The 131992-nt window shown below is 42.3% G+C and overlaps 1 protein-coding gene, 1 long non-coding RNA gene and 1 pseudogene across 2 annotated transcripts; all 3 read right to left on the reverse strand.

The window, feature by feature from the left end:
• Positions 1 to 13363: 13363 nt before the first annotated feature.
• On the reverse strand, positions 13364 to 81535 carry LOC133235650 (ankyrin repeat domain-containing protein 26-like; annotated as a pseudogene).
• A 1832-nt stretch (positions 81536 to 83367) lies between these two features.
• Positions 83368 to 84029, reverse strand: LOC133234926 (U11/U12 small nuclear ribonucleoprotein 25 kDa protein). The gene has a single exon (XM_061395640.1). It carries the CDS (start codon positions 83948 to 83950, stop codon positions 83444 to 83446), a length of 507 nt encoding a protein of 168 aa, XP_061251624.1. The 5' UTR covers positions 83951 to 84029; the 3' UTR covers positions 83368 to 83443.
• Positions 84030 to 84407: 378 nt separating this feature from the next.
• On the reverse strand, positions 84408 to 101008 carry LOC133234928 (uncharacterized). Its single transcript, XR_009732363.1, has 3 exons — positions 100775 to 101008; positions 100102 to 100281; positions 84408 to 84914 (listed from the first exon to the last, which is right to left on the reverse strand). It is a non-coding gene; the product is annotated as an uncharacterized LOC133234928 (long non-coding RNA).
• Positions 101009 to 131992: the final 30984 nt, after the last annotated feature.

Here is a 131992-nt window from a genome sequence, read left to right on the forward strand (position 1 = left end):
GGCTCTGGACCTGTGACCCCCAAATACAGTGCCTGGGAGAGGTCACCCTTGGGACTGAAGACATGTGATTTCAGATACAGGTTCGGGGAGGGTGTCACCCTGGAAACTGTGGACATGTAACACAAGGGGAGGGTCTGGGAGGGGAGCTCACAATGGGAACTGTGGCCATGTCATCCCAGGTGCTCAGACTGATGTGGTAGTGTCACCGTGAAGTCTGGGGTCTGTATCCACAGGTACAGGTCTGGAGGGGGGTCACCCTGGAGACTGGAAATGTGACCAGAGGTTCAAAGTCTGGGAGTGGTGGTCACCCTGGAGACTGTAGGAGACCCCATGAGGTGGGGTCACCATGGAGAATGTGGAAGTGTGACCCCAGGTGTAGGGTCTAGGAGAGGCAGTTACCCTGGAAACTGGAAATGTGACCCCAGGTACAGTGTCTGGGTGAGGTGTCACCAAGGAGACTGTGGACATTTTACCCCAGGTGCTTGTATTTCAAAGGGGTCACCCTTTAGCCTGTGAATGTGTGACCCCAGGTGAAAGATATGGGAGTAGGGGTCACCCTGGACTGTGGCCGTCTAACACCAGGTGCAGGGTCTGGGGAGAGGGCTTTCTGTGGATATATGACCCCAAGTGCAGGTTCTGTGAAGTGTTTTCTCCCTGGGGAAAGTGGACGGGTGACCCAAAATGCAGTGTCTGGGGTAGAGGCTGACCCTGGAGCCTGTGGATGTGTAAAGCCAGGTGAAGTGTCTGGGAGAGGGTTCACCCTGGAGACTAAGGACATGTGCCCCTATGAATAGGGTCTATGAAGGGATTCACCAGGGAAGCTGCGGCCATGTGACACCAGGTAAAGGATCTGATGTGGGGTATGAACGTGGAGACTGTGGTCATATAACCCCCTGTGCAGGGGGAAAGGAGGTCACCCTGGAAACTGTGGGTGTGTGATCCCAGGTGCATGGTCTGGGAGGGGTTCATCATGGAGACTATGGAGGTGAAATTCCAGGGATAGGGTCTGGGAGGTGGGGTTACCATGAAGATTGTGTGCAGGTGTTTCTGGTTACTGGGTCTGGGTGGTGGGGTCACCCTGAGGACTATGGACGTGTGACCCAAAGTGCAGGGTCTGGGGAGGGGCTTTCCCTGCATACTGTGGATTGTGATCCCAGATGCAGGATCTGGGACGTGGGGTCACTCTGGGGATTGTAGACATGTTACATCAGGTGAATGGTCTGGGAGGGGGTTACCCTGGAGACTCTGGACATATTACCCTAAGTGCAGGGACTGGGAGGTGGTGTCACCCAGGACACTGTGGTCATGAGACCTCAGGTACAAAGTCTGGATTTTAGCTCATACTAGAGACTGTGGACATGTGATCCCATGTATATGGTCTGGGAGGGAGTCACCCTGGATACCACAGGAATTTGACCCCAGGTACAGGGTCAAGAAGGGGTTACTCTGGAAACTGTTTATGTGTGACCCCACATGCAGTTTCTGGGAGGTGGAGTCACACTTCAGACTGTAGACATGTGACCCTGGTCCAGGGTGTGGGAGGGGGTCACCCTGGATCTTGTGGACATGGAACCTTAGGTGCAAGGTCTGGGAAGTGTTGTCACTCTGGGGATTGTAGACATGTTACTCCAGGTGTATGATCTGGGAGAGGTTCACCCTGGAGACTGTGGATGGGCAACCCTAGGTGCAGGGACTGGGAGGAAATGCCACACTGGGCACTGTGGTCATGTGACCCCAGGTACATAGTCTGGAGGTGGTCTCATCCTGGAGACTGTTTACATGTGACCCCAGATGCAGGGTCTGGGAGGTGGGTCACCCTTTAGACTCTAGACATGTGACCCCAGGTACAGGGTCTGGGAGGTGGGGTTACCCTGGAGACAGTGGACATGTGACTCAAGGTCCCAGGTCTGGGAAGGGGTCACGCCAAGGAGGCTCTGGGAGGGTGTCACCCTGATGAATGTGGACTTGTGAAGCTGGTAAGGTGTAGTCACACTGGAGACTGTGGACATGTGAACCCAAGTGTGGGGTGTGGGTGGTGTCAACAAGGAGACTTTTGACATGTGACCCCAGGTGCAGGTACTTTGAAGCAGTCAACATGGAGCCTGTGGATGTGTGAACCCAGGGCAAGGGTCTGGGAGGTGGGGTCACCCTTGAGACTGGACATGCGACCCAGGTGCAGGGTCTTGAGGCGGGTTCACCTTGGCAACTGTGGATATGTGACCCCAGGTTCAGGGTCTTGGAGGACATTCACTCTGCAGAATGTGGACATGTGATCCCATGTATGGTCTGCAAAGGTGTTCACCAGGGAGACTGTGGACATGTACACCAGGTGCTTGGATGTGGGCTGCGGTCACCCTGGAGACTGAATATGTGACCCAGTTTCAGTGTCTGGGATGTTTGTCACCCTGGAAGCCTTTGACTTCAGGTACAGGGTCTGGGGGTGCTGTCACCCTGGGGACTGTGGACATATGAGAGCAGGTGCAGGGTCTGAGTGATGGGGTCACTCACCCTATGGACTGTGGACATGTGATCCCACATGTAGGGTCTGGAAAGGGACCTCTGTAGAGACTGTGGATGTCATACCATAGGTGCAGGGTCTGGGAGGAGGTCACCATGAACACTGTGGATGTGTGACCCCAGCTACTGGGTCTTGGGGGCAGGGTCACCCTGGAGACTGTGGACATGTGACCCCAGGTACAGTGTATGGGAAGTTGGGTCAACATGGGTAATGTGGACATTTGACCCAAAGTGTAGGGTCTGGGGAGAGGGCTAACCCTGAGGACTGGATGCGTGATTCCCGGTGCATGGTCTGGGAGGGTGTAACCTTGGAGACTGTGGATGTGTGACTCCACATATAGGGTATAGGAGGTGGGGTCATACTTTAAACTGTAGACATGTGACCCTGGTCCAGAGTCACCCTGGAGATTGTGGACATAGGATCCCAGGTGCAGGGTCTGGGAGGTGGCTCACCCTGGAGACTGTGACATCAGATGCCAGGTACATTGTTTGGGAGTTGGATCACCCTGGAGACTGTGGACATGTGACCCCAGGTACAGTTTCTGGGACAGTGTCACACTAGACTCTGGACATGTGACCCCAAGTGCAGGATTTGGGAATGGGTTCACCCTCGTGACTGGACATATGTCACCAGGTGCAGGTTATGGGCAGGAGGGACACCCTGGATATTGTCGAAGTATGACACCAGGCACAGGGTCTGGGCATTCCCTCATAGCTCAAAAGCTTCCCCCATAGCTCAGTCGGTAAAGAATCTACCTGCAATGCAGGAGACCCAGGTTCAATTCCTGGGTCAAGAGGATTTCCTGGAGAAGGAAATGGCAACCCACTCCAGTATTCTTCCCTGGAGAATCCCATAGGTAGAGGAACATCGCAGGCTACAGTCCATGGGGTCACAAGAGTTGGACATGACTTAGCGACTAAACCACCAACATTAAGGACTGTTAAGGGGTAAGAGGTTAGTAAATAGAAAATAAATAGGGTCTGGGAGAGGGGGTCACCATGGAGACTGTGTACGTGTGACCCCAGGTACAGTGTCTGAAAAGGGGGTCACCCTGGTGACTATGGACATGTGACCCCAGGTACAGGGTCTGGGAAGAGGGTCACCATGACCCCAGGTACTGGGTAGGTGGTGTGAGGTCACCGTGGAGACTGTGGACATGTGACACCAGGTGTAGGGTCTGGGAAGGGTTCACCTTGGATACTGTGGACAAGTGACACAATGTGTAAGGTCTGAGTGTGGGGATTACCCTGGAAACTGGAAATGTGACTCCAGGTACATGGTCTGGTAGGTGGGGTAACCATGGAGACTGTGAACTTGTGACAACATATCTATGGTCTGAGAGTGGTTAACCCTGAGACTATGTACATGTGACCACAGGTGTAGGCTTGTGAGGGAATGTAAGAGTGTGTGAGGGTGTGAGAGGGAATGTAAGAGTGTTCAATGGTGTGCAAGGGAGTATAAGAGTATGCAAGATGTGCAAGGGAGTGTAAGACCATGCAAGGGTGTGTGAGGGAGAGTAAGAGTGTGTGAGATCATGTGAGAGAGTGTAAGAGTGTGCAAGGGTGTATGATGGAGTGAAAGTGTGTGAGGGTGTGCAAGGGAGTTGCAGAGTGTATAAGAGAATGTAATAGTGTGCAAGGGTGAATGAGGGTGTGTACGAGTGTGTGAGGGAGTGTAAGAATGTGTGAAGGTTTGCAATGGAATGTAAGAGTTGTGAGGGTGTGCAGGAAAGTGTAAGAGCATGCAAGGGAGTTTAAGAGTGTGCAAGGGTGTGAGAAGGAGTGTAAGTGTGTCAGGTTGTGCTATAGAGTGTAAGAGCATGCAAGGGAGTATAAGAGCATGCGAGGGTGTCTGATGGAGTTTAAGGGTGAGTGAGGGTGTGCAAGGAAGTGTAAGAACATGTGAGGTTGTGCAAGGGAGTATAAAAGCATGATAGTTTAAGAGTGTGCAAGGTTGTGGTAAAGTGTGTAAGAGCATGTGAGGGATTGTAAGAGTGTGTAAGTGTGTGCAAGGAAGTGTAAGAGCATGCAAGGGAGTGTAAGAGTGTGATGGTGTGCGAGGGAGTGTAAAAAGGTGTGCAAAGGAATGTAACAGCCTGCAAGGTAGTGAAAGAGTGTGCAAGGGTGTGCAATGAAGTGTAAGGGTGTGCGAGGGTGGGCAAGGAAACGTCAGAGCATGTGAGGGAGTATAAGAGTGTGCAGAGATGAGCAAGGGAATGTAAGAGTGTGTGGGCATGCAAAGGAGTGTAGGAGGGTGTGAGGCAGTGTCGTAGCATGCAAGAGAGTGTAAGAGTGTGGGATTGTGTGTGAGGGGGTGGAAGAGCATGTGAGGGAGTGTAAGAGTGTGTGAGGGTCTGCAAGGGAGTATAAGAGTGTGTGAGGGTGTGTGAGGGAGTGTAAGAGTGTGAGGGGGCATGCCAGGGAGTGTAAGAGTGTGAGAGGGCATGCCAGGGAGTGTAAGAGTGTGCAAGGGAGTCTAAGAATCTGCGAGGGTGTGCAAGGGAGTATGAGGGTGAGAGGGTGTTGTGAGGGAGTGTAAGAGTGTGCTAGGGTGTGAGATGGAATGTAAGATGTGAGACGGTGTTCCAGGGAGTTTAAGAGAGATCCCAGGTTCAAAGTAGGTTGGGAGTGACCCTGGAACTAGTGGTTATTTCAGGGATTGTAAGAACATGGGAGGAAGTATAAGAATGTGTGAGGATGTGCAGGAAGTGTAAGACTGAGCAAAGGAATGTAAGTGTGTGAGGGTGTGCAATGGAGTATAAGAGTGTGTGAAGGCATGCCAGGGAGTCTAAGAGTGTGCAAGGGTGTACGAGGTAGTGTATGACTGTGACAGTGTGTGAGGGAGTGTAAGGGTGGGCGAGGAAGTGTATGACTACAAAGGTGTGTGAGGAGTATAACAGTGTGCGAGGTAGTGGAAGGGAGTGTAATAGTGTGCAAGGTGTGCAAGGGCATGTGAGGACATGCAAGGACATAGAGGGAGTTGAGAGCATGTGAGGCGAGGCAGTGTAAGTGTGTGAGCGTTTGCAATGGAGTATAAGAGTGTGTGAGGGCATGCAAGGGAGTGTAAGAGGGTACAAAGGTGTGCGAAAGTGTATGAGGATGTGAGGTGTGAGAGAGTGTGTAAGGATGTGTGAGAGTGTGTGATGATGTGCAAGGGCAGGCGAGGTCATTCGAGGATGTGTGAGGACGTGTGAGAGCATACAAGGATGTGTGAGGGTTGCAAGGCTGGGCAACAGCGTGTGAGGGTGTGCAAGAACATGCAAGGACATGGAAGGGCATGTGTGGCCATGCGAGTGTGTGTGAGGGCATCTGAGCATGTGCAAAGGCATGTGAGAGCGTGCACAGATGTGTGAGAGTGTGCGAGGATATGCGAGGGCATGTGAGGGCATGCAATAGCATGAGAAGGCATGCAAGGGTGTGTGAGGACGTGCGATGGTGTGTGAAAGCAGGCAAGGGCGTGAGAGAATGTGCAAGAGTGTGCAAAGATGTGCAAGGGTATGTGAGGACATGCAAGGGCATGTGAGGACATGCAAGAACATAGAGGGAGTGCAAGAGCATGCGAGGCACTGTGAGAGCCTGTGAGGGCATGTTAAGCCATGTGAGGGTGTGCGAGGGTGTGTGAAGGTGTGTGAGTACATGCGAGGTCGAGCAAGAGTGTGCAAGGGCATGCAAGGCTGTGTGATGATGTGCAAGAGCAGGCAAGGGCAGGCGAGGCCATATTAGGGAGTGTGAGGACGTGTAAGGTCATGTGAGAGTGTGCAAGGACTGCAAGCATGTGCAAGTGCGTGCAAGAGCATGTGAGGGCCTGCAAGAGTGTGGGAGGGCATGTGAAGGCACGTGAGACAGTGCAAGTGGGTGTGATGGTATGTGAATATGTGCGAGGGGATGTGAGAGTATGCAAGAGCGTGTGAGGGCATGCAAAGAATTGCGAGAGTGTACGAGGACATTCGAGGGAGTACGAGGCCATGTGAGAGCGCATGAGGGCATGCAAGCATGTGTGAGAGGGTGCAAGGACATGCAAGGAGAGGCAAGGGCATGTTAGGGCTTGTGAGGATGTGTGAGGACATTTGTGGGTGTGTGAGGCTGTGTGAGGGTATGCAAGTGTATGCAAGGATATGTGAGGGACTGCGAGGCCATGTGAGAGCACGTGAGGGCATGTGAGCATGTGTGAGAGGGTGCCAGGGGATGCAAGGGCATGCAAGGGCATGCTAGGGTGTGCGAGTGCATGTGAGGGCGTGACAGAGTGTGTGATGACACACGACAGCATTCATGATGGTATGTGAATATGTGCGAGGGGATGTGAGAGCATGCAAGAGCATGGGAGGGTGTGCAAAGAATTGCGAGAGTGTATGAGGACATTCGTGTGAGAGTGTGCGAGGGAGTGTGAGGGAATATGAGAGCATGTGAAGACATGCAAGCGCATGCAAGAGGGTGCAAGGACGTGCAAGGGGATGCGAGTGCATGTGAGGGACTGCTAGGGCGTTCGAGTGCATGTGAAGGCGTGGCATTGCGTGTGATGATGCATGAGAGCATGCGAGGGTGTGTGAGGGCATGTGAGGGCTTGCAAGAGTGTGTGAGGACATTTGAGAGTGTGTGAGAGTGCATTAGGGCTTGAGAGCTTATGTGAGGATGTGCAAGTGCATGCAGGAGTGTGCGCAGGCATGCGAGACCATTTGAGGTCATGCGAGTGCATGCCAGGATGTGCAAGATTACATGAGCATGGGCGAGAGTGTGGTAGGGCCTGCGAGGGTGTGTGAGGGCATGCGTGGTCGTGTGAGGGCTTGGGAGTACTTTTGTGGCTGTGTGAGAGTGTGCAAGTGCATGCAAGAGCATTTGAGGGTGAACGAGGGTGTGTGAGGACATGCGAGAATGTTGGAGGGCGTGTGAGGCCTTGCAAGAGCATGGGAGGGCATGCGAGGATTTGTGATGCCATGTGAGGGCGTGAGAGGGCATGCGAGTGTGTGCAAGGATGTGCAAGGCTGTGCAAGAGTGGGTGAGCACAGGCGAGGGTGTGGAAGAGCATGCAAGGCTGTGCAAGAGTGTACAAGGGCTTGCAGTGGCATGCGAGGGTGTACAAGGACATGCGAGTGCATGTGAGGCCGTGGGAGAGTGTGTGAGGGTATGCGAGGATGCGTGAGAATCTGAGAGGGAATGCAAGGATGTGCAAGAATCTGTGAGGGCATGCGAGAGCATGCCATGATGTGCGAGAGCGTATGAGGACATGTGGGGGTGTGCGAGGCCGTGCGAGGCTGTGCAAGAGTGTGTGAGGGCTTGCAGTGGCATGCGAGGGTGTACAAGAATGTGCGAGTGCGTGCAAGGCCATGGGAGAGTGCGCGAGGACATGTGAGAATCTGTGAGGGTGTGCAAGGACGTGCAAGAGCGTGCCATGGTGTGCGAGAGCGTACGAGGACATGTGAGGGTATGCGAGGCTGTACAAGGGCGTGGGGGGCATGCAGGATTTGCAAGAGTGTGCGAGGACATTCAAGTGCGTGCAAGGCCATGTGAGAGCATGCAAGGACGTGCAAGAACGTGTGACTGCCTGCTCGGGCGTGCATGGGCATGTGAGGGTGTGTGAGGGCATGCAAAGATAAGCGAGAGCATACGAGGATGTACATGAATATGTGAGTGCAGGCAAGGGCATTTTAGGGTTTGTGCAGGCATGTGAGGGCATGCAAGGACGTGTGAGAGCATGTAAGGATGCATGAGCATGGGCGAGGGCATGCTAGGGCATACACAGGCATGTGAGGGTGAGTCAGGTCATCTGAGAGCATGCGAGGATGTGCAAATGTGTGCGAGTACATGAAAGAGAATGTGAAGGTGTGCAAGTGTGTGCGAGGACATGAAAAAGTATGTAAGGGTGTGTGAGAACGTGTGACAGTGGATAAGGGCGTGGGAGAGCTGGCAAGATTGTGTGAGAATGTGCGAGGACTTGCAAGAGGGTGTAAGGCTGTGTGACAGTGTGCGAGGGTCTGTGAGTGCAAGGGAGAGCATGAAAGAGCATACGAGGACATGCAAGGGTGTGCAATGCCATGCAATAGCATGCAAGGTCGTGGGATGGTGTGTGAGGATGTGTGAGAGCATTTGACAATGTGCAAGGGAGCAAGAGGGTGTGCAGGGGTGTGTGTGGACATTTGAGGATGTGCTAGGGCATGGGGAAAGGTGTTAAGGCATGCAAGTGTGTGCAAGGGCATGCAAGGAGGTGTGTGGCTGTGCAAGAGTGTGCATGTGCATGTGAAAGCATTTGATGGTGTATGAAGATGTGTGAGGGTGTGGGAGTGCATGCAAGGGTATGCAAGGGCATGTGAGGGTGCGCAAGGATGTGCGAGAGTGTTCAATAATGTGTGAGAGGACACGAGGGCATGAAGGTGTGTGCGAGGGCGTTTGAGGACACATTAGGTCATGGGAGGACATGCTAGGATGTGCAAGTGCATGCAAGGTGTGTGGCTGTGCGAGATACACATGTGAGTACGAGAGTATTTGAGGGCATCGGAGGGCATGAGAGGATGTGCGAGGGTGTGCAAGTGTGTGAGGGCGTGTGAGAGCATGTGAGGATGTTCAAGGGCATGTGAAGGCTTGCAAGGGTGTGCAAGGAAGTGTGAGGATGTGCAACCCTGTGTGAGGGCGTGCAAGGATGTGCAACAGTGGGTGAGCAAGTGTGAGGGCATAAAGAGCATGCGAGTCCATGTGAGAGTGTGCAAGGGCATGGGAGGACACGCAAGAGTGTGCAATGGTGTGTGATGGCATACCAGGTTATGTGAGGCACCCTCTGTGCGACCACCTGGACTGTAGCCCACTAGATTCCTCTGTCCCTGGGATTCTCCAGGCAAGAATACTGGACTGGGTTGCCATGCCCTCCTCCACGGGATCTTCCTGACCCAAAGACTGAATTTCCGTCTCTTACATCTTCTGCACTGGCAGGCAGGTTCTTTTCCACTAGCACCACCTGGGAAGCCTCCCAGGGCTGGGATCTTCTTTAAAGAAGGAAAATCCTTCCTGTTCATGTGAAAATTCTGCTTCTGTGACACCCCATGTCTCAATCACCTCTTGTATCAGGGCAGCAGAGACTGCTAGCTGTCTACTCAAATACCTTTCTTCCTTTCTGAGAACTCTCAAACCAGACAAGGTCGGCCCAAGAAAGGAACGTCAAAAATTAACCTCATTTATGAGCAAACATGGAAAAGTCCTGAATGAAACACATGCATCACTTCCACTTAGATTTCACTGGACAGAACATACCTGTCATGTTGCAAAGAAGACTAGAAAATATATTCTTCACTCCAGGCAGTGTTGTGCCCCAATAAAAACTGGTTTTAAATTCTCGGGGAAGTCGTCTCCCCCTCTCTCCATTCAGAAACAAGGTCAAGATAAGCAAGTTTCCTTACTGGCCACTTGCGTGATGTGCATTTATTTCTACTTGACCCTGACACACAGGACTTAGCATTTTGCAGGCTCAGCTTTACAGACAGGCCTTCTACTAAACTCTGTGATGGTTTGTCACCTGTCCTCCTGCATTACAGTCAAGTATCAAAACTGAAATTTAAATTTGTGAGATGCCCCGAGGGAAAAATATGGCTTTTTGCTTTTTCTAAATTCCTGCTTTCCTCACTCTTTTGATTTTTTTTTCTTTTTCTGCCACCTCTGCATTGCAGTTACATAATTTTAAAAAATTTACTCTAGCATGCATAGTTGTTTTACTGGAAAGTTTGTCCAGGGTATCCAGACATCATCCTGACCGAGTGAGAGTTCACTCTGATATTTTCAGAGATTTGTTTAATAAAACTTCAAAGGACAGTTAATCTTCATCTTATATAAACCATTTCAGAGAACAGAAAAGAAGCAAAGTTACACAATTATTTTACAAGACTTATTTAGTCGTGACACCAAAACCAGACAAGATCAGCACAAAAAGAGAAATTTAAAAATCACTCTTGCTTATAAACATAGGTGGAATGACCATTGTAATTTCCAGTTAAATGGACTAAAAATTTCTCTTTTGTGCTTAAAACATTGTTTATAAACATAGATGGAAATATTCTAAATAAAATATAAGCAAACCCAGTCCAATGGTGTATTTAAAAAGAATGATTCCAAAATAGTACAAGGATGGTTAAATATTAGAAGATCTATCAATGTAATTCACGAAATTAACAGATTTAAGAAGAAAGCCACATGATCTTTCTGTGGATGCAGAAAACACATTTGATAAAGGTCAACTCTCATTCATGACAGACTTGAAATAGAAGGAAACTTCCTTAATGGAAAAATGGACTTGTCCTAAGACCTTCAGTGCTCATGCATATTACAGTCAACATCTGTATCCTTACAAGCCAGAAGCAGCTTGTAAGGATACTTCACATCAAAGCTTGACTTTGATGTGAAACCAGCAACATGTTAGGCTCCTTATCTGATTCTTGGTAGTATGATAAAATTCATTCATCCCAAGGAAGCAATCTCTCTCAAGTCATGTCATCCCAGAAGAGCAATGAACCTTTTTCCAAGTTCCTAACTGTTACTTCATTCTGGTCACTAACCCATGATCACAGGATAGCTATAGATAGGCAAATGTAAAAGCAGCCCTCATGATCATCTAGTTCAATTCACTTATCTTACAATGACATCCCAAAAGTCCAGAGTTAAATGTCAGTGATAACCTGGCTCAGCTAAAATGTGCACCTGGGATGAGGACCCAGGCCTCTTGAAGCTCAGTTCCTCATAAAGCTCAAGCGCTTTAACTTCCTCCTCATGAGCAAAAACAAATTCTTCTCAATTTCCTATGTCAGTTTAACTATCTCCTTTAAATATTTTGGGCTTCTATGGACACTCATGGGAGAAGGCAATGGCACCCCACTCCAGTACTCTTGCCTGGAAAATCCCATGGAAGGAGGAGCCTGGAAGGCTGCAGGCCATGGGGTCGCTAAGAGTCGGACACGACTGATCGACTTCACTTTCACTTTTCACTTTCATGCACTGGAGAAGGAAATGGCAACCCACTCCAGTGTTCTTGCCTGGAGAATCCCAGGGACGGGGCAGCCTGGTGGGCTGCCATCTCTGGGGTCGCACAGAGTCAGACACGACTAAAGTGACTTAGCAGTAGCATGGACACTCATGACCTTGGGGATTTACCTTCTATCTCAAGTAGTAATAGTGGCAGGGGCTGGAGGAAGGGGGTCAGCAGATGAAGAACTGGAGACTTTCTCAGAAGGAAAGCAACACCTATTTTTAGCAACGTTCTAGTGTAAGGAGTTAGAAGCACAAAGGGGCTCTGGGGAAGGACTTCCCACTGCAGGAGGCAGGGAACACAGGCCACTGAGTCTGATCATACAGGTTGCGGGCAGCATGACGTTGGTGGGCACCAGTCACATCATACTCATTGTGGATTTATGCATTTATTGCTATTATCTTGGGGTTCCCTTGTGACTCAGCTGATAAAGAATCTGCCTGCAATTTAGGAGACCTGGGTTCCATCCCTGGGTTGGGAAGATCCCCTGGAGAAGGGAAAGGCCATCCACTCCAGTATTTTGGCCAGAAGAATTCCGTGGACTGTATAGACCACGGGGTTGCAAAGAGTCAGATACAACTGAGCGCCTTTCACTACAATCATCTTGAAGCAGGACAGCATCCTGGAAGGAGTGTCTGGTTCTAATTCCTACACAGGTGCCACGGGGCTGCCTGTAATGCTGAGGGGAGGGTCTGGCTGTAGCAGGGCTGGAATAAGATCTGGAGATGGACCAGCCCTGCCTGATTCTGGAATTAAGCTTTGGGTGTCAGGGCAAGATGCTGTACAGCAGGAAGTCCTGGGGGACCAGGAAATCTTGAGCTCTAACTTTTCATGGACTTTTTTTCTCAACCTGCTCTGCCAGGAATCCATTTCATCTGGACCCACTGTCTGTTCTGGGCCCAGCTCCTGTCTCTGGCACCTGCTAGCCTCAGCCTTTTCTCTTTTTGGCCTCATCACCTTCCTCCACTGCAGTCCCTATAGCCTGATTTTTCAATACATGCCTTGACAATCTATAAGCATAACTGCCTTACTAGAGAGTAATTACTCTGGAATTTTCCCGGGGCGGGGGCGGGGGGGGAGGGGGGTGTTGCTTCTGTCCACAAATAGAAAAAGATGAAATGACTGGCAGTACACTGTGCAGAAAGTTAAAAGCCTCTTGGGAGAAAAAAGAAACTCTTAAAGAGTTGTCAGATTATCAATACATCAAAGCTACAAAGACCTTTTTAGAGGAACCCAAGACACAAATAAGAATCTCTTTGAGGAAAGGGCTTTAGAGCTGCAATCAAAGGACTCTAAGAAAAAAATCAAGTGCCAATGGTAACCTCACTTGTTATTTTAGGCCCCAAGAACAGGAATGTAAAGAACCAGGGTAAGACATTAGACTGCAAGAACTCAGTGGAAATAGTACTCATTTTTACAAAGAATTTTACAAATTTTCAGAGTTGAAAAGAGCCTATAATGAAGTTAATTTTAGTAAACAGATAAAATCTGAATTCCCAAGGGTTGAACAAAAATATACTGGATTTAAGAGACTTAGACACTTACAGTTGGAAGCAGAAAACTGAAAAAAACCTCTGTGATCTAATCATACATTGTCAGAAATTGCCAAAAGACATAGCAAGTGCTCTTGCTCACAAAGAAAATGAAATTCAGATTTTGAGTAATGGTTTTATGTGCGGAAATACCCGGCAGGTGACCAGACTGAGAAGTTAAGAAATACATGATAGATGGCTCACAAAATGAACCTTTGTTAACAAAAGATAAAGGCCATTTCCAACATAAGCTAAATGCTGAGTTGCTAGCTCAGCAAGGGCTGGAAAACAGAAATGTTGAAACAAAAAAAAATCATAAAATTTCTGTCTCCTTTATTAACAGTTAATTATAGCTTTTACTTAGTGTGCATTAAGTCAAATAAACAACTCAGAAGTTCACCAAATTAAAAACAAGGATCATTCATATCAAAAATCTGAAGCCCAGTGCAAAAAAGATAATAGAACTAACCTAGGTCAAGTAAGTCTCCATGCTGTTATTTGAAGGGCGTGGAATTGAAGTAGAAAAGCCTACATTTGCTCTTGGAGTAAGATTTCCATTGAGCACTAAGGGATTATTGAAATTTCCAACACAAGGGGGCTCCAGCACTGGCCTCGAGCTAAGAATGCCGAGTAAAGATTTGTTCTGCTCTTTCTCCACCTCAAGTTTGGTGCTGATCACTGCCAGCCTCTCATTAGTCCTGGGGAAGATGGAAAACACCAACTTAATGATTTGCATTTTTAAAGTTGCCATATAGTAAATGGAATTCCCAATAAACTGTTTGAACACTGACAACACAGAACAGACTCCTGTAAACAATGATAGCTGTAACCTTGTTATAAGGAAGTACACATGTGTCTAGGGCTCCTCAAGTAAATGTCACAGTTGGGAGAGGAGAGAAAGGGCATCAGGGAGAAAGGGAGGTGGCCTCACAGTGACACCTGCTGCCCTCTGGGACACACCTGCCTCCAGGAAACAGTTCAGGGATAAAGAAACACCACATCCTACAAGGCCACTTTCAAGCATTTGCTTTCACCACCCTTGTATACATACTCGTTTCACTCATGACCTCAGAGAAATTAAGTTTTGGCTCTGAGGAATCATCTAGAGTCACAATCTAGAGGGGAGGACAAGAAAGTCAATGGGTGATTGAAAAGAGCTAAAACAGCCCCGGGAACAATTACAAGTATCCCCTGCTTTTCCAAAGTTTACTTTATGTTACTTCACTTCTAGGAAAGGCCTATGTCAGCATCCGTTTTTGATAATCAAAAAGCAAAAACAAATTTTTTTTGAAGAGACTTTTTGATTTCATATAAAAAGTTTCCACGTACATTTTACAGTGAGAGGCATCGCGCTCCCCAAGCAGGGAGACTGGCCCCACTGAGCTCCTTCCCTGGAAGCCACATCCCACAACTCAGTGTCAAGTCACCACAACCCTGAACCCTATATGGGAGCACCTGTGTTTCACTTGTGCATATTCATTTTAGGCTTCAAGTAGCAGAACGTGCCCTCGGGTACCTGCTTCTTTGCTGTATGCTGTTTGGGCTTATGAAAGGCTTCCTAGAAATGCTCTGCTTTCAGACAGTGGGGAAACCCACACTAGGCACTGGAGGTGCCATCTGCCCTTTCCATCCTCCACACCCGCTCCCTCAGTCAGATCACCATACTACTTCTAGACACTCTGTGAATTATCCCGTCTTTCACTCCTGTGTTAATTGCCCCCAGTTTCACAAGCATGCCTTTATGCAGTGGGCTGCTGCTACTAAGTCACCTCAGTCGTTTCCGACTCTGTGGTAAAACTTAAAAGGACACCGTATTAATAATTTGTCTTAGGCCACCCTCTAGCAGTGACCATCTAGTTAGCTTTTACTTCCTACTAATCTCATGAACTGTGCTCTATAAAAATTAGGCTTTAGAGACAAATTAACGAACTAAATTTACTTTCTGTGTTTTGACTTACTTGTCTAGTTTACCTTCCAATGACTTTCTAACTTCTAGTTCTACTAGGTAGAGTTGCTTATATTTTTCCAACTCTGCTTTTTGAGAATCTTCTTGCAAAGTTTTCACCTTGGAGAGTTCAGATTCCAAGTCTTTAATTCTGAGTTGCATCTGAATTCTTATGGAAGCATTATTCTTCTCTTTTCACTGCTCTAAATTCTCCTGAGATGCTGCTTGTATCTAAGGCAAATTTTAAAAGATAACATTTTAAAAATAATCATTAATCTGGAAAATGGTATTTGCTCCCTTTACTTTTGAGTCAGTGATTCAGAAAGCAATTTTAAAGGTTAAAAAAAAAAGAGCAGAAGTTTAAAACAATTATTGTCAATGTGAAGTGAATTAAATGTGAATTATAAAATTAAAGTGGAATTATTGTTATAGTGGTGCTTATATAATCTGATAATTCAAAGAACAAGAGGATCAACTTAAAATTTTAAAAATTGAACAAGACAACTTAAACATAATTCAAGAGGATGGTACCAGTTCTAAACCACAACATTTTCTTTTCCTCCTAGTAGTCTTGTTTTATACCAATTGGTCTTATAAATGAAAGGATTCTCTAGTGAGAATCATTCTGATAGGTCAGTTTGGTGATAACTGTGATGGAAACGGAAATATCTAAAGGGAGAAACAAGTGCCCCCTTCCTTCCAGAAAACTACCAAACCAACTGCTCTAAGGGAAGTAGAGGAAACACATAAGCTGTATAGATCCAAAACATAGTTTACAATGAGGTGAATTCAAGCACATGACAGATGAACAAATGAGCCTGCAAAAATAGGTTGACTTACTTTAATTTCTCTACAAGATCCTGTCTCGCCCTTTCTTCAATCTCCCGTTTATACTGCTCTACTTCACTGTGTTCTATCATATTCATTTCTATATGACTTCTGAGGTGCACTACTTCTTGCTCCAACTTCTTTTTATTCTTCTCCAGTTTTTCACATTTCTTTTGCATTCCTTTCATAGATAATAACTCCTCTCGAAGAACTTGATTTTTTGCATCCAGGTGCAGACCTTTTGAAGACGCACTTTCCAGCTCTGCTGTAAGATCGTCAATCTGCAAGAATAAAACAATACTGTTTGGTAATGAGGCAAGTGGACTGAGCACAGCCTAACTCAAACCCAGGATCAAGTAGATATGATGGTACCTGTATTGTAGAATGTAGGACCAGGGATTACTCACAGAATCAAGAAAGAAGTTCAAAGCACCAAGAGTCACAAAATATATTCTTCACTGTCATCATCTTTGTCACACAACATTTGCACTTGATTTTACACTCTTTTCTATTTTTTCTCCATAAAATCACTACAAGTCAGTCACCTCTTAGTAGAATGTCTCTTAGTCCTTCCCCCCATCTTAATGCCCCATGTTTTAAAGAAGTTTGAGGGATACTGTATTGAGTTATCTAGGGCTGAGTTAATAAACGCTTCCCAAAAGAAGATTGTGAAAATAAGACTCATTAATAAATCTTATAAATATGGATTCTAATCCCATGTATTTTTCTGAACTATGAATCAGATCAGATCAGTCACTCAGTCGTGTCCGACTCTTTGCGACCCCGTAAATCGCAGCACGCCAGGCCTCTCTGTCCATCACCAACTCCCGGAGTTCACTCAGACTCACGTCCATGGAGTCAGTGATGCCATCCAGCCATCTCATCCTCTGTCGTCCCCTTCTCCTCTTGCCCCCAATCCCTCCCAGCATCAGAGTCTTTTCCAATGAGTCAACTCTTCTCATGAGGTGGCCAAAGTACTGGAGTTTCAGCTTTAGCATCATTCCTTCCAAAGAAATCCCAGGGCTAATCTCCTTCAGAATGGACTGGTTGGATCTCCTTGCAGTCCAAGGAACTCTCAAGAGTCTTCTCCAACACCACAGTTCAAAAGCATCAATTCTTCAGCGCTCAGCCTTCTTCACAGTCCAACTCTCACATCCATACATGACCACAGGAAGGGCGGCCGAGAGGAGACACCCAGCGTCCAAGGTCAGGGCGGCGACGAGAGGAGTTACCCTACGTCCGAGGTCAGGGGCGGCAGCTGGGAGGAGCTACCCCACACCGTGGCTGCACGGGCACTGGAGGGCCTAGAGGAGCTATCCCACATTGAATGTCAGGAAGGGCGGCGGTGAGGAGATACCCCTTGTCCAAGGTAAGGAGCATTGGTTGCGCTTTCTTGGAGCAGCCGTGAAGAGATACCCCATGCCTAAGGTAAGAGAAACCCAAGTAAGATGGTAGGTGTTGCAAGAGGGCATCAGAGGGCAGACACACTGAAACCATACTCACAGAAATCTAGTCAATCTAATCACACTAGGACCACAGCCTTGTCTAACTCAATGAACTGTGAATAGTTTTTGCTAATTTGAACTGCATCCCAAAGAAAAATAATTCAAAAGGTTAAAGAAATCCCATCTCCTAATAGCTTAGTGAGATGATCCACACATTTTTCTGAACAACAACAACAACAAAAAATGCCTCATTTTTGTAACCATTTGTTACTTTTAACAGAACAGAACATACCAAACAAAACAACAAACAAAATTTGCGGGCATTTCAGTGACACCGAGTTGCAAAGAACTTTCCTTTAGACAGAATGATTACTCGGTAAGTCGAGGTGAGTGGATGTGGTGGTATTGAAACTGTCTACAAATTCTTTGACACATTTCTCTGAAATGCCCTCCCCTTAAATATATGCTGGCCTCAGTAACTGATTTCTACTGGATGGAGTCTGGGGAAACTGACTTTTGCTCTGTGGGAAAGCCCACACTTAGCATCAGTCACTACGCTGCAAAGAAGCCCAGACCACATGCTGAGCACCTTGTCAGTGCCCCCACTGACCGCCCCCAACTAATGCCCCATCCAAAAACCAGCTCCAACTGCCAGACATGTGCATGAACTAATCTTCAAATGACTCTGGTCCCCACCTTCACGACATCCCAGCTGATACTGACTGGAAAAGAAACGTGCTGGTCTGACTCACTGAGCCTTGCCCCAACGCAAATTTGTGAACAAAGTAAATGCTGTTTTGAGCCACTAGGCTTTGACGTGGTTTATTATACAATTTGCTGGCAATAAATACCTGGCACAGATACTGATATTAAAAATGCCATTAAAAAAGAACTAAAAGATGTGAGAATGCCTTTCAACCTGGAGGTAGGTGAAATCTGAATGGATGCAGAGAAAGAAATTAAAACCCAAAGGGCTTCATGACATTGTAAATTGAATCCTGATGGCCCTTAAAGAAGCTGTTGGTGACAGCTTCTAGGCAAGAGAAGAAAACAACACTAAAATACAGGAGAAAGGAGACTCTTGCTACGAATCAGGTGAAAGTAACATCAATGAGAGAGATAAACTATCAAAAAAAAGGGGGGCTATTAAATAGAAAGGAACCAGGCTCAATTATATTTGGGTTCAATATCTGTTATCTCCTTTACAGCATCTCCACATGTCCAGTGGTCACACGATGCTAAAAGAAAGAAACAGCTTCTGGGCTAAGATCAAATCTAGGGTGCTGCCAGGAAAACATGGTCTAAAGGTGAAGCCTGTAAAACCCTTCATTAAGACCCTGGAAAGATTTAATTAAGGTGGTGCCTCAAATTCCTTTAAAGATCTTAAGGGCATACGAATTTAAAAGGCATCATCCTATAAAGCTTCACAAGAAGCCCAAGGTGCAGAGCTTCTCTTAAAAAAAGATTTGTGAGGGTAGCCTCTCCAATGACGTGAACCCCAATCCAATTTTCAGGACAGTAAAAGCTTTAAAGAGAACCTTGGCAGCAAAAAAAAAACAAAAAACAGTGTTTGGCCTAACAAGACCAAGGAATACAAATGAGAATAGCCCTTTGGGATTTTCTTAGAAGTTCAACAAAGAGGAAGCTGGCTTAAGAAACACGACTCAGCTACAGGCAGAGGTCATTTCTTATGAAAAGGACAGCACACAGAGCTCAGAGGGGAGAGCAAAGGAGAAGCACTCCTATGGGCAGGACCAAGTCCTCATCACAGAGCTGGCAGCACCAAACTGGACCTCAGAGCTGCTATGGACTACGCTGCCTCCCGTTTCCCGTTTCTGAACGGGAGAGTCCAGTCATTCAGCAGAATGGTGGGGGTGTGGGTGGCAGATAGCTTGTCCCTTTAGTTCTCAAGTCTTAGTACTGAGAGGGTTGTGCTCACAGGGTCACACTTTAGAAATCACACCCAGAAACCTCATCTCTATGTGCCATCTGTACCTGATGAAGATAGTAAGACTTCTACTTGAGCCTGAGCCTGACACTGTTAACAACTGAGACTTGTGAGGGAACGGGTGGGGAAAAGGGTATTTTTCATTGGAAGGAATATAAAAAATTGTGGCCAGTGAGTAACTGTGCTAGTTTTTAAATGTACCCATTAGTTTTAAAAACTTTATTCTGTAAAAAAGGTAGAATATAGGCCAAGTATAAGTGACTTGCTCCTATTGAACAGAAGATGATGAAAATGATGCTGTGTGAACTGCAAAGCGAGGTTAGACAAGGCAGCAGAGCTTCTGCCTGGCTCTCAACCTGGGTACAGGCTCCATGTTGCGAGTAAGCCCAGGCTGCAAAGAGAGCCTAGGTGTTCAGGGTAGGTGTTTCACTTGTCTGCCTTCACCAAAGTCCAGCCAACCACAGACACCAACTATCAGACATGGGCATGAACACACCTTCACCCGATTCCAGCCCCCAGCCCTCGAGCTGCCCCACCTGAAGCCAAGGGGATGAGAAGACAGCCGTCCTGGCCACCTTTTTCTAAGTGTAGATTTTGAACGAAACCATTGTTGTTTATTGAAGCCACTAAACTTAAAGCTGATTAGGAAAAAACAGAAAAATGGATTTTTGGAAAAGAGAAAATAAAAGCATAACTTAAATGCACGTAGAAACTGATCTCCTATAAACTGGAATATAATAAAGGGTGAGATTTTTAATGACAATGTTGATGAGAAGAAGCGAATAACTAGAAGAAAGACTTAAGAACTATTCAAGAAGAAGTTTTTTCAGGGTTCCCTTCAATGACAATTTCTTACAAATAGGCAGGTGTGACTCCTTAGAATTTCTGCTCAAGTTTGAAAGCAACAAAGACTAGTAAGCAATGAGACATATGATTTGAACTATAAGAAATAACTAGAAATAGTTTACTTACCAAAATCAGACTTTTGACCTCATCTCAATGTACTGAAATTCTAAAAGACATGGGTAGCTTTGAGTAGTTACTAATCTAGAACTCAATCTTCATTGTCCTCTCCTCAGAGAGAGAAATAAAACACCACAAGATGCCACTTTATACTTGCTAGGATGGCTATACTCACAGAGACAGGTAATGACTAGTGTTGACAGGAATGTATAGAAATGAGAACGTTTTACATACTTTGGATACAAACATAAAATGATGCAGCCATGCTGGAAAACAGTATGGCAGGTCCTCAAAAGGTTAAACAGAGTTGCTGTGTAATACAGCAATTCTATTCCCAACTATATTCCCAAAAGAAGTGAAAAAACATGTTCACACCAAACTTAGACATAAATGTTCACAGCAACATTATTGACATTAGCCAAAAAGTCGAAACAACCCCAAAGGTCCATCAGATGATGAATGGGTAAGTAAAATGTGGTACATCCATACAATAGAATACTATTGAGCAATAAAAGCAAGGAAATACTGAAACATGGTAGACGTACCTTGAAAATATTATGCTAAATGAAAGAAGGCAGTCACAAAGGATCCCATATTGTGTGATTCCACTGACATGAAATGTCCAGAAAAGGGACATCTACACAGTCAGGGAGTGGAGTCATGGTTCCCTCAGGCTGGGAAGATCAGGAAGGGAAAACTGGCCCAGGGTGATTTCTTTGGAGGGTGATGAAAATGTTCTAACGTGGTAATGTCTGTGTAACTCTTTAAACACAATGAAGTTACTGAACTGTACAGTTTAAATGAATGAACTGCATGGTATGTTCATTAGATTTCAACAAACCTGTCACCAAAAACAATGGATGCTTTGGGGTCATTAATGCTGTGCTGCTCAGCTTCAGATCACCAGCCAGGGTTCAAGACAGAGAGAGTCAAGAGTGTGCCCTTTTTATCTCAAAATGATATAGGGAAAAGCTGTCTTTTTTACTGGTGTCCAACCTAAAAAATTAATAGACAAATCTGTGCTTCACTGTTCAAAGCATGGAATGATTTATATTTCCCCAAATTAAGTGATTTGGGGGTTCTAAAACTGATTAAAAATTACCTTATGTTTTAGCATATTAATTTGAATATCCATTTCAGTTTGATTGGTTTTTAAATCTCCATGGAAACTAAGCTCTCCATTTTTATATTCATTTAACTTCCTTCTTGTCATTTTTAAGAGTTTCTTAAATCTGTAGAAATGTATAGAATAAGTAAGTTCTTTAAGAGCAGATATTTAATAATTAAACAGATATATGTTTTCTCAGATAAAACAAACAAATCTATAAATTATAATCCTTTCTCATTGTTCAAATTTAATATTCCTTGAAAGCATAATAGCTAAATTCTAATCTTAGATAAATAGTATGAAGAAAAATTGTATCACATTTAAATATACTGTGTGTGATATATGTAATATATGAGTTCTTATAAATAAGTTAATGTCAATATTTAGCATGCTAGTGTGAAATATTAATTTATTACTAAATATTAGTCATAAACCAGAGATCAGTATTCAAGCTAAAGATGAAGAGATATGATATATGAATGTTTTTTGAAAAGACACAAGATATGTTTGTTCCTACTGACCACAGCCTCTACAAAAAGAAAAGAAAGTAGATACAAAAAACCAACAAGATTCTCACTCAAAATTGAAAAAAGAAAGAAAGAAATAAAAATCTTTGGAGCCTGACTTAAGTGGGAAATAACCCAGGCTGAGAGTTTTAGAAGAAAGGAAATCAGAAGAGAGATAGAGTGTACCAGTCCCTTCAAGACTGTTTTAAGAGATGTAGAAATCTTGCCCAGCACATTGTTAACAAAATGCAAAGCAATGTAGAGAAAATTAAAAGAGAAAAATATTAATGAGAATCAGAGAAGAACCCTTTGTATAATCATCCCTTGGCATCCACAGAGGACTGGTTCAACAATCCCCCAACACTCCGTGGATACAAAATCCACGGATGCTCAAGTCTCCCTGAGCACATCTTCCCTGTACTTTCAGTCATCCCTAGATCACTTACATTATCTAATATAATGTAAATGCTTTGTAAATAGCTATAAATACATAATATAAATATTAATTTATATTAATAGTTATAAATACATAATTAATGTATTTATACATTAAATATTAATAGTTATAAATACATAATATAAATGTAAATATTATGGACATAGTTGCCAGCTTGAGACCACTCCAAGTTTTGTTTTTTGGAACGTTATCAAATTTTTTCCCCTGAATACTTGTCATCTTGGGTTGGCTGAATCTGTAGATGATGAGGATTAACTGTACTCAGCAAAAAAACAGAAGCAGTTTTTTATCTTACTGATCAAAACATGGTCACTAATTTTATTATTCTTTAAGTTACACAAAGATTTTTGTATGTACATTTTATAACTAAAATTTTGGGGCAAAAAGAAAATATAAGCCAAATCAAGATACTTTTTAATGTTGTTCAACAATAGCACAGGTAGGTTTTTAGATAATAAATTACTCAAATGATGAAGGGAAGGAACACAATTAAAAGAAGGCAGGATTACCAAAAAGAACAAAGAAACTTTGCAGAAGTAAAAATTCAGCATAGATGATGAGGAAGAGAGTGACATTACTACATGCAGAGGCACGGTTGTTACTGTTTTAGAAATCATTACAGATAAGTATAACACTGCTGCACTCAAAAACATTTCAGATTGTGCTGACATTCCACAGTAAACTTTGAAATAGGATAATGTGTTTAATTATGAAAATACACATAAAAATGAATTTGTGTCTAAGGTTTTAAATAAAGTAAAATTATACTTTTATTCATAGTTGAGATTATCAGAAATATTAAAATCTTACCCAGTGATCTCTTTTTCTAACTCACTGTTTTTCTTCTTTTCTTGGTCCAAGCTATTTTCCAGAGATTGTTTTAATTCAATGTATTTCTTTAATTGTTCCTTGTCATCCTCAGACTTAGAAAAAAACAATTTAAGAAAATTAGTTTTAAATACCTAGAGAGACTTGAGACTTATTCTTTCTTAAAAATATGATTTCTCATGAATTCACAAGTTAATATGAATTTATAGTAAACACAGTTTTTTAACCAGATTGATGCCAATAACAGATTTCAAAATTGATGACTTTTCTTAAAAAAACTTAAAATGATTTTTCATTTCATCATTTTTCTGGAATTTAAATTGCCAACATTTATTAGTTAAAAATAGAGACTTTTATACATAAAATACTAAATGTTAATGAAAGATTTTTAAAGACTGCCTATATTTACATTTTACTTTCTAGAGATGCTCGAAAATCATTTTCATCAATGGTTCAAGATATTCCAGGTTTTGTTAAGTCACACCTTACTAAAATAATCTTTGAAAAATTCCCATGCAACCCCCATCTCTTAAAAAAAAAAAATCCAACAAATGAAAAATACAGTCGTTCAGAAAAATGGTTCTATACAGATATAGTATTCATTCTTAACGAAGAGAACAAACTACAATATTTAAAATGATTCATTCTCAAAAATATCACAGAAAGATCTGGATTACAAAAGAAACTCAAAATTCTCAATCAAATCATTACTCAAATTTCTGGACTCAAATAGATGTTTGTGTACCAATGTTCAAAGCAGCATTATTAACAATAGTCAGAAGGTGGAATTTCATTGACAGATGAATGAGCAAACAAAATGTGGTCTATATAAAATATTGCTTTTGGACTGTCACAATTTTTTAAATTAAAATCTTACTATAAAAATCATTAATTTTATGAATTCAGTTGACTTCTTCTATAGAGGATTCACAGTACTAGTGGCAAGCAGTATCAATAAAAATACAATAAGCTAATAAATGAAACTTTTCACATTGTCCAACATATTCTTATATATTACTAGTAAAAAAATTAAAATCCTTTCTCAGTATAACAGAAATTAAGAGGTTGACTTACCGATTTTGTCCTTAATAGGTTTTTCTGAAGCTGTTCAATTTTGCCCGCTTGCTTTTTGACTGTAGTTTGTAACTCAGCATTTTCAATTTCAAGCCTAAAATGCAGATTTTAAAATAATTATTCTCACACATAGGTTTTTTTTTTTTTTAAGATTTTTTTTGGACGTAAACCATTTTTAAAGTCTTTATTGAATTGACTGCAATATTGCTTCTGTTTTATGTTTTGTTTTTTTGGCTGTGAGACACGTGGGGTCCTAGCTTCCCAACCAGGGATCAAACCCACACCCTCTGCCTTGGGAGGCATAGTTTTAACCCTTGGACTGTCACGACATTCCTTCACATAGATTTTTAAAATATCACACTGTTTTTGAACAAACATCTGCAGGTTCAATTACATAGGTTCTTAGAATTTTGAAAAGTAGATGATTTGGCAACTGTACTGTTTTTCTATTTGTGACTAATCGCCTTCCCTGGTGGCTCAGATGGTAAAGAATCTGCTGGCAATGCAGGAGACCCAAGTTTGATCCCTGAGTCAGGAAGATCCCCTGGAGAAGGGAATGGCAACCCACTCCAGGATTCTTGCCTGGAGAATTCAGTGGACAAAGGAGCCTGGAAAGCTAGAGTCCATGGGGTTGTGAAGAGTCAGACATAACTGAGTGATTAAAACTTTAACTTTTCACTTGTGGATAATGTGCAAAATATGGAAATAATGGGGGGAAATTATGCATCTCAAAACAGCTCAAAGCTGAAATGTTACACAGCTTCACGATCATGTGCTTATTATCACTATTGATCTATTCTCATATTATACTGTTTATCTGCTTTATACTTATTTTCTATGCTGCTTTAAATCGTACTTTTGGACGTGATCCTGTGTTTTCTCAGCACATCTCACAGCCTCTGTAAGTTGATGCTGTGCTTCTTGCAACTAAAAGAAAAAGAAAAAACAACTGTTTTAACTACTAATAACCTAGTAAATCCGCCATCATTGGTTTTTGTCTCTTTTGTCTGCATATTGTTAACAGCTGCTTTCCTGCCATACAGCAGAGATGAGTTGTTACAACAGACACCTTACAGTCCACAAAGTGAAAATATTTCCTGTCTGCCCTCTGTAGGTTACTGACCTCTCCTCCAGCACTCAAACACAACATCATCCATGCTTTAAATCAGATTTTCTCAAATAAACATATAAATTTATAAACTACTCAAATCTGAAATTTTCCCAAATTTGACCAAAACAAATATGACCAAAAGGTATGACAAGTTACTGAAACCAAAGTACAATATATAAAATATAGCATCTGGGAAACCTGGAATTGACTGTCAAGGTAATCCATGTAACTGAAACTTATTTTTGAAATATTCATTTTAGGTTTGAGCATTTCATTTATCCACTTCATCATGATACTGAAATGTGGTAACACAAAGATTAAAATCCTTATCCTAATAGTGAAAGAGTAAATTACTAACACTATCTATATTAATAATTTAGAACTGAATCTCTTAACATTTCATAAGCAATACAATGTATCTACTCAAAGTAAAGCATCTCTTGGGTCTAATTTTTATTTGCTGGATACAAGGTGTGCTTTTAGGCTGGTTTAGAGACCATAGATTCACAGCCTATGTATTTTTTATGTTCAACTAGATTCAACATTTAGCCAGAATCAAGAATCACTTTAAACTTTATTTCAGGAAGTCTGAGAATTTCTTCTTCTGGATATTCACTTCTCTTTCTGCTTTCTCATTTTCATACTGACACATTCTCTCTTTTAAATGATTACACTCCTTGATTAACTCCTTGTTTCTTTCCTCCAGCACCAGACCTTGTTTCTCACGTTCGGCCTGAAGTTTTCTCACCATCTGCTGAAACTGGTCTTGGATGCTAATCACCGTCTTCTCTTTACTGTCGGCTCTGTTTTGTGTATCATCCAGTTGCTCTCGGAGCAACATGTTTTCACTCTGGAGTTGAGATAATCTCTCCTCTAAGGATTCCTGCTTTCCAATATATTTATTCACTTTGCCTTGTTCGTTCTGATACATGTGTTCAATTTCCTGCTTTTGACGCTCTGTTTGGCTTAAGTCTCTCTGGACACATTCTAACATCAAAATCTTTTCTCTGAGAGAATCTCTCGTGTGATGCCGCTTAATTTCTAGGTTATTGAACTTACTTTTCACTCTAGAAAGCTGCTGGGAAAGCATCTCATTGTTATCTTTCAGGTTAGCCACATCGGACTTCATTTTGTCATGCAAGTGTAACCGCTCGTCTCTTGCTCTCTGGAAGGCAAGTTCCAGGTCTCTTTTTGATGTCTGACATTGATCATGATCGTGTGAGGCAGCAGCCAGTCTAGAACGGTAGGATTCCACTTTCATTTCCAGTCTTCATTTGCTTTCTTTTTCGTTCTCCAGCTTAGAGTTTAGCATTGTATTCTTAGCTGTCAGAGCATTAAGCTTGCTGAATATACTTAATATACTGGGATACAGTCTTTGTTAACGTTTCCTCATTCCGTTTTATTGCCTTTTGAAGATCATCATTCTTTCCTTTTACAATTTCAATGTCCTCAAAATATTTCTTTTCCTTTTCCCAGTACTGATTTTTCACTGCATCTATCTCCAGTCTTAGCATGGCAATTTCATCCTGTAGCATGTGGTTTTTGCACACAGGTCTTTTGCTTCTTCACAACTATCAGAAACCTAAGTGAAACAAAGGAGACTTTTAGCTAGTACTCAATAAAGTGACATTTCATGATTTCCTCTAAAATGAAAGACTGCTGTCTATGGGGTCACACAGAGTCGGGCATGACTGAAGCAACTTAGCAGCAGCAGCAACCTCTATGTTTATACAATGAAAAGACTGCACCAAGTGTGTCTCCAAATGGAAAAAATAAGGTTCAATACAAATCTCAGACATTATACAAGCAGAAATATCCAAAAGTTCAAAAATTTAATTGAAAACAATGAATCCATGAAAGTAAAAAAGAAACCCCAAGAGACTTTTCAAGAAGCTCAGAACTGGAAAGGGTTTTTTTTTTTTTTTAATTACAACGAACTTGGGAAGGCTTAAACCAAAGATGTATAGATCTGACTACACTTAAAAATTGCATCTGATGTGGTATATTTGTACAATGGAATACTACTACGCCATAAAAAAGAATGAAATGCTATTTGTAGCAACAGGGATGTTGGACCTAGACATTATCACACTAAGTGAAGTAAGTCAGACAAAGACAAGTATTATATCATACTGCTTACATGTGGAATCTAAAAATGAACTTATTTACAAAACAGAAAGAGCTTCACAGACATAGAAAACAAACTTACGGTCACCATAGGCAAAAGGGAGGTATGGGAAGGGAGAAATTAGGATGTTGGGATTAATATACACACTGCTGCTGCTGCTGCTAAGTCGCTTCAGTCGTGTCCAACTCTGTGCGACCTCATGGACTGTAGCCTACCGGGCTCCTCCGTCCACGGGATTGTCCAGGCAAGAGTACTGGAGTGGGTTGCCATTGCCTTTTCCTAACACATACACACTAGTATATATGAAATATATGAATTGATACTTTTGAACTCTAGTGTTGGAGAAGACTCTTGAGTGTCCCTTGGACTGCAAGGAGATCCAACAAGTCCATCTTAAAGGAAATCAGTCCTGGGTGTTCATTGGAAGGACTGATGGTAAAGCTGAAACTCCAATACTTTGGCCACCTGATGGGAAGAACTGACTCATTTGAAAAGACCCTGATGCTGGGAAAGACTGAAGGCGGGAGGAGAAGGGGACGACAGAGGATGAGATGGTTGGATGGCATCACAGACTCAATGGACATGAGTTTGAGTCAACTCCGGGAGTTGGTGATGGACAGGGAGGTCTGGCGTGCTGCAGTCCATGGGGTCGCAAAGAGTCAGACACGACTGAACTAAAACTGAACTGATATATAAAATAACCAACAAGGATCAACATAAGGAACTACACTTAATATTCTACAAGAAAAATCTGAAAAGGAATATGTGTGTGTGTGTGTGTGTGTGTGTGCATGTGTGTTAGTCACTCAGCCATGTCTGACTCTTTTTAACCCCCATGGACTGTAGCCGATCAGACTCCTCTGCCCATGGAATTCTCCAGACAAGAATACTGGAGTGAGCAGTCATTTCCTTCTCCAGGGGACCTTCCCAACCCAAGGATCAAACCTAGGTCTCCTGTATTGCAGGCAGATTCTTTACAGTATGAGCCAGCAGGGAAGCCCTATATATATATACACACACACACACATATACATATATAACTGAATCACTGTGCCGAATACCTGAAACAACACAATACTGTAAATTGACTATAATTCAATAAACAACACTACTTGCTAGCTTTAAAAACACTGCATCTGATACCTAACCTATACAGCTACCTCACAGTAAGAGCCTTAGCCCTATATATATTTAAACAGACTAAATTTCATTAAAAAAACTTTTTTGAGACTATGCTATCTTTCTAACATTTTAACAGTCAATTAGAAGAATTATCCCTCTTGATAACTGTACTAAGCACTTCTACAAATATCAATTAACTCATTAGCTATAATACTGGAAAGGAAGAAGTTAAAAATATAAATAAGCTGTAGGCTTTTCACCAGGTCTTCTGACTCTAGTAGGCCTCTTACATCAAACCACAGTTACTTCTCTAGTACAAACATACAAAGTAAGCCTCTTATTTCACTCATGGTATACACACTAATGGTAAATAAGGTAAAATGTAGAGAGCTCTTCTTAGAAAATCATGAGATTATTTGCTACAGCAATAACTTTCATTCTCTCTTCATAATGTTTAAAATAGTAAGATGGGGGAAATACAATGAAAAACACAATAATCATCACTAATATATATTATGGCATATCTATCACTGTTTTCAAAATTCCCTGTCCGGAAACAGGGCACTCATAGAGCAGAGTGCTCGTTTTCTCACAAGTAGAAGAATGACATCCAAAACGTGGTCTCTGAACTGCCTATAGTTTCCTCCTTACCATCAGGGAAGTGATAAAGTAACCTAGTGATCTTTAGAGGAAACAACATCACTACCAACAACCAGAATATCTACTGTCAGTAGCAAAAGTTTGTTTTCTTTAGAGGGGGAGGGGGGACTTTTATCAGTTTTTTTCCTATAGAAACAACTTTTTAAGGTGTTCAAAAGTGTTTTAACAACTGATGGCACAGTGTTTACAAATTGAAAACCTGTAAATGATGTAAAAAGGTCATTGATAGGGTATTGATTAAAGAAATGACAGCAGAGCCAAGAACAGACTCCGATTTAGACACTGAAGATGATGATGTGCATGGAGTGACCAACACGTTCACTCCAAAGCAGAGGGACTCGGTCGGGTAGTGCAGTTGATGGTGGACCACACACGGCCTTCCTTGCCTAAACCACAGTCAGGGTGCCGGCTCTTCCAAGACAGTTGCAAAAACTTTGAGATCAATTCCTATGGAAAATATTAAAGGCCTCTCCTTGGATGAGGCCATCATGTGTCACTACCTATCTGCAGCAAACAGATTTGAATTACAAATATTACTTTATCCAACAGATGGAAAATGTTTCCCTCCTCAAAACATAGATATATAGGCTTTCAAAATCCTCTACACTTTCTATGATGTATAGTGTTGGTTTTTAAAATATATACATACACAGAGACATATACACATATTTGAAAATGACTACAGAAAATACCTCAGAGTTCATTTCCTTATTAGCCCCTTCTATCTCCTTTTGTTTGGCAAGGTGATTGGCCAGAATTCCATCCTGTAACATTCTGCCATTCCGTTCTCAAGAAAGCTGCTTCTGAGTGTCATTTCATGCTTCTATAACCTGGAGAGACATTATATGAAGTTTGGGGCCTATACCATTAAAAAAAAAAAAAAAGTTAAAAGCTTAGGAGAAGAATTTAAAATGAAAAAAACTGTTTAAAGGAAGTAGCCTTTTTAAGTACAAGGATCTTTATTCCCACATGAATAACTCAGATCTTAATTTAAATGCTTGCTAAATTTATCACAGAGTAAAAACAAAGGCAGACATAGTATTGTGAAGGAAAATTTCTTTACAAAGCACTTAACTAGTTTCTTCACAGTGTCAACACAAGTTAGCCTGTATTTTAACATAAGAAAGCCAAAATTAATACATGGATTGGAATTAAGAATATTACTTTACCTAATGTATCAAAAATGCCAACCATTATGTTAATGATTCAGCTTGATTTACATCCATTCCTCCACTCAGAAAACATACACAGAGCATCTAAGAGAAGCCAAGAATGGCGAGAAATTAATAACTTAAGCTCTAAATGTCACCGTTCATACTTTAGATAACAATTTTGTTCTAAACCTAAAAATACATATTAAATTAAAGGGATACTATAAATAATATTGACAAAATAGTGTCAGAAATTTGAAAATTCCACCAAAGATTGCTCTACCTGATTCAGATCATTTCTCACAGTCTTCAGTTCCGTATCTAGTTCTCTGAGAGTGAGTTCAAGTTGCTGTTTCATTTCAATTTTTTACTATATTGGTTTTCTTTTCTTCTTAACCGCTCCCTAATTTTTTCATACAACATATCAGCATTTCTTCTCTGTTCTCCTTCTTGCTTTAAGGTCAATCTGCAAAACTTATACAGCTCTTCTTAGAAAATCATGATATTATCCACTGCTACAATAACTTTCATTCCCTCTACATAATGTTTAAAATAGTAAAATAGGGGAAAATATAATGAAAAACACTTAATAATTTCAGTTTTCATGCAGAGGGTTAAAAATAAAACTGCATCCTTTTTTTTTTCTGTCTTGAGAAAAATGACTACTGTAATACATCTGTGTGTGAATGTAAAGTAATATAAACTTCAAATATAGATCAAAGATCTTTTTTAAGTTCTCATACTTTGACCAAATAATATGATATTATTAAAGAAAATGTATTCAAAATAATTAGAAAGGTAGAAATGAATTTATAGAAAAACATTTCTTGTCATATTAAATATAATACAGAAAAGTGAAAAACAACCAAAAGTCAATTTGCTAAATAGTTAATAAGGTTTCCATTATGGTGGACTTCTGTACAGTCATGACAATGATGATTTGGAAAAACATACATTAAGTTATTAGAAACATTCACTGTTAAGAACCTGCTATATTATTTCAAGAATTTCACACTCTACAGTACTAGTAACACTTTCTCCTCTGTAAAATCCTAGAGGATAAGCTAGTCCTTATAACATGTCTATGTCTCTGCAGTATTAAAGGAAACAATAGTTCAAATATTTCTCTAAAAGCGGGATGTACAGTACTTCAAGCTGCCAAGCTCTCGTTCCCACTCCACTTTCTGATGCTGTAACTGTGATTTCACTTCTTTGGTTTCTGACAGCTCTTTCTGTAGCCCACAAACCTTACTTTCCATTTTTTTAATCTTTCCTCTAAGCAGTTCACAGTGGCTTTTTTTTAAGTTCCACTAATCTTTCATACTAAAGAATCGTATCCTGGATTTTCAACAAGCTAACAGAATCTGCATAATGAAGAAAACAAAGATAAAAACAACAACAACAAAAAAATTATGTGAGTAAGTTTTGAGTATAAAGGACTGTGCCTTTCACGTTCACGCATCCACACATTGAACAAATATTAAGTCTCTGTAATGTGGAAGACATTATTCTAAGCTCTGCAGATGAAACAGACTCCCCTGGCTCTTGTTTAGCTTCAAGTCTAGTAGAAGAGAAAGATAAATAAAATAATTATGAACTCAGAAGGATATTGTAAGAAAAGAGTTCTATGATCACATAATAGAACTTGACATAGATTGGGTCCAGGAAAGATTTCCCTAGGGAAGAGATGTCACACTGAGAAATGAAGGATGAGCAGGAAGTAGTAAGTAGAGTAGGAAGAACAACACTGTGGACAGTCTCCAGCTGCCATATGTTTTTAACAAGACAGAGTGAACAGCTACTGATTTACCTTCCTGAGTGGAACAAGCAAAAATGACGCCGACAAAATACATTAAACCATGATTTTCATGACAAAGGACTTCAGGGAATGAGAGACAGTGATCCTGGAAACACATGAGGTTAGCCTAAGGAACGCCCCAGCTCACTGCCTTGAGAGAATTTCCAGGCCCCAACATGAGGAGAAGGAATGGAAGCTGAGTCAGCCAGACTCCCTGACAGGAGGTGATGAAGCTGACAGTCTGGTGAAACCAAAGTGGGCAGAGATCACAGATCAGAACCGCGGAGAGGAGAGAGTGGAACAGAGAGAAAAAGGACCCTGGAGATCTGAGGAGGAGCCCCTCGGGTACTCAGCAGAGGAACAAACAACGCCCATCTGGGAGAAACCACCTGAGACCAGGGAGAAACCATCTGAAAAGACTATAGGAACTTGTGACTGGTGCTCACTCAGTCCCAGGAATTCTATCTATTCTCATGAGCCAGGCTGGAAAAACTTCTCCTTACAGTAGAATGAACAGGGTAGTCAGTAAGGTCTTGCCTCCAAGGCAGGAAATAATCAGCCCTAGCCCCAGGGTCCCTCTGGATGCACCTATTAAATCACAAGAAGCAAGAGCACAGAAGGATCTCTGGAAAACTCTCAATATTTGGAAACTAAATCACACAGATCTAAATAACCCTTGGATCAAAGAGGTAATGAAAAGAAGAATTACAAAGTATTTTGAACTGAATGAAAATGAAAATGTAAGACCAGCAGACATTTTAGGAAATTGACACCCTGATGCTAAAATTCATGTAGAAAGAAGGGTAAAAAATAAAACAAGATGAAGCTAGACAATTGTGACCTTTAACCATGAAGCAAAGAGAAGTAACAGTTGGGCTTTAAGCAAAAGGGTGACATGATGAGATCTGATTTTTTAAAAATAGACAATCATTATAGTTGCTGTGTGGACTGAGGTTCCGAGAGGTAGAATGGCAGGGAAAGAAGTTCTGAGATTATTTCAGTTATTCCAGGAGGAAAGTGATGCTAACCTGACCTTGGGTGAAGGCACAGGAAAGAAGAGTCAACAGAAGGTACAGTGAGTGAGAATGATCATAGGCCTGTGGTGCAGAGTATACACTCATGTTCATGTTCTTTTAATACAGAACCTATTTCTGAAATGCCCAGCACTGTAACATATCCCTGGCTCTAGAGCAGTACTAGACATATATTACTACTACACCATACACAAACAGGCTTTGTATTTATATTTACACTGCAGTCCTACCTTTACACCCTGTGTCAAGTTGTTCAATTAGCAACATGGAATTCTTATAATAAACAACTCGTCATCCTCGGAAGCTGTTTCAGATGACTGAGTTAAGTCATCACAGTCATCCACAGAATTAATTTGTTCTTTGACCTACACATAAATAATACTATTTCATAATGTCCTTAAAATATTATAGAACATACTAATTGTACAAAGGTGATAAACATCTCTTCATTAAAGCAAAAACAGACACCTTTTAAAGGACAGATTTTTTTATCAAAAGGATAACTTTATCAATAGTGTTTCTAAATTAAGTTGTCAAAGTATATGTCTCTACAACAAAGGAAGATTTTATATTTTGCTACTATTCCTTTTACAAAGTATTTTTTACCAGGAAAATATTTTTTATAGTTAACTTTTTGACTATACTTTGTTATTTTCATTAGATGTTTTTTTTTGCAGGCCTGAAAAAACAAATGATTCTTTTCAGGCTAATATTAAATACTTAAAAATACAAATACTTAAACTTTGTTTTTTATATAAAATCTTTGCATTTGCATTGGTAATTTTTTATAAAAGGATTAAAACAATAAAGAAGAGTAACATTAAAGGACAAACAAAATACATTTATAATACTAATAAAACATTTAATTTAGATCAAAGAAAAGGAAAAACACAGCATTACTTGCATTATATGAAGGGAACCAGTATACCAGGATTTCTTGCAGTTGTTATTTTCAATAAGAACTATGTTTTGCAGCAATAAAACCTATCTGGGATATATTCCTTAAGTCCTTATAAGAAAGAAACCCATTTTTAATAACCATGATAATAGCCTTCTGAGGACTTCCTATGCAACTGCTATGCATTATTATAAGCACTTTATATGTCTTAATGGCATTTTAATCCTCACAAACATTCTGGGAGGTAGGTAATACATTAGGTCCTCTACATAGGAAGAAACGGAACACAGAAAGGCTGAGTAAGTTGCCCAAGCCCACACAGCAGGTCACCAACAGATCCAGAGTTCAAACTCAGGAAATCTGGCTTCAACACTGCAGTTTGAAAATATGCTGAGAAAGTAATATTTAAATAAGTCTTCTTAAGGAATATGATAGCAAATGAATCTATATTATTATTCCATGTCCAGTTATAACTATAAACAATACTTTCTGAATCTTAACACATTTCTCAAAAAATAAAAAGACTTTAGAGGTAGGCAATATTGGAAATCTACTTTCACTAAACACTTGCTTTTGTAAAGAAATGTATCAGTAGGCATTTATTCAACCATTCTGCTGTGTATTCATGAATCTGATATACACTTACTGAATACACAATATGTGTTAATAACACTCTTACTATGGGAAGCATAGTTTTTATAATTTAGAACTCTATAAACCAAAATTAATAATTTGTGAAAGATTGTTAGTAGTTTTTTTCTGTTGAATATAAACAAAAATTTTCCCTTTTCCTTAGAATCTATAAACAACTATGACGTTGATATGATGTAATGTTTCAGAGTACCTTACAAAATCATAGCTACTCACGATGTTACTATCAACTAGAATCATCAAGGAATGATCAAATCCTATTCAGCATAGCCTACATGTTTGTAAGTTCATGATTATATAATTTTTTAAAATCTATGTAGGATAGAATTAACTGAACTAATCATCTACACATACAATTACATAGGACTATTACACTTCAGAACCAACAAACAAGCCCTTACCATAAAACTATATATAACAGAAGTATTATGTACAATTAGTTTACTGTAATAGTTTAAAGATAATGTCATACAATCAATAAGCTTTCTAATACTGGAAATGCAAACAAGATTAACTCAATTAACACGTCCTCTGCTGGCTCATTTCTAACAGCATACATACTCTAAAAGCTCCCATCTTAACATAAAACAAGAAACTCCTTTGAACTCCACATTCCTCTTCAGTTACCATCTAGTTCTCTATTGCCTGTCCCAGCAAATATTCCATACAGGGCTGTTTACATGTATTCACTACAGTCCAGCTTTCAAGGAGACTATTTACTGAAATGATTTCTGGCCAAAGGCACTGGTCCTCACTTTAATCTTTCAGCAGTGTTTTCCACTATAGTTGAGGAATCTCTTGTCTTGGCCTGTACACTATATTATGCTGCTCCATTTCCAGAAGTATTCAGTGCTTATTTCTTCCTCTAGAAATAAAAAATTTATAGATATTACCTGTCATCATCCTGATCCACTTCACTTAAAATCCTGTCATCATTAACATGCAGCAGACCACCAGTCAGTGAATCGGTCTTTTCAAATATTGGTGCAATCACACATTCTTCTGGTGTCCATTTGCTATTGTCCTTTTTCTTTATTTCCTTTCTATGCACGCCAGGATCGCTACTTTAAAAAAATCCACAAAAAAGCCAATGTTTTCTAATAATTTAACTGAATAAAAAAGCAATTCTTGTAAAATTCCTACTCTTACCCATCTTAAATCATTGATTAATTCACAAAATAGTTATTAAGTACCAACCATAGGCAAGAAAACACAAATTATTGCCTCAAAGACAGATATACAATTATGATATGATGTGATATGTAAGAGTTGATATATGAAAGTTATCAGTGAAATAAGGAAGGTTTTACAGAAGAAGTGAAGAGAGAAGGTTACAAAGGAAAAAAAAAAAAAAAGGGAGAAAATCATTCTACTTGGAGATTAGAATACAGAGCGCAAAGATCAGGCACGTGGCATCTAGGCTGTTTCCTAGGAACCTGGAAGGAAAAGTATGAAACACATGAAAGAAAGCAGAGAGGTGCGTCTTTGGAAAGACACTGGGAAGAACCTCAAGGGCTACACTGGAAACCTAGAGTTCACTGCCTAAACACAGTGACTCTTACCCATGGGAGTCCTAATTAGATTTACACTATATTTTCTGTTTCGCTTTTAAATACAATAATGCTTAATTTAGGGATTTCCCTGATGGTCCAGTACTTAGGAGTCTGCCTGCCAGTGAGGGGGCAGTGGTTCGATCCCTGGTCCAGGAAGACCCCACATGCCACAGGGCAACTAAACCTGTGCTGCACAACTACTGAAGCCAGCACCCTGGAGCCCATGCTCAGCATCAAGAGAAGCCACCACAGTGAGAAGCCCAAGCATTGCAGCTGCAAAGAACCAGCACAGCCAAAAAGGAAAAAAAAAAAAAAGTAATGCTTAATTTGGGTGACTTTTTAAATGACATGTGGCACATACACCATGAAAGAAAAAATCAAGGAAATATTTGGTGGCGGGGTGGGGGGGGGCGCGGTTACGGTGAGGCAGTTTACTTTTAAACCACCCACATGATGGGGTGATTTCAGCATTATGGATGAAAGACCAGTACCTCATCAGTTCCCCCGCCACCAACAACAATTTGGCTCCCATCCATGGACACACTAAAAATGATACGAGAAAAAACCCCTGCCAACCAAGAATACTCTATCCAGAAAAGTTATGCTTCAGAAATGAAGGAGAAATAAAATCTTTCCCAGAAAAACTAGAGCTGAGGGAGTTCCTCACCACTACACCTGTCTCATAAGAAATGCTGAAAGAAGTCCTCAAACTGAAATTAAAAGATGTTAAATAGTGACATAAAATATATTTAAATATACCACACACTGGTAAAGGCAAGTAGGCAGTCAAATTCAGAATACTCTAATACTGTAATATGGTGGTATGTTAAGAAATTAACTTTAGTATTATGTCTAAAGGACAAAAAAATAAAAATAACTATATCCCTGGCAAAATGTACTCTTGCCTGCCAAATTCCATGGTCAGAGGAGCCTGGTAGGCTGCAGCCCATGGGGTCACTATGAGTCAGACACGACTGAGCGACTTCACTTTCACTTTTCACTTCCATGCATTGGAGAAGGAAATGGCAATCCACTCGAGTGTTCTTGCCTGGAGAATCCCAGGGACGGGGGAGCCTGGTGGGCTGCCATCTCTGGGGTCCCACAGAGTCAGACACGACGGAAGCGACTTAACAGCAGCAGCAGCAGCAGGAAAATGTAAAATGTGATCATCACAACCAATAGCTCAATTCAGTTCAGTTCAGCTCAGTTTAGTCACGCAGTCATATCCGACTCTTTGCGACCCCATGTACTGCAGCTCGCCAGGCCTCCCTGTCCATCAGCAACTCCCGGAGTTTACCCAAACTCATGTCCATTGAGTCAGTGATGCTATACAACCATTTCCTCCTCTGTCATCCCCTTCTCCTCCTGCCCTCAATCTTTCCCACCATCAGGGTCTTTTCCAATGAGTCAGCTCTTCGCATCAGGTGGCCAAAGTATTGGAGTTTCAGCTTCAACATCAGTCCTTCCAATGAACACCCAGGACTGATCGCCTTTAGGATAGACTGGTTGGATCTCCTTGCAGTCCAAGGGACTCTCAAGAGTCTTCTCCAACACCACAGTTCAAGAGGATCAATTCTTAAGCGCTCAGCTTTCTTTATAGTCCAATTCTCACATCCAAACTTATTTCACAGAAAAATAACAAATCACCTGCTGTTACATAGGCTTACCTATCAGAACCTTCATCCTCCATAGCAACAAACTCCTGATTGCTGTTTCCTCCACTCTTTCTCTGCTAAATCAATCCACTCTCATCAGCAGTATCACATACATTGTCTGATACTTCCACTTCACTACTTTTGTGCTTCTTCTTTTCTTCTTCAACCTTTAATGAAAGTTTGATACTAAGAAATTCGGGTACTTAATTATAAACATCTTTTTTTGTTGTTTTCATTAATTTTATTATTTGACTCAGGGTTTGGCCTGATTTTAAGTGATAAAAAAATCTTTTTGTGCTTACTTTAATTTTATCACTAACAAGTCACTGAAATATTTGTGAATCCTACTTCTTCTTGTTTGACGAAAAGAAACAAAATTCCAAAAATTTCAAAAAAGGCTTTCTTCAGTTCAGTTCAATTTAGTCACTCAGTCGTGTCCGACTCTTTGCAACCCCATGAATCACAGCACGCCAGGCCTCCCTGTCCATCACCAACTCCCGAAGTTCACTCAGACTCATGTCCATCGAGTCAGTGATGCTATCCAGCCATCTCATCCTCTGTCGTCCCCTTCTCCTCTTGCCCCCAATCCCTCCCAGCATCAGGGTCTTTTCCAATGAGTCAGCTCTTCGCATGAAGTGGCCAAAGTACTGGAATTTCAGCTTTAGCATCATTCCCTCCAAAGAAATCCCAGGGCCGATCTCCTTCAGAATGGACTGGTTGGATCTCCTCGCAGTCCAAGGGACTCTCAAGAGTCTTCTCCAACACCACAGTTCAAAAGCATCAATTCTTTGGCGCTCAGCCTTCTTCATAGTCCAACTCTCATATCCATACATGACCAGAGCAAAAACCATAGCCTTGACTAGATGAAACTTTGTTGGCAAAGTAATGTCTCTGCTTTTGAATATGCTATCTAGGTTGGTCATAACTTTCCTTCCAAGGAGTAAGCGTCTTTTAATTTCATGGCTGAAGTCACCATCTGCAGTGATTTTGGAGCCCTAAAAAATAGTCTGACACTGTTTCCACTGTTTCCCCATCTATTTCCCATGAAGTGGTGGGACCCGAAGCCATGATCTTCGTTTTCTGAATGTTGAGCTTTAAGCCAACTTTTTCACTCTCCACTTTCACTTTCATCAAGAGGCTTTTGAGTTCCTCTTCACTTTCTGCCATAAGGCTGGTGTCATCTGCATATCTGAGGTGATTGATATTTCTCCTGGCAATCTTGATTCCAGCTTGTGCTGCTTCCAGCCCAGCGTTTCTCATGATGTACTCTGCATAGAAGTTAAATAAGTAGGATGACAATATACAGCCTTGACGTACTCCTTTTCCTATTTGGAACGAGTCTGTTGTTCCATGTCCAGTTCTAACTGTTGCTTCCTGACCTGCATACAAATTTCTCAAGAGGCAGGTCAGGTGATCTGGTATTTCCATGTCTTTCAGAGTTTTCCACAGTTTATTGTGATCCACACAGTCAAAGGCTTTGGCATAGTCAATGAAGCAGAAATAGATGCTTTTCTGGAACTCTCTTGCTTTTCCCATGATCCAGCAGATGTTGGCAATTTGATCTCTAGTTCCTCTGCCTTTTCTAAAACCAGCTTGAACATCAGGAAGTTCATGGTTCACATATTGCTGAAGCCTGGCTTGGAGAATTTTGAGCACTACTTTACTAGCGTGTGAGATGAGTGCAATTGTGTGGTAGTTTGAGCATTCTTTGGCATTGCCTTTCTTTGGGATTGGAATGAAAACTGACTTTTTCCAGTCCTGTGGCCACTGCTGAGTTTTCCAAATTTGCTGGCATATTGAGTGTAGCACTTTCACAGCATCATCCTCCAGGATTTGAAATAGCTTAACTGGAATTCCATCACCTTCACTAGCTTTGTTCGTAGTGATGCTTTCTAAGGCCCACTTGACTTCACATTCCAGGATGTCTGGCTCTAGGTGAGTGATCACACCATCGTGATTATCTGGGTCGTGAAGATCTTCTTTGTACAGTTCTTCTGTGTATTCTTACCATCTCTTAATATCTTCTGCTTCTGTTAGGTCCATACCATTTCTGTCCTTTATAGAACCCATCTTTGCATGAAATGTTCCCTTGGTATCTCTAATTTCCTGAAGAGATCTCTAGTCTTTCCCATTCTGTTGTTTTCCTCTATTTCTTTGCATTGATTGCTGAGGAAGGCTTTCTTATCTCTTCTTGCTATTCTTTGGAACTCTGCATTCAGATGTTTATATCTTTCCTTTTATCCTTTGCTTTTTGCTTCTCTTCTTTTCACAGCTATTTGTAAGGCCTCCCCAGACAGCCATTTTGCTTTTTTGCATTTCTTTACCATGAGGGTAGTCTTTATCCCTGTCTCCTGTCCAGTGTCACGAACCTCATTCCATAGTTCATCAGGCACTCTATCTATCAGATCTAGGCCCTTAAATCTATTTCTCACTTCCAGTGTATAATCATAGGGGGTTTGATTTAGGTCATACCTGAATGGTCTAGTGGTTTTCCCTGCTTTCTTCAATTTAAGTCTGAATTTGGCAATAAGGAGTTCATGATATGAGCCACAGTCAGCTCCTGGTCTTGTTTTTGCTGACTGTATAGAGCTTCTCCATCTTTGGCTGCAAAGAATATAATCAATATGATTTCGGTGTTGACCATCTGGTGATGTCCATGTGTAGAATCTTCTCTTGTGTTGTTGGAAGAGGGTGTTTGTTATGACCAGTGCATTTTCTTGGCAAAACTCTATTAGTCTTTGCCCTGCTTCATTCTGTATTCCAAGGCCAAATTTGCCTGTTACTCAAGGTGTTTCTTGACTTCCTACTTTTGCATTCCAGTCTCCTATAATGAAAAGGACATCTTTTTTGGGTGTTAGTTCTAAAAGGTCTTGTAGGTCTTCATAGAACCGTTCAACTTCAGCTTCTTCAGCATTACTGGTTGGGGCATAGACTTGGATTACCATGATATTGAATGGTTTGCCTTGGAAACGAACAGAGATCATTCTGTTGTTTTTGAGATTGCATCCAAGTACTGCATTTCAGACTGTTTTGTTGACCATAATGGCTACTCCATTTCTTCTGAAGGATTCCTGCCCGCAGTAGTAGATATGATGGTCATCTGAGTTAAATTCACCCATTCCAGTCCATTTTAGTTCTCTGATTCCTAGAATGTTGACATTCACTCTTGCCATCTCTTGTTTGACCACTTCCAATTTGCCTTGATTCATGGACCTGACATTCCAGGTTCCTATGCAATATTGCTCTTTACAGCATTGGACCTTGCTTCTATCACCAGTCACATCCACAGCTGGGTATTCTTTTTGCTTTTGCTCCATCTCTTCATTCTTTCTTAAGATGATGCTTAATAATCTTAAGGGATTATTCATCCCCAGTCTTCCCCATCTAACTGGCAGAGATAGAGAAATTAAAAGACAAAACACACAAAATCTCTCCTCTTCAGTCTTTACCACCTGGATTTTTCACTAAACAGCCAGATTTAGAGGATGTGACACCTTAGTGCCTCAAAAACACTAAAGCTATTCTTTCCCCATGGCCTTTTACATTTCTTTGTTCATTTGGACCCAGGATATATATAACAAAAAAGTGATGGTGTTCACTAAAATATATGAACCAAAGTTTACCAAAACACAAGGAGCAGAGTGAAACTGATGAGTTGTTAGTGTGGAATTCTGGAATATAAATAATGCTTCCCAATTTCACATTCAATAACCATCAAACTTTATAGCTATTGTAGCCCCACTATTTACCAGAAATAGGAGTAAAACCAAAAAAAGTTAAATGATTTTTTTTCTCTTTTCTTTTTCTTTTTTAAATTAATTTATTTTTAATTGAACGAAATTGCTTTACCGAATTTTGTTCTTTTCTGTCAAACCTCAACATAAACCAGCCAAAGTTATACATATATCCCCTGTCTTTTGAACCTCCCTCCCATCTTCCCCCATCCCACCCCTCTAGGTTGATACAGAGCCCCTGTTTGAGTTTTCTGAGCCATACAGCAAATTCCAGTTGGCTATATTTTTACATACAGTAATGTAAGTTTCCATGTTACTCTTTCCATGTTACATCTCACCCTCTCTTCCCCTCACTCCAAGTCCATAAGTCTATTCTCTATGTCTGATTCTCCACTACTGCCCTGTAAATAAATTCTTCAGTACCATTTTCCTAGATTCCATATATGTGTTATAATATGATATTTATCTTTCTCTTTCTGACTTACTTCACTCTGTATAATAGGTTCTAGGTTCACCTAGCTCATTAGAACTGACTCAAGTGCATACCTTTTTATGGCTGAGTAATATTCCATTGTGTATATGAACCACATCTTCTTTATCCATTCATCTGTTGATGGACATCTAGGTTGCTTCCATGTTCTAACTATCGCAACAGTGCTGCAATGAATGATGGGATACACGTGTCTTTTTCAATTTTGGTTTCCTCAGGGTATATGCCTAGGAGTGGAATTGCTGGGTCTTATGGTAGTTTTATTCCTAGTTTTTTAAGGAATCTCCATACAGTCTTCCATAGTGACTGGATCAATTTACATTCCCACCAACAGTGAAAGAGCATTCCCTTTTCTCCACACCCTCTCCAGCATTCATTGCTTGTAGACTTTTTAATGATGGCCATTCTGACTGGTGTGAGGTTATATCTCATGGTAGTTTTTAATTGTATTTCTCTAATAATGAGCGATGTTGAGCATCTTTTCATGTGTTTGTTAGCCATCTGTATGTCGTCTTTGGAGAAATGTCTATTTAGGTCTTTTTCCCACTTTTTGATTGGATTGTTTTTCTGGTATTGAGTTGTATGAGCTGCTTGTATATTTTGGAAATTAATCCTTTGTCAGTTGTTTCATTTGCTATTTTTTTCTCCCATTCTGAGTGCTGTCTTTTCACCTTGCTTATAGTTTCCTTTGCTGTGCAAAAGCTTTTAAGTTTAACCAGGTCCCAGTTGTTTACTTTTGTTTTTATTTCCATTATTCTAGGAGGTGGGTTACAGATGATCTTGCTTTGATTTATGTCATCGAGTATTCTGCCTATGTTTTCCTCTAAGAGTTTTATAGTTTCTAGTCTTACATTTAGGTCTTTAATCCATTTTAATCCAATCGAGCTGGAGAAATCAACCTTCTTGACCATATTATACAACAAAGCTACAGTCATAAAGAAAGTATGGTACTGGCACAAAAACAGAAATATAGACCAATGGAACAAGACTGAAAGCCCAGAAATAAACCCATGCACCTATGGGTACCTTATTTTTGACAAAGGAGGCAAAAATATACAATGGGGCAAAGACAGCCTCTTCAATAAATGGTGCTGGGAAAACTGGATAGCTACATGTAAAAGAATGAGATGAGAACCCTTCTTAACATTAAACACAAAGATAAACTAAATGATTTCTTCAAAGCCCCGAAAGTGGCATTCCCTAGCATTTTATGGCACCAAAAGAGATGATAAAATTCTGTAACTTGAATCTGATAAATTACGAAATGAATTTATCAAATGAATAGTTAAGTTAAACGGAGAAGGCGATGGCACCCCACTCCAGTGCTCTTGCCTGGAAAATCCCATGGATGGAGGAGTCTGGTAGGCTGCAGTCCATGGGGTCACTAAGAGTCGGACACGACTGAGCAACTTCACTTTCACTTTTCACTTTCATGCATGGGAGAAGGAAATGGCAACCCACTCCAGTGTTCTTGCCTGGAGAATCCCAGGGACGGGGGAGCCTGGTGGGCTGCTGTCTATGGGGTTGCACAAAGTCGGACATGACTGAAGCGACTTAGCAGCAGTAGCAGCAGCAGATAAGTTAAAAGCGTGACTTTACCCAAGTAATTTAATGCCTTAGCTGGGGATAGGGCTGATCTCATTTTTCTTTTAAAGGAGAATACCTACAGAGTTTTGTCTGTTGTTAAAACTCAGTCAAGGCACCTCTTACACAAAAGAGCAAACAAGCAAACAAAGAAATTTAAAAGTCTATTACTAGAAGGAAGAAAAATCTCACAGCATCTCAAAACTCAGTTTTCTCCTTTTGAGATAAACACTTAATTTTCGGGGGATGGGAGTTTACACTACTTATGTGACAAAATCACATGTGTCAAAACTTACTACATTTTAGTAAACAACATAATGGAAAAGTCTGTCTCAAAAGAAACATCTTCAAGTGATGATTAAAGAATATGTGGGAGTATACGTGAAAGTTAAAGTGAAAGCCATTCAGTTGTGTCCGACTCTTTGCAACGCTATGGACTATGCAGACCATGGAGTTCCCCAGGCCAGAATATTGGAGTGGATAGTCTTTCTTTCTCTAGGGGATCTTCCCAACCCAGGAATCGAGCCTAGGCCTCCTGCATTGCAGACAAATTCTTTACCAGCTGAGCCACAAGGGAAGCCTTATACATGTACAAGGAAGGGAGTACATGTATTTGTTATTAATTTTTTTAATTTGTTTTGTATTGTTTATTCTATTTTTTATTTTATGTTTATTGTTATTAAATTTGTTATTAAATATTAAAGGGAAGGGAGTACATGTATTTGTCATTAAAAATATCCTGGTGTCCATGTTGGAAATCTAAAATTTATTAAAATTTTACTCTTAAACTTCTTAATCTATGCTTAGCTACTCACAAATCACTGGATCACAAGGAAGAAGTGAAAAATAGCTTGCCTTAGCCTAAAATAGGGGAAAAACATGAACTCATAAACCCAATTTTATCACTGTTTGAATTAATTCATATATGTTAAATCTACCAAAAATTAATTAGATAATTTTTAATGTTATAAAGGCTTCCTCACTTAAAAATATTTCACCTCACTAAATCTTAAATAGGGAATCCCTATAGCACATTTGTAAGATTTTTTTTAAGGACTAATACATGCAAAACAGACAAACTTTATATTACTAGGAGCCAAAATCAAATTAACAACAATCAGAAAGAGGAACAAATCCCTAAATTTTACTGCAAATTATATATTATGATAGTGTTATTCATCAACACATATTACCTGCTTACATTCACTTATGTGTATGCTCAGTCATGTCTGATTCTTTCCATCCCTAAGGACTTTAGCCCACCAGGCTCCTCTGTCCATGGGGATTCTCCAGGCAAGAATCCTGGAGTAGGTTGCCATGCCCTCCTCCAGGGGATCTTCCCAACCCAGGGATTAAACCCAGGTCTCGCACATTACAGGTGGATTCCTTACCATCTGAGCCACCAGGGAAGCCCAACAATACTGAAGTGGGTAGCCGAACCCTTCTCCAGGGGAATTTCCTGACCCAGGAAATGAACTGGGGTCTCCTGCATTGCAGGTGGATTCTTTACCAGCTGAGCTACCAAGGAAGCCCCTACATTCAGTTATATTATATTCTAATATCTACCAATGAAAGTGGATAAAGCATTTTTAGTAATATTTATTGATTTATCACCCCAAAATGAGATAAATTAGAAAGTTATTATTTGTGCCCTAACAACAAAGGTCCAATCTGGAAGCTTCGATTCTCTTAATAGGTAACTGGGTTGATTCTATGACCCCACTCTCTCCCTGAATGTACATCCCTAATCAATTACGCCGAGATCACAGACAGAATGAATCTTTCATCTTGGCGTCACTGACTGGTAATTTCAATGGAAAACCTTGAACCACTGGGAATGATTTCTCTCTCCATGTATCTAGGTCCGGGATCATCATTGTCATATTGTTCATAATTTCAACTGTTTACTCTTACAATTCAGTATTTGATATCACCTTCATAATCATGTAATGAAGTTATAAAAATGGAAGAAGTAAACAATAGTCAGGAATTTTTTTCCCTCAATTCCAAAAACAAACTATAAATATAACAGATTCTAACAATATTTGAAATTTTATAATTAAGGTGTTATAAAAACTATTAAATTATTATCTATTGATTAAATTTTGAAAGGTAATTTTACTTGTCATGACCTTTGTTACACACTGTATTATGCTGTTGAAACATAGAAAACAGTATTAAACCAGAAATTTAAATTTACATTTTTACATACCTGGGAATGGTTGTTTTCATCTCCAACAGGTTTTTCCTCTTCTTCCTCTGATGTCATTTCTAAGTCTAGTTCTGCTGACAAATGTGTATGTTTAGTTAAAAATACTTAGAATATTTAGATAAAAGACATAATCTTTATTTAAAACATAGATTTAAAACACTGTATCAAATGACATCTTAAATCAATCTTAATCTTCAGCTGAATATTTACTTCTTTAAGAAATACTTCCAATGATCTAAAATTTCAACAAACAATTTGAAAAATACCAGATGTCACCAGGATACAGGTACACAAACAGCTCAAAGATTCATTCACAAAATCATCCAAACATCAATGAATAAAACAATCAGAAACCAAACAAAATTTCAAAATACAGGACAGACATATAAAGTCACAATACATTCTCTTCTCTACTTCATAACAGTACCTTTTTAACAACATGCCAAACTTCAACTGCAACATTATTCATGGTTTACAAAATTCCTTACTTTTTTATGCTTTTATCAATTCCTTAATCTGAAATGCTACCCTGTACGCTTCCTGACAAATAACTTTTCATCTTTTAAGACTCAACCTGCTTTGTGAAGTTGTCCTTGATTACAGCTATCTTTTCTCAGATAAACAGGTATCCCTTTCCTTGTAGCTACCTTAGAACTTTATAGATTTTTCTAGTGTATCTTCATCACCTGAATTGTAAATTATTTTTTCACATGCCTATCTTCTTGGCTCCTAAACTGCACAGGACAAGCTCTTAAAAATCACTTTTGTATAAATAGTCCTCATTTATTTTATTCAATAATTATTTATCAGCTTTCTGCTCTGTACTAGACACTGGAGTTTAAAGAAAATGTAGATAAAAGATGTCAGGGAATGCTTTTCTAGAGATAATGCCTGAGCGGAGACTTACACAGTCCAAGGGAAGGAGAGGGAAAGCATGCAAGGCTGTAACAAGATGGGGAGAGAAGCACACACACAACAGGGTAAATATCTGTCGAAAGTAGAGAGACAGGTCAGGAGGGCATCACCAGCAATTCAGAATTCCACAGCAAACGACAGAAAGGGCGAGAGATGAAGTGTCAGGCAGAAGTCAGATTATGAAAGCCTCACATGTCACTTTATGATGCCTGGACATTAATGTGATTTGAAGAGTGGTTCACAGTCACACCTGCTTTTGAGAGAGGTGACTCTAAATGCTACAAGAGGAATGGATTTGAAGGGCATACAAATACATGGAGAGAGATGAATCTGAAGGCATTATTAATGGAAGGAAACAAAGGTTATGCAGGCCTGAACTGGGGGAGCGTTTCCAGAAATACTTAGGGTATAAAATGTTCTGAGTCCAGTATAGAATAAATCATTATGAAGTGAATAAATGTACAAATCCGGGGGCCCTGAAGGAGTAGCCTCTGCTGGTTACTTTCTAAAAGGTATCGACTGAGATGACAAACGATCTACATGAACGGTCTGAAGTCGCTTCTATTTATTTTGTAGTTTTCCTATTTCCCATCTTCCTCTATTGAAGGGACTGGATAGGTTTTATCTGAATTTGTGTTTCGTGGACATACCAAGCTAATGGACAAACAAGGGCAAACAAGTCACTTCTATAGATTAAAAAAAAAAAAAAAAAAAAAAACACTGAGTTTATAGCTTGTAGTCACTATTCTAGGAAATAACTGAGAATCTTTTGTAAATGCAAAGTTAACCCTATAGGTGAGGATAGAAAAGAAAAAACTAGGAGTGAAAAAAAAGAAACAGTATATGATTTCTTACTATAGCTCTGACAATATGACTGATTAAAGGTGTTAAATTAATTGGTATTTATGGACAACACATATTAGACATGGTTACTCAATAGACTGGGCATCCTAGTAGAATCAGAATTGACTTTCTATATACTGCTTTTAATGATACAGCACTCTTTCAATATTGCTATGAAGTTACATTTTGAGAAGGCAATCTCTAGATGTCTACTGAGGTCTCCCAACTAGTCCCAGAGTTCTAAATATAATCCTGCTACCCACTCTCAGGTATATGCTAAATACTAGGCTAACCAAACTTACTTTCTCCTAACTCTCACTGTATTTATTGTATTACTGTGGTCAGAGGGAGAATGCAAACACCTTGCTAAGAGGTATTGCTTGGCTGTAGCTTGCATAAAAGGAGTCAGCACAAGGTAGGTTTTGCCACAAAATCTAATTTGGAGCCGTCAGAATAATGGTTAGGCCGTGCCCAGGTGGCCCACAGTTGAGTGCCCTGGGCTTCTGCATTACCTTGTTTGCTTTTTCTGTTTTCTGGCAGCTGAAACTGGCACAGCTATGGAGCATGTAATTTCCCAGAAACACCGCTCCAATAGCCATCTTTTATCTATTACAGTCACCTGTCCAAATTCTGTGGATGCTGACTGACTTTTGGTCATGACTGTGATGCCAGTGGACACTGATCAGCTTCCAAACGCCCCATTCTTTGGTGAGTCTCATTACTGAGGCTCAAACTAGGAGAATCGGAATCTGGAAAATCTGAAAACAGTTTCCATTTATTAGAATGTAAGTAAGAGTACTGCTCTAACTAACTTGTACAGTCTTTCTTCAGAGAATCAGTTCCATGTCCTCCTCTCCCCTCACTCACTAGTCCTTCAGAGCTTATTATATCTTACACTTCACTGCCATTCATGAAGAGACGTTAACTAGTGTCTCATTTTTTCTACTTGCTAATTTTCTAGTATTACTTACTTTAATTCACTCAATCTCTGTTACATATTCTGTATTCGATAAGAACTTTATTAATAATTATTTTTCTTCAACATACAAATATTTTATTAACAAAATGTATGGCATTTATTTTACATTTAATTATGCATGACAATATTGTGTGTTCTAGAGACCATGGTTTTAAAAACACTTTTAATGAATGGTACTACCTTAATTAATGGTACAAACCAAGACAATGTATTAAAAAGCAAAGACATCACTTTGCCGACAAAGGTCTGTACAGTCAAAGCTATGGTTTTTGCAGTAGTTACAGAGGGATGTGAGAGTTGGACCGTAAAGAAGGCTGAGCGCCAAAGAAATGATGCTTTCAAATTGTGGTGCTACAGAAGACTCTTGAGAGTCCCTGGAGAGCAAAGAGACCAAACCAGTCAATCCTAAGGGAAATAAATCCTGAATACACACTGGAAGGACTGATGCTGAAACTGGAGCTCCAATACTTTGGGCACCTGATTGATGTGAAGAACCAACTCACTGGAAAAGACCCTGATGCTGGAAAATATTGAGGGGAGGAGAAGGAGACAGCAGAGGGTGAGATGGTTGGATAGCATCACTCATTCAGTTGACATGACTAGGCAAACTCAGGGAGATGGTGAAGGACAGGGAGGCCTGGCGTGCTAAAGCCCATGGGGTCACAAAGAGATGGACACGATTTAGCGACTGAACATCACCAACAGCAACTACTTTAATTACAAAGAGACAGCCTTTTTTCAATGTATCAGTGTCTTCAGAACCCATCTTTTAAGCCTTGGATAAATATCATAAACATATAAGAAATGATAGGCTTGTATGTGGCTAATTGTTTCCACGTGAAAATAGGATAAGTCGAGGACAGCACTGGATCCAAAGAGCACAGAGCACCATGAGACAAGAACGAATACAACACAAAAATATTTGCTTCAAAAAAAAAAAAAAAAAAAGCTGTCAGGTCTAAATTTCTTAAGAGAAGTCAAAGAAACAAGCAAGAAACCCTGTTTCAACTCAAGGTCCCCTTTATCATTTCACATCTAACCACTTCAACAGTTTAAAACTGTGGTTCTCAAGTGTGTCCTGAGAATCCCTGAAGTTCAGAGACCATCAGGTCAGGGGGTCCAAGAGGTCAGAACTATTTTTACAACAACACTAAATGTTACTTCATTCTCATTCTCTTCTGAGTGCACAGTGGAGTTCTTCAGAGACACGACATGTGATATTATAACTCTAATGACAAATGGAATTAGCCATTATGATTCTGTGTTCTTGTATTTTAAGTTTTTCAGCTTTGTTTTCCAATACAGTGAACATCAATAAATACAACCTACTTAAACAAAAGTTCCATGGCATTCTCAATGATTTTTAGAAGTACAAAAGGATCCTAAAGCCAAACTTTGAGAATCACTGTTTTAAAAGATTATGTCTATCAAAAAGTCATTAAAGTATGAGTACTTCCCCTACTTCTAATAATCAAAGATACCACAAAAACAACACACACACAAAGTCTGCTAAACAAAACATCTGTTTGGCCTACATTCATCTGTGTAACAACACTAAAATGAAATAATTATAAGCTGAAATACAACTGATATATTAGCAAGAGAAGCTTTACTCTAGGTAAAGGTCAAAGTTCAAATAAGCATTTTTGGACCCTGGAAAAATCTTAGGATCTAATAATTAATTTCTGAGAATCCCTAAGAAGTATACAGACTGCAAACTGAGAACTTCAGGGTATCAAAACATATACAGAAACATATTGAGTTCAAGTTTACATTTTAAAAATTTCTTGTTCTTATGATTGTACCTATCTTTTTTTCAAAACATGGATACCAATAATAACATTTGCCTTATGTATGTCAAATGCTTCAATTAAATTTGCAAAAAAAAAAAGTTAGCAGTATGAAGACTGAGCATTTCAAATACTTCAGTGTCCCTCTTTTCAGAGTTAAGTGTGTATTGCAAAATTTACCTGAAGTGGATGTTTGTAAATCCTTCATTCCGACTGTTTTACTAGGAACAGAATCTTTCACTAAGACTGCAGGCTGAATGGGTTTGGAAACAAGTTGGTTAATAAATAATGTACCTTTGATACTATCCACAATTCATAATTCAAGATAAAAACATAAATGATTTTACCTTCACGTTAGGATATTTCTCAGGAGAATCTAAAAGGCAAAAGGGACATAGAGTTAATTACATGTAAATATGAAAGCCAGTTCTACATTCATGCAGAATTAGTACTGAGCAGAAATCCTTGTGCTCAGCCTTGGCAGTGAATACATTTGGTTTTAGTGTCTTGTTTTCAGGGGGATGTTAGGACACCAGCAAGACAGACTATGAATCCACTACAGATAGTGAAGAAAAAGTAGAAATAAAGGTTTAACAAAACATGCAGTTAAGATTTCAAAAGTAACATTACGTTTTCAATGACTTAATAAAATATTAAAGTACACACAGACCAATGTGAACATGCTGACTGATGAGGAGAAAAGTGATCTTAATCAGAGGAACAAATCATGACCCCAAAGAGATAAATGTGAAAGTAGATAGTAAACTGCAACAGCATTATCTTGAATGCAATACAGCAGTATCATTTACACCATTATACTACAAGTATTTATCATGTTCTTCAATCTGTCCAGTCATTTAAGAAGTGCACAGCTGGGATGACAGTTCAAATGAATGCATAATTCATTTCTCATCAGAGAAAGAGTAATGAACTGATTAGCTGGGATACACACTTGTAGAATAATGGTTCATAAAAATATTCACTTTTTTTCATACCCATGTGGGCTACTGGTATGCCTACATGTCTTGGCTCCTCTAGTTTAGCCATCTTAAAGTTTCTCCATCCAATCATGCAAGAAGGTATATAAGACACATTTAGAAAATAATGTATAATAAGTTCTCAATATTGAAATACAATTATCAAAAAGGAAATAATACATTTAACTGTCACACAATTATTAGATATTAAAAACCTTGCATGCTTCAAAATCAGTGTCAGATCAGATCAGATCAGTCACTCAGCCGTGTCCGACTCTTTGCGACCCCATGAATCACAGCACGCCAGGCCTCCCTGTCCATCACCAACTCCCGGAGTTCACTCAGACTCACGTCCATCGAGTCGGTGATGCCATCCAGCCATCTCATCCTCTGTCATCCCCTTCTCCTCCTGCCCCCAATCCCTCCCAGCACCAGTCTTTTCCAATGAGTCAACTCCTCGCATGAGGTGGCCCAAAGTACTGGAGTTTCAGCTTTAGCATCATTCCTTCCAAAGAAATCCCAGGGCTGATCTCCTTCAGAATGGACTGGTTGGATCTCCTTGCAGTCCAAGGGACTCTCAAGAGTCTTCTCCAATACCACAGTTCAAAAGCATCAATTCTTTGGCGCTCAGCCTTCTTCACAGTCCAACTCTCACATCCATACATGACCATTGGAAAAACCATAGCCTTGACTAGACGGACCTTTGTTGGCAAAGTAATGTCTCTGCTTTTGAATATGCGATCTAGGTTGGTCATAACTTTCCTTCCAAGGAGTAAGCATCTTTTAATTTCATGGCTGCAGTCACCATCTGTAGTGATTTTGGAGCCCAGAAAAATAGTCTGACACTGTTTCCACTGTTTCCCCATCTATTTCCCATGAAGTGGTGGGACTGGATGCCATGATCTTCATTTTCTGAATGTTGAGCTTTAAGCCAACTTCAGTATAGTACTTACCAAAAATAACAATTCTAGCATTTAGGGAAGGAACCCTGTTAATCTGTTTTGTTTCAAAACTTAGTTTGGTTTGGTACACCATGTTACTGCTTCAAAGGATTTCTGTGAAACAACTTTCAAAAAAAGTCAACACCCCCATATTCACATTAATCTAATTTGAATAACAAATACCGATACAACATATATCTTTGATGCCTGATAGGTATTTGGAGTGGCTGGAGTTTCCTCCACTTCTAGCACCCCCTCCCACCTCCAGTATTCTCTGGAGCAACAGTGATCTTCTCTCTTCTCATTGCAAATACACTGAAACCATCTAGGAGTTTCTTCAAGTTTCCTCAACTCCCAACTCACCTCCCTAAGGCCTTGCTTTCTTCCCTCCATCCTTTCACTAAATTCTTTCCTCTATAAAGGGTAATCTCTGGATCTGTGGTCTTAATTCTTCCCCCTTTACATTCTTTCTATGGATCATCTTCACCACTTCTTTTTCCCTCTTTGCTTAGCAATGGTATCTTACACCTGTAATTGCTACTTCAACTCTTTCTTCCCTCTGGATATAGACACGTTTAGAAAGAAAAACAAAATAATGCTTTTCCTTGATCCTGTTATGTCCTGAACTCTCCAAAACTCTACTTCCAAATTTCTCTAAATGTAAGGCTACACCCTTGCTACTCAGAGAGCTTGTTAGAAACACAGATTCTCAGACTTTCTGCTCAGTATGTGAACTTCACACAAGGTCCCCAGGCTACTAGTTAAAATCTGAGAAACTCTGGTCTATACTGAGTCTGCTTCTACATTACTTCAACTTAATTTATTCTCCTGAAATCTTAGCCTCAACTTCCTCACTCTAACACTCCCCCCAAAGTGAAACTGCATTACAAGTTGGAAACTTTCCAGTGGACTCTCTATCAAGCTGTAGGTTACTTGATCTCCCTATCACACCCCCTGCTTGCTCCTTCTTTCTAGTTCTCTTTTGTTGGCCTATGTGACACCATCCTATAAAGCAGCAACATTTCGTATGACACCAATTTGCACACATTACAGTGGAGCACCTATGCCCACGCTCCCCCACAGAGGATGACACACCGCTCTGCACACCTAGGGACCACAATCCTGAATGCCTTCCTAACAGTGAGGAAGACAGGAAGAGGGGAAAGCTTTGCTGTTCTTCTCTGACACGTTTTGGTGCTGGAAGCTCACTTCAAATGCATCGTCCATATCAAATACTCTCCCTTTTTCTAAAGCGTTATCTTACTTATTGCTACCTTCCCCATAGACCTGTACTTCCTTTTCCTTCATTTCCTCCCTATACCCGCTACCTCTCTAATCCTTCATTCCCTCTTTCCTCTTGTTTCTCAACCTTCCTTAGGTCATAGAGTATCTTGAAACAGAATCATTTTTTTTTTTTTTTGTCCCATATGTCAAATGGAATCTTAGTTCCCTGAGTAGGGATCAAACCAGCACCCCTTGCATTGGAGACTCTTAACTACACAGAGTCCTAACCACTGGACAACCAAGGAAGTCCAGGGGCTAAATAATTTAGCTCCTTAAACTGGATTATCAATATAATCTGTGGCTGACACCTGATAAGATACACTATTTCCCTCCTTTTCTCGTCTTTTATCTCACTACGCATCTGACAGGTGATTTTCTTTGCCTATTAGAATATATCAGCATTTCCATTTTAAATCAACATTCTGTCAAATGACTTTTCTATAAAATATAGTTCTTACCTTCCACTTGTCCATTTAACATATTTTTTCCTCTTTGACCAGCAGCTCGAGATAAAAGATCTACATACTTTTGTGGAAGGCTCTCAGAGATACTCTGTTAAAATTAATATTGAGTTGCATGAAAATTTCCTAATTCCTTTTGAAGAAAATATCCTACTTTTAAAAACTGCCTACATTTAACCCAGTTAAGACAGGTTTGCCAAGATCCACAGCTGCTAAGTGACAGATTCAGGATGCTGACTTCAAACACAGTACTGTATCACCAGGCAGTGGCTACCTGCACCTTAGAGATCAGGCCCTTCTCATCTCCTTCCATAGCTGCCGCCTTCAAACAGAGCACTGCTACTTCATGTTACTTTAAGTACGGCTGCCATAAAGGTTCTCTGCGCGTGCTGGTTAAACTATCCAAAATGGTTTGTACTTACTAAAACATCACACAGCAAAGCTAACTGCCGTTATTATACCACATATTTCTTACTGTTCCCTATGCCTTTGCTCCTCTTGAAATGTTCCTCGCAGATTAACTTGACAATCCAAACGTAATAATACTTTCAAGTCTCAAGCACTATCTTTTCAATGTTGACGTGGTAAAAAACCACAATTCAACCCGTTTCTCTCTGGCCCTCTCTAGGAGTTTTACACAGGCACATGTACCGAAGAAACATACATTTGCTTGGGAGATTAGGGATGACACAAACACACTACACACTACAGTGTATAAAACAGAGAACTAGTAAGGACCTACTGTACAGCACAGCGACTCCACTCAATATTCTGTAATGGCCCATATAGGAAAAGAGTCTTAAAAAGAGGTGATATATAGACAGAGATATATAACTGATTCACTTTGCCGCACACCTGAACCTAAGACAGTATTGTAAATCAACTGTACTCCAATAAAAATCGAAGGAAGAAAGGAAGAGAGGAAGAAAGAAAGAAAGGAACATTTGATCATAGACTCACCTGGAACAATGTTTCCATTTTTAGATAAATGCAACTTCGGAACACAAAGAGATTCCTTATGACTTCTAAGCCTTGATTTCCATATTACACTGATTTCATTAGGTAAACCTTGAAAATTAGCTAAAGTGTACTATGTGGTAGTATTTAGCACAGAATTATCTTATTGACTAAAAATCAATAATTAAAAATAAAGATTAAAATCAGATTAAAAATAAAAAAATTTTGATGGGCAAATGCAAAGGTGGGAAAGTCACAGCATCTTCTGATTTTATGTTTTTATATCACTTGGTTGTTTACATTTCAAAATAATAACAGAAGACAGTACCTAAGAATCCCAAGGTGATTCTATATCTTCCTCTTCTCCCAATCCTAAGGCTGACATCATATCTGTAAAATGGAGTCACAGATACATTAATGAACACATTTACTACTATGAATTTTAATACATATATGTCTATCTCTATCCACAAATTGGAGAAGGAAATGGCAACCCACTCCAGTGTTCTTGCCTGGAGAATCCCAGGGACGGGGGAGCCTGGTGGGCTGCAATCTATGGGGTCGCACAGAGTCGGACATGACTGAAGTGACTTAGCAGCATCCACAAATAGTTCAATAAAATGAACTAGTGGAAAAGAATTTCAGAGGGTTGAAGCATTTTCAGGAAGAAAAAGCTGGTAGTACTTGGGACACTTCTGAAGAAAGAGAGCAAAAGAAACATACTTACAAAGAAATGGATGCCATACTTGCATCTATGCACTTTAAAGGTTTTTATTTGAGCTTTTAAGCATAGAAAAAAATCCACAGACATTCACTAACTTACCACTTCTATTATTTTTGTGTGTTCCATCAATAGAATTCAAATGGTCATGATTTATTTGCTCTTGTGGAGCCCTTTCAATAATATCTGTATCACTTTCTTTGTCTACAATCTCTGGCTTTGTGGCTCCTTCCTATAAAAACAAGACAAAATAAAACAAAAACCCAACTTCAGAAAACATATTCATTTATTTGGTCATTCAGTCAATCAGTAAGATGATAAACATTCACTGTTGTCTAAGAAATCATAGACACTGTCCTCGGAGAAGTTAGAAATGTAAAGAAAAGAGCAATTCTGTTGTGTTCTAGGCAAGGCAGAGACCCATTAAAACAAACAAGAGGGCAGAAAAGTATCAGCTTTTCAATAGCTCTGCAACTGAAGCGGACAGAGCACAGAAAGGGCACAAAGGAGAGAGGAGGCAGGTGAACCTGTGAAGCTCAAGGCACGCTGTGACAAACGGCTGTGTCTCAGAAGAGAGAGTATAGAGCCAGGGTGTGGGGGATTCTGGAAAGGGCAGCCCAAGAAAAGGACGAGGTGTGAAACGGTGTGAATAAGTCATGTGGAAAAATAGAGCACAGTTACTGGGAACCCTACAGAGAGACAAAATGGAAGGACCAGGATCAAATGGCAGAAAGTAAGTGTCATCTTCTTTCTTCACGTGACAGGATCTACTACACAAGTAAAGGGTTCAGTTCAGTTCAGTTCAGTTGTTTATTCATGTCCAACTCTTTGTGACCCTATGAATCACAGCACGCCAGGCCTCCCTGTCCATCACAAACTCCCGGAGTTCACCCAGACTCACATCCATCGAGTCAGTGATGCCATCCAGCCATCTCATCCTCTGTCATCCCCTTTTCCTCCTGCCCCCAATCCCTCCCACCATCAGAGTCTTTTCCAATGAGTCAACTCTTCACATGAGGTGGCCAAAGTACTGGAGTTTCAGCTTTAGCATCATTCCTTCCAAAAAAATCCCAGGGCTGATCTCCTTCAGAATGGACTGGTTGGATCTCTTTGCAGTCCAAGGGACTCTCAAGAGTCTCCTCCAACACCGCAGTTCAAAAGCATCAATTCTTCAGTGCTCAGCCTTCTTCACAGTCCAACTCTCACATCCATACATGACCACAGGAAAAACCGTAGCCTTGACTAGACGGACCTCTGTTGGCAAAGTAATATCTCTGCTTTTGAATATACTATCTAGGTTGGTCATAACTTTCCTTCCAAGGAGTAAGCATCTTTTAATTTCATGGCTGCAGTCACATCTGTAGTGATTTTGGAGCCCCTCAAAAATAAAGTCTGACACTGTTTCCACTGTTTCCCCATCTATTTCCCGTGAAGTGATGGGACCAGATGCCATGATCTTCATTTTCTGAATGTTGAGCTTTAAGCCAACTTTTTCACTCTCCACTTTCACTTTCATCAAGAGGCTTTTGAGTTCCTCTTCACTTTCTGCCATAAGGATGGTGTCATCTGCATATCTGAGGTTATGATATTTCTCCCGGCAATCTTGATTCCAGCTTGTGTTTCTTCCAGTCCAGAGTTTCTCATGATGTACTCTGCATAGAAGTTAAATAAACAGGGTGACAATATACAGCCTTGACGTACTCCTTTTCCTATTTGGAACCAGTCTGTTGTTCCATGTCCAGTTCTAACTGTTGCTTCCTGACCTGCATACAAATTTCTCAAGAGGCAGGTCAGGTGGTCTGGTATTCCCATCTCTTTCAGAATTTTCCACAGTTTATTGTGATCCACACAGTCAAAGGCTTTGGCATAGTCAATAAAGCAGAAATAGATGTTTTTCTGGAACCCTCTTGCTTTTCCCATGATCCAGCGGATGTTGGCAATTTGATCTCTGGTTCCTCTGCCTTTTCTAAAACCAGCTTGAACATCAGGAAGTTCACGGTTCACATATTGTTGAAGCCTGGCTTGGAGAATTTTGAGCATTACTTTACCAGCGTGTGAGATGAGTGCAATTGTGCGGTAGTTTGAGCATTCTTTGGCATTGCCTTTCTTTGAGATTGGAATGAAAACTGACCTTTTCCAGTCCTGTGGCCACTGCTGAGTTTTCCAACTTTGCTGGCATATTGAGTGTAGCACTTTCACAGCATCATCTTTCAGGATTTGAAATAGCTCAACTGGAATTCCATCACCTCCATGATCTTTGTTCGTAGTGATGCTTTCTGAGGCCAACTTGACTTCACACTCCAGGATGTCTGGCTCTAGGTCAGTGACCACACCACCGTGATTATCTGGGTCATGAAGATCTTTTTTGTACAGTTCTTCTGTGTATTCTTGCCATCTCTTCTTAATATCTTCTGCTTCTGTTAGGTCCATACCATTTCTGTCCTTTATCAAGCCCATCTTTGCGTGAAATGTTCCCTTGGTATCTCTAATTTTCTTGAAGAGATCTCTAGTCTTTCCCATTCTGTTGTTTTCCCCTATTTTTTTTCATTGATCACTGAAGAAGGCTTTCTTATCTCTTCTTGCTATTCTTTGGAACTCTGCATTCAGATGCTTATATCTTTCATTTTCTCCTTCATCATCACAAATATATTTTATTTTATTTGGTGCCATGCTTTTTTTCAAATGAAAGGGGAAAGACTACACTGCACCAGGGAGTAGCAAACATGACATTATTTTACAGGACAGCATTGCAAAACAAAAACAAAAACAAAAACACTACAAGCAATGCTCCAGAGTGGACAGGAAGCAAACTAAGCACTGCATATCACCCAAAGTTTCCATGAAACTGTGATTAAAAAGTTGAATTTGGCTTTAAAAACAGCCAAATAAAAATAGTAAAAACATTCTAAAACAAACTGCAAAGCCAAGAAGAATGAAAAGATTGACAAACATATTTTAGGAAGATTACTATGGCAGCAACATAAAGATAAACATCAGGGAAGCAAAACTTGAAAAGAGTATTTCAAGATTATAGGTGAGAAAGTGGATTATGATAAGACATGAAAAATGATAAGCAGGTAGAAAATACTGAATTTGCTGAGTGACTGGATGCAGTAATTTCAAGGAAGTTTGGCATCTGGGATCTTTCCTGCTGTGGCATTTCAGTGATGCTGTCTACTAGGATGGGGAAAACAGATGACAGTGTAGCTTACAGAGTCAGGGATGAGGGAAGCGTCAGGAACAAGGCCTTCAGTTTGGGGAATAATGAATTAATCTGAGGCACGCAAGGGACTCAGAAGAAAGGATTTGGATAAATACCTTTGGGTTCAAAATAGATAGCCTTATTCAGGAAAAGCATAGCTGTTAAGATAAGTATTTGTAAAATATGCTGCTGCTAAGTCACTTCAGTCATGTCCGACTCTGTGCAACCACATATACGGCATCCCAACAGGCTCCCCCGTCCCTGGGATTCTCCAGGCAAGAACACTGGAGTGGGTTGCCATTTCCTTCTCCAATGCATGAAAGTGAAAAGTGAAAGTGAAGTCGCTCAGTTGTGTCCAACTGTTAGTGACCCCATGGACTGCCGCCCATCAGGCTCCTAATTAATGCAAACCTATGCCTGGAATGTGAAGACAAGAGGGCCTTAGAAAGCATCACTACGAACAAAGCTAGTGGAGGTGATGGAATTCCAGTTGAGCTATTTCAAATCCTGAAAGATGATGCTGTGAAAGTGCTACACTCAATATGCCAGCAAACTTGGAAAACTCAGCAGTGGCCACAGGACTGGAAAAGGTCAGTTTTCATTCCAATCCCAAAGAAAGGCAATGCCAAAGAATGCTCAAACTACCACACAATTGCACTCATCTCACACGCTAGTAAAGTAATGCTCAAAATTCTCCAAGCCAGGCTTCAACAATATGTGAACCATAAACGTCCTGATGTTCAAGCTGGTTTTAGAAAAGGCAGAGGAACCAGAGATCAAATTGCCAACATCCGCTGGATCATGGGAAAAGCAAGAGGGTTCCAGAAAAACATCTATTTCTGCTTTATTGACTATGCCAAAGCCTTTGACTGTGTGGATCACAATAAACTGTGGAAAATTCTGAAAGAGATGGGAATACCAGACCACCTGACCTGCCTCTTGAGAAATTTGTATGCAGGTCAGGAAGCAACAGTTAGAACTGGACATGGAACAACAGACTGGTTCCAAATAGGAAAAGGAGTACGTCAAGGCTGTATATTGTCACCCTGTTTATTTAACTTCTATGCAGAGTACATCATGAGAAACGCTGGACTGGAAGAAGCACAAGCTGGAATCAAGATTTCCAGGAGAAATATCAATCACCTCAGATATGCAGATGACACCACCCTTATGGCAGAAAGTGAAGACGAACTCAAAAGCCTCTTGATGAAAGTGAAAGTGGAGAGTGAAAAAGTTGGCTTAAAGCTCAACATTCAGAAAATGAAGATCATGGCTTCGGGTCCCATCACTTCATGGGAAATAGATGGGGAAACAGTGGAAACAGTGTCAGACTTTATTTTTGGGGGGCTCCAAAATCACTACAGATGGTGACTGCAGCCATGAAATTAAAAGACGCTTACTCCTTGGAAGGACAGTTATGACCAACCTAGATAGCATATTGAAAAGCAAAGACATTACTTTGCCAACAAAGGTCCGTCTAGTCAAGGCTATGGTTTTTCCTGTGGTCATGTATGGATGTGAGAGTTGGACTGTGAAGAAGGCTGAGCACCGAAGAATTGATGCTTTTGAACTGTGGTGTTGGAGAAGACTCTGGGAGTCCCTTGGACTGCAAGGAGATCCAACCAGTCCATTCTGAAGGAGATCAGCCCTGGGATTTCTTTGGAAGGAATGATGCTAAAGCTGAAACTCCAGTACTTTGGCCACCTCATGTGAAGAGTTGACTCATTGGAAAAGACTCTGATGGTGGGAGGGATTGGGGGCAGGAGGAGAAGGGGATGACAGAGGATGAGATGGCTGGATGGCATCACTGACTCGTTGGACGTGAGTCTCAGTGAACTCCGGGAGTTGGTGATGGACAGGGAGGCCTGGCATGCTGTGATTCATGGGGTCACAAAGAGTCGGACATGACTGAGCGACTAATCTGATCTGATCTGATGCAGAATTCTGAAAATAAAATACCAGGAGAAGAAAACTATGACATTAAAATTTTCAGTTATATATTTTAACATCTGTTTCAAGGACATAAAAATATACTTTTATAAATATGTGCAAATATTCATTTCTAGGATATTACAGTAATAAGCATTTTTTAGTGTAATGAAAAGGTTTAATAGTAAAACACCAATTTAAGATACTACAAGAATACTCCTTTTTAAAATTGATCTTAAGAGACAAGTTTTAAGTTGTAGATGAGAAATGCTTATGTGAGTATGGAATTATGAGTCATTTTAAAGTACTACTATGAGGTAAGAAAGAAATATAAAACCTTATTTGAAAATTCACAAGGTTTTCTTCTTATTTCCCTGTAAATAGCACACTAACAACTCTAATTTCCTATCTGTGCCTTCTGGAATAGTAGGTAAAGATTTAAGGAATGATCTAGATATTAAAAATAGTAGTAAAATTATGATTATCCAAGCTGGAGATATAAAGGTTTCAAATACATCTATGATTATCAAGCAGGGCTCAAACTTTATATCAGGAAAGAACAAACAAACTAAAAAAATCAAGTAACCACAATTTCTGGGTTTTGGATACAAAAGAATATATATGTTGGTTTCATATGTATAACAAAGAATTGACAGGCTAGTTTAACACCTATAAATACTGAAGTTATTATAAAGTTTCTTAAGAATAACATGGAGTATACATATAGCTAGAGATATTTTAAAAAGTAAAAAAACTATTTTCCAGAGATAATTTTTAAACTCTGTTGGTAGTTTTTCTTTCCTTATGACTTTATAACAAGTAGTCTGTATAATAAAAAAAAATCATAAATTGTGATTTCATTCATTTACTGTAAGTGCCATTACATGTAGATATTAGGAAAAGACAAATCAGAATCTCTTAAGCAAAAAAAAAGTTCTACATTTTTTCTTTAAGACTATTGCAGCTGAAAATTTTCTCATTTAATTAAGAGAGAGTCAGAATCTCATTTACATAATTATAACTTTGGTAAAAAGACTAGATAAAATGCTTATTTATTTCCTCTTTATTTTCAAAAAGATCTAAAACACCCACCATGATTATACCAAACAGTAAAATAAATTAGTTAAGTACATTAAGTATTTATCAAACAGTAAGTTAGAAACCACAAGAAACAGAAAGGCCAAAAATTCTTAAATCGTAATAAATCTGCTAAGGCCTAAAACAGAAGTCACCTTGAATTGTCTACGAACTAAAGTTCTGCTATATTAAATAGAAGACATCACTTCATTACTTGCAAAGTGAGAATTTTTTTTAAAAGACAAATCACTTCAAACTGAAATGAACTTCCAGAGGGAACTATATTCAATATAGATACATACATACATGTGTGTGTGCTAGTCCCTCAGTTGTGTCCAACTCTTTGTGACCCTATGGACTGTAATCCACCAGGCTCCTCTGTCCATGGAATTCTGCAGGCAAGAATACTGGAGTGGGTTGCCATTTCCTTCTCCAGGGGATCTTCCCGACCCAGGGATTGAACCCAGGTCTCCCGCATTGCAGGCAGACTCTTTACCAACTGAGCCACCAGGGAAGCCATATATACATATATAAGTATAACCAAGTCACTTTGCTGTACATGTGAAACTAATACAATATTGTAAATTGATTATACTGCAATTAAAAAAAAAACAAACAAGAACCACCACCAACCTCAAAAACAACCACCAAAAAAGGTAAGGAACAAATTTTCTTTCAGTTCTTCATAAAAATCAGCTATATGTCATTCAAAAGAGTATGAGCATTGTTTTTTCACAACCTCACTGTCTCCTCTTAAGTTGAATTTGAAATAATTCTTCTCGTATTTATAATATAGAGTTCCTCGTCTGACATAGCCTCACTATTTCTGTTCTGTTTGTATAATAATCTGTCTCATCCTGACCCTCATTCCATTTCATATTCATCTTCTTAAATGAATTCTTCCCTTTCATCCCCCTCCCCATGTTCATATTCATCTAGCTCTTCTTCCTAATTGCTTTGTAATTTTTTTCTTTCATAATGGCATACTTAGTATGCCAACATTTATAAATCTGAGTCATGCACATATATTGCTCTTATTATCACACCATTTTGTATTGTGACTTTGAAGGCTTCCATTTCTGTGGCAGGATCCTTTCTGTCATATAAGGGGACATGACATGTGAATGGCATGTGAAAAAGTACAGGGAAAAAAGAGTTACAAACAAAACAACTTGCCTTTGTGAGACAAGGCCTGCGAGAGACTTGAGAGGTTGTGGAAGAGGCTCAGGCAACGGGAAGGCAGGATGAGAGAAGCCCTGGACTCCAGGTGATGGTTCGGGAATGGTTTCAACCACATCTTCAATTTCCCTATCAGAATTATTGTCCTCAGAGAAGGTTGTACTCTCTGGTCTTACAATGCCACATTTTACTTGTACTACAGTGAAAACAAGGGAGAGTACCTGAGAACATCTATAATTTCAAATCAGTGAATAATAACTGAATTTCAAATCAGTGAATAATTGTCACCAGGAGGACAGTCTTAGATAACTTACTGTTTATTTTGGATTGCTGAGAAGCATTCATTAGCTTTGTTAAGTTTGGTTTCAGGACATTCTGGAGAAGAAAATAAGAATTTTAAGAATAATAAGGGTCAAATTTAATAAAATAAGTAAAACATCCCCCATTCCTCTATGATCTAACACAAAAAGCACAGGCTCTGGAGTCATTCAGATGTGGATTCAAATCCCAGTTCTGCCACTGATTAACCTTCTCATGGGGTAAGGATTATGACAGATGACATAGGAAGCCCCTGATGTTCCTCTCCTTACCCCTAATATACTGCTATACAAATACTATGACACCCACTAGATTACTTTCTCTACCAAAATGTTCTAGAATAAAAATTTATCCCCAATACTTTAGAGTACTATATCTGAAAAACTAAGCTATTTAAATTAGTTGCTATATTTTGAAATTTACTTGCATGATTTCTATATGCATGAATTACCACTTGGGAAGGGAAATATAAAAGTTTAATTTTTAGCAGAACCTTATTTAGATGGGTTAGAACTGCGAACAGGAAAAGTTATTTCTATTCTGTTTGTCAAAGAGCTAAAGACAAATGATTTTTTTTTAATTCAGCTCATTCTAAGGAAGAGGGGAAAAAATGAGTAAACCTGTAGGGCAGTGATCATAAATGAAAGCCACAAACACTCTAAACAGAAAGCCATAAGCAAACATGTTAACAACAGAGGCAGAGAGAGATGGACTCAAAGAACAGACACTGAAGAAATGTATTCTGCAAGGAAAAATTAGGTTAACAGGAAATATTAAAAATGACAAAAGGTAGGGGAAGAAAAAGAAAGGAAAAAGTGAGATATGCCTAGTGAAGTACAAACTTAAGGGGAAAAAAAGAAAAGCGTAAGTATAATGAGGTATGTGGAAAAACATATATATTTAGAATTTATATAAAATAAATCAGTAATATATCAGTATTGTTAAGGATACACTATGAAGAAAGCCTGTGCTTTCTATATTTTTATTAATACATAAATTATATATCTACACTGTTCAAGTTTTATGAAAATATCAACATAAATTGTATATAAAACATATATTTAAAACATAGGCTTTTGTTCATTGTGTATCCCTAATAATAGATACATATACTTTAAAACTGTTTATAAATAATACTGTAATAAAGAGTTTAATTTTGCCACTATAAAAAAGTCATTCAATTAGCCACACATGGTCATCTATCACTACCTGAATGCTGTCAAGTATTACTAGAGAGAGAGGAACTGATAAAGAAATATTCCTAACATTTCACTGGGAACAAGGACTGGTAGTCAGAATTCTAAGGAGAATATATGGTTTGAAAAAAAAAATTAATGGAATACAAGATGGAGCTAAAAAGAAGGTCAAGAAATATTAATCTAAAATTCTCAGCTCCCAGTTGGACAACAGTGGAAAATATACAATAACATTTTTATCACATATTTCTTATTTATTTTCTTGTTGTGCAGGGCCTCCTTCCTCAACATAACTCAGCTGAACTTCTACATCCTAAATATTAAAAAGAGAATCTAAATTTAAGTCATATTTTTAGAATTCAAACAGATTTAACTGCTATATTATATATATTAGCTGTAACATTATGTAGGATTCCATTTGTCTCTTCATTTATTCACATTCAAAAACTATTAAAATGGTTCTTACATTTGAAATATATGTTACATGCTCTAGGAGATGCACAATTGTTTCCTGAACTCCACTAGTTTATACTGATACAGGGGCTATAAGATGAATATTTAAATAGCAAAATACAAAATGTCTGAAATCTGAAATTTTAGAATATGACACAAGGACTTTCAGTAGACTTTTTTTTTTTTTTTTACTACAATGCAAAAAACATCTGAAGTTGTAAGTTTTATCTTATGGTTATTAAAAGCCTGTGCTTCTACAAACTGGTTATTATTTTAGGCAAACATGTGTTCTTCAATGATATGAACAATTGGGAATATCTTCTTAATGGAATGCTTTAGAAAACACAGTGGAATCCCTTTATAATATGGATTTTGAGAAACAGATTTTTAATTTTTAAATTTCCATAATTACAACTATTACTTTAGTTTTAATGCAGAGCCAAAGACAGAAACAGAGAAAGAAAGAAAGAAAAAAAAAAAAAAAGCACCCTCCTAACACTTCTAAGAAACCAAAATAGTGTCTAAGGGTAGAAAAAAATCTAGATGATATAAACTATATAGTTTTGGAACTGAAAAGCTCCAGGAAGATTTCATGATTATTACAGTAAGTAGTTGTATCCACTATGAGTATTATAAAAGTCAAGTCAGTATGGTTTAAAATTCACAATAAGACTCTTTATCCTTGACCAAATTTTGTATTTCCTCCATTGTAAGAAAGCTTTTCCCAATACGATTTTCCTCTCACTATGTATTTTCCAACTCATTTTTTTTTTCTTCACTCCACCTTCAGTATTTGAGACTTCCCTGGTGGCTCAGACAACAAAGCATCTGCCTACAAAGTGGGAGACCCGGGTTCAATCCCTGGGTCGGGAAGATCTCCTGAAGAAGGAAATGGCAACTCACTCCAGTACTCTTGCCTGGAAAACCCCATGGACGGAGGAGCCTAGTACGCTACTGTCCATGGGGTCGCAAAGAGTCGGACACGACTGAGAGACTTCACTTTCACTTTTCACTATTTACTAAAGTTAAAAGAAAAAAAAAGTCAACTACTCATATTTTTATAAAACAGTTTGTTCTCACCAACTTTCCATTACAAACATAAAACAGTGAGAGGGACACCACTGCTGAATATTAAGAGTAAATGCTATATGAAACTAAATTCAGAGCAGGAAAACTATTTACCGAAGAGAGCACTTTACCTTGGTTTCAAATCTAAGTCTTCATCATCTGATGTAGGCCATGAATCAACACCAGGTTTGTTGGAAAACCTTTAGAGCAAAAACATATACAACAAAAATGAGTGAGTTCATTTCTTTAAACAAAAAAACGAGTCAAAGTTTGGCTATCTGCGTATTAAATGAAGTTTCTTGACATAATTAAAACTTGATCTCTGTTTTAAAAAAGCTTTTAAAAAAAAAAGATTTTTTGATGTGGACCACTTTGAAAGTCTTTCTTGAATTTGTTCCAATGTTGCTTCTATTTTATGTTTTGGCTTTCTGACCCTGAGGCATGTGGGATCTTAGCTTCTGGAACGGGGATCGAACCCACACTGCCTACACTGGAAGGAGAAGTCTTATTAACCATCTTAACCACTGCAATCCCAGGGAAGTCTCTAAAAGATTTTTAATTACCTATTTCTGTTTCCATCTCTCCCAACTATTGAAATATCTAGTTAAGACTCATTCTTAGTTTCCACGACATACAGTGACAGCCAATAATACACTGGCAGAGCCTGAGAATAATTTGTTTTCACCAAAAGTCCTAATAACTGAACTGAAAATCGAATTGGTGGATTGAAATAACTCGTTTGCCCAAACTCGAATAAACCTGATGACTTTTGGATGCTTGGGGCTGGTGCACTGGGACGACACAGAGGGATGGTATGGGGAGGGAGGAGGGAGGAGGGTTCAGGATGGGGAACACGTGTATACCTGTGGCAGATTCATGTGGATATATGGCAAAACCAATACAATATTGTACAGTTAAAAAATAAAAAAATAAATAAAATGTTATGGTTGAAACTGGAAAAAAACAAAGTGGAAAGCTATGCTGTTCCCTCTCCATTCTCTGTCCCTAGTTCAGACACTTAATAAACGTCATCCATCAAAAATGGCAGTCTTGGTCCTTCAGCAGCGAAACCACTTACTGAGATGCCCCCCGACCCCTCCCCTTTACTCTGGAACAGTACAGGAGTTCTTGGCAATGTCTGGAACTTAAAATGTACAGAAATCAAAGAACTAATTTATATGTTTAACTTATATGCTACACAGTACTTCTCAGTCTCTGCTGAGGGACATGACAGTGGACATGGGAGCCAAGCAGGCCAGCTGTCAAATCACAGGTCAACTCATTTTAACCATGGAATCATGGGTCAATTCATCAACCTCCTGAACCACAGTTGGCTAATTAAGTAAAAGTAGGACGCAGCTACTTTACAAAGCTGCTGTGATGACTCTATGAGGTCACCAATGTTAAGTAAGTATTGCAGTGTCTAACCCAGAGTAGAACGCTCAACAAACATCAGTTTCTTCTCCGTGTTCCCCTACTTGAACATACAATTTTAAAACATCCATAAAATCCTACTGCTTAAAGAGTCTTCTTCAGAACTCTCATTCTCCACTAAAGAAAAAAGTAAGACACATTTAAATCAACAAAAGAAAAATACAGACTATTAAAACCTCAAGACTGATGCTCTGTTTAAAAGTATTCCTTTGGGCCCACACCTGGCGACCACACTAGAGGGATAGTGGTGGTACTATACTCGCAGGCCATTAATGCCTAAGAATCGCTCCTCTCCTTTATAGTTATCTAACGCAGAACAAAAAAAAGAAGAAAGAACTGCTGTTTAAAATGTCTATAATCCTAACCAAACTCTAAGAGACTGATAGAAAATGGTATTACACCATTAATAGAATCAGTATGATAAGCTGACAATAGGACACTTAAACAGCACAGGATTTCTGGACTTCCACTGCCTGGAGCAGTGAACAGAGAACACAAGTGTCTTGCTGGGACACAACACAACTTCTCTGGCTCTTCAGTTCAGGATGCAAACACCCTCTCACAGGGAAGCTTGGTCTAGAGGTGCTAAACTTCAGAGTGTGGTAAAACATAGGAGACAAAGTCTTCCTGGCCCTGTTTCCAGATGCAAGAGAAGTGTGAAAGATGTAGTGATTCCAGATTTAGAAAGAATAATCTCTTGAAAGGGAGGTGGAGGAGGGTAAATGGTTAAGGGGGGTCAGTGGTGAGGACGGGGACTAGACTTGTAGTGGTGAGCAGGCAGCAGGGTACACACAAGCTCAGCTTTTTAAAAAAGTTTTAAATATATATATATATATATATACACACACACACACACACTAACTTTTTTAAAAGTTTTTTAAAACTTTTAAATACATATATATATTTTTAACTTTTATATATAAACGTATATATATATTTATATATATACTTTTATATATATATAAACTTTTATGTTCAAGCTGGTTTTAGAAAAGGCAGAGGAACCAGAGATCAAATTGCCAACATCCGCTGGACCATAGAAAAAGCAAGAGAGTTCTAGAAAAACATCTATTTCTGCTTTATTGACTATGCCAAAGACTTTGACTGTGTGGATCACAATAAACTGTGGAAAATTCTAATAGAGACAGGAATACCAGACCACCTGATCTGCCTCTTGAGAAATTTGTATGCAGGTCAGGAAGCAACAGTTAGAACTGGACATGGAACAACAGACTGGTTCCAAATAGGAAAAGGAGTTCGTCAAGGCTGTATATTGTCACCCGGCTTATTTAATTTATATGCAGAGTACATCATGAGAAACGCTGGACTGGAAGAAACACAAACTGGAATCAAGATTGCCGAGAGAAATATCAATAACCTCAGATATGCAGATGACACCACCCTTATGGCAGAAAGTGAAGAGGAACTAAAAAGCCTCTTGATGAAAGTGAAAGTGCAGAGTGAAGAAGTTGGCTTAAAGCTCAACATTCAGAAAACAAAGATCATGGCATCTGGTCCCAACACTTCATGGGAAATAGATGGGGAAACAGTGTCAGACTTTATTTTTCTGGGCTCCAAAATCACTACAGATGGTGACCGCAGCCATGAAATTAAAAGACGCTTACTCCTTGGAAGGAAAGTTACGACCAACCTAGGTACCATATTCAAAAGCAGAGACATTACTTTGCCAACAAAGGTCGGGCTAGTCAGGGCTATGGTTTTTCCTGTGGTCATGTATGGATGTGAGAGTTGGACTGTGAAGAAAGCTGAGCGCCGAAGAATTGATGCTTTTGAACTGTGGTGTTGGAGAAGACTCTTGAGAGTCCCTTGGACTGCAAGGAGATCCAACCAGTCCATTCTGAAGGAGGTCAGCCCTGGGATTTCTTTGGAAGGAATGATGCTAAAGCTGAAACTCCAGTACTTTAGCCACCTCATGCGAGGAGTTGACTCATTGGAAAAGACTCTGATGCTGGGAGGGATTGGGGGCAGGAGGAGAAGGGGACGACAGAGGATGAGATGGCTGGATGGCATCACTGACTCGATGGACGTGAGTCTGAGTGAACTCCGGGAGTTGGTGATGGACAGGGAGGCCTGGCGTGCTGCGATTTACGGGGTCGCAAAGAGTCGGACACAACTGAGCGACTGATCTGATCTGATCTGATCTGATCTATTTTTAAACTTTTTAAAAAGTTTTAAATATATATATATATATACACACACTAATATATTTTAAAAGTATAATCTCCTGAGACTATGTCCTTCCATTGTTCAAGAGTATCTGGACCACAAAGAGCACGATGATCCAAACAGTGCTGTGTACTAGTGAGGGATGTCATTATATCAATCCTCCCCATTATATGACAAATGTTGATAGAAATCATGCTTTTTCAGGTTGGAAGGCATACATCATCAGATCCAAAGCTAATCAACAAAGGGAGGCATAGAAGGAGGGAGGGAGTGATGGACTCTGGTGCAGTTGGACAACATTTCACATGTGTCGTCATGATCTGATGCTGGAGGGATGACTCACATGCAGTGACTCCATGGGGCAAGGAGTCCTGCAAGCTTGAGCCTGGAGGACAGGAGCAGTGACTTTTAAATGTTTGTACTCTGTGACATCAGAACAATGCTTAGTACACATAAAAGACATACAATGATTTCTTCAGTGAACAAATGAACAAATAAGAATGTTTTCTTTGGAAATTTTGTTTATAAAAATACAGAAATTAACCAGGGACAACTCTATTCTGTTCTGAGCATACTGAAGACCAAGACTCTATGTCTTCTTTGTGTCTCCTCTAATGTGTAAAACCAACCTACAGGAGTTCTTTGATGGATGTTGTTGTTGTTAAATCATTGAGTCATGTCCTACTCTTTGTGACCCCATAGACTATAGCCCACAAGGCTCTTTTGTCCATAGGATTTTCCATGCAAGAATACTGGAGTGGGTTGCCCTTTCCTTCTCCAGGGAATCTTCCCGACCCAGGGATCAACCCTGCATCTCCAGCATTGGCAGGCGGATTCTTTATTACTGAGACATCTAGGAAGCCCTCTTTGATTAGATAGAGGTCTACTAAGTTAAAGGTGTCCTCAGACAGCTTGTGCAATGTGCTAGATGCCACATCGAGGGGCCATGGTGGTGTATTTGTTAATGTGACGTGTTTTTGTGCTTTTATTAAGAGTCTGCAGAGTCCCAGTTTGATCTATGTGAATATTTTATACAATAATCTTTTAACTAATGGCAAGAGAACATCTTGTTCTAAAAAAACTATACTGTCATGACAATTATCCAACACACAGAAGAAAACACCTGGTTCTAATGAAGTCAATCTATCTTACTCTTGTTGGATCTGTAAGGAATGAAGTTGGTAATAGACACCTTGTTGGTACAACAATATGCAAAATAACTGGTTCTCAACCAGGCATTGCTTTTCTGTCTCCTGTACTATTGGTAGGTACTTTTCAAAAATAATCTCTTCCTGGTATGCTGCACACTGGCTCACCTTTGCAGTTCCTATTGTTTATCATTTGGTATCCTACCAGGAAGGTATTGGGAGGTTCCCAGTTGTAACAACGGTAACTTTTTTAGTGAGATTACTCACTACACAGGAACTACTTACTAACTGAAAACCATTTGTAAAAATTAAAGTTCCCCTTTTATAAGATGTCTAATTTGCCATAATATTATTATACAGAAAATATACATCATACTAACTTAAAAAGTTTTTCTATCTACAAGAAGATCTAATACAGGATTTTAGGGGCCATGATTAAATACATGGATTTGTTTTAAGGTAATACAGTCTCTGATTTTAAGTTACCCTACAATTAACTTCTTAAACAATTCAGAATACTAGACTATTAAGAAATTAATTTAAAAAATAAAATATACATTCAAATTACATATGCTTTTTCATTGTTCTTTCATCACTAAAAGTTGCTCATTCCTATTTTATCTATGGTAGAATCACCAATAGTAATTCATTGTCAGATGACTTACCTGGGTTGCTGTCTTCAGGAGGAGTTTTAGGTCTCTCTTCTTTATATTGAGAAATCAGTTGGTGAATGCTATGTATTAAAACTGTGATAATATTTTAACACCAATATGAAAAACAACTACCAAAGTCTTAGACTATTTCAGAAAATATCACAGATAATATCAAAACTTCAATTGTTCCATCCATTATAAGTTTCTAAGTTCTACAAACTTTTATTTAGCATGTAATTAAAGGAGAACAAAAAGGAAAATGAAGAACTCGTGAACTAAAGGCAGTATAGCTCAGTAAAATAACTAGAGTTAACTTGGCATATAAAAACTCTCTTGAACTCAGAAAACCAACTGCTCGTCGTTCTGGAGAAGTTACTTCTCAATTCAAAGTCTTCCTCTACACAACTGGGATCTTACTGCCTTATTTCACAAGGGGATTAAGAGGATTTAATGAGATAATATACCCCCCAAATGCTTGGAGAAACAAAGAATGGAATAATTTGGTCTAGAACTTTATTACTGGAACTACTTTGGAATTCCAAATAAAATCTAATGTGTGTTTTTTCATACCTTTAACATTCAAGTGTTGCAGGAAACTGTTAATTATGGTGATTAGCTGTTATTTGTGGTTTGTAAGTTAGGGAATCTCAGCTATTATATAATCTGAACCTAAATTTATTTATAAAATACAAAAACTCACTACATTAGATAACATAATTGTCCCCAATTATTGCAGTTAATTACACCAAGAGCAGAAAACTAATCACAATCAAAACCTGGCCTGGACCACTACTCTCCTTCTCTACCTACTCAAACTCTGAACCAGCAGATCTTTCTGAGATCAGTGTCTAATCTCCTCGCTCATCTTCATTTCACCTGGAAGACATACTTCTTAGTCCCTACTCTTAGAATGGACACTGGCAAGTCCTGCACAGGGCTTACCTCACTTAATTCCAACTAACTTACTTGAGACTTAGGGATTTCTGGTGAATGAGTTCCTTATGAGGCAGACTCTGAAAACAAGGGCTTCCCTTGTGGCTCCCAATGCAATGCAGGAGACCTGGGTTCGATCCCTGGGTTGGGAAGATTCCCTGGAGAAGGGAAAGGCTGCCCACTCCAGTATTCTGGCCTGGAGAATTCCATGGACTGTATAGTCCATGGTGTCACAAAGGGTCGGACACGACTAAGTGACATTCACTTTCACTGCACTGAAAACATTTAAGGCTGAAGCACATATAAATCCTCTGAAAGACTTTCATTATTATAGGAAACAGATCTCATGAGGGGCCAATTGTCAATATGGACTCTCAGGCAAGCTGGCACCCACTACTCTGGGAAGGATGACAGGGAACCTATGAGCTAAGAAAATGTGCCCTCCTGCCCCAGGACAGAAAGCCCCCTTGAGGTTCAGGTCTAGAAACAAAGGAGAAAGGGAAGTCCGCTCAGTCCCTGCAGGAGCACTTGAACCTCCCTGACAGACTAAAATGGTCTGCGCTGGTATCTGCTAGCAGAAAAGATAAATAACAGCCTCAATGGACACCTCATTGTGAAGATCAAGGTTTAGATCTAGGCTTACACGTGGGCTCCACATAAGGTTTCTGAGTGTGGGGGGAGGCTAGGAAGCCCAGCTGCCAGAACTGGATGCTGTGCTTTGCAACAGTGGCTGAGCTACAAACATACATATGAGAACTAAGAAGTTGTCACTAATAACATCAGCATTCTTCTAAGAAAGTAATTTAAAGCAAAGAGTCATCCAAAAGACAAAATCAAGTCTTTTATGTTCAGTATGCAGTTTTAAGGAAAAATATATACAAAGTAGAGATTAAAGAATTATTATAAAAGAATTAAGAAATTCAATATTGTGTCATAAGATAAACTAAAAAAGCAGAATCCATATTTTATAAAGCTAATAAAACTAATATGAAATCCCTCAGCGACTACAAGATCAATGAAAAAAAAGGGAACCGGATGCATGTGACATCAGTCATTATAAAGGAATATGAATCCTGCTATCTATTCCTGCTATATATTGTTCATGATTCCCAGTCAGAATAATTGATTTTCCACCTGCCTGATGATGTGTTGATTACAAATTAATCCTTTTATTAATTTAATCTTGATGTTACCACCTTAGAACAGCACAAAGGTTTTTAAAAAGAAAAAGAACTGTACCTTTTCTTCTTATCAACTGCATGTATATTTGCTTCTTTCTTTGCGAAGAACTCCACCATTTGCTGTTTCCTTTCACTTATAGCATGCGACAACGGTGTGAGGTCATCCTATAAAACAGGGAAAACCATTTCTAACGTACACAGTTAACCTATTTCAAAGCTGAACTTTGAAATCATGCAATAGATTCTCTGAACTTAAACACAGAATTCAGAAAGCAAATAAAAGGGAGCCCCCTCTTCCTTACGCCCCTGCGTGCCTTCTTTCTCTTGAAGATGCTCCTTCTCTGGGCCTTCCCTGGTGGTCCAGTGGCTAAGACTCCTAATGCAGAGGGTCCAGGTTCCATCCTTGGTCAGGGAACTAGATCCCACATGCCGCAACTAAAGATCCCATGTGCCACAATTAAGACCCGGTGCAGTCAAATACGTCTTTTTTAAAAATGATAAATAAAATGCTCCTCCTCTACTTCTTTAAAAGACAAATCACAGAGTCATTCTCTAAAACTCACTTCCAACATTTACTGGCTCCAAGGATATTTGCTCCTATCATACTATTTATCAGGGATATCGTAGTATTCACTTGCTCTATTACTACACTCAACACTCCTCCAGAGAGAATCAATTAACTACTCAATCAACAGCATATTTTAGGAACAATGCTGAGGCAGAAATATATATTATTATCTGTAGCATGTATAACCAATCCAAGGATGATAATGAGTAACCTCACAAGGTTTACAGACATTCCAATGGGAATATTATTCTCTATATGAACATGCAAAGGAAAATTGTTTGTTTGTTTTTTTTTCCGAAAACACCAACTAATAATTTCTACTTTGAAAAATTCAATCTCATTCTTAAGAAATCCTTTTAAAATATGAAATCAATTACAGATTAATTAGAGCCTCTAAAATATTGAAATAATTATCAAAATAAACTATAAAACAAGAATTGGAAACTCAAATGCATATGGAAGGAAAGTTGGTGACCTGAATAAGTGAAAAGGCCAGGTAAGGCCAGCAAACCCGAGAACACATGCTCCATACAGAAGGGGCGGCCTCTGAATGCTGACCAAACAGTAGAATGGGCTCAAGAGGGACCAGATTTGGTTCTTTGAGAAGCCTGAAATGCAGACCTCTGCATGAGTCTCCTAAATTTTAAATGTTGACTCAATTTGCAGAGGTAAATAAACATATCTAAGGGCCATGCTTGGTCAATGGCCCACTTGTGGTTTGACATTTGCTGTTCCCAAACAGGTGGGAATAAAGCAAGTATTTGTATGTGAAACCGTCCCTTCTTCATATCGTGTGTTTCACAAAAAGTAGGCCCAACACATAATAAAAATTGCTATTAAGGCTCATAATTTAATTAAACATAATTTTTTAAAAAATCATAATTCCACTTCAAGAATGTTTCCACTACCTGTTGAAACTACAATCTATCTCTAGAATTCCTCTAGATTGTTAATCAAATGGATATTCAGTACCTAAGACTGCTGAAATTAAATCATCAAAAAAATTCCCATCTATACTATTACTAACTTTATGGGTTTTGATGTTTAAAGCTTTCATTTTGCTTATGCCAGGGCTCAGCAAATCTAACAGACACACTGCAAGAGTCTGTCCTGCAGCTGACACCAAAAGAAGGCTCATGTTATTACTATTACTGCAGTCAGGAAAACCCTGTTGGTAACAAACATCTGTTGACCTAATGACCTGGATGAAAACAGAAGGTGCAAAATCCTAAAAAGGTCAGACTCTACAGATGAACTGACTTCACCATAAGCAAATCTCTGAAGACCGAGTACAACTGAATAATTAGTGGTTGAAAGGAAAAGGAGTTATCATTCAAGCCAGTAGATATTGCCAATAATATTCCTTTTAACTTCTTAATCACACAGGCAGAGAAAAAGTCAGGTTAATACTGTTGCAAAGGAAGGAGCTGATGGAAGTAGCTAGCATTGATCAAACTCCAACTCTTCTAGAGATTACTTATTTTTGAGATAGGTGCATTTAGAAATCACACTTATTCAGTCCATAGTTCTTCACCACAGATCATATCAGAATTTCAAGGAAACAGTTCTAAATATACACATCCAGGCTTTCCTTGATTTATTCCACCAAAATTTTTTTATAAGTTTTCCCAGGTGATTGTGGTTTTCACCAGCACAATCTAACCAAGAATTAGCACAGCAACCACTCCAGTCTCATCTCTTACCCACATGGCCAATTCCTTCTCTTACTTGAAGATTTGAATAAAAAAGAAAAGTGTAAGAGGTAGAAGTCATCAAAACAGCATGAAAATTTCCTGGGTAAACACTGGTAGAACAGGGACTGCTGCTGCTGCTGCTGCTGCTGCTGCTGCTGCTAAGTTGCTTCGGTCGTGTCCAACTCTGTGTGACCCCATAGATGGCAGCCCACCAGGCTCCTCCATCCCTTGGATTCTCCAGGCAAGAGTACTGGAGTAGGGTGCCATTGCCTTCTCCAGAACAGGGACTAGTAAACTCAAAAGGCAACCTGATCTCATTATTTATAAACCATTTACTTTTCATCAAGACATTCTAGACTGGAGAGCAGAGTCTAGACTCTTATCTAAGTGGGTGTTTCTGCCAGAATAGGATAAGATTGCAGTTAATTATTTGTTCTTCTCTCTTATTTCCCACTTAATCACCACCTGTTCACTGCCAGTCTGATTTCCTCAAATTCTTCCTAAAATTGATACATAGGTTACTATACCATCCACTCACCCTGTTTCTCAAAATAACAAGTATTATCCCTGAAAACTGAAAAGCACCTTACCAAATTATATAAACTGAAGGGGGAAAAAAAAAGACAAAAACAAAAATCTCAGGATTTCTGTTGTGGTCCGGTGGCTGGGTCTCCAGGCTGCCAGTGTAGGGGCCTGGGTTCAGTCCCTGGTCAGGAAACCAGATCCTGCATGGTGAAACTAAGACTCAGCACAGCCAAATAAATAAATATTAAAAAAAAAAAACCAACTCTTTTTGGCATTTCCCAATGGCCGAAATTCCAACTTGACCTACATTTTTCACCTGCTCTCTCCTTTTCCCTTTTCCTTTACTTTCTTAAGCCTTGGGAAATAAGAGAGGAATCGTTTTTATATATATCATTTTTTTATAAAATAGGAATTTGTTAACAACAGCGAGATGTCTATTATGTTGTAAAATGTTTATGCTATGTTTGAGTTTTAAGACTAAGTCTATTTCTAAGGCAAATTTTGCTTTACTGTGTTTTTATGCCAATCAAAAAAAATTTCAGTGGGGGGCAAAGTATTCAGAAAGTTTTACCTTTAACAAGTGCAGTGTTACCACAAATATCTGTCATAAACACATGAATGAATGCTTTACTCTCTAATACATCTTTAGAAATATGTATAAAGTGAAATCTTAGACAATTTGGTTCTTTCAAAATACTTTCACTCAGGGAAGGCTGCAGCTTCCAAACACGGAAAACTGAGCTCACCTGTGAGAGTGGAGGGAGTTCCTGGAGGGGCTGCAGCTGCAGGACGTCATGTGTGTCCTGGAGAAAGAGCAGGAGGGGCGGCTTCACCATCACCAGCTCCACACGCACAGCTGCAACCCCACTGAGTAGCTCCCCGGGGCTGAGCGCAGAAGACCCTGAGGTGTACATCGTGAACCAAGCGGTCACCAGCACAAGTGAACACCCTTGCTGGGAGTCAAACATGACCTGAGCCTCTTGGCCAGGTCTCAGAACTGGGGTCCTGGAGGGCTCAGGGCTCCAGGCTTGCTGCCTCCCAGACCCACTTGCACTCACCTGGCTCCCCCTCAGGGGCACTGGGTCTCCTTCCTCCTCCCACCCACCCTTAGGGGCACCCATTCCCTGAGCCCCTGGAAGCAGCCACTCCTCACATCGCTTCACTCCCCCGAGGCCTTCATCATTTGTGGGCTCTGAGCCTACCACCCACTCCCGGGCACATTCTGACAGGAAATCTTCCTTCAGGGGTAGGCGGGTGGCTGGGAGACAGAGCTTTGTCCTTTCTGTGGACACAGACACACATCCCCCACCCCTGCCTTGGTCTTGGAGTTGTTTCCATAGTAACAGGGCTTGATGGACACTATTCAGTTTACCTATTTACATACTGTTATAAATAAAACAGTTGTAGACTAAAAAAACGCTTCACAAATATTTTGTAAATAAAGTTAGTTGAGATATACCTTGTTCCTGGCTTCTATATTGGCCTTGCAGGAAAGCAGCTTTGCTGTGAGTGGTATATTCTGGCAAAAGATAGCGTAGTGGAGAGCGGTGTTCCCACTGACATCCATGACATTTGGGTCGGCACCATGCTCGAGCAGAAGAGTTGCACACTCCTCTTCTTGGCATTCTATGGCCTGTCAGTGTTGTGCCAAGAAACAGATTGTAAATTCTAGGAATTCAAAGTAAACAGTCCACAAGCTTCACCCGTTTGCTATATCTAAACGAGATGAATTCACTTTAGTCTCAGTAGTTAAATCACATCCACCTCGTGTGGACACGGTTCGCTGCCCATACCTTCATCAGCGCGGTCCTGTTTTCATTGTCACAGAGGTTAAGCAGGCATTTTCTCTCCAGGAGCAGAGTAACCACAGCTGAATGGCCATTGGCACAGGCCAAGTGGAGGGCAGTCCTATGAAAGCAAGAGGAGTTTTCAGGAAACTGTAGTTTTACTGTTTCAAAACAAACAATTGTTCCTGTGATTGAAAACATTCAATAGCATGCTATTTCTATCCCTCTAAAACAAATATTTTGTTTCCTTCTGGAGAAAGAACATTATATATTAGTTTTAGTTCTTCTTACCACATTAATGAAAGAACAATCTACTTGAATAGAATAAGCATGACCTCGAGATTCAGCTCAAGTTGGGTTGGAATTTGACTTTCACTCTGTCACTTATTAGCTGTCGCTCACCCTCTCTGTACCTCAATTTTCTCATTAACATAATGGAGAGAGAGTAGTAGTTATCTCACAGAACACCACCATGATGCTTAAATGAGATCCAAGGAAAGGATTTAGAACCACTCCTCAGATAACAGCTCAGTAATTGCTAAGTAATATTATCATACTTATTACTATTATCTTACAAGGACAACATTTCAATAAAGTCAAAGGTTATTACACATCCTTTGCAAATATGTTTTGAATATTAGAGACAACATTGTACTTCGCTGATTTTAATATCCTCATTTTCTTACTTTTTAACGTCTCTAACATTGGGATGAAATTTATAATTCACGTCTTTACAGCTATAATTGGTAGCATTTTTGTTTTTTTGTTTCTCATTTTTCCTGTTCATTTAATTACTGTAAGGTCTTTTTTTCTAAGGTTGAAGTATAGATGACGTATATTGTATATTATTATATTTTATAGGTGCAAAACATAGTGATTCACAATTTTTAAAGGTTATACTCCATTTAAAGTTATTATAAGATATAGCTATATTCCCTATGTTGTACAATATATCCTTATAGCTTGCAGGATTTTAATTCCCCCACCAGGGATCCAACCCCAGGCCCACAGTAGTGAGTCTTAACCACTGGACTGCCAGGGAATTCCCAAGATTCCCTTGACTTCTGAAAAGGCTGAAAGTTGTCAGAGGATACCAGTCTCAAAAGAATTCTAAAAAAAGTTATAAGTGAGAAATTATTTTTATCTGTGCCACATTCCTATTAGTGCCAGAAAGACAAGCCCTGTCTGCTATTCCAACTTTCCTACAGACAGCTTGATCTACAGAGAGTTTTAAGCTTTTTGTTTGTTAAATCAACCTCCAGATTTCTTTTTCCTTTATTTATTTATTTATTTATTTTTGGTGCTGAAACTCAGGAAACTCCAGAATTCTTGCTTTTGAAATCATTCTTAGAAAGGTCTTTGGGGTGGGAGGGAGACTCAGGACTAAGAGGATATATGTATACTTAACAACTGATTTACGATGTTGTTTAGCAGAAAGCAACACAACATTGTAAAGCAATTATTCTCCAATTAAAAAGAAAATTAAGGTTAAGAACCAGTAGAAATAGAAAGAAAAAGAAGGTCTCTGTCAGCACACACACAAAACATGTATAAACAGGAATTTGTGTTTTCTTCTGGTACTTTTCTTACTGTGAGTATTTAAAATTTTTGATCTGTACTCCATCTGAAGCTTTTTTGTGAGATAAAAATCTAGTTACTTTTCTCTAAATAGTTACCAGGTTATTTCTCCACCATCTACACATAATTTATCTTTTCTAATAGAAAATGTCACCAGTATCAAGTTCTAAATTCTTAGATATATTTGGGTGTTTGGGTAGTTTATATTCTGTTCCATTCATTTATCTATCTTTTCAGTTGTCAGTAAATGAATACTTTGTGGGCATTTACAGCACATTTTGTGGAGAAGGCAATGGCACCCCACTCCAGTACTCTTGCCTGGAAAATCCCATGGACAGAGGAGCCTGTTGGACTGCAGTCCATGGGGTTGCTAAGAGTCGGACATGACTGAGCGACTTCATTTTCACTTTTCACTTTTCACTTTCATGCATTGGAGAAGGAATTGGCAACCCACTCCATTGTTCTTGCCTGGAGAACCCCAGGGACGGAGGAGCCTGGTGGGCTGCTGTCTATGGGGTTGCACAGAGTCGGACACATCTGAAGCAACTTAGCAGCAGCACAGCACATTTTGACATCTAGAAGGGCAAATCTTTGTCTACTATACAAAACTTTTAATTTCATCACAACAATTAAAGACAGCATATGTAACCCAAAATCTTTAAAACCACAGTATGTTGATTTGGTTTAAATATTGAAAGACCATACATCCTAAGAAAATGTTTTCCTATTCAAGGACACAGCCAGCTTCCTACTTCAAAGCTTCTAAGGTCCTTCAGCAAAGAAAATATATACCTAGGCATACACTGATATAAAACAGATATTGAATTGTATCTTAAGAATTTTCAATCCAGAAGTCGATCTGGCATGGGAGTTATTTTGTTCACTATGCAGTTTTCTATAATATATAACCTTAAGGTATAAAAATGTGTACATTAAAAATAAGATGCTAACAACATCAGAAATCTGTCCACTGCCATGATCCACAATAGGCAATCCATAAAGAAGTATTTTCATAAATTACATGAGAAAAAATGTGAGTCAGGAGATTCCAGATTTATTGAAAGCTATATAACTTAAGAGCTCTTACTCATGAGTACATCATGCTAACCCATGCATAATAACAAATAAAAAGGAAGATGAAGAAGGGAAAAAAAGATATTTATGTTTCATCTCATTACTCTGATTACCGACATTCAGTTAAATGACTTCAAAACTTATCAGTAAAGTGCTCTATAAGGGAAATTATAAGTGGGTCCGAAATGAGCTAAGGCTTTTTGCTGCCTATAAAGTCTGCAGGGCGCTGGATCCCAGGAAGGTGTCCACGAGCCTTGGAGAGGAAACTCACAGGAGGAACCTTTGCCAGGCCCTTCCACCCTGCTTACCTGTTCATCTTGTCCCTGTCGTTCAGGCCATTCTTCCCCAGCAACAGAATCTGCTGCACTTTGGCTATGTTCCCTACAATAGCAGCTTTGTGGATCTTTCCAAGGTCCTTGTCTCGGATGCGGTCCTTGTCTCGGATGCGATACCCAGGCTGGAAGTGGATTCTATGACCGCTGTCTCTCCCGGGACTGATGGAGGAGCCTAAGGGCGACTCGCCCTTCTTACTCCCGAAGCCAAAAATCTTCATCACAGAGCCCACGGGCTTCAAACACACCTCACCTCTCCCTCGGCTCTTCCCTGTCCCCGAAACCCAATATTAATGCTACAGATAGCCTAAGCAGTTCCCCCACAATATCCCGGTTGGGAAGCTCCACGGTTTTCCAATTTTTCAGCCCAGAAGAGTCGTAGCTAAGCGACGCCGGGAAACACAGTGCCCTGCGCGCCTCGGAAGCGGGCATTCCCACGTGTAAGCACGGAGACGTCGGGCCATACTGCCCAGTGCGTATGTGCTAGGTCCTGCGGCTCAAGTCTGAGATTGACTGTGGGCGGTGCTAGGCACATTTCAATCAACTCAACAACAACTCTAAATCTACTTATCCCTCAGCTTATTCATTTCCACATCCCTCTTGGACCAGCGAAATTTAGCAAGTGTAACTACAGAAAACTGTTTTCATGGTTCCAGAATTGTGGTAACAAGTATTATCAAGTGCAAATTTAGTGGAAATCAACTCAGGTTCTCCAGATGAAACGAAACCGTGTTTCCGAATCCCTCTGATCCTCCCGTGGGCCAGCCTCCATCTACACATTTTCTTCATTTTAATTTTTTGCTTTTATTTTCCCCGAATCTTTAATCAACCTGTCGAGCGAGTGTATGCTCCTCGGTTCTTTGTCTCGTCACAACAAAGATTTGGAGTGACGGACATTAAAGGCCCCTCGGAGTGTCAGAGCTCTCAACCCTTTGGCTCCTCTTTTTATGTTTTTTCCTTCCCCCTGGGCCTGCCCTATGCAAATTGGGCTCAGTCAGGAGTGCTGTTCTACCTGAAGTCCTCACCCCGGTCCTCAGACCTTCCTTTGACCTTCCTCTATTCTATTTTCGTAGGCTTTTCCGTTGTCTTTTAGCCACCGCCATTTTGGACTCCTTTTCCCTATTCTAACTAGCTAACAAACCCAAGATTTATTTTGGAGCATAGTGTAACATTTGAGAACTTTTAAAAAAAATTATCATTCACGTGTCTGAAATAATCCATCTTTTCTCATCTAGTTTAAAATACCACTTTTTAACTCTGATGTTCTGTCTCTGGGTTTTCCATTCTGTTCCATTGAACCGTCTGCTGCTTCTAGCATAGGTAGTATATAAAATATATTTTAATATCCTTTATGGATCCAAAGTTCCTCCCCTTATTTGTCCTTTCCAGCATTCTCTTGGCAATGTTTATTTCTACTTTATTTGAGATGACTTTTTAATCACCATGCCAGTTAAAGAGACTTCTCAGTGAAATTTGTATTAATTAGGTTAAGAGAAGTAATTTTAACTTGACAATCACTTGTATCAGTGTATCCAGGTAGTTGTTATGTCTCTGTCCTATTTTATGTCCTTCATTAAACTTTGGAAGCTTTTTTTTTTTAATGTAAACCCTATACCCTTATTGATGTATTTATATCTGGGCTTTTAAAAATTTTACTGTGATGGTACATGATTTTTCATAATAATTTATGAATGATTACTGTTTTGATATCTGGGTATTCTTTTGATGACCAGAATGAAGAACTTTTAAAATTATAATCTTGTCATAGGAAGAAAGAGTTGAGTTTCTGGTGGTACTTAAGGAAGGCACAAACTGTTCGTATAGATTTCACCAGAAAGATGTTATACTGATAATATGCAAGATTGTAAAAAATCAAGCAAATGCAAACAAGATGGGCTTTTTAAAAAACTGAAGTGTAAGACCATTGCTACAAATTAAAAAACATTTTTAATATAGCTAAATTTCACTAAAATCCTATTAGCCACATTTTTCAGTAATTTGCTAACTAATGTGTGTGTGTGCACGCTCAGCTGTGTCTGACTCTAGGGACATCTTTTTTTTTTTTTCAAAGAAAACAGAGTTTATTCTGTACACAGGGCCAGGCCCACAGCCCTGGGATCAGGGTTCATTTAAGAGTCCAGGCGAGTCCAGCTGGGGTCAGGCTCTCTCCCACCCGTCTGGGGAAAGGGCACGGTGGCCCAAGGCTTCCTTCTGCCAGGGAAGAGCTCAGCTGCCCGCACAGACAGCTGTCCAAGTCTGGAGATTCGTTTCTGTCTCAGCTTTTTGATGAAGGACACCTCATCCCGATTCCGGATACCATAATCTCGGAGTTTCTTCCGGTCTTCTGTGAGCTTCTCTCCCGCGGAGGTCAAGTGGTATGTCCTCCACACGTAGGACCAGCTGATGTGCTGAATGCCTCCCTCACGCTCCTGCCTGAGCTGCACGTATCTCTGGATGGCCTTCTTCAGGTCCAGGACAGTGGCGTTCTGCACTACAACCACGGGCATAACTTCTCCATCCATCTTGCACACTCGCACTGTCATTGCTTGGCCGTATTCTAATGCTATTTGGGAATTAACCTCTTCTAAAGTAACCTGGATCGGAAGGTCGCAGAGCAGCGGGTCCTGCACAACCATGGCCAGGCCCTCCTGGAAAACGTCCACCTCCTCGGAGTGCGGCAGCGCCTCCTCCTCATCCTCCTCGTCGTCCTGCGGCTCTGGCACAGAGGCTAATTTTATTTTATTTTTAAACTTTACATAATTGTATTAGTTTTGCCAAATATCAAAATGAATCCACCACAGGGAACACATGTATATCTAGGGACATCTTTTTTGTTTCCTCTTAATAGTCTCTTTGTTCATTTGCTGTATTCACTGAAATCTATTTTCCACTCCGAAGTGTGTGTAATCATCATATGGCCTTGCAGAATATTATCAACTCCATTTTTATGAGGCATCTTATGCTCTATACTTGTTCCATCCTCTTTAACATTTCCCAAACTTTAAATAACCTTTTCCCTTGTTTCCATTTGCCTGCAACTTGTGTGTTTCCATCTTTATTCCATTTCTTAGGAATAAAGCAAAACAGGTTGAATCCATACTGCCATAAACAGGTAAGTATATACTGAAACTTCTTTTAATGTAGTTATTGATCCAGTAGTTACAATTGGACTAAACCTAGTATTGTGGGTGAAGCAGAAGCAGGCTCACAAGTTAATACAAGACAGGCTAACCCAAAACTCCCCAAATTCCTGTTCCGTTTGTTAATGATTTGAAGTTAATGACTTTAAGAATTTTGATTAACCAGATTCAAAGGGAACAGATACCTCCATTGCACAAGATGCACCAGCAAAGTCTGAATGTATGGCAGACTTATTTTATAGCAAGACAAATTAATTTACGTACTTATTCTTCAGAGGCCATTTAATGCCATTTCATTCTTTGTAGACTGAATGAATTGACAGCAAATTTTTGGGATTAGTGACTCAGAAGCCAAGTGTCCAGACCTTCAGCAGAAATTGTTGCTGGGATGCACCAAAGAACTCTGAAGAGAGGCTGGGTCCCTGTTGAAGTGATGTCTGGTTCCAGGACAGCGTTTTCACTGATGAAAGATCAATGAACAAAAATGAAAACAAACAAAAAAAAATATTTCTCAGGGCTATCCAGCTTAACTACATCAAATGGTTTTGGTGTGTGTGACTGGTATCAATTCCTGATCACCAAGCATTTGCTTCCTACAATAGCCCAACCAAAAAAATTATCTTTTGTCTTCTGCCTCCACAGTATTCTCCAGAGCCACCTATGAGACCAGTAAAACCTATAGTGATATCTGAAAAAGACTCTTGACACTTCCTGAAGCAGCCTGGAATGAGGGTCAAAGCCACTACCACAAAGCCACTACCAAGCTGCAGGGAGATTAGAACTACACACCAGGACTTCAGGTAGGTTGTCAAGATTTGGTTTACTCTAGTGTTTTTGTATGGACCAAGATACTCAAGGAGTCTTCATTAGGTCATCTCTAAACTTCTGTATTTCCTTCATCAAATGCTGTCTGGATCCCCAAGCAATGGAAACCTAAGATTTCCCAATCCCAATTTCTGTGGAAACAGATGCCCTCTAGAAAGTTGTTGCTTAGAATACCCACAACTAAGACTCCTACTAAGCCTATCTAAGATTCAAATAATGCCCTGCTGGTGAATAAGCATATTACTGGAAAACAATATAGAGGTGAGAACTTATTACTATAACAAAAACTAGACAAATCAATGAGAAATGATATGTATTAATAATAAATGGTTTGGGAAAAATCAATTACTGATAAGAAGTAACTACATATCTCAAGGTATCACCAAAATAAACTCCAGGTTAGTACATGTTTAGTCTTTTTATAAAAACCATTAAATATTTTAGAAGAAAATATGGATGAGTGGTATTATTTATGTTTAGAAGATCTTTCCAAAAAAATGGAAATTAGAAAATATCAGTACATTTGGCCACATAAAACTTGAGACCAAAAAATTTAGTATAAATCCAAATATAGAAAAGGAACAAAAAGACATAATTAATGAAACATTCTTAGCTTACAATCAAGGAACTACATTTTTTTAAAAAATGATCAAAGGATACCATCAGTTCACAAGTTAACCATGGGTACCAGACATTTTCTACTCTTATTTGACATTTCAATTTCATCAGTTTCATCATCTTGCCTCAAGACATTTGCTCTTCAGTTCTGTGATAATTTAATCCACTGGGAACTTCACTGCCTTACAGCTCATCAAATTTACCCATTAAGTGGATGACTTCATACTGATGGTACTAGGTGCATAAGAAATGGGATATAGTTTGAAAGTCCTGGTAAAAATTTATGTGAGAATTTATGTTAACCCAATTTTAAAAAACAGATCAGCATTATCCATTTAAAGAAATACCCCGCAAATTAAGCACAAATCTAAACTATTATCTTGGCATCACAAATTTTTATAAAATATATATTTACAAAATACAATGCTAACAGTATAATCAGTTCTAACAGTGGCCAACAGCTTTGATGGATAAATGAACTTTGTGATTTAGGATAGTGAGAAGCATAGTAACAGCTCACTTTTCTTAAAAAAAGGTTTATTTTTAAAAGGTCTATTTTTTTTTAATAAAAACTAACCAAAGGAGATATTTTATTTTCTATGTATTCCTCCAACAACTGTTTCTTCAAATTATGTATGAGGATTTGAGATTTTATGACACCAAGAAGCAGCGTGAACTTAAGAATCTTAAAATCTAACAAAGATGAAAAAGCATACAGAAAGTGGAAACCAAACCACAGCACAGGTAAGCACTTGCCCATCTGTCAACTTCTCAAACAGGAAAAAAAAAAAAAAATCACATTGAAAGTGAATGTTAGTCGCTCAGTTGTGTCCAATTCTTGCAACCCCATAGACTGTAGCTTACCAGGCTGCTCTGTCCATGGAATTCTCCAGGCAAAAATACTGGAGGGAGTAACCTTTCCCTTCTCCAGGGGATCTTCCCAACCCAGGGATCAAACCCAGGTCTCCTGCATTGCAGGGAAATTCTTTACCACCTGAGCCACCAGGGAAGGCCAAAATTTTGCTGAATTTTAAAGTTAGTTTTCTTTGTGCTATAACACTATCTTTCACTGAAGTTAAAAATTGTGAACCTTTTGGCCTCGCATTGTCAATACTGACAACATGCTTCTACCTGGCAGGTGCTATGCTTTCTCCCCACCAGGGAACACTGCACCAGGCTTTGCAAAGTTTGATTCACAAATTTCTTAACAATCATTCAGTTATTTCGTATTTTTTTATTATATTGGATTTAGGTTTCTTTTTGAACAATGATGCTTATTTCCTAATAATATAGAAAGAGTCTCTTTTGTTCTTCCTGAAATCCTTTAGCAATCATCTTCCTCAATCCTATTTTGTCTTCTTCCTCCATCTTCTCCAACCTCTGTGTCTTTCATCACCTAGTTCAGAATTTCTAGGAGAGCTATACAGACATTACTAACATCTCAACTTTACTAACAACTGGTCTTTAACATGTGAAAGGAGGAAACTGGTTGATAAAAGATGAAATACCTCTTGTGTGAAATCAACCCATAATACCTTAAGGAATTTCACATGTTACAGGTCTTGAAGTTATCGTTTTATCCACTTAACAGATCCTTCTATCTACAAGATACTGTTAGCCTGGCACTCGATCCTACCTTACATATTTTATCTTCTACTACTATATATAAAATAAATAAGGACTTACTGTATAGCACAGAGAATTATACTCTATCTTGTAGTAGCTTATAATGGAAAGGAAGCTGAAAAAGAATATAGATATATATATAACTGAATCACTTTGCTGTACACTTGAAACTAATACATTATAAATTAACTATACTTTGTAAATTATTTTACATTGTAAATTAACTATAGTTCAACAAAAAATTAGAAAGTACAAAGACAGCAGAAGCTTTGTTAGTTTTTCACACATGTATCCCATACATGATTATGATGGAAACTACAAATAGTTCAATCCTGAAAAATCTTATGAATTGTATCACCCAAAAGTGTTCAAACAAAAATCTGTTAGTATATGTAATCACTATTTTTGACTCATGGAATATAATTAGAAGGCAACACCATCTCCCACTACCCTTTGAAATTTTCACAGAGGTTCTTCTCCCAACCCAGGTTGAAAAGCCTTACTCTAAAATAATAAAAAGTCCAGAATTGCTTTCACTCACAAAGTACTTAAAAAGAATTTCCAGTCTCTAACTATAAAAACACCAAGTCAGGGTTAACCAGCTCAGCCACACTACAGGATGCCCACGTGCAGTAGGGGTGGAAGGCAGGCATGGTCCTCTTTAGCTTTCCTGCCTAATTCCATTCTCCCTCCTTTAGATGGCAGTTTATGGTTTCCAAATTTGCTGGCACATTGAGTGCAGCACTTTCACAGCATCATCTTTGAGGCTTTGAAATAGCTCAACTGGAATTCCATCACCTCCACTAGCTTTGTTCATAGTGATGCTTTCTAAGGCCCACTTGACTTCACATTCCAGGATGTCTGGCTCTAGATTAGTGATCACACCATCGTGATTATCTGGGTCATGAAGATCTTTTTTGTATAGTTCTTCTGTGTATTCTTGCCATCTCTTCTTAATATCTTCTGCTTCTGTTAGGTCCCTATCATTTCTGTCCTCTATCGAGCCCGTCTTTGCATGAAATGTTCCCTTGGTATCTCTAATTTTCTTGAAGAGATCTCTAGTCTTTCCCATTCTGTTGTTTTCCTCTATTTCTTTGCATTGATCGCTGAGGAAGGCTTTCTTCTCTCTTCTTGCTATTTTTTGGAACTCTGCATTCAGATGCTTATATTTTTCCTTTTCTCCTTTGCTTTTTGCTTCTCTTCTTTTCACAGGTATTTGTAAGGCCTCCCCAGACAGCCATTTTGCTTTTTTGCATTTCTTTTCCATGGAGATGGTCTTGATCCCTGTCTCCTGTCCAATGTCACGAACTTCAGTCCATAGTTCATCAGGCACTCTATCTATCAGATCTAGTCCCTTAAGTCTATTTCTCACTTCCACTGTATAATCTAACCTTGTATAATTGAGAATGGTCTGTTATCCTTATTTTCAGTCCTGTAGTCAAGAAGCCCAGTAAACTCTTGCTTCCTTCCTTGGCTTAGAGGAACCTCCTTCATAACAGTAGGGGATACACTGTCCCCTTTCTAAGGTCTTTCCAGGGCACTTGGGGTGGATGAAGGGTGGGTGGAAGTGTTTGGTATGGCCATCAGGCTGCAACTGAAAAAGACCAGAATGGCATGAGCTGCCCTCCGAGACACTGGCCCATCACGACTCTGGCAGTAGACTTAGCTCTCAACAAATCAAAGCTTCAGGAGTGGGGGTGTGGGTTGTGCTGGGGGAGGGCAGGGGAGTGGACAGGGACTGCTTCCTTCTTTGTCTGAGGCCTTCATCCTTCTTTGTCTGATCCTTCCTCCTGATTGCCTCCTCCTTCTCCTCCCTGCCCTCCATTTCTTTAAGAAAGCACACACTCTTTCCATGTCCCATTGTTGGCACAGGTCAGGGCATCGTTCTGTCCAGAATGTCCATGCTTCCTTACTTGGCTTAATGGAACCTCCTTCGTAAGAGTAGGGGGTACACTGTCCCCTTATGTGGGTCTCTCCAGGGCACTTGGGCTGGGGGGTGGGCTGGGGAGATGCGGGTATAAGGCTCCACCTGAAAAAGCCCCAAAGGGTGTGAGCTGCCATTCGAGATGCTGGCCCACCATGTCTCTGGCAGTAGCCTTGAGCTCCAGGCAACTCAAAGCCCAGTGGACTGGGACTGCTGTAGGGAAAGGATGCCAGGAGGCCACAGAGGAGTTGGGGAGGGACGTGGGAAATGGAGGCAAGGAAAGCGAGGGATCTAGGTGGAGGAACTGGAGAGAGTGTCCAGTGCCTGGGAATGCCTGGAAGGAGCCAGCGGAGGCAACTGGAACCAAGGTAAGTGTGGAATGTGAAAAGGTGGGAAAACCCAGAGCGTTTTGGAAGGCAAGGCAGGCTGGGAAAGGGGCATGGGCAACAACTTCAAAGGGACCTAGGGGAATTCCCGGGAAGTTAGGACTCTGTGCACTGCTAACAGCACTGAGGCCGAGGTTGATCCCACGTGCTGCATTGGCAGGGCCACAGATCAAAGACCTGAATGGCCCACCCAGCCCAACATGGACCTTGAGGGCCTGTGGAACAGGCCATGCCCGTGAAAGCCCACTCACTCCACAGGATTCTTTCCAGGGTCTCTGCTTGGAAAGAGGCCAGGGGTGTCCCCTCCATCTAAGCACCCTCCTCTATTTACATAAATGGAGGCGGAGCCGCCTCACACTCTCCAAAGTCCTGAGCTACTGGGTCCTGGCCCGCTAGGCCAGCAGTCTGAAGAATCCTTGTGGCTCTCCCACCATGCCTTCATCCAGCTACTCCAGCACCTCGAGCGGTACATTTACCCTCAGTCCCTGGGGTTAGGGTTAGGGTCAGTGTTAGCTCCAGCACCCCAGCCTTAAAAGATTGACAAGCCTCCTATATGAGCTCTTGGCAGCCACGGGTGTCCCGAACATGCAGGCACCTTCTCCAGGGGTCGCTGCTGATGCAGGAGTGCACACTGCCCTCCCAGGCACACCCAGCTTCCTAGACGAGCTTTTGGTGGCCACGGGCACCCCGGACAAGCTGGGGCCTTACACACGGGCCTCTGTAGTCACAGCACAACAGCCAGCTCTCACCAGCACACCCAGCCTCTTAGAGGAAATCTTGGCTACCATGGGCATCCTGGACATGCCAGGGCCTTCCCTGGGGCCCTCTGCCAATGCACGAGCCTGGGCCATGGTTCCCAGGCATCAGGTGTGCCCAAAGAGGCATCGTTTGTTCATTTTGTTCCTTTGGCACACACATTGCATCTCCTTTCTCTTTTCTGTGATGATGGTGTTGGTTGAGGTGTCGGGGGGAGGGGGGATTAGGATGGGGCCCTCTTTCCTCATCTTCCTGTGGAAATGGGAGTCAGGGAGCTCTGTGGCTTTGCCACCTTCAGTGGCTTTCTCTCCACAATGGCCTAGTGCCTTCTGTCTTCTGTCAGGTGTTGCGTGTTGGGTTTCACTTTGGCTTCCTTCCCTTTCCTTTCCTATGGCCCACGGTCGTGTTAGCCCCGAGAAGCTAGGTGCCTTCCCATTGGCATCGTGATGGAGGGAAATCTGGGAGAAGCCCCATCAAGACGTTTCCCAGGCATCTCCCTAGACAGGAGGAAAAATGAGGCAGGATAGTGTTGTGGTCTTTGGTGGGTGGGAGTTCTTGCCGCCTTTGTTTTGGGGCTGGGTTTGGTTTCCTTTCTGCTTGCTCGTGTTTCTTGGATTCTGGCGTGGGTGGGGGTGGGGGATATCCCCACCGCCCTTTCCTCTCAGCCTGGCTGTCAGGGTGTAGCCAAGTGACTTTCAAATGCACAACCATCCCCGGGTTCCAAGCTTTGCTCAGGCACAGGGGCAACTAGGCTGGGCGGGTAGCATTCTTGGATTCTTCCATCGAGTCCTCCTCCATGTCCTCTGAGACTTTTCCCTTTCTTATCTTGCTCATGTCCCATCACCACAGGATCTCGAAGGAGGAGGCTCCTTCTGAAGTTGAGCCGGAAAGACGCCCTGCAAGCGCTCTTTCAACAGAACCCCTACCCTGGGATAGCGACCAGAGAACGACTGGCCTGAGAGCTTGGCATTGCCAAAAGCAGAGTTCAGGTAGGCCCCCATCTCTCCATCCGTTCTCTTTTCAAGCTCTCCATGCCGATCCAAGTCAGTTGAAAGCATCTGGCAGCCTTTATCTTAAGAAAGAATTCTCTCTATTTGCCCATAGGTCTGGTTTCAAAATCAACGAAGAAGACGGTTAAAACAGAGCCGATTGCCTTCTGAAAATGTGTCCCAAGATGGGGAAGGGGCACCAAGGTGCATGCCCAGGCCACCATCACCACCTCTTTGTCCTCAGTCTTCCTCTCAAGGTAATTTACCCAGTGTTCTGCGAAGGCTAGTCTGCCGGAGGGGGCTCTGAACCCTGCCCCTCTTGCCAGAGTATTCTCTCTGCTGGTAGATGACCACCGGAGGCCCAGAAACAACGAGGAGGGCGGAAACAGGGCCATCTGGTTCTTGCGCCTATCAGTGACCCAGATAGGGGGACCACGCCCCCAGTCGGTGGGGACAGGCAGCACCGTTGCCCTTTGCACCTCCTCCCCAGCCCCCATCGGGAACATTAGCCTCTGGCTGCCCAGGCAACCTTGGCCGAGGAGCATGCTTCAGGACACTCCATGGCAAGACCAGAGGAGGAAGGAGCCACACATGGACATGCATCTGTGTGGAGTTTGCCTGTGTGCATGTGTGCACGCACACATCCATGATGGATCCAGGCACATGATCCATCTGTGGATGTATTCCTTGGAGCCCTGCCCCATCTGCAGAGCCACCTGAACTGATTCAGGTGTGTGGGACTCTCCATCCCCTTCACACCATCTAGGGTATCTGTGCTGTGAACATTCCATGGGTCTTAAGGTCCTCTCCTCTCGGTGTGTTCTTTCTTTGGTAGAATACTCGGCCAGAGAGGCCAGCAGAAAGAGGACAGTCATTTCTCCCTCTCAAACAAGTATCCTTGTGCAAGCCTTCAAGAGGGATTGCTTTCCGGGGATTGTCGCCAGGGAAAAGCTGGCTCATCAGACGGGAATCCCAGAACTTGGTGGGCTGAGTGGTGGGTTGTGGGCTCCTTTTGGCTTTGCAGGCACCCCTCATTTCCCAGGACCAAGGGACTCGTTTGCAGAAAATGGCCCTGCAGAACTTGCCCTGGATCTGACAAATCAGAAAACGGGCAGCCAGGTGGGGTGTTGAATGGGCGCTGGGGAGGCACCAGCATGTTGATCTGGATGGTAACGACTTCTGATGTGCCTGTCTGCCTTTTGCTCCCCTAGATATGGTTTCAAAACCAAAGATCTCAGCACCCCTAGCAGAGCACAAGGGGACTGGGAATGTCTGGGCCCAAGGCCCAGGTGGCGCATCAGTGATGACTACTCCTGCTCCAGAGAACTGAAGGGCCCCTCCCACTGTCCAGAGCACCTCTCCTCCCCTTCACACCTCTCAACCACAGGAGAGCATGCCATCCTTGGCTGCAGCCACACCTTTGGGCACCCCACCTTCTGGGTGCCTGGTATTGCCTCTGGGGTCTATGTGGGCCAGCTGTTGATGATCTTCATGGTCCAGCCTAGCCAGGTGGATCTCCAGCCAAGTGGGAAGCCACCACCTCCTTCCCAGGTAGCAGTTCCCTGGGCTGAGCTCTCCCCTGCTGTCACAGCCCCTTGGCAGCCTGGGCCAGGTGCCATCTTGCCACCTGGGCAACCTGAGACACACATCCCATGGTGGCTGGAGTCACCCTATGGTGAAGTAGTGGCCCCTCCACTACAACCATAGCCCCATCCATCCAGGCTTCCAAACTCAACAAGCCTCCTAGATGAGCCTGTGGTGGCCACGGGTGTCCCAGACATGCAGGCGCCTTCCCTGGTAGCCGCTGCAAATGCAGAGGCACACTCTGCCGTCCCAGGCGCACCCAGCTTCCTAGAGGAGCTCTTGATGGCCACAAGCATCCCGGACATGGAGGCGCCTTCCTTGGGGGCTGCTGCAGATGCAGGAGCACACCCTGCCCTCCCAGGAGCACCCAGCTTTCTAGATGAGCTCTTGGCAACCCTGGGCATCCAGACATGATGGGGCCTTCCCTGGGGCCATCTGCAGATGCACCAGCATACCTCCCCCTCCCAGGCTCACCCAGCCCCCAAGACGAGCTCCTACCTGCCACATGCATCCCAGGCTCGCCGGGTCCTTCCCCAGTGTCCTCTACTGTCATCGTGGGGACCGTCTAGCCCTCCCTGGGTCACCCAACCTCCTAGAGGAAATCATGTCTGCCACAGCCATTCAGGACATACCCCTGGTCTTCATTGGGGTCCATTGCAAAGGAAGAAGGAGTTGAGGTAATCCTAGAAGCACCCCTCAGTAAGGGTGATTACCAGGCCCTCCTGGACATGCTGCCAGGCTTGCCAGCCCCTCTGGCTTAGAGGGAGAGGAAGGAAGGAGCACCATCCCCCAGAGCACCTTTTGGGTCTCCTTTTCTGGGATGCGGAGCCATGGAGCTCGGGGAGGGGGGCTATATTGGGTGGGGGGAGGAGAGAATACATATGGGATGTCTACCAACAACTTTGGGAACAGATCCCAGAGCTGGACATTTGGGAAGCAAGGGCCCCCCAAGAGGGAGAGAGTTGGGGAAGGCTGAGTGGGAGAGGGAGGGAGGGAGAGAGGGAAAGGAAACAGGGAGAGTTGGGGACAGAGGGAGGGAGAGATGGGTCAGGGGAGGTGGGTGGAGCCCCCGTCTGGGACTCAGCTTCAAGCCACCGGCGAATCTGGCAGGTATCCCTAAAATACTCGGTCAGGGACACACTTCCCTGGGTTTCAAGATGCCAGCTCTGGGCAGGTTTTTCAAGGTCAGATCCTCTGAGCCAGCAGTAGGGACCTACCCAGACAACCGCTTTCACAACCAGACTCCATGTGAACACACAGGCCCGGAATAGCTACAAAGGCCAGTCATCTCCATGTTTCTCTTTGATCCTCACAGTGTAGTGACTGAGCTCGCCCTTGCCACCAGCAACAACCCCCACCCCCCCACCCCGTCACCCGCAGACATGGAGACCTTATATACTTGCAAACCCGTTCCTGAATTTGTAGATCCAGTGGTTTTGAAGTACATCCAAACCCCTGACTGTTCTCATGTGAACCCCCGTGGTTGGGTTGAGAGACCTTGGTGGCCATAGAATACACTGCTAAAGATGGCTGTGGGTGTGGTGTTGTGGTTCGTTCGTTTCTTTTCAATTCACTGGGACCTGTTCAGAGCGAAAAGAGAAGTGCCTCTCATTGTGCATCACCCGCGTTGCCTCATGCAGCTTCCTTCCTTCTTTGTCTGCTCCTTCCTCCTGATTTCCTCCTCCTTCTCCTCTCTGCCCTCCGTTTCTTTAAGGAAGCACACATTCTTTCCATGTCCCATTGTTGGCACAGGTCAGGGCTTTGTTCTGTGCAGAATGTGCATGCTTCCTTCCTTGGCTTAGTGGAATGTCCTTCGTAAGAGTAGGGGGTACACTGTACCCTTTCCTGGGTCTCTCCAGGGCACTTGGGTTGGGGGGTGGGCTGGGAAGGTGCGGGCATCAGGCTCCACCTGAAAAAGCCCCAAATGGTGTGGATTGGCCCATCACGTCTCTGGCAGTAGGCTTGAGTTACTGGCACTCAAAGACCCGCGGGTGTAGGTGGGGGTGGGGGTGGGCAGGGCAGTGGACTGGGACTGCTGTAGGGAAAGGATGCCGGGGGCCCCAAGTATCTGGGGAGGGATGTGGGAAATTGAAGCAAGGAAAGGGAGGGGTCTAGGTGGAGGCACTGGAGAGAGTGTCCAGTGTCCGGGAATGCCTCAGAGGAGCCTGTAGAGCCCATTGAGGCCAATGTATGTGTGGAATGTGAAAAGGCAGGAAAACCCAGAGAGTTTCAGAAGTCAAGGCAAGCTGGGAAAGGGGACATGGTCGGCAACTTCAAAGGGACCTAGGGGAATTCCCAGGAAGTTAGGACTCTGTGCACTGCTGATGGGGCCCGAGCCTGGGGTTGATCTTAGCTGTTGCCTGTGTGGGCCACAAACAAAAGCCCCGAACAAACCCTCCCAGCCCAAAGTGGACCTTGGGGTGTGGGGCACGGGCCATGCCCGTGAAAGCCCACTCGCTCCATGGGATTCTTTTTTTTTTTTAATTTAAATTTATTTATTTTAATTGGAGGCTAATTACTTTACAATATTGTATTGGTTTTACCATACATCACCATGAATCCGCCATGGGTGTACACATGTTCCCCATCCTGAACCCCCCTCCCACCACCCTCTCCATACCATCTCTCTGGATCATCCCAGTGCACCAGCCCCAAGGATTCTGTATCATGCATCGAACCTGGACTGGCGATTCGTGTCACATATGATATTATACATTGTTTCAATGCCATTCTCCCAAATCATCCCACCCTGGCCCTCTCCCCCAGAGTCCAAAAGACTGTGCTATACATCTGTGTCTCTTTTGCTGTCTCTCATACAGGGTTATCGTTACCATCTTTCTAAATTCCATATATATGTGTTAGTATACTGTATTGGTGTTTTTCTTCCTGGCTTACTTCACTCTGTATAATAGGCTCCAGTTTCATCCACCTCATTAGAACTGATTCAAATGTATTCTTTTTAATGGCTGAGTAATACTCCATTGTGTATATGTACCACAGCTGTCTTATCCATTCATCTGCTGATGGACATCTAGGTTGCTTCCATGTCCTGGCTATTATAAACAGTGCTGCGATGAACATTGGGGTACACGTGTCTCTTTCAATTCTGGTTTCCTCAGTGTGTATGCCCAGCGGTGGGATTGCTGGATCATATGGCAGTTCTATTTCCAGTTTTTTAAGGAATCTCCACACTGTTCTCCATAATGGCTGTACTAGTTTGCATTCCCACCAACAGTGTAAGAGGGTTCCCTTTTCTGTACACCCTCTCCAGCATTTATTGCTTGTAGACTTTTGAATAGCAGCCATTCTGACTGGTGTGAAATGGTACCTCATTGTGGTTTTGATTTGCATTTCTCTGATAATGAGTGATGTTGAGCATCTTTTCATGTTAGCCATCTGTATGTCTTCTTTGGAGAAATGTCTGTTTAGTTCTTTGGCCCATTTTTTTATTGGATCGTTTATATTTCTGGAATTGAGCATTCTTTCCAGGATTTCTGCTTGGTGGCCAGAGGCGCCCTCTCTGACTAAGCACCCAACACTATTTACAAAAATAGGGGCGGAACCACCTCACCCTATCAAAAGTCCTGAGCTGCTGGGTCCTGGCCCAATGAGACAGCAGTCTGCAGCGTCCGTGTGGCTCTCCCACCGTGGCTTCGTCCAGCTCCTCCAGCACCTCAAGTGGTAAGTTTGCCCTCGCTCCCTGTGGTGGGATCACGTCTCAGGGGGTTTGTGGATCACCCGGCCAAGGGTTCATGGCAAACCTATTGACTGACCGCCTGGAATGGCAGGGACCAATCGGCTGGGCCCCTGGTTTCCAGGCATCATGTGTGCCCAAAGAGGCACCATTTTGTCATTTTACTCCTTTGGCATGCACATAACATCTCCTTTCTCTTTTCTGTGATGATGGTGTTGGTTGCGGGGGGCGGGGGTGGGGGGAGGGGGAGTGGGGCCTGGGATGGGGCACTTTTTCCTCTTCTTCCTGTGGAAATGGAAGTCGGGGAGCTCTGTGGCTGTACTACCTTCAGTGGCTTTCTCTCCACAATGGCCTAGTGCCTTCTCTCTTCCATCAGGTGGTGCGTGTTGGGCTTCACTTCAGCATCCTTCCCTTTCCTTTCCTTTTCCACTAGTGAATCATATATGGCCCGGGCATGTGTTAGCCTGGAGAAGCCAGGTACTTTCCAATGGTCATCGTGATGGAGGGAATTCTGAGAGAAGCCCCATCGAGACGTTTCCCAGGCATCTGCCCAAACAGGTGGGAAAATGTATCTGCAGACAGGTGGGAAAATGTCTCTGCAGACAGGTGGGATAGTGTTGTGGTCTTTGGTGGGTGGGATTTCTTGCCAGTTTGTTTTGGGGGTGGGTTAGGTTTCCTTTCTGCTTGCTCGTGTTTCTTGGATTCTGCAGTGAATGGGGGTTGGGGAGTTTCCCCACCAGCCTTGACTCTCAGCCTGGCTCTTGGGGTGTAGCCAAGTGACTTCCAAATGCAGACCCGTCCCCGGGCGCCCAGCTTTGCTCAGGCACAGGGGCAACTCCCCTTAGCGGGGATCATGCTTGGGCACCCCCGTCGAGTCCTCCCTCACCCCCACGTCCTCTGAGACTTTTCCCTTTCTTCACTTCCACAGGCCCCATTGCCAAAGGATATCAAAGGAAGAGGCTTGTTCTGAAGCTGAGCAGAAGGACGACCTGCAAGCCCTCTTTCAACAGAACCCCTACTCTGGGATAGTGCCCAGAGAATGAGAGCTTGACATTGCCGAAAGCAGAGTTCAGGTAGTGCCCTCTCCCTCTCAGGCTCCCCGTGCCGATCCACGTCAGCCGAAAGCATCCGGCGGCCTTTCTCTTCAGAACAAATTCTCTCTGTTTGCCCCTAGGTCTGGTTTCAAAACCAATGAAGAAGACGGTTAAAGCAGAGCCAATCACCTTCTGAAAATGTGCGCCAAGACAGGGAAGGGGCACCAAGGTGCACAGCCAGGCCACCATCACCACCTCCTGGACCTCAGTCTTCCTCTCAAGGTAATTTACCCAGCATTCTGCAAAGGCAAGTCCCAGAGGGCGTCCTGAACCCTTCCCCACTTGTCAGAGAATTCTCTCTGCTAGTGGATGACCACTGGAGGCTCAGAAACATCAAGGAGGGAGGAAACAGTGCCATCTGGTTGCTTTCCCCATCAGTGTCCCAGATAGCGGCACCATGCCCCGATTCAGCGTGGATGGACAGCACTGTTCCCCCTTACATCACCTCCCCAGTCCCCATCAGGAACTTTCGTCTCTGGCTGCCCAGGCAAACTTGGCCAAGGAGCATGCTTCAGGGCACTCTGTGACAAGACTGGAGGAGGAGAGAGACACACATGGACACGCATCTGTGTGGAGTTTGCCTGTGTGCATGTGTGCACGCACACATCCACGATGGATCCAGGCACATGATCCACCTGTGGGTGTATTCCTTAGAGCCCTGCCCTGGCTGCAGAGCCACCTGAAGTGATTCGGGTATGTGGGACTCTCCATCCCCTCCACACCGTCTAGGGTATCTGTGTTGTGAACATTCCATGGGCCTTAAAGTCCTCTCCTTTCAGTGTGTTCTTTCTTTGGTAGAAGATTCAGCCAGAGAGGCCAGGAGAAAGAGGACAGTCATCTCTCCTTCTCAAACAAGGATCCTTGCGCAAGACTTCATGAGGGATTGCTTTCCAGGGATTGCCACCAGGGAAGAACTGGCTTGTCAGTAGGGAATCCCAGAATCTGGAATCCAGGTAAGTTCTCCACCCAGCACATGGGCCCAGGACATGGCCCAGGAGAAAGGAGTGTTAGGCCCTGATGAGCGTCTGGAGCTGGATACACATAGGCTTGGGCTGGGGCTTGGGCTATGAGGGAGGGGGCCAAAAGTTGGTTTTGGGCCAATTGTGGCCGTGCAGGCATCCCTCATTTCCCAAGGCCAAGGGATTAGTTTGCAGAAAATGGCCCTGCAGAAGTAGCCCTGGGCCTGACAGATCAGAGGATGGGCAGCCAGGCAGGCTGTCGAATCGTAGCTGCAGAGGCATCAGCACGTTGATCTGGACGGTCATGACTTCTGATGTGCCTGTCTGCCTTTTGCTCCCCTAGATATGGTTTCAAAACCAAAGAGCTTGGCACCCCCCAGCAGAGTGCTACAGGGGCTGGCTGTGGCCGGGCCCAAGGCCCAGGCGGCACATCAGCCAGGAGTACTCCTGCTCAGGGGAGCAAAGGGCCCCGCCCACTGTCCACAGCACCTCTTCTTCCCTTCGCCCCTCTCAACCACATGAGAGCATACCACCCTTGGCTGCAGCCACTCCTTTGGGCACCCCCACCTTCTGGGTGCCCAGGACTGCCTCTGGGATCTGTGTGGGCCAGCAGTTGATGATCTTCATGGTCCAGCCCACCCCGGGGGCTCTGCAGCCAAATGGGAAGCCACCACCTCCTCCCCAGGTAGCAGTTCCCTGGGCTGAGTGTTCTCCTGCTGTCACGGACCTTTGGCACCTGGGCCAGGGGCCATCCTGCCGCCTGTACGGCCTGAGATACATTTCCTGCAGTGGCCGCAGTCAGCCTATGGTGATGGCACAGCCCCTCCGATACAGCCACAGGCCCATCCGCCCAGGCTTCCAAGCTCAACAAGCCTCCTAGATGAGCTCGTGGTGCCCATGGGCATCCTGGACACACAGGCACCTTCTGCGAGGGTCGCTGCAGATTCAGGAGTGCACCCTGCCCTTCCAGGTGCACCCAGCTTCCCAGGCGAGGTCTTGGAGGCCTCGGGTGTCCCGGACTTGCAGGTGCCTTCTGCGGGGGCCGCTTCTGATTCAGAGGCGCACTCTGCCCTCCCAGGCACACTCAGCTTCCTAGATGAGCTCTTGGCGGCCACAGGCATCCTGGACACGCAGGCGCCTTCCTTGGTGGCTGCTGCAGATGCACAATCACACCTCGCCCTACCATGCTCACCCAGCCTCCAAGACGAGCTCCTGGCTCCCATGTGCATCTCAGGCTCACCAGGTCCTTCCCCGGGGTCCTCAATTGTCATCGCAGGGGACCACTCAGCTCTCCCTGGGTCATCCAGCCTCCTAGGGGATATCTTGGCTGTCATGGCCACCCAGGACACGCCCTGATTTTCCCTGTGGGCCACTGCAGAGGAGAAAGGAGTTGAGGCAATCCTGAAAACACCCCTCAGTGAGGACGATTACTAGCGCCTCCTAGACATGCTGCCAGCCTCCCCAAGCCCTCGGGCTTAGAGGGAGAGGAAGGAAGGGGCACCTTCTCCCCCAAGCCCCTTGCAGGTCTCCTTGCCTGGGATGCAGAGCCATGGAACTTGGAGAGGGGGGCGGTTTTCGTTTGGGAGAGGAGAGAATACAGACGGGATGTCTACCAGCAACTTGGGGACAAACATAAGAGCTGTACCTTTTGGATGCATGGGTGGGGGCAGGAAGGCTCTTTTTTGCCAGTGCCCCCTGCCAATGAAGCGCTCAGTCGTCCTTCCCTACCCACCCCACCCCCCAACCCCTCCGTGGCCTTTCAGCGTCTCAAGCCAGCCTGGACATTCTCAAAAGATCCATGTGTCTTAGCAGAAAGACAAGAAAGGCATATGGGTGCAGCCTAGGAGGGACACCCACTCACTCACTGATCTTGCGTCATCGGAGATCACAAGTGCGCTCGTGATAGGTGGTGGTCGGATGGCGGGAAATTCAATGAAGCAGCAGACGTCTAGGCATCCACCATGAGCTAAGCTACAGGGCTGCAAAATCCTAGGTGAGATGGAGAATGTTCAAGCCATGCTCCCGCTCTGCCCCGCCTGCCTGCCTGCCCCTGCCATTCCAGTGGGCTGGTAACTGATCAGAAGGGGAGGAAAGGCAGAATTCGAGCCACCCGCCCTAGTGAGACTGCATCCCTCCCCATGATCATGCCAGGAAAAAGGGCAAAAGGTCAAAAGGTCCATTTCCCGCTCCGTGACCGAAGCTTTGCGACCCCCTAGACTAGTTCTGGAGGCCAGATAGTAGCTTTCTCCCTTCTCCAGGGGATCTTCCCAACGCAGGAATCAAACCAGGGTCTCCTGCATTGCAGGCAGATCCTTTACCAACTGAACTATCAGGGAAGCCCCGAGCACAGGCAAGCCAAGTTCAAGGCCATGCCCCCAGAAGAGAACAGGCTAGCTGATCTCAACGTCATCCATCCGCCACCCCCCAGCCTCCCACATCCCAGCCAACAGCACGTCCCAGCATGAATGAGGAGGCATAGGTCAGAGGAGCGAGCCCCAGTGGAAGCACAGTCCTCCAGGGACTGGCTTCTTTCCCCTGGCATCGGTGTCCTCCAGGTTCAGCCATTTGGCTTGCACCATGCAGAAAAGTGTCTTCTTTTTGAGAGGTGGGAGGAGAAAACGCCTTGGGGTGGACACAGCAGCTTATCAGCGTCCACACACCTTTCCTTTTCCCTGGAGAGTTCGGGTGCTTGACAAAAGTCTTCATGCTTGAGAAACTTGGTGCCGATGAACAGGGCATAGTTCCCATCTCTGCCAGGGGCCTTACCCATTTCAATTCTTCTTGGTTTGGTGGGAGGGGCAGTGTGGTGAGCCCAGCCTGACCTGCTTGATCCTGTGGTAGGTCCTTCCACTCCACTGCTGCAGGTCCAGGGCGGCATCAGCATCTGCACCTGGCAGGACCAACACTCACAGCCAGGCTCCTTTTGCCACAACTTGCCCTCCTCAACCCTGCCCCCGTGACCCAAGGACACTCCCCCTCTCAGGTGCTTTTTGTGGTGGGGAGGGGTGGGCAGGGGAGACGAGTTTTTCTTTTTCAAAAACGATGACGTTGGCCATAGGGCACTTTTACCAAGCTTAGTAAGCAGGGTGGGGTGGCATGGTGTGGTTAAAATTTGAAGGAAGTTCTTGCTATATATCCCCAGGCAAACAAGAGGAGCCTTTCTCTAGTAGGACTTCTCCGGCCCACACCCTCTGGGGGAAAAGGTCATTGCACGCATCCTACGCCATTAACCATCCGGGCTTTCCAGAATGCCCCTGCTTCAGGTGGCGGACAATTTGAGCCTTCTCCATTGGTCCTGGCCAGGAGAGTGCACTCCTTCAGGCGTGGGTGGAGGCGTGGGGTGAGGCTCCACTCCTTTCTCCTCTCAATCCCTGCCCACCGCCCCCTGACCAAGGTTACTTAAGGCCTTGCCTAGGGGGCCCTGGGTCTCTGTTTGGTCATGGACATTCATAGGACGGACCCTTTGGTTGGACCTTCTCCCTGTGCCTGGTGCTTACAGCGTCCTGCGACCTGGAAGCCCACTGCCAAGACAGAAGGAGGGAAAGCCTGAGTCTTGGTCTGTCTGTTTTGTTCTTATATCTGAGCTGCTGGATGGTGTGGGGCGTGTCGCTTTGCTCTTGTTTTTGGTGGTGGTGGTGGGGCAGGCGGCGTGGGTGGTGGGGAGTGGGGACGTGTTCCATCCTTGACCCTGCAGGCGCTCGCCTACACGTTCATGGAACCGCTATCCCGACACACGCTGCACGCGCGCACACACACACACACACACACACGTACACGTACACATACCTCACCCCCCATTGCTGCTGAGGGCAGTAGAGGAGGAGAAGAAGGAGGAAAAGGGGTGTGTGGTCAGGGTGTCCTAAAAGCCAAAGGTTTTCTCCAGTTGTCTCATGAGGAGACAGATACAATGGATGTCTCTCACCCCAAGGGTCCTCTGGCCTTCACTGCCCACGTGGTGGGCCGAGCTCACCCAGCCTCTCAGGGTGCAGAGGCGATGCCTCAGCAGGGGCACCGCAGGGGCAGGTTGCCTGCACCCCCAGGCCAAGCACCTTGGTGGTTCCACCTCTAGCGCCCTCCTTGGATTTCCCACTTCCCTGGGGAGAGAGCACGGGGCAGTCCCCACCGGATTCAGGGGGCTCGACATCAGCTTCTTCCCGAGTGGTGTCCTCGCTGTCCCCTGGCTTCACCACGAGGTACCATATGTTTGTCCTGTCGTCGCCTAGTCCTTCACGCCCTCTCCGCATGGAGTCCTCCGTGGGCCCCAGATGCTTGTCGCCCAGCACACCTCCCAGACCCTGGCAGGAGTCAGAACCCAGTCCTAGGGACACCAGCGGTACCTGGCAGAGTTTCCCCATGTCTTGCACAGGGTCACCCCTGGCATTAGCAGCAGCCCCCTGGGACTCTCCTGAGGAGAGTCCCAGCTATTCTCCAACTGTCTCCAGGCTTGTGGGTCCCTGGGCCTGTCCCACGCGGGAAGCATCGACCCAAGCACTGAGCCTGCCAGGTGCTGGCCCAGGATCTTCCCTGGGTTCACCCATGGCCCTTGGCTCCTCGCCACCCTGCACCCTGCCAAGCTACCGGCAGGAGGCAGAGGCCAGCCCCTCTGGGCACCAAGGGGCCCTGGCAGACCTCCCCCATGTCCTTGGCAGAGTCCCCCCCTGAGATGGGGCGCAGAACCCTGGGAGCCCCTTGGGGACCCCTGCAGCCGCCAGAGGCACCGGCAGGAGGCAGAGGCCAGCCCGCCAGGTCCCTGGTAGACCTCCCGGGTCTCTTCCACGGAGTCTTCCATGGGCTGCGTCACAGACCCTGGGGAGACCCCCAACTGCAGCTCCTGCCAGCCCTGCAGCCCACCAAGCCGCTGTCTGGTCCCTGATGGCAGCTCCACAGGTCCCTGGCAGACCTCCCCAGTCTCTTTGATGGGGTATCCCCTGAGCTTGGGCCCCAAACCAGGCAACCCCCCCGAGGCCACTAGCTCCTGGCCACCGTGCACCCCTCAGATGGGCTGGCGCAATGCAGAGGGGAGCCCAGAGGGCACACCCGGGCCCTGGCGGACCTCCCCATGTCTTTGTCCAGATCTCCCCTGAGCTGGGGCGCAGACCCCTGGGAGCCCCGCGGGTACCCCTGCAGCCGCAGAGGCGCCAGTGGTTGGCAGAGGCCAGCCTGCCAGGCCCCTGGCAAACCTCTTCAGTCTCTTCTGTGGAGTCTCCCATGGGCTGGGACCTAGATCCCATGGAGTCCCCCTGATGCCCCCAGCTCCTGGCTGCCCTGCATCCCACCGAGCCCCCAGCGGGTTGCAGACGGCAGCTACCCAGATCCCTGGCAGACTTCCCCTGTCTCTTTGACAGAGTATCTCCTGGACTGGGAACCTAAATCTAGCGAGTCCCCTGAGGCCCCCAGCTCTTGGCGGCCCTGGACCTCTCTGACGGGCTGGTGGGAGGCAGGGCCCAGCCAGCCGTTGCCCTGGCAGACCTTCCACATCTCTTTGGCAGTGTCTCCCCAGAGCTGGGGTGCAGGCACCTTGGAGACCCATGGGGTCCCATGCACTCCTCCAAGGCGCCAGCAGGAGGCAGGCAGGAGGCAGAGCCCAGCCCACCGCTGGGGCCTTGGCAGACCTCCTGTGTCTCTTGGGCGAAGTCTCCTCTGGGCTACCCTGCAGCGAGCTAGGGCTCTCCCATGGCTCTGCACTCGTCTTCCACAAGCCCCACCCGTCTGCTGGAGTGAGCAGGTTCCAGGCTGGAAAGCCCTGTTCTGGCACAGACCTAATGGCTTGACTCCCTTCCCTTTGCCATTTCCCCAGCAGGGACTCTGGCCTCTTTTTCCATGCTCCCATGCTTCCCACTGGGCTGGACCCAGGGTGTCCCCACCCCTACCCCTGACAGTTTCTTCCAGGACAGGAAGGCATTGTCTTGAGGATCAAATGGCAGATTCAGGATTTTTGGAGTCAGCAGCAGTAGGCTCACATAGATTATCAGGCCCATCTGAAAAATACAGAGTCAGAGCCTAGAAAGTAAAGACATAAAATGACATCACTTAGTTCTCCTCAGGGTGCCATCTCTTAATTCAAGTGTGGTATATGCACAAATCAATTCCTGGCACTTTGACAGCTGTGGGAGAAGAAGAATAACCTGGTAAGGGCCTTCCCAGAGGGGCTTGAGGGATTGGCCCCCAGATCCCAATGTTTTTATCAGGACCCTGGTTCTTGGCTCAAAGGGCAGCTGGCTTGACTCAGAGGCTGGGTCAAGAGTCACCTCTTGGACTTCCATTAAGGCCTGTTGAAAAGCTGAGAGATGAGTTTCATAGTTAATTCCAAAGTTCTAGGAAAACTTTTCCATTGAGCATTTTCAGGAATTATTAATCATCCATCCTCTGACTGTAACCACCCTTTATCAGTGATCTTTAGTCCTCTTTTCTCATATCTTTCTAATTCTTCCTCAGTATATTATAGCTTTTCCTGTTCCACAGGACATGTTCAGATTAAAGGTGTCTGCATTGAAGGGGTTTCCTAAGGTGTGGCCTTTCTGGCTTGACAGTCAGCCAGCTGATTACCTTCGGCTACTTTAGTCCTGGCCCTGCTGTGCCCTTTGCAATCCATAACATCTACTTTTTTAGGACAATATTTAAACAGATGACAAGAGTGAACATCAACATTCTAGGTATCAGTGAACTAACATGGACTGGAATGGGTGAATTTAACTCAGATGACCATTATATCTACTACTGTGGGCAGGAATCCCTTAGAAGAAATGGAGTAGCCATCATAGTCAACAAAAGAGTCTGAAATGCAGTACTTGGATGCAATCTCAAAAATGACAGAATGATCTCTGTTCGTTTCCAAGGCAAACCATTCAATATCCCGGTAATTCAAGTCTATGCCCCAACCAGTAATGCTGAAGTTGAACAGTTCTATGAAGACCTACAAGATCTTCTAGAACTAACACCCCCAAAAAGATGTCCTTTTCATTATAGGGGACTGGAATGCAAAAGTAGGAAGTCAGGAAACACCTGGAGTAACAGGCAAATTTGGCCTTGGAGTACAAAACGAAGCAGGGCAAAGGCTAATAGAGTTCTGCCAAGAGAATGCACTGGTCATAGCAAACAGCCTCTTCCAACAACACAAGAGAAGACTCTACACATGGACATCACCAGATGGTTGACACCGAAATCAGATTGATTATATTCTTTGCAGCCAAAGATGGAGAAGCTCTATAGGGTCAACAAAAACAAGACTGGGAGCTGACTGCGGCTTGGATCATAAACTCCTTATTGCAAAATTCAGACTGAAATTGAAGAAAGTGGAAAAAACCACTATACCATTCAGGTATGACCTAAATCAAATCTCTTATGACTATATAGTGGAAGTGAGAAATAGATTTTAGGGACTAGATCTGATAGACAGAGTGCCTGATGAACTATGGATGGAGGTTAGTGACATTGTATAGGAGACAGAAATCAAGACCTTCCCCAAGAAAAAGAAATGCAAAAAAGCAAAATGGCTGTCTGAGGAGACCTTACAAATAGCTCTGAAAAGACAGGAAGTGAAAAGCAAAGGAGAAAAGGAAAGATATAAGCATCTAAATGCAGAGTTCCAAAGAATAGAAAGGAGAGATAAGAAAGACTTCCTCTGTGATCAATGCAAAAAAAAATAGAGGAAAACAATAGAGTAGGAAAGACTAGAGATTGCAAGGAGATCCAACCAGTCCATCCTAAAGGAGATAAGTCCTGGGTGTTCATTTGAAGGACTGATGTTGAAGCTGAAAATCCAATACTTTGGCCACCTGTTGCAAAGAGCTGACTCATTGTAAAAGACCCTGATACTGGGAAAGATTGAGGGCAGGAGGAGAAGAGGACAACAGAGGATGAGATGGTTGGATGGCATTATCAACTTGATGGACATGGGTTTGGGTGGACTCTGGGAGTTGGTGATGGACAGGGAGGCCTGGCTGCTGTGGTTCATGAGGTCACAAAGAGTTGGACAGGACTGAGCGACTGAACTGAACTGATAGCAGTCAAAAGTCTCTCAGTCTCTCTGAAACGCTTAATAGGTTCTCCTGTTGCCATTTTAAACTGTTTTTCTTTCCATATCGCAGCATGAGCATGTAAAGTCAGATAAGAATTCTTAGAATCAGTTTAGATATTTACTTGCTGCCCTTTGTTTAACTCTAGAACTCAGGTCAGATCCACAGGCTCCACTAGCTGAGCACTTATTTTCTGGGGGAGAGATTTTGCTTTTAAAATCTGTTCAGCCGTCACCAGAGCATAACCTGCTTTATGATTCCCATCCCGAACAAAAGAACTGCCATTTGTAAATAATTTCATGTCAGGATTGTCTAACGGGGTATCCATCAGATCTTCCCGAGCTGCATAGCTTAAAGTTAGACATTGGGAACAATCATGATCAGGTGTTTCATTTTCCTTTTCAGGAAGGAAAGTGGCAGGATTAAGTTTCCACAAACTTTAAGCTTAGTTACCGGTCATTTTAACAACAATGACTGATATTTAAGAAGCCAACTGTCTGTCATCCAAATTTAACCTCAGAGTTTAAGAATACGTTCCTAGTGGGTGCTGGTAAGGCCTTTGGGGTGGTATCAAAACTCCCAAGTGAATACCTTTTCTTTTAGTGATAAAGAAATTAAATTCTGATCCTGTGGGCAAGTTCAAAGTGGGAGCTTGCAGGAGAGCAGTCTGAAGAGCCTTAAAAGACTTTGAGAATCTGGAGACCAAACCAGTTTGTCAGTTTGGGCTTGTTAATTTCACTTATAAGTTTATATAAAGGCCGGGAAAGTTGCCCATAACCCAGAATCCAAATGTGGAAGTAGCCTGTGATCCCTAAAAATCCTCTCAATTGTCTTAAAGTCATAGGTAAGGGATGATTTAGTATGGGTTTAATTCTAGAAAGCATACTGAAAAATATTTGGCTCATCCAGGAACTTTAGATAATAGAATATAAGGATTAGGTACCATGGGATGCAAAGGAACTACAGCCTTATTTATTATTCCTAAATCTTGAACTAGTCTCCATTTATCATTTGATTTCTTTATACCCAAAATAGGAGTGTTACATGGACTGTTACAAGGAATTAATAGCCCCTGCTCCTTTGAATTCTCAATGAAGAGTTTTAACCCTTCCTCAACCTCAGGTTTCAGAGGATACTTCTTTTTATGTGGAAATAAATGTGCATCTTTGCATTTGACAACTACAGAAATAGCATTTTGTGCTCGACCCACAGATTTTCCATCAGCCCACACTCTAGGATTTACATTTTGTTCAATTAAAGGGAGAAAAAGGGAGGGCTTCATATTCATGAAAACAGAGGCATGTACCTTGCTCAGTATATCCCTCCCTAAAAGGGGTGAGGGAGACTCTGGCATGATCAGAAACTCATGTGAAAATAGCACAGAGTCCCAGCTGCAGCTTAGAGGACGAGCCAAAAACGTTTGGCTCGTCCTGACAGTCCCATTGTGGAAGTGGATTGGGGAGAAAGTAGGCCAGGGGCTTCAGTAAGCACAGAGTAAGTTGCCCCAGTGTCTAAAAGAAAATCAATGGATTGTCCCCCACAGTTATTAATACCCGGGTTTCCTTAGGTGTAATTAGGATGGGAGCTTGTGTGCGGATCCCCAGACACCTTCAGTCCTGATTGTCTTGAGAGTCCGACCCCTGAAACCTACGCGTCTAGGGGCAGTCTTTCTTCGAGTGTGGTCCCTTCCAAACTGGATATGTAGCCGGGGGCAACTTAAATGCCCGAGGGCAATCCCACTTGAGGTGCCCTCCTTTCCACAGTAATAGCAAGCCCATCCCTTTTCATCTAGGTCCCTTTGGGCATTTTTCTCTGGCTGTTTCCAACTGCTTCTGACAGCCATTACAAGGGCTTCTGCCTGTTCCTTTGTCTTTCTCTGCCTTTCTTTTCCTCATATTTTCTACCATAATAGACTGAGCCAGTTGCAACAGATTATTTAAAGACTGATTTGGTCCATACACCTGTTTTAATAGTTTATGGCAGATATCTGGAGCCAACTGACTGAGAAATCTATCTTTTAAGATCACTCTTCCCTCTTCACTCTTGGGATCAATTTCAGTGAATCTGTGAAGGGCTTCGCTCAGTCTATCTAGGAATTTACCAGGAGCTTCCTTCTCTTCCTGTTCTATGTCTGCCAATTTGGTATAGTTTAAAGTCTTAGCACACACTTGCCTGAGTCCTTCAAGAATACATCTGACAAAAATGACTTTGATCTCATCTTCCTTTAGCCATGTTATAGTCACAATCTGGTTCTATAGTCAGGACCACCTGATTCCCAGCAGGGAGGGCAGCTATATCATCCTCCCTCTTCTCTACTGATTCATCACTAAGCCATTAATCTCCGTAGGCAACAGCTTTCCCCAAAACTCGAGTTTTTGAGTCAGGAGTTAGCGTTTGTCCCAAGTAAGGGCCGTTGTCCTTCCAAGTAAGGTCATAAAGCAGAGTAACACCCTTAAAAGCTCTAATATACTTTTCTGGGTTCTCTAAATAATCTTCCAGATAATTCTTGATTCTTTGTATTTCTTCATAAGAAAAGGGCTTATTAACTCTCATAGATAGATTATTTCTCCTGGTGGGTGCTTCATGAAGAGGCAAAAGCTTGTGTGGCTGTTCCTCAGCCTTCCAGGTGCATATGATCCTATGGATAGACTGGAGAAACCTGCTTTTCTTCATCTCTTTATCTCTTTGTCTCCTATCCTCCAATCTCAACCTGTATTTCACCCTTAGTTTTTGCTGTCTGAGCTTCTATTACTTCGATTGTCTGAGTTTCCTTTGAAACCTCAGAGTTCTGAGGTTGTACTGAGACAGGGGTTGTTTGGACCTCTACTTGGACAGTTTGAATCTGTTTGGGTTTTTAGTGACACCAAGGCAACCCTTTCTGGGGGGGTTCCCTGACTTTCAGTTTGTTTATCTTGGAGCCCCAGGTACGGGGCCAAAGTAGGAGGACAGGAGGGAGCTGAAGGCTTCATACCTAAATCTATATTCTTAGGACATAAGTCTGACATGTCTCACAGAGAGAAAAAGGGCAACACATATGCTACTTCTATCCATTTACCTTGTTTTCTACAGAACTGGTCTAATTGTAAAACAGTATTATAATTAAGAGACTTTCCAACTGGCCTCCATTCACCATTCTCCAGTGGATATCGTGGCCATGTACTATCACATTGGAAGATCAGGCATGCTTCTTCAAGCTCTGGGGATCAAATCTATCCCAGTTTTTCAGGATACAGTTCAAAGGAGTGAGGCTGGAATTGTTAGCTCCCATCTGTATGAGAGGAAAAAAGTGACCAGTGCCATCTTTCTACTGGAGGTGTCCCTCCCTGATCTAGATGGGGGTGTAAACAGACTTTACAAGAAAGCTTTCCTTCCCTGGTCAGACTTAGTCTGTCCCTTTCCAACGCAGGCACCATACTCAGCCCTCCCAGTTCTACCACTGAGGCGGGATGGCAATGCACCAGGGGTAGACCTGATGGCATCCCAGACTAGTATCCAGTTCCTCACCATTAAAACCTTGCTTGCCTCTGATGCCATCTGGGGTGCAATCAGAGTAACCTTCCAGAATGCCTCCAAGCTAAGACCACTGGGGAAAACATTTGTCTCCTGAGTGCCTGTGCATGACCCTGGGTATCTTCCTGACCATAATAAGACCGGTATGAACATAAAATCAATATGTTCCTTTCAAGCGTCACCACACCAGTATAAGTGATAGCAAAAGAGACAGTGAAGGGGTGGCCAGTGAGGAAAAAGTGATTTTTGTCCTCAAGTTATTAGGGCTAGTCCTTCCAGTTCATTCCCACAGATTCCACAGAAAGGATATCTAAGGAGTTGGGACAAAAGCCACTGGAGAGCCTCCACTGGTCCACTGAGAGCTAGCTTTACCAAAGAAGACCGCTGTACTTCCTATCTGAGCAACCTTTAACCTGAGAGATGCTCTTGGAGCTAGAGCTCCATCTAGCTTTCGAACTTTCGACTCCTAGCAAGTCTAGGTGCTTCCTGACTACCAGTTCAAGTTTGGGACCTAAGTAACAGTACACAGTAACAACATAGATCACAAGTCCCTTGAAAGTCTATGATCTGAGAGACTGGGTTAGTATTTCTAATTCCCAGGAAGTTATGAAATGGTCAAAGAGACTGGAAAGTTTGAGGGAGAAAGGAGAGTTTGATCCACGGGCTTTGTCCATTTCTGGCCATTCCCGAAGGAGGCGTTGGGTGCCTCTTGACATTAGCAGGGGGGTATAATCCCCTGACAGGGTTTTCTGCCATAAACTGTATGAGGTCACCTCAGAACCGCAGATTAGGACACAGCTCTTGGTTTGCACGTGTGTGCCTCTTTCAATTGATCACACACACAAGCACCCCCTAGAGTTAGTAAAGTACAGCAGAAAACGTGTTTGCTAGGAGACGGAGAAGGCAATGGCACCCCACTCCAGTACTCTTGCCTGGAAAATCCCAGGGATGGAGGAGCCTGGTAAGCTGCAGTCCATGGGGTCGCTACGAGTCGGTCACTACGAGTCGGTCGTAACTGAGCGACTTCACTTTCACTTTCCACTTTCACGCAATGGAGAAGGAAATGGCAACCCACTCCAATGTTCTTGCCTGGAGAATCCCAGGGATGGCAGAGGCTGGTGGGCTGCTGTCTATGGGGTCGCACAGAGTCAGGCACGACTGAAGCGACTTAGCAGCAGCAGCTGGAGAACAAGAACTAGAGTTTCAAGCGTCCTTAACTTGTCCTGAAGAATCCCAGATGAGCCCCCAAGATGAAAGGTTGTTGCTGAGCCATGAAGACACCAGGATTCTTGGCCTCTGGAGGAGAGGAATTCAATCCAGAGCCAATGAGGAGGCTTGATCACTCAGAGCTTTTGTGTAATAAAGTTTTATTAAAGATAGAGAAAGCTTCTGACATAGACATCAGAAGGGACAGAAAGAGCGCCCCCCTGCTAGTCTTTAGCTGGGTGTTATATAGCTACTAGCAGTCTGATAATTAGAAAAAGGAAATGGCTCTAAACTCTGAGACTGGCACCAGGCCCCTCACTCACAACATGCATTTTGAGATAACATTGGCACAGAACAAGATGAGTTGTCCTGGGCCATAAAATGATTTACATGAATCTTGAAGAGAGGCAGGTTTCCAAGCAAATACAGTCTCATTAATATAGCTTAAAGAACATTTGCATAAGTAAAACATACTGGTTTGTCAAGTGGGTTCTGAGTCTTAGGCAGAACAGACTTGAAGACAGAGTCTAGGGTAAATACATAGTTCATTAACATAGCTTAAGACAAACATTTCCATAAGAAAAACGCATTGGTTAGCTCAAGGTTTGAGAAAGGTTAAGTTCAGTTGGAGCGAGGCATTGTCATGGCAACACAGAATTTTAAGAGAAACCCCTTTTAAGTTTGTATTAGTTCAGTTCAGTCCCTCAGTTGCCTCCAACTCTTTGTGACCCCATGGACTGCAGCACACCAGGCCTCCCTGTCCATCACCAACTCCCTAAGTTTACTCAAACTCATGCCCACTAAGTCAGTGATGCCATCCAACCATTTCATCCTCTGTCATCCCCTTCTCCTCCTGCCTTCAATCTTTCCATCAGGGTCTTTTCAAATGAGTCAGCTCTTCGCATCAGGTAGCCAAATTATTGGATTTTCAGTTTCAACATCAGTCATTCCAATGAATATTCAGAACTGATTTCCTTTAGGATGGACTGGTTTGATCTCCTTGCAGTCCAAGGGACTGTCAAGAGTCTTCTCCAACACTACAGTTCAAAAGCATCAATTCTTTGGCGCTCAGCTTTCTCTATACTTCAACTCTCACATACATGACTCCTGGAAAAATCATAGCCTTTGTTGGCAAAGTAATGTCTCTGCTTTTTATTATGTGGTCTAGGTTGGTCATAATTTTACTTCCAAGGAGTAAGCGTATTTTAATTTCATGGCTGCAGTTACCATCTGCAGTGATTTTGGAGCCCAAAAAAATAAAGTATGCCACTGTTTCCATTGTTTCTCCATCTATTTGCCATGAAGTGATGGGACTGGATGCTATGATCTTAGTTTTCTGAATGTTGAGCTTTAAGTCAACTTTTTCACTCTCCTCTTTCACTTTCATCAAGAGGCTCTTTAGTTCTTCTTCACTTCACCACCATAAGGGTGGTGTCATCTGCATACCTGAGGTTACTGATATTTCTCCCGGCAGTCTTGATTCCAGCTTGTGCTTCTTCCAGCCCAGTGTTTCTCATAATGTATGCTGCATATAAGTTAAATAAGCAGGGTGACAATACACAACCTTGACATACTCCTTTTCCTATTTGGAACCAGTCTGTTGTTCCATGTCCAGTTCTAACCATTGCTTCTTGACCTGCATATAGCTTTCTCAAGAGCAGGTCAGGTGGCCTGGTATTCCCATCTCTTTCAGAATTTCCCACAGTTTATTGTGATCCACACAGTCAAAGGCTTTGGCATAGTCAATAAAGCAGAAATAGATGTTTTTCTGGAACTCTCTTGCTTTTCCGATGATCCAGCAGATGTTGTCAATTTGATCTCTGGTTCCTCTGCCTTTTCTAAAACCAACTTGAACATCTGAAAGTTCACGGTTCACGTATTGTTGAAGTCTGGCTTGGAGAATGTGTTGAGAAGGGGGAAAATCTAGCACTTATTTGTTTCCTCCTGCAGCTTAAAAGAGAGAGAGAAAATGTCTGACACTTGCAGCCTATTTCTTCCGTTTGGAGACTCCAGTCCTTCCTGCCTGTTACCCTCTCAGTAGGTCATTTGTTTTTGTTTCTCCTTGCAATCTACTGGTGCCATTTAAGAAGTGATTTTCAACTGGGGCAATTTTGCCCCAACCCCCCACACCCAGGCGACAAGTGGCAATGTTTGGAGATATTTGGGGCAGCTACCACTGAGGAGGTGCTAGTAGGCTGAGGACAGGGGTGCTGTTCAACATCCCACAATTAACAGGGAGCCCCCACACCCAAGAATTCTCCAGCCCAGAATGCCTTTGATGCTGTGATTGAAAAATCTTGCCTCAGAGCAAGAGCAAAGAGCTTAAACTTCACACAGTGTAAATTGTGCACTTTTAAAGGAGCGTTTGACTAATATCTTTGTACAGAAAGTACAGACATCTTTGAGGTGAGTTGCATTGTAACATCTTTTATTGAAAGTCACCCTCCAAAAATGCAGTTCTTTTCCTGAGCTTCTGGTATATATTGGAACTGTCTACAGCCAGATGTGGGGCTATGCAAAACTCTGTTAAGAGGATTATACTGTCAGGGGAAAAGAGCATGCAGATGAAACAAGCTCTGAGAGCTTAGAATGCCCACAACAGGGAGTGGAGTCTCTGGATAAAAGCTGCAATCACAAACTATGAGAAGAAGATTAGGAGTGTATGCTCATACAATGTCAACCACTCTGTCCTTAGTAAGTGTTCGTGGAATGCCTGCTACATGCCAGGCATGGAAATGTCACAGCCTAGCCTCAAGCAGCTCCCCTGTGAGCCTGGACCCTCAGGACATGGAATAGGTGCTGTGATAGATACTAGAAGATTCTTCAGTTGAGGAGGGCACAAAGCATAGCCTGGGGACAGCAGAGGCTCTAATGTGTAAACCTCGAGGCTCCACGTGTCCTGGTAATGTGAGAAGCCAAAGAAGACCCTGATGAAAGGCCAATATTCTTACTCTGTGTTTCCCTAGGAAGGCTGTCTGCCTGGGGCGCTGAGAGACCAGCCCCAGGGAGGACATGGCCAAGCTGCCACCACAGCTGCCTCCATAAGATCTGAACTGTCTGCTCCCACCAACCATACTGGGCCAACTTCCTCTTTTGTGTTAACAGAAAAGGTCTCTAGTTGACTTTTCTCTGACATCTCTCTGGATGATTATGCAATAACATTTTAAAAAGTAGTCAGACAGTTTTGACCAAATTAAGTGTTTTGCAGACTTTTGTACATTAAATTCCTATTTAGTCTGCCATCTGGAAAAAATGGCACCTAATAAATTTCCCAATGACCAATCTTTGCAAATCTGAGTAGAAGTTAGAAATCTCTTACTTTAAAACTGTAGAAACCAAGTGTACGAGAATAGGCTCACTCAAATTCTGAATTTATTCAATCATCCTACTTTTATCAAGGGAGTTTTCTTCTTATTTTATTTATGAACTATAGCTTAAACCAACTCACTGTTTGTGCTTAAGTGGAAAGTATTAATGACCTCCAATCCATTCTAGCATCCCCACTTGGGGGAATTCAGAATTGCCCTTAGTTGGCCTGCACATCCAACCATCTGGAAGGGAGGAAACTGAGAGCAGGCATCCAGGATCTCCAGCCAGCTCTAAAGGAGGAGGATAGGGGCAAGGACAGCTCACTGACTGGAAGGAAGGTGCATATGTCTGGCTGTGTCCCCAGCCTGGGTGGCACCAGCCTGAGAGAATCAAGGAAGGGAAAGAAAAGAAACAGGAGGGAGGAGAACAGTTGGGAGACAGTAACTTGACTTCTAGACAGCCAAACACAAGGGTCAGAGCAGACACTGGGGAGGAGAAAGAGGGTCCTGTGGGAGGAGCTGCAGAAGAAATACCTGGAGGATGCTTCCTCCTCTGTATCCTCCACTCCAGAAAGGGTGTGTGTGTCAGGAGAGGGAGTTTACATCCACTCCTTTCACTAAAACTGTGCAGTTCAAGTTGGCCCTGATAACACACTTCATGCTTCACTTGTGTAATTTAGTTCTGGTGCCTTCCCTATAATTTCCCAGAGAAGCTGGGTCTTCTGTGCCCACCTCCCCCTCATGCTTCACTATGGTCTCAAGTCTTCATTTGGGGTGGGGGGAGCAAACAATATATAGTCAGTGGGCAGAGCTGACCATGCAAAATGCAAAGGATTGATTCCCAGGCATAATACATATTCATATTATTATATTAGTTTATTTATACTTATTAATTTAACTTATTATAATATACATCTTCCCTCAAAACTCAGTCAGTAAAGAATCTGCCTGCAAGGCTGGAAACCTGGATTAGATTCCTGATGTGGGAAGATCCCCTGGAGAGTGAGATGGCAACCCACTCCAGTATTCTTGCCTGGAGAATCCCATGGGCAGAGGAACATAATACTATATAAATGATGTGTATATATAATGTAAATAAAAAGTTAAATATGGTTAGTATTATTATTTTAATATAACAACATTTATATTAATAATATATAGGCTAGTTTAGTTAGTGACATCCTTAGTAAGAAGACTGGTAAATACTAAAGAAATCAGAAGAACCCAGGATTTTGAAGACCTTTGAGGGAACTCCATGCCCATGATGTAAATGGAGAGAAGTATGGGAGGGCCTCCTGGCCAGGCTACTAACAGGGCTTTTCTAAGCCCCTTTTACTGGGTCAAGAGTGAATCATGGAGCCCTGAGTGTCTGGGCAAAGCAGGAGCCTGAAGGCCAGGGACCAACCTCCCTGGCCAGCTCCCTTCCTTTTTTCACCACATCACAGTGGCCCCAGCCCACCTGGGTATCACCTCCTCACTTACACTAGTATGAACAAATATTATCACTTCTACAGTATGAAGTGTACATGTTGTATGCAAATTGGCACAAACCCAATGGTGACACACATCTTAAAAATACAGAGAAAGGGAGGAGAGGAGAGGTAGATAAGTAAATAGACATGTATTCCCCAGTTTAAGACTATAGTGTAAGATTTATGAAAATATAAAATGATAATAAAGCTGTTTAGCTCTCAGTTTTTGTTTTTATCAAACAAATGAAAAAAAAAAGAACTAAAGCCTCTTGATGAAAGTGAAACAGGAGAGTGAAAAAGTTGGCTTAAAGCTCAACATTCAGAAAACTAAGATCATGGCATCTGATCCCATCACTTCATGGCAAATAGATGGGGAAACAGTGAAAACAGTGGCTGATTTTATTTTTCTGGGCTCCAAAATCACTGCAGATGGTGACTGCGGCAATGAAATTAAAAGACACTTACTGCTTGGAAGGAAAATTATGACCAACCTAGACAGCATATTAAAAAGCAGAGACATTACTTTGTCAACAAAGGTCCCTCTAGTCAAGGCTATGGTTTTTCCAGTAGTCATGTATGGATGTGAGAGTTGGACTATAGAGAAAGCTGAGCACCGAAGAATTGATGCTTTTGAACTGTGGTGTTGGAAAAGATTCTCGAGAGTCCCTTGGACTGCAAGGAGATCCAACCAGTCCATCCTAAAGGAGATAAGTCCTGGGTGTTCATTGGAAGGACTGATGTTGAAGTTGAAACTCCAATCCTTTGGCCACCTGATGCGAAGTGCTGACTCATTTGAAAAGACCTTGATGTTGGGAAAGATTGAAGGCAGGACAAGGGGATGACAGAGGATGAGATGGTTGGATGGCATCACCAGCTTGATGGGCATGGGTTTGGGTAAATTCTGGGAGTTAGTGATGGACAGGGAGACCTGGCATGCTGCGGTTCATGGGGTCCCAAAGAGTCGGACACGACTGAGCGACTGAACTGAACTTTGTTTTTATCAATGCCTGAATTAAACAATTTATCAGTCACCTGAGTACAGTAGATTCTAAATCATAAAATAAGATTTTAACTTTTGGAATAATGCATTACAGTTTTTTACATTACCAAAATGCATCTTTGGAACCAATGTTCAAATCCTCCAGTGTCTTTTAAACCAAAAAAAAAAAAAAAAAATCCTTTGTTGCATCTTTAGAGGGTTTGTCAGAATATTTCCCAGAGGGTAGGGAGAAGTTTACTGGAACATAGCTGGCCTTTCCCAAGTTGAAAGAAGTAAGAATGCTTATATATGGATGTCAGTTTTGAGAGAGCTTGGTGAACTGATCCAGCTCCTACAGATGTGGAAGGAATTTGTCTCCATCAACATTCTGCCAGAGGTTCAGCCTCCACTTGAATGTGCCCTAAATCCTGAGTCACTATGCACGCCAAGACCCCTGCTGTCCCACTGCCCCCACTGCTTCCACCTGCAAGGATCTTGGAACCATGGGATCCAGAATGGACTGAACTCTAGGCCATTTGTCCCTTTCTACCCTTCTTCACAGGCATAGGCAAGTCAAGCTCCTTGCCCTAGTTTAAGGAGTAAGAAGGTCCAGCAACCATCCTGATAAAGGCACATTGGAGGGGTCCCGCCACTCACTGGGGACTGTGGACTCATCATTGGGTTGAATGGATCATGATGGCTGGAGGAACCTTACCATCTAACACCTGTGGGAGCTTGTCTGCCGAAGAGACTCAGAAACTATCTATGGGTTGGTGGAGCTGGGGAACAGGGGAGATTTGGATTGGCTGAGGACATAGGGGGAGGGTTTTCTACGTTCCAAAGCACAGGGCTGTGGTCTTTCTGAGCTGGAAATATTGACAGCTCAGCACCAGCTCCCACCAAATGGAGGATATTAGTGGGAGGTGTTGAGAGTTTCTTAGGGAGATGAGAGGAGATACTGGGAGAATGTGAAATGGCTTGTTGAACCTTGAACAACATACCTAGCATTCTGACCCCAGCTGTGGGAGGTAGCAGTTCATTATGTTTAAGGCTGTCCCAGGTCAGGGCAACTCATTTCCCGGGGCCTGATCAGACAGGAACAGAGGTGGGTGTTGCTATTAATGAGCAGTGTCCCAGGGAAGAAGACAAACAAGGGCTCCCAAGCAGCCAGAACACAGGTTGCTGAGTCAGCAAGACAGTCATGAAGGGGGTGAGGAGGACATCATACTGGGGCCTCTCCCTGCTCTCCCCTCAGTGTGCCCTGCTTTCCATGGTTTGGCCTGAACATGTAACGTGGAAGGACCTTTTGTATTTTTTTTTTTAACTTTATAATATTGTACTGGTTTTGCCATATATTGAAATGAATCCACAACAGGTTTACATGTGTTCCCCATCCTGAACCATCCTCCCTCCTCCCTCTCCATACCATCCCTCTGGGTCGTCCCAGTGCACCAGCCCCAAGCATCCAGTATCGTGCATCGAACCTGGACTGGCGACTCGTTTCATATATGATATTATACATATTTCAATGCCATTCTCCCAAATCATCCCACCCTCTCCCTCTCCCACAGAGTCCAAAAGACTGTTCTATACATCTGTGTCTCTTTTGCTGTCTCATATACAGGGTTATTGTTACCATCTTTCTAAATTCCATATATATGCTTTAGTATACTATATTGGTGTTTTTCTTTCTGGCTTACTTCACTCTGTATAATAGGCTCCAGTTTCATCCACCTCATTAGAACTGATTCAAATGTATTTTTTTTAATTACTAAGTAGTACTCCATTGTGTATATGTACCACTGCTTTCTTATCCATTCATCTGCTGATGGGCATCTAGGTTGTTTCCATGTCCTGTCTATTATAAACAGTGCTGCGATGAACATTGGGGTACACGTGTCTCTTTCATTTCTGGTTTCCTCAGTGTGTATGCCCAGCGGTGGGATTGCTGGATCATAAGGCAGTTCTATTTCCAGTTTTTTTAAGGAATCTCCAACTGTTCTCCATAGTGGCTGTACTAGTTTGCATTCCCACCAACAGTGTAAGAGGGTTCCCTTTTCTCCACACCCTCTCCAGCATTTATTGCTTGTAGACTTTCGGATTGCAGCCATTCTGACTGGCGTGAATTGGTACCTCATAGCGGTTTTGATTTGCATTTCTCTGATAATGAGTGATGCTGAGCATCTTTTCATGTGTTTGTTAGCCATCTGTATGTCTTCTTTGGAGAAATGTCTATTTAGATCTTTGGCCCATTTTTTGATTGGGTCATTTATTTTTCTGGAATTGAGCTGTAGGAGTTGCTTGTATATTTTTGAGATTAGTTGTTTGTCAGTTGCTTCGTTTGCTATTATTTTCTCCCATTCTGAAGGCTGTCTTTTCACCTTGCTTATAGTTTCCTTTGTTGTGCAGAAGCTTTTAAGTTTAATTAGGTCCCATTTGTTTATTTTTCCTTTTATTTCCGATATTCTGGGAGGTGGGTCATAGAGGATCCTGCTGTGATGAATGTCGGAGAGTGTTTTGCCTATGTTCTCCTCTAGGAGTTTTATAGTTTCTGGTCTTACGTTTAGATCTTTAATACATTTTGAGTTTATTTTTGTGTATGGTGTTAGAAAATGCTCGTTTCATTCTTTTACAAGTGGTTGACCAGTTTTCCCAGCACCACTTGTTAAAGAGATTGTCTTTAATCCATTGTATATTTTTGCCTCCTTTATCAAAGATAAGGTGTCCATATGTGCATGGATTTATCTCTGGGCTTTCTATTTTGTTCCACTGATCTATATTTCTGTCTTTGTGCCAGTACCATACTGTCTTGATGACTGTGGCTGTGTAGTAGAGCCTGAAGTCAGGCAGGTTGATTCCTCCAGTTCCATTTTTCTTTCTCAAGATTACTTTGGCTGTTCGAGGTTTTTTGTATTTCCATACAAATTGTGAAATTATTTGTTCTAGCTCTGTGAAGAATACTGTTGGTAGCTTGATAGGGATTGCATTGAATCTATAAATTGCTTTGGGTAGTATACTCATTTTCACTATATTGATTCTTCCAATCCATGAACATGGTATATTTCTCCATCTATTAGTGTCCTCTTTGATTTCTTTCACCAGTGCTTTATAGTTTTCTATATATAGGTCTTTAGTTTCTTTAGGTAGATATATTCCTAAGTGTTTTATTCTTTTCGTTGCAATGGTGAATGGAATTGTTTCCTTAATTTCTCTTTCTGTTTTCTCATTATTAGGGTATAGGAATGCAAGGGATTTCTGTGTGTTGATTTTATATCCTGCAACTTTACTATAATCATTGATTAGTTCTAGTAATTTTCTGATGGAATCTTTAGGGTTTTCTATGTAGAGGATCATGTCATCTGCAAACAGTGAGAGTTTTACTTCTTCTTTTCCAGTTTGGATTCCTTTTATTTCTTTTTCTGCTCTGATTGCTGTGGCCAAAACTTCCAAAACTATGTTGAATAGTAATGGTGAAAGTGGGTACCCTTGTCTTGTTCCTGACTTTAGAGGAAATGCTTTCAATTTTTCACCATTGAGGATAATGTTTGCTGTGGGTTTGTCATATATAGCTTTTATTATGTTGAGGTATGTTCCTTCTATTTCTGCTTTCTGGAGAGTTTTTATCATAAATGGATGTTGAATTTTTTCAAAGGCTTTCTCTGTGTCTATTGAGATAATCATATGGTTTTTATTTCTCAATTTGTTAATGTGGTGTATTACATTGATTGATTTGAGGATATTGCAGAATTCTTGCATCCCTGGGATAAAGCCCACTTGGTCATGGTATATGATCTTTTTAATGTGTTGTTGGATTCTGATTGCTAGAATTTTGTTAAGGATTTTTGCATCTATGTTCATCAGTGATATTGGCCTGTAGTTTTCTTTTTTTGTGGGATCTTTGTCAGGTTTTGGTATTAGGGTGATGGTGGCCTCACAGAATGAGTTTGGAAGTTTACCTTCCTCTGCAATTTTCTAGAAGAGTTTGAGTAGGAGAGGTGCTAGCTCTTCTCTAAATTTTTGGTAGAATTCAGCTGTGAAGCCATCTGGACCTGGGCTTTTGTTTGCTGGAAGATTTTTTATTACAGTTTCAATTTCCGTGCTTGTGATGGGTCTGTTAAGATTTTCTATTTCTTCCTGGTCGAGTTTTGGAAAGTTGTACTTTTCTAAGAGTTTGTCCATTTCTTCCACATTGTCCATTTTATTTGCATATAATTGCTGATAGTAGTCTCTTATGATCCTTTGTATTTCTGTGTTGTCTGTTGTGATCTCTCCATTTTCATTTCTAATTTTATTGATTTGATTTTTCTCCCTTTGTTTCTTGATGAGTCTGGCTAATGGTTTGTCAATTTTATTTATCCTTTCAAAGAACCAGCTTTTGGTTTTGTTGATTTTTGCTATGTTCTCTTTAGTTTCTTTTGCATTTATTTCTGCCCTAATTTTTAAGATTTCTTTCCTTCTACTAACCCTGGGGTTCTTCATTTCTTCCTTTTCTAGTTGCTTTAGGTGTAGAGTTAGGTTATTTATTTGACTTTTTTCTTGTTTCTTGAGGTATGCCTTTCCCCTTAGGACTGCTTTTGCAGTGTCCCACAGGTTTTGGGTTGTTGGGTTTTCATTTTCATTCGTTTCTATGCATATTTTGATTTCTTTTTTTATTTCTTCTGTGATTTGTTGGTTGTTCAGCCTCCATATGTTAGAATTTGTAATAGTTTTTCTCCTGTAATTGACATCTAATCTTACTGCATTGTGGTCAGAAAAGATGCTTGGAATGATCAATTTTTTTCAGTTTACCAAGGCTAGATTTATGGCCCAGGATGCAATCTATCCTGGAGAAGGTTCCATGTGCGCTTGAGAAAAAAGGTGAACTTCACTGTTTTGGGGTGAAATGTCCTATAGATATCAATTAGGTCTAACTGGTCTATTGTAGCATTTAAAGTTTGTGTTTCATTGTTAATTTTCTGTTTAATTGCTCTGTCAATAGGTGCGAGTAGGGTATTAACGTCTCCCACTATTATTGTGTTATTGTTAATTTCCCCTTTCATACTTGTAAGCATTTGTCTTACATATTGTGGTGCTCCTATTTTGGGTGCATATATATTTATAATTGTTATAGTTTCTTCTTGGATTGATCCTTTGAACATTATGTAGTGTCCTTCTTTGTCTCTTTTCACACCCTTTGTTTTAAAGTCTATTTTAGCTGATATGAGTATTGCTACTCCTGCTTTCTTTCGGTCTCTATTTGCATGGAATATCTTTTTCTAGCCATTCACTTTCAGTCTGTCTGTGTCCCTTGTTTTGAGGTGGGTCTCTTGTAGACAACATATATAGGGGTCTTGTTTTTGTATCCATTCAGCCAGTCTTTGTCTTTTGGTTGAGGCATTCAACCCATTCACGTTTAAGGTAATTATTAATAAGTATGATCCCATTGCCATTTACTTTATTGTTTTGGGTTCGAGTTTATACACCCTTTTTGTGATTCCTGTCTAGAGAAGATTTTTAGCATTTGTTGGAAAGTTGGTTTGGTGGTGCTGAATTCTCTCAGCTTTTTCTTGCCGTAAAACTTTTGATTTCTCCTTCATATTTGAATGAGATCCTTGCTGTGTACAGTAATCTGGGCTGTAGGTTATTTTCTTTCATCACTTTAAGTATGCCCTGCCATTTCCTCCTGGCCTGAAGAGTTCTATTGAAAGATCAGCTGTTATCCTTATGGGAATCTCCTTATGTGTTATTTGTTGTTTTTCCCTTGCTGCTTTTAATATTTATTCTTTGTGTTTGATCTTTGTTAATTTGATTAATGTGTCTTGGGGTGTTTGGCTTTAGGTTTATCCTGTTTGGGACTCTCTGGGTTTCTTGGACTTGGGTGATTATTTCCTCCCCCATTTTAGGGAAGTTTACAACTATTATCTCCTCAAGTATTTTCTCACGGTCTTTCTTTTTGTCTTCTTCTTCTGGGACTCCTATGATTCAAATGTTGGGGCGTTTAAAGTTGTCCCAGATATCTCTGAGATTGTCCTCATTTCTTTTAATTCATTTTTATTTTTTCCTCTCTGATTCATTTATTTCTACCATTCTATCTACTACCTCACTAATACTATCTTCTGCCTCCATTATTCTACTATTTTTCCCTCCAGAATGTTTTTTATCTCATTTATTGCATTATTCATTATATATTGACTCTTTTTTATTTCTTCTAGGTCCTTGTTAAACCTTTCTTGCATCTTCTCAATCCTTGTCTCCAGGTGACTTATCTGTGATTCCATTTTGATTTCAAGATTTTGGATCATTTTCACTATCATTATACAGAATTCTTTATCAGGTAAATTCCCTATCTCTTCCTCTTTGGTATGGTTTGGTTTGGTGGGCATTTATCCTGTTCCTTTACCTGCTGGGTATTCCTCTGTCTCTTCATCTTGTTTGTATTGCTGTGTTTGGGGTGGCCTTTCGGTATTCTGGCAGTTTGTGGAATTCTCTTTATTGTGGAGTTTCCTCGCTGCAGGTGGGGTTGTATGGTGGCTTGTCTAGGTTTAGGGAAGCTTGGTCAGTGTTCTGGTGGGTGGTGCTGGATTTCTTCTCTCTGGAGTGCAAGGGAGTGTCCAGTAATGAGTTATGAGATATCAATGGGTTTGGAGTTACTTTGGGCAGCCTATACATTGAAGCTCAGGGCTGTGTTCCTGTGTTGTTGGGGAATTTGCATGGTATGTCTTGCTCTGGAACTTGTTGGCCCTTGGGTAGTGCTTGGTTTCAGTGTAGATATGGAGGTATTTGATGAGCTCCTGTTGATTAATGTTCCTTGGAGTCAGGAGTTCTCTGGTATTCACAGGATTTGGACTTAAGCCTCCTGCTTCTGGTTTTCAGTCTTATTTTTACAGTAGCCTCAAGACTTCTCCATCTCTACAGCACCATTGATAAAACATCTAGGTTAAAGATGAAAAGTTTCTCCACAGTGAGGGACACCTAGAGAGGTTCACAGAGTTACATGGAGAAGAGAAGAGGGAGGATGGAGTTAGAGGTGACCTGAATGAGATGAGGTGGAATCAAAAGAGGAGAGAGCAACCTAGCCAGTAATCACTTCCTTATGTGTGCTCCACAGTCTGGACTGCTCAGAGATGTTAATGGAGTTATACAAAGAAGAGAAGAGGGAGGAAGGAGACAGAGGTGGCCAGGAGGATAAAGGGAGGAATCAAACGGAGAGAGACAGATCCAGCCAGTAATCAGTTCCCTAAGTGTTCTCCACCGTCTGGAACACACAAAGAGATTCACAGAGTTGGGTAGAGAAGAGAAGGGGGAGGGAGGAGATAGAGGCGACCTGGTGGAGAAAAAGGAGAGTACAAAGGGGGAGAGAGCAGTCAAGCCAGTAATCTCGTCCCAAGTAAAAATAGGTACTGAAGATTGGGTTCTTAAAGGTACAAAATTTATAAGAAATACCAAAAAGCAAAGATTAAAAATCTAGAGTACAAGTTGGATTTTCAAAAATACAATATTAAAGAAAAGAAAAAAAAAGTCACAAAAATTATTAATATATATATATATGAAGTTTGCTTTAAAAAATAGGGGCTCTTTTTTTTTTTTTTTTTGCAAAGTAATAGTACATTATAAAAATGAAAATTAAAGGAGTAATCGAGGACCTAAAAATTAAAAAGATAAAGAATGATAGTAAAAATAGTAAAAGTATATCTAGGACTTTCTCTGGTGTTGTGGTGGGCAGTGTGGGGTCAGTTCATTTTCGGATAGTTCCTTGGTCCGGTTTAAATTTCTCAAGATCTATAGGCCCCTTCCTATGTAGTCGGTACTAACTACAGGGTTTTGATCTATTGCACCTGTCACTTCCAAGGCGGTTCCCTCTGTTTCAGCTTCTTCTGTTTGCTGGTCTCTTCAGTGTCTGATTTCCTCCCTGACACAAGGGGGCGGTGGTGGACACTTTTTTAGGCTCACTTGTTCAGTCGCGCTGTGGGGAGGGAGGGACGCTGCAAACAAATAACACTGGCACGTGCTTGCAGTATCTCAGCCACACTGGGCCTGCCCCACCTCATGGCGCGTGTGCCCTCCCTGCCCACACTGCTCAGGCTCTAGGTTGCTCCGCCGGGAACTGTCTGAGGCCGGCCCTGGGCTGCATGCACCTCCTAGGTCTAAGCCACTCAGGTTCAGGCACTCGGGTAGTCTTCAGAGGTGCAGACTCGGTTGGGCCTACATTTTGTGCCCTTCCCAGGTCCGAGCAGTTCAGGTGATCAGGTGTTTGGAGAGTGTGGTCACTGGAACTTATCGCCTCCCCCGTACCTGCCACTGGGTTTTCTGGGTGTACAACCGGCGCACCTTCTCAGGTGCCTGTTGACCATCCAGAATCCCAAGAAGTCTTAGTTAGCAAAGAAGCCTGCTTGCAGTTTGGTAGATAATGCCTCTCTGGAGCCACAATTGCCCCCTTCTGGCTCTGGCTGCCTGTAACCAGAGGGGGATGGTCTGCAGCCAGCTATCTCTGCTCAGACCTTTGTTCTGTGAGCGGGCCTAATGGTGTCTTAGGTTAGGGCTTTTCGCGTAGCTCTAGTCAGTCCTTTGTTCTGTGAGCAGGCCTGGCGGTGTCTTGGGGCTTTTCGCGTGGTAGCTATCCCTCAGTCTGGTTTGCTAGCCCAAGTTAGTTCCCTCAGATTGCCCTCGGGGCATTCAGGCCCAGTCCTTACTCTAAGCAATGCAGCCCGCTTCTCCCTGCCCAGCCCCCTCTTGCTAGTGGCAGATGGAAGCGTCTGCACTGCTTCTCCGCTGGGAGAGTCACCATTGGACATGTAATCTGTGGGTTTTAATTATTTATTTTTCCTCCCAGTTATGTTGTCCTCTGTGGTTCCAAGGCTCGCCACAGACTCGCAGCGAGAGTGTTTCCTGGTGTTTGGAAACTTCTCTTTTTAAGACTCCCTTCCCAGGACAGAGCTCAGTCCCTACCTCTTTTGTCTCTCTTTTTGTCTTTTATATTTTTTCCTACCTTCTTTCGAAGACAATGGGCTGCTTTTCTGGGTGCTTGATGTCCTCTGCCGACATTCAGAAGTTGTTTTGTGATATTTACTCAGCATTTAAATGTTCTTTTGATGAATTTGTGGGGGAGAAAGTGGTCTCCCCATCCTATTCCTCCGCCATCTTAGGACCGCCCCTGTTTTACCTACAATTTTAATAACCAACAACTATATTACAATGATATAATGCTATTTTATTTTTTATATAAATTTATTTTATTGGAGGTTAATTACTTAAAAAAAAAAAAAAAAGCAGCCTTGCTTAGGGAACTGACAGAAAGCAGCACCTGGGGAAAGCAATGGACAGAGATTAGAGTTCAAGTCTTGTTCTTCAGCGATTGTATTCTCTGAACTTCATTAGCAAACGATGAGGACAGGATTCTTAGCATCTGCATGAATTGTTCTTGACTTTACTACTGTTTTGCCTCCTCCTTCCGTGCCTCCCCCCAGTACTGCTAACTTGCTTCCTCTCTCCAGATCTGACATCTTTTGAGTTCAGGTGGGTACTGTTTCTCATTGGTAGTCTTAGTGGGTTCTTGACACAGCCCTCTGGCTGCACCTTCTCCACCCTCCTGTTTGCCTTCTCTGTGTGATAAGTGATCTGTTTTAACTGCAGCTCTGAACACGTCAGTTCTCTGTAGCATTTGAATAGCTCCCCATTTCTCTTGGAAGGAGAATGGCATGTATGGCCAGGCCCTAACCCTTTCATTCTCTCTTCCTTGTCCCCTTCCTCTGCTGCACCCACTCTGCATGAACCTGTACAGCCCATGCTTCCTTTGACATCCTCCAGGAGCTTAAATGTATCCTATTCCTTCACACCTGCCTTTTCCAGAGACTTTCTTTCTATGCTGCACCTACCATTGGCTCCTGGCTCCAGATTCTTGGCTGCTAACTGTATTTCTCAGGCCTTGCCTGATAACCATCTCCTCTGACTCCCTCAGGCTGAGTCACATCTCCTTGTCCATTCTTCTGGTCCTCTGTGACATTTGCTTGGTGAGCATCTACCATATGGTGGGACAAATATTTCTTGTCTGACTCCCTTCCTAGGCCCAGGGCTTCCTAAGAGCAGGAACCCAGTCTCCAGCCTTGCATCGGCACAGAGGTGCTCACTGTTTGTCTGCCCAATGACTGGAAGCTGAGACTGTTTCATAAGGCCTCCTGCCTTCCTTGGTCTTTCATCACAAACACTGTCTGTGCTGTGGAGGAGCAGCTTTTCACTTTAAGAACCCCCATCTCTCCATCTTTACAACAGAGTCATATGCTTTCCAGTTTATCCTACTCTACTCCTTCTCCCATTCACTCTTCAGTGTCTGCTGTCTACCAGGGCTATGGGAGCCCAAGAACACAGATGTGCAGGATTCATCAGCCCTGCATTCCAGGAGCTTCCAGAGCAGTGGGAGGTGTGGGGAAGGAACAGACAGGAAGGAATTTGAGCATGCCACTTCATATAGGCCCTATGTGTGTTAGGGAAAACAATAACTGAAACCACTCACCCTACCCAGGCACCCTATAACCATCTGCATGAGCTATTTTATGACAGGAGGTCCTGGCAAGGAACATAGAACAAATAAGCCACCACTTACCAGAAGAATCTCAGTTAAAGATTCTTTAACTCAGAATGGGTGAATTTAATTCAGATGACCATTATATCTACTACTGTGGGCAAGAATCCCTTAGAAGAAATGGAGCAGCCATCATGGTCAACAAAAGAGTCTGAAATGCAGTACTTGGATGCAATCTCAAAAACGACAGAATGATCTCTGTTCGTTTCCAAGGCAAACCATTCAATATCACGGTAATCCAAGCCTATGCCCCAACCTGTAACGCTAAAGAAGCTGAACAGTTCTATGAAGACCTACAAAACATTTTAGAACTACCACCCAAAAAAGATGTCCTTTTCATTATAGGGGGCTGGAATGCAAAAGTAGGAAGTCAAGAAACACCTGGAGTAACAGGCAAATTTGGTCTTGAAGTATAGAATGAACCAGGGCAAAGGCTAATAGAGTTTTGCCAAGAGAACGCACTGGTCATAACAAATACTCTCTTCCAAAAACACAAGAGAAGACTCTACACATGGACATCACCAGATGGTCAATACCAAAATCAGACTGATTAGATTCTTTGCAGCCAAAGATGGAGAAGCTCTATATAGTCAGCAAAAACAAGACTGGGAGCTGACTGTGGCTCAGATCATGAGCTCCTTATTGCCAAATTCAGACTTAAATTAAAGAAAGTAGGGAAAACCACTAGACCATTCAGGTATGACCTAAATCAAATCCCTTATGATTATACAGTGGAAGTGAGAAATAGATTTAAGGGACTAGATCTGATAGATAGTGCCTGATGAATTACGGACAGAGGTTTGTGATTGTATAGGAGACAGGGATCAAGATCATCCCCATGGAAAAGAAATGCAAAAAAGCAAAATGGCTGTCTGAGGAGGCCTTACAAATAGCTGTGAAAAGAAGAGAAGCGAAAAGCAAAGGAGAAAAGGAAAGATATAAGCAACTCAATGCAGAGTTCCAAAAAATAGCAAGGAGAGATAAGAAAGCCTTCCTCAGCGATCAATGCAAAGAAATAGAGGAAAACAACAGAATGGGAAAGACTAAAGATCTCTTCAAGAAAATTAGAGATACCAAGGGAATATTTCATGCAAAGAAGGGCTCCATAAAGGACAGAAATGGTATGGACCTAACAGAAGCAGAAGATATTAAGAAGAGGTGGCAAGAATACACAGAAGAACTGTACAAAAAAGAGCTTCATGACCCAGATAATCACGATGGTGTGATCACTCACTTAGAGCCAGACATCCTGGAATGTGAAGTCAAGTGGGCCTTGGGAAGCATCACTACGAACAAAGCTAATGGAGGTGATGGAATTCCAGTTGAGCTATTCCAAATCCTGGAGGATGATGCTGTGAAAGTGCTGCACTCAATATGTCAGCAAATTTGGAAAACTCAGCAGTGGCCACAGGACTCGAAAAGGTCCGTTTTCATTCCAATCCCAAAGAAAGGCAATGCCAAAGAATGCTCAAACTACCGCACAATTGCACTCATCTCACACGCTAGTAAAATAATGCTCAAAATTTTCCAAGCCAGGCTTCAGCAGTACGTGAACTGTGAAATTCCAGATGTTCAAGCTGGTTTTAGAAAAGGCAGAGGAACCAGAGATCAAATTGACAACATTCGTTGGATCATCAAAAAAGCAAGAGAGTTTCAGAAAAACATCTATTTATGCTTTATTGACTATGCCAAAGCCTTTGACTGTGGGGATCACAATAAACTGTGGAAATTTCTGAAAGAGATGGGAATACCAAACCACCTGACCTCCCTCTTGAGAAACCTATATGCAGGTCAGGAAGCAACAGTTAGAACTGGACATGGAACAACAGACTGGTTCCAAATAGGAAAAGGAGTACATCAAGGCTGTATATTGTCACCCTGCTTATTTAACTTATATGCAGAGTACATCATGAGAAATGCTGGGCTGGAAGAAGCATAAGCTGGAATCAAGATTGCCGAGAGAAATATCAGTAACCTTAGATATGCAGATGACACCACGCTTACGGCAGAAATGAACTAAAAATCCTCCTGATGAAAGTGGAGAGGGAAAAAGTTGGCTTAAAGCTCAACATTCAGAAAACTAAGATCATGGCATCTGGTCCCATTACTTCATGGCAAATAGATGGGGAAACAGTGGAAACAGTGTCAGACTTTATTTTTGGAGGCTCCAAAATCACTGCAGATGGTGACTGCAGCCATGAAATTAAAAGGAAGGAAAGTTATGACCAACCTAGATAGCATATTAAAAAGCAGAGATATTACTTTGCCAACAAAGGTCCGTGTAGTCAAGGCTGTGGTTTTTCCAGTGGTCATGTATGGATGTGAGAGTTGGAGCATGAACAAAGCTGAGCACCGAAGAATTGATCCTTTTGAACTGTGGTGCTAGAGAAGACTCTTGAGAGTCCCTTGGACTGCAAGGAGATCCAAGGAGATCAGTCCTGGGTGTTCATTGGAAGGACTGATGCTGAAGCTGAAACTCCAATACTTTGGCCACCTCATGCGAAGAGTTGACTCATTGGAAAAGACCCTAATGCTGGGAGGGACTGGGGGCAGGAGAAGGGGGTGACAGAGGATGAGATGGCTGGATGGCATCACTGACTCGATGGACATGAGTTTGAGTCAACTCCGGGAGCTGGTGATTGACAGGGAGGCCTGGCGTGCTGCAATTCATGAGGTCACAAAGAGTTGGACACGACTGAGCAAGTGAAGTGAACTGAACTGAACTGAACCAGAATTCGGTAAAGGGCAAAAGGAGACTTCCCCTACCACCTCCCAGAATCCATCTTGGCTGAGCAACATATGTGACACTATAAAGGACCCTGAGTGAGAATGATTGATCAGAGACAACCTGGAAACCAACCCATTATCATTAAACCTGAGAATGTGAGCCATGTGGCAGAGCAGTTCTCCTGGGTTCCCTTACCCTCTGTTCTGCCGAGTTTTAATTTTCATCTTAAGTTCAAATGATTTGTTAACAAAATAAACCACTTGTTATATACATATTAACAATACTAATATTTATTAGAGAATTATCAAGCTTATTTTCAAGACACTAACAGTAAAGGAAAAAAGAAACAGCAGAGGATTCATCAGCAGATTTCAATCAACATTTAGACTTCAACAGCACTGGGACATCCCATGTCATAGCTTGTCCACGGTCCCAATTGGGAAAAGGTCCCAGGCAGTACGTTTGCTCCATGGGTGAGACTTCAAAAGTTGCAGTTTGGTGTTCCTGCTTATCATCCTAGGGCCACAAACTGATATCATCATCAGTCTGTGAGCAAACTGCAGCTCCGGTTTCATGTTAATGCTGTTTACCTTGTGAGTGTTGATATTCTCTAGGTCTGGGAGATTGGTTGGATCTCCAGGGCTTGGGAGAATTCCACGACTCACTACCTATCCTCTCTATGATGCTACCCAGCTGGCTGGTAACAAGTGCAGGCAGGCATGTAGCCAGGGTGTCATCTAGGCAGAACAGGGACAAGTCAGAGGCCTGCTATGCTTTGTCTCTGAAGCCTGAATAAGACTACAATTTTCATTTCCCTAAACCCTCCTGCTTTCCATCAGGGTGCCCCCTTCCCAATAAAGTCTCTTCTTTGTCAGCCCATGTTGGATAATTCATTTCTGAGTGTTAGGAAGGGGTCCCCATTCCTGCAACATGCACAGACCACATGGGTGGCCCAGATGGGGTGCAGAGAGAGGACTGGCTACCCAACTGACTCCCAGGATGCTGGCCTGTGTGCATCAAAAGGTAAGAAGAAGAGGGCCGTCATTTCAGGACATGGTGGGGACCAGATAACGCCTGTAGCTGCCCCAGCACCACAGCTGTCCCCTCCGTGTCTGCAGTGACACCACTTGGCCAGAGCCTCCCCAGCTGTTTGCAGGGGCTCTGGTACTATGGAGTTGCCAGACAGACAGAGACCTCACACTTCTGACACCTGCCAACTTTGCTGATGCCCAAACACTGTTGGAAAATCAAGTCACCCCAAGGAACTCTAAGAGTAGCCTCATTTTACACATGAGGACGCTGACCGCAGA

Source organism: Bos javanicus, chromosome 22 (assembly GCF_032452875.1).
Source record: "Bos javanicus breed banteng chromosome 22, ARS-OSU_banteng_1.0, whole genome shotgun sequence".
Taxonomy (NCBI): domain Eukaryota; kingdom Metazoa; phylum Chordata; class Mammalia; order Artiodactyla; family Bovidae; genus Bos; species Bos javanicus.

Excerpts from the sequence above, each read along its gene's own strand:
- LOC133234926 (XM_061395640.1), bottom strand. The coding sequence starts at position 83,950 with ATGGTTGTGCAGGACCCGCTGCTCTGCGACCTTCCGATCCAGGTTACT.